Raw genomic sequence first — 144,179 nt, forward strand, 5'->3', positions numbered from 1 at the left:
AAATTACTTATTGAAAATGGCCACATCACAACAGAAAAATCAATACTTAGCACTGTGTAGCAGGCATTAGCATTCTCACTTAAATATTGTATTAGTTATCTATTGCTGCGTAAAAATATACCCCCAAGCATATTATTATCTCATAATCGTGTGTGTGTGTGTGTGTGTGTGTGTGTGTCTGTGTGTACCATGTATTCAGTTGTGTCCAGGGTCTTAGCCTGCAATTTTTGGGGTTTAAAAATTCTTGGTGCAGCTAAGTTGGATGCGCCTAACTATGGTTTCTCTTGAGATCCACAGTCAAGCTCTTGGCAGGAGCCATGGTGTCCTTTGAAGATGAACTCACCCGAGGGAGAGGGTTCACTGCCAGGCTCACTCACATGGTGGTTGTTAGGCCTCAATCTCTTGCCATCTGGGTCTCACAGAGCTGCCTCTATGACATCTCCACAAGCAATCCAACAGAGAGTGAGAGAGGATACAGGAAGGTCCGCAAGATGGAAACCATCACCTCTTATAACTAATGTCAGAAGTGACATCCCCTCACTCTACCGCATTCTATGTCTTCTATCTCCTGCACTGGCAGGTGAGTTCTTTACCACTAGCGCCACCTGGGAAGCCCTCTTCGAAGTGGATTGCTCCCTCCCATCTACCTTCAGGGAAGGGATAATCACACACTCGTGAACCTCTAAACACAAGTCTGTGATTACAGGGTGGTAGAAATCATTATGGGCCATCCTAGAGGATGCCTTCCCCACTTAGATATACTCATATTAAGTCACTTTTGGTATCTTTTTTTTAATATCACCAAAGAATTTCCAAAATACAAGTCCTGAAAATGTGGTTTTAAACTTTAATTGCTATTACACAAATTTTGCAAGTTTATTTTGTTTTGAATATTTGCTCTCCAATTATAATCCCGCTAGTTACAGGAAGTTTCACAACTTGGAAATGGTGAGTACAGTTCCTTAAATCTTTAAAATAACTGTCCTTTTTTACTATGAAAAAGTTGAGATAAAAAATAAATCCCTCACAAACATAATTGTGTAAATACTGGAGCTAACAAAATACTTAGCACTAAAGTTATGTAGCATATGTTTATCCTAGTCCCAAACAGTAAAATGTGTCTGTATGTGCCAGCTCTTAATTACCAGCTCATTAACACTCAGGTGTCAATTGCTGGTGGCAAAGGCAATACCCAAATGGCCTAGTTTCTGTCATGCACAGTGTAATTAAATTGACCTCAAGTACTGAAGCTTGCAAGTTGCCTGATACTATTTGGACACTAATTTCAGATGCTATTCAAACTAGAGTAATATGCTGAGTAAACCAAAGTAATGAGAGAAAAGCTCTATTGGGCTTTAAATTGAATTTTTGTGTGTAATTATAGCCTTAAAGACAATTGTATAAATAATCACCATTCTAATCTATATCAAATATAACAAATGCATATCACATTTGATATTATCATTATTGAACTAAAATTCCATTCAATCTCAAGATAAGGATAAAATGGTTTTTAATCAAAGTGAAAAGTAATTTATTATAATAGCCGCTTTGGGGGGAAATTGGATCATATATTATATTTTGTGATCTCATTTATTGATTTGTAATGAAAGAAATAAATTATTTATATTTTGTTTTTAGATTATCAATTTCCAAATGTGACCAAATGTCAAATATATCAGTGCCCTCCATATAGACTTAGTAACAACAAAAAATATACCATCAAGAATCCCACAAACTCTCACTAATCTAGTGAATCTTCATGACATTCTCTGTCATACTCATAAGATTTCACTCATGAACCCAAAGTTCATTTCAAGGTTCCATTTAAAGAGAGAGAAACAATGAATTCATGCACTAACCTTCACTCTTCCTAAAACTCCACTAAAATAAAAAAATTAGAGGTAAAACCTAAAAGAACAAATAAAAGACAAATAAGGAAGAAAAACAACAGTGTCAACATTTTGTGTGTGTGTTAGTCGCTTAGTCATGTCCGATTCTTTGCAACCCCATGGACTGTAGCCCACCAGGCTCCTCTTTCCATGGAATTCTCCAGGGAAGCATACTGGAGTGAGTTACCATTCCCTTCTCCAGGGGATCTTCCTGACCCAGGGATGGAACCCAGGTATCCTGCATTGCAGACAGATTCCTTACCATCTGAGCTATAGGGAAATCCCAACAACATTTTGGAAGTTTAGAAGTAGATCAATAAACTATAATTGACTCAGTGGTTTTGAAAATATTTAATCTTTAACTGGAACTTTAGAGTGTGAAGAAGAAATCTGATTTATCCCATAGAAAATTCCAAAGGCTCAGGAATTGATAGAACAAATTAGTTCTGAAGTGGGAGTGAATATACAAATAAAAAGAAGGATCAAAAGTGTCATTAAGAAGCATTAGACTTCCAAGTTGCCCTCATCAACACCACACACGCAGGTGATCAGTTATCCCCTCTGGTTAGAAGATAGGAGATATATTCTTTAAGGAGGTAAAAATAGAGATTCTTACGTTGGAAGGCAGAAGGACCAGTTTAATGTGGGATCACCAAGAGAGCACATTGCCTGCATGAAAGAGTTCAAAATAGCTTTAAAAAGAAATAGTCAGAAAACAAAAAGATCTCTTAGATTTAAAATAATAATGAAGTAACTAAATAACAAGCTCAATAGAAACTTGGATGACAAATGTGAGAAAAATCTCCTAGAAAGTAGATTTTTAAAATATAGCAAATAGGGAAGAAAAAGTGAAGAAAATGTACAGGTCAGTGAAAGAGTTTCAACTTACAAATAAGGAATCAAAAAAAGATGAAGAAAATAGGGTAAAAAAATGATGAAACAAATAATGCAGAAAAATTCCCCTAAAACTGAAAGACTTGCATTTAAAGACTGAAAGAGTTACTAAGTACCCACTGAAAGAGTTACTAAGTACCTGCAATGTGGTTGGAAATGATTATACATCAAATCACATGAATTCATGAAAAGTGTATTTATGAAAATATTCTGCTTTGACAGACAATATGGAAAACTTTTCAAGGAATCTAAGCGTCACGTCTGACAAATTTGGCTTGAATCAAGCCTGACCAAAAGCTAAATTCTTTGAGGGTTCTTGAAGATTTTGGTCTTCTCCATCCCTCTGGCACTACGCTGGGACTCCTTCCCTCACCAACAGGATGAACAGGAGGCAGCTATGACAACCTTTGACAGAATGGTCCAACCATGACCAAGGACACACACTCAACTTGAACTAACTGCTGTTAGGTAGATGAGTGGTTTAATGGCACAGGGCAGTCTACCTGGGACCCAACAGCCAAATGCTGGCAGAGTGGACTTGTGTTTTGGCCTGTTGGGTGTCGTGTTGCCTTTTTCTTGTGTTACCCTCTCTTCCCACATTAAAATGATCTTATCCTCAAGAGCAGAATTGTTAATTGTAGCTTGGCATGGGGCTCTTTCAGATTCAGTCTGTTTTTGGCTCTCACATAGCTAAAAAGGCAATACAGCACCTTAACTGGTCAGGTGGTGCCTGAGTCCCCCTTACCAAGGATAAGCTAGAGCTTGCTGGTCGCTGCATCTAACTTAGTAACCATCACTAGCTGCTTGGGACAGCCACTATGGATATTATTTGTGATTGTACACCCTCAGGACAGACCTAGGTATGATTCATTGTGAATTTTGTGGAAAGGAAGGAGATCACCATCTATGGAGACTTAAGCTTGGCACTCAGATCATCTGCCAAGAATCATTGAGGTAAGGTAACCTGTGCTACTGTTTCCCTGATTGCTGTCCCATGTATTCTCCTGAGCCCAAAGTGTACATATCTGTGGTAACTCACAGCCCAGGGACTGATGAAAAAACAATAATAATAATGAGATTAAGTGGAAGACGCATTGGGTACCAGCTCTTCCCAAGAAAATGGAGGCAATGACACAACTGTTTACTGATAAACAGCCCCTAGGCAATGTGCCCGGGCTTTTCTTAGTGCTGCTCCTTACCAGTAGGCCAAAGGGGTGATATGATCACAGGGCTTGTTTGCCTAATCAACACTGTAGACAAAATGGCCTTACTGGAAGCGGTCCCTGACCCCGGGGACATTGCTTGATGCTCTCTGGAGGAGGAGATAGATACCTACAGGGGGGCAGATTGCAAGCTCTTTCCCCTCAACAGCCCAGAAGGTCTGCCCCAAGGGTGATCAGATAGAGGAAAACATTGAAAGTCATGACTATTTAACATGTCTATAAATCGAAAATACATTGTAAAAAATTATACAGAGGGAAAAGGAAAAACAAAACAGAAGGAAGCGCATAGGAATATAGCAAAGGCAGATTTTAAATAATTGACCTCTGGATTTTGGGCCTAGAACTCTTCTACTATGCCACTCTGTTTTCTCTTTCTCCATTGCAACAAAGATCCTGATTCTCGGGATGATAGGGGAAGAACATCCATGGCACCTCTGTGGCAAAGCTAAGAGGATCCTTGCATTCTGTAATGCCTTGGGGGAGGCTACAGTACTGATGATAGTAATTTGAGGCTTTCTGGAGTAAAAGAAAAAAACATAAATAAGAGCAGGATAGAAAGAACTCTCCACCTCCACCACCAACAAAATGAATCCAGTGGCAAAGAAAAATCAAACAGGAAAGGAAGCAAGGAAAAAAGAAGTAAGGAAGAAAAGAAGGAATAGGTAAGGGAAGAAACAAAAAAAAATTAAACAAATGTACACAATTTGGCCTTGGAAATTAAAATTTTATGAAAAGAATATATACAACAAAAAGATGAGGATTCCACTGATTGGCTTTGTGTGTCTATAATGTAAGTTCTGAATTAACTAACATCTGTTGAAATGTACCAAATGGCAAAACTTTATGACTTTAATTAAAACTGGGACTTAAATGGCAGTTATCCTGGAAATCCCACCAAATTTAAATATAATAGCATTTATAATTTTAGAGGAATGACTGCATAGAAAATAGAGGACAAATTGGTGAACTCCACTTTAATCATCCAACCATTAACTTTCCTAAATTTCCCATGGTTGTAGCACTTGCTGCCCTAATTTTAGCACAGTCCTAAAGTGGGCATGGATGGTATGACACAATGAGTAGTATACTGTAATTAAAATAAGTCTTTGGCATTAAAATTGGCCTAAAAACTGAAACCCCATGGACCCCATTCCCAAGTTGAATTTGGGCCTGTTCTTAAACCTGGCAAGAATTAATAGCATCCCATTGTGTACACCTACCACATCTTTATCCATTCATCTGCGGAATCTAGAAAAATGGTACAAATGAATCTATTGGCAGGGCAGGGATAGAGATGAAGCTATAGAGAATGGACAAGTGGAGGGAAAGGGAGGAGGGATGAATTGGAAGACTGAAACTGATATATACATATATATTCTACCACGTGTAAAAATAGATAGCCAGTGACAACCTGCTGTGCTCTGCAGGGAGCTCAGCTCAGTGCTCTGTGATGACCTAGGTGGATGGGACAGGGGAGTGGGTGGGAGGGAATTCCAAGAAGGAAGGGATATATGTGTACATACGGCTGATTTGCTTGATTGTGCTGTGGAAACTGACACAACATTGTAAAGCAACTGTACTCCAATTTAAAATAAATAGCACCTCATGGCAGATTTGGAGAAGGAAATGGCAACCCGCTCCAGTAGTCTTGCCTGGAGAATCCCATGGACAAAAGAGTCTGGTGGGCTACAGTCCATGGGGTCGCAAAGAGTCGGACACAACTGAGTGACTAACACACACACATGGTAGATTACAACAACCTTAATGCTGTGGTTCAATCCAATAAGACCCCCATGCTCAAAAGCTAATATGTGTGTGTGTGTGCGCTTAGGCACTCAGTTGTTTTCAACTCTCTGTGAACCCATGGACTGTAGCCTGCCATACTGCTCTGTTACTGGGATTCTCTAGGCAAAAATACTGGAGTGGGTTGCCATTCCCGTCTCCATGGAAACTTCCCGACCCAGGGATGGAACACGGGTCCCCTGTACTGCAGCTGGATCCTTTACCGTCTGAGCCACAGGGAAGTTCTCAGTACTTAGTTTTTTAAATTATTGATTTAATCCAATTGACAATCCGTACCTATTTAACTGCTACAGATTTTGCTATTCAGTTCAGTTCAGTTGTTCAATGGTGTCTGACTCTTTGCAACCCCATGGACAAAAATTAGGGATTTGGCTATTATGTTTTATTTAATGGCTATTTCAACAAACTCTAAGCCACATGCTGCCTTCACCTCCAAAGTAATATACCTTTATCAGGCTACCCATGGGACCCCAGCAGTCTTGCTATCACACACAGTCTTTGCTTCTGCATGCAGTCTTCTCCAGGAGCACAGGTATTGTATTACACTGTTGACATCTGAGGAGATTCATTTCACACATATGTTTAGGACATACAAATTCTGACAAAGGAGCTCACAAAAAGGGAATGTGCCATTGCTGGCTCCAGAGTGGTAGGCCCTGGAACTTCTGTTAAATTCCTGAAAATTCTTTGGCAAACTGAGGGCTGCCCCATCCCGACTGAAAAAAAAAACAAAACAAACAAACAGAAATTGATCCTTCTCAGTACCTACAATGTTTATACAACCCAACATCTTTCAGGTCTTCAGGAGTTTGGGAGGCCATGTATTACTTATCTACAATTTTACTTAAGCCCATTTATGCAGTTGCTTACTAATCAGCCCAACTTAAATCAGATCAGATCAGTCGCTCAGTCATGTCTGACTCTTTGCGACCCCATGAATCGCAGCATGCCAGGCATCCCTGTCCATCAAGAACCTTAAAACAAAACGTCTAGAATCTGTTCAGATTGAAATCTGCAGGTACTCCCTTAAGTGTCCTCAGAGATTCCTTCACTATAGAGACTTTAGCAACCTCTGCTCACGACTCCTGGAGTCTCTGGGCCATGTACAGAGGCCACAAGTTGCCTATGATCTTCTCATACAGGAAACTGCCCCCTTGGCCTTGTGCTATTTGCCTTTGGAGTGATGACTGTTGGCCACATGCTAAGCTGTCCAGAAAACAGTCTCTCACAGACCCTGGACATCTATGCCCCTACTCCAAGCTGGCCCTTGTTCCTCACATTATGGAAGCAGCCAGCTCTGTACCAGCTCTGCACAGTGATCATGGCTCCTTTCTACAGCCTGGAACCAAACTTGGACCCTCTAACATATCACCCTGCAGGAGGAAGGGCTTCACTTCTCCTCAATCCCTTGTCAGATGTCACAGTGCTAGAGGAGGTCAGCGTACTCCCAGCCCCCTTGGCAACCCAGAGAGTCTCTTGGGAGCAACTGAGTGAACATTAATGGGACTTTATACAGTTTATGTACCATATTGTCACCATTATATGTGCTGGAGCTCAGTGGAATGTTGCTGCTTCCCATTCCTAATCCATTATGTTCTTAATAAGATGGGGACCTGAGGGTCAGCACAGTTGACTACACACCAGAAGTCACCTTAGGACCAGAGACCCGGGCCAGTAAATACCCATTTACTGTACATTTTAAAAATAAACTAATATGTGCCACAGGTTTCCCTGGTAGCTCAGATAGTAAATGATCTGCCTGCAATGCAGGAGACCAGGGTTTGATCCCTGGGTCGGGAAGTTCCCCTGGAGGAGTGCAAGGCAACCCACTCCAGTATTCTTGCCTGGAGAATCCCCATGGACAGAGGAGCCTGGAGGATTACAGTCCATAGGGTTGCACTGAGTCAGACGTGACTGAAGCAAATTAGCACACACACACATATGTGCTACATGAGAGTTGTTTCTTTTGGGACTTCGTAGGTGGTACACTGGATAGGAATCCACCTGCCAATGCAGGGAACACCCGTTTGATCCCTGGTCTGGGAAGGTCCCACATAACCATGGAACAACTAAGTCTGTGTGCCACAACTCTCGAGCCCGTCCTCTACTCTGCGTGCAGCAACAAAGATCTAGCACAACCAAAAATAAATTAATTAAAAAAAAAAAAAAGAGGTAAAGGACTCTGAAAATCTCTTGCCTCACAGAGACCTAAACTTCAAATAAAGGTAAAGATGTCACTATCTGCACTAAGCCCCCAATTCAAGGCCTCACCAGAACACTCTTTATTACCTTCAGAATTCCAATGATCATAGATAGTGGTCAAGGCATTCTTTTCACTTCTCAAAATAGATGATGTTGAGTTTTTGAAGAAGTCATTCAATGCACTTCCATGTCCCCTCTAAACCCCAGGCAGCCAGTTAAACTGAGAGATAAAATACCCGACCCCCGCACTACTTTCCCCCTCTCCCCCCCACCCCCCCCACCAAAGAGAGCACAAGGACCTCCTGCTATTGCCACAGGCATGGATCACGCTGAAGCCGTGTCCACTGGGGACAAGCACTCTCCATACAATGTCACAGAAGTTCCTCAGTTTCCCTTATTGTTCATAAAAGGAAGACCTCTAAAATTCATGTTTTTGAAAATCACCTCACTATGTGGTTTTCTTCCTCCTCAAGTGGCTACTTCACATCCTAAAGAGGCACTTTTACTCCCTGGAAGTCTCAGCTAATCACCAATATAAAAATTGATGGCAAAGCATCAAGTAGTTAATTATAGTATAAGAACTAAAATTAAGGCCCAGTGTTATGTGCTGCTTTGACAGCTGGCATAACCAGGAGTGCCATTAATGGCAGAAACTCACCTTCCTCATTTTCCACTCAAAGACAAGATCCCTTAGGCAAAGTGTTCTCCTTATCAGTAAGTTTCATTTCCTTGCCAGCCTCAGAGAATTCAAACAAGCCAATCACATTCTCCCATAGGAACAAAGGAGAAACCATTCCTTTTAATATAAAAAAAAAGTCAATTTCTCATAGCTTCTGGTGTTCCTTCTATCCCTGAGTGTAAAAACACTGAGGTCCTGTGTTTTGTGTGGTGTCCTTCTCTCCCAAACTGTGAGAATATATAAGTAATAGATTGTTGTCAATTTCCTCTGTCTGTCCAGCTTCAGGTGTCATGTGTTCTTCATTCTATAACCCTAGGGTGGAAGTCTCTCCCTCGTCAATAAGGTGGATTGTTGTTGTTCAGTTGCTAAGTCATGCCTATTTGTGACCCCGTAGACTACAACATGGTCCATGCTGCAGTCCCTGCAGTTAGGGAAGGATGACGTCCTTCACCATCTCCAGGAACTTGCTCAAACTCCTGTCCAGACAGTTGGTGATGCCATCCAACCATCTCATCCTCTGTTGACCCCTTCCCCACCTGCCTCAGTCTTTCCCAGCATGAGGATTCCTTTCCAGTGAGTCAGCTCTTTGCATCAGGTGGCCAAAGGATTGGTGCTTCAGCTTCAGCATCAGTCCTTCCAAGGAATATTCAGGGTTGATTTCCTTAATAGGGTGGATAGCTGATGATTAAACTACCCTTTTTCTACCTTATTTATATTTCAGTATTTAACTAAATTAGTTGAAGTAAGTTGAGCTCCCCTGGGTGAACTTGTTAGGTGGGATGATGATGATTTTACAAAACCAGGTTATTCAGACCTATTCTTGGTAAAGCAGCAGTTTGTTGAATATGATTTCTCTGGGAGATGTTTTCATATTTGTGTGACTCTAGTTTTGCTTATTCACTGCCAACTAGCATGCTAAGGCGAATAGAAATGCATATATTAAAGCAACATTCTAAATATAAATCCTAAAAGGACAGTCAGAACTGTCTTTAGTTTCTTAGTTCCAATTTCATGGTGTCTTATACATGAGAATCATACTTACAGATGAGCATGTGGCAGGGAAAGCACTGAAATTTTAAAATATAAAATGAAGTTCTAGATGCTTTAACTTATTTGTGTATTTTTAAGTATAGTTGTTCCTAGGATTTCAACTTAAAATAAGACACAGGGACTAGAAGCATATGTTAGCCCAGGCTGAGGACTCTGAGTCAAGAGAAAGGGTCCAGGTGAGAAGAGTTAGGATAGTGGTTATGTTCTCTCATCAATTGGTCTGCATTTGTCTCATCTTCATAGGTAGGATGTGTACATGCGTGCTCAGTTACTCAGTTGTGTCCAGCTCTTTGCTACCCCATGGACTCTAGCCCACCAATTTCCTCTGTCCATGGGATTTTCCAGGCAAGAATATTGGAGTGGTTTGCCATTCCCTTCTCCAGGGGATCTTACCAACCCAGGGATTGAACCAGCTTCTGCAGCTTCTGCATTGGTAGGCAGATTCTTTACCACTGAGCCACCTGGGAAGCCCGACTTTTTCAAAAATAGTGCTAAAAACATTATTTGAATGCAGGTGCAAAGGTAGGTTACAAAATAAGTTTTTTACATTTATTGTTTCCTTTATTTATTTTTATTTGCATTTCTTTCTCTTCATTGGGTAATGGCATGTGTGTATGTCACACACAAAAAAAGGAAGAGCCAGAGGATTTGATTTAATCTGTATCCTTTTTAAATTGATCAAGTGCATTTTTGGCAATACACTAGCCAAAGTTCCATGTGAAAAGAAGAGTAGACTTTAAAAATATTTATAATTTACATATTACATATTTATAGAATGATTTCCAAATAAACATAATTACTGAAAACATTAACTGAGGAAATATCATTTAAAAAGTAATAATAATCATCAATTTTCACACAAAGAATAAAGTAGAATACAGTAGAGTGACTTTTATTTGACATAAGGGTAAAAGTCTAAAATTCTCTGGGAATTTTAATACATAAGACTGATTGGGTCCCATTTGGATAACAAGCTTAATAAAGCTTGAATGATAAAATTATCAGATTCTTCTACAAATAAGCTTATCTTCCCTGCAAACATTTTTCTTTCTTTGGTGTCAATTAATACCTCTACCCATCACACACACACACACACACACACACACGCGCGCGCATATCAATTTTGAGAGAAATAATTGCCAGAAAACTTTGAAAATGGCCATTCAACCCATTGTTAATTAGGAAACACTCAGTGACAAAAGTCTCACACTTTCAGAATAAAATTCAAAATTTCAGGTTTATGCAATTCACCCTGTCAACAGTTGTATTCTTCCCTTTTGTCATGATTAAGAGGAGTCATTCGCGCTGATTAGGGGATGGGAGAGAATGGGAATTGTGCTCCAGACTACCTGAGGGCAGTGTTAATTAAATGTACCTTAGTCCTAAATGGATTCCTTGAGGAGTCGCCCAATGATTATCAACTGCTCTCAGAAGAGCATAAGTTAAGAGGAAATAAGACAAAAGTATCTTAATCTACACAATATTCTCAATAGAAATTTTTACATGGACTAATAAATTTTCTTTAAACTATAAATGCTCCCTTAGAAACATTAACTTAGTCAAAGATGAATAAGAATTGCCTTATTTTAGCTGATAAATTTGAATCCTATTTTTCACAAGAACATAAACCTTCCAACTGATTAAAGAGAGAAAAATGTTTAAACTTTTTGCAGAGCCGAAGGACAACTCTGGAGAACACAGTCTGCCTAGCTAAGAAAGGACAACTTCAAGAAGTCTACAATTAGAACGATTACAAAGAAATCCAATTTCCACTGAGCAGATAGTGAATACTGCCCACATTCACTTTTATAACATAAGTCAGATACAAAAAATGTGATTCTGTCAGGCAGTTAATTCCAACTCATTTATTTGTATGGAAATATAAAGATATTCAGAAAGCACATTGGGGTCAGGTTAAAAAATCAAGTATATATGGCCTAGTGCTGAGGCAGGAGATAAGGTGACTCCCCAGCCCCCAGAGAAAAGTAATTGGAGATTCATTTCCTGTAGATCAAAACTGCTGCTGCTGCTGTAAGTCGCTTCAGTTGTGTCCGACTCTGTGCGACCCCATAGAGGGCAGCCCACCAGGCTCCCCCGTCCCTGGGATTCATCAGGCAAGAACACTGGAGTGGGTTGCCACTTCCTTCTCCAATGCACGAAAGTGAAAAGTGAAAGAGAAGTCGCTCAGTCACTTCTGACTCTTAGTGACCCCATGGACTGCAGCCCACTAGGCTCCTCTGTCCATGGGATTTTCCAGGCAAGAGTACTGGAGTGGGGTGCCATTGGTCCTGCTTAGACCATACATTTCTCATTCTTGAAGTCAGGAGACCTCCCTGACCACACATCCACAGAAAGGTTTCTTTGAGGCCAAAGGGGAGTGATGCCAAGGGATGATCTACCCACAGGCCTTTTCAGTAAAATCCATCTTGGCTAAGACATATGCACATCTCTTGGGACTATCCTAAGATATACCAAATATGGTCTATGAACAAGGCGAATCAAAATGATTAACCAAAGGAAACCTGGAAGAAATGCCCCACAGAAATAATTCAAACTGTCAGGAGGGTATGGCTCAGGGATTCTCCCTCTGAGTCTCCCCCATGTCTATCCACATTTACTGTACTCTTTTCCTCTTAATAAATACTTTACTTTCTTCACTACTTTTTGTCTTTATGGAAATTCTTTTCTTCAAAGCCCAAGAGCCAGGGCCTTTACCACTGACCGCTGGTCTAGTGGCTAAACGTTGGTGCTTTTACCACTGCGACCCAATCTCAATCTCCAGCTGGGAACCCGGGCCCTGCTCTAAGCCACTGCAAGCTGCGGCCACCCAAGATCAGGGCAATCATACTTATACACTTTTCATTAGTATGGACAGACAGCAACTTGAGATTGTCAAAAAGGGGTCGAGAGAGACGACTCAAAGTCAGTGGCTGTGATTTTTGATTTCCTGGACACCATATCACCAAGAAATAAAGAGGCACCTATGGACTGAGCTGATGAGTGGGTACCAAACTTAGGTATATTTTCATCTTGAAGTTTTAAAATTAGTATTGCTTAAATAAAACTCTGAAGCAGTCTGGAATTTCAAGAAAGGAATTATTTCCATTCTCAGACTGTATTCCATACTTTAGGTAACCAAGAATAAAGTAATAGAAAAAATATTAATGATAAAATATGCCACTTATTGTGTGTTAGCATACATCAATTCACCCAATTCTCTTCTACAGCTTAGTTAGTGTACTTCCCCATATTTTAAAAGGTAAAAATTCAGATGTGAAGTAACTTTTCAAAAAGATCTTGCTTGTCTTTTCACAGCCATTAAATAAGTTTAAATTTGAAATATAGATCATATGGTGCAGTGCTTTTCTAACATTTAGGGCAATGTTCACAGTAAGAAATACATTTCACAGTGTGACCTAGTTCACACATGTATCTGAAAAAAATATTTCACAAAGAGCTATTGGCTTTTATCACAAATGATGTTTTGATATTTTTCTATGCTACATTTTTCATTTTTGTCCTTTATTATGGTTGGAGAAGACTCTTGAGAGTCCCTTGGACTGCAAGGAGATCCAACCAGTCCATTCTGAAGGAGATCAGCCCTGGGATTTCTTTGGAAGGAATGATGCTAAAGCTGAAACTCCAGTACTTTGTCCACCTCATGCGAAGAGTTGACTCATTGGAAAAGACTCTGATGCTGGGAGGGATTGGGGGCAAGAGGAGAAGGGGACGACAGAGGATGAGATGGCTGGATGGCATCACTGACTCGATGGACGTGAGTCTGAGTGAACTCCAGGAATTGGTGATGCACAGGGAGGCCTGGCATGCTGTGATTCATGGGGTCTCAAAGAGTCGGACACGACTGAGCAACTGATCTGATCTGATGTCATCTTTGCATGAAATGTTCCTTTGGTATCTCTAATTCTTTTGAAGAGATCTCTAGTATACCAAGAGATACCAAGGGAACATTTCGTGCAAAGATGGGCACAGTGAAGGATGGAAATGTCATGGACCTAGCAGAAGCAGAAGATATTAAGACAAGGTGGCAAGAATACACGGAAGAACTATACAAAAAAGATCTTCATAACCTAGATAACCATGACAGTGTGATCAGTCCCCTAGAGCCAGGCATCCTGGAGTGCAAAGTCAAGTGGGCCTTAGGAAGCATCACAACCAATAAAGCTAGGGGAGGTGATAGAATGTCAGTTGAGCTATTTCAAATCCTAAAACGTGATGCTATGAAAGTGCTGCACTCAATATGCAAGCAAATTTGGAAAACTCAGCAGCGGCCCCAGGACTGGAAAAGGTCAGTTTTCATTCCAATCCCAAAGAAAGGCAATGCCAAGGAATGTTCAAACTACTGCATAATTTCACTCATCTCACATGCTAGCAACATAATGCTCAAAATTCTCCAAGTAAGGCTTCAATAGTATGTGAACTGAGAACTTCCAGATGTTGAAGTTGGATTTAGAAAAGGCTGAGAAACCAGAGATCAAATTGTCAACATCCATTGGATCATAGAAAAAGCAAGAGATTCCAGAAAGACATCTTCTGCTTTACTGACTACACGAAAGCCTTTGACTGTGTAGATCACAACAAACTATGGAAAATTCTTCAAGAGATAGGAATACCAAATCACTTTACTGTAAGGTGAATGCAAAAGAAAAAGCGAGTGAGCCAAGCAATCAGGTAAGAAAAGGGAAATTTATTAGAGGGAAAAGAGAGGGTGATTGGCTCTTAAGGAGAAGTAGCATCCTCCCTTTCTGATGGAGTCCTTCTTATACCCACCAATGAAAAATTCTCTGAAGGGATGTTCTCCACATAGCTGGAGATCTGGAATCTGGTGGCCTCACAGCTTTGAGAAGTTTTTGATAATCAGATTGAGTTCGAAGTAGCTTGTGGATAGTTTGGTTGGTGAAGGCTTGTAAGCAATCCTGAAGAAATTTTGAAAAAAGACACATTAAACATGAGCAGAAAGTTAGAATTAGGGTAAATAAAAGGAGAGGAACTAGAAAAGGTAGGACCCAGGACATCCAATTCCAATTGTTTACCCAATTTTCCCATGTACTGCTGATGTGTTGGTGTATTCTCGAGGCCGTTTGTCAGATTTCTTGCTGCTTCCTTCACAATGCCTGATTTATTGGTGTAGAACCAACAGGCTTCCTCCAAAAATAGGCATAGGCCTCCTTTTTCTGCTGTGAGGTCTAATCCTCTTCTGTTTTGGAGGACCATGGTTGCCAGGGAATCTAGCTGGTTTTGGATAGTGATAAGGCTGTTAGCTATTTCTTCTAGGCTGTCAGTGAGGTCTTCAGAAAGGCTTTGATAGTAATTTAAAGAGGTTGTGAGTCCTGCGGTCCCTGTCCCAATCCTAGCAGACATTCCTAAACTAATTAATAGAGGATAGAATTGAATTGCCTGTCTGGGTCTGTTATGAGTTAGTGGGATAGGAAGGGTCTGATTGTTAGGAGCGATAGAAATTTCTGGGGCTAGATATACCAGGGTGCATGTTCCTCTCCAGTTAGTGGGAAGACATAAATAAGTAGTGGTTCCACATAAGAAAAATATTCCATGAGTAAGAAGACAACACCTGAAATTGATAGCAAATAGGTGTCTTTCCGGGAACTTGTTAGTAGTCTCTGAAACTGACAGTGAACTCTCTAGTGTAGCTTCTACAAGAGGAGTATTTACACCATATGCAGAAGGGAGTCTCCCCAAGAAAGTAAGAGAATGTCCTGCAGTTCCTGAGACATGATAGATCAGCCTGAAGGGAAGGAGAGATGTGAAGTGTGATTCCAGAGGTGTGGCGGTATAGTTCCTAGTTGGGGGTAAGAATTGCACATAGAGTTTTGTCTGGAAAAACAGAAAGGAACCTATTGTAGACACACGTCAGAAGTGGTGGGTGTTAAGGAGCAGTAACCAGGCTAGATCAGAGGGTGGGCTTGGGATAGTAATAGAGGCTTTGAATTTTGAGAGAAGGTCTCTCCCAAGAATAGGAGTGGGGCATTTTGGAGAGTATAAGAAAAGAATGGGAAAAGGGGGTATTTTAAAGTGTGCAAGATAGAGGCTCAGTTATTCATGGCATAGATATTAAACCCCCAAATAGAGACTTGAGAGACCTTAGTTTTTTCAGAGTAGGCAAGCATAGCAAAGTAAGTGGCCCCCATGTCAATGAGAAAGGAGACTGGCTTACCTGCCACTCTAAGAGTTACCCTGGGCTCCTTAGAGGTGATGAGAGTTGGGGCCTCGGGCCCTGGGCACCTTCAATCTTCAGTGGCAAGCCCAAGGAGGCTAGGCAGAGCTGGGCAGAGCTGCTCAAGACCAGGAGGGGATGTCTGGATCCCTGGAGGGGAATTTGGGTAGTGGACCCTCCAATGTCCCTTTATGCCACAGCTGGGACATGGACCTGGAGGGGGCCTTGGCTTTAGGCATAAGCGGGCCCAGTGGCCTTCTTTTCTGCATTTGAAGCAGGGCCCAGGGGCCTCCTTTCTTTGTTGGTTGATGGAGGCTTGGAGCCATTTAGGGCAGTGGCTAAAAGGTGGTATTTGGCCTGATCTCACTGGGCCTTCTCTAGATTTGCCTGTTCTTCCTGGTTATTGAAAATCTTAAAGGCTAAATTTAAAAGGTCTCATTGAGGGGTTTGAGGCCTTCTGCCTTTTTTAGTTTCTTTTGGATATCTGGGGATGACTGGGAGATAAAACGGGTGTTAAGGACAATGGTGCCCTCTGCTGAAGTGAGGTCTAATTTTGTATATTTTTGTAGCGCTTCGATTAACCTGGCTAGAAATTGTGCCACATTTTCATATAGTCTTTGAGTTATTTCTCTGAGCTTATCAAAGTTGATGTTTTATGGGCTTTATGCCCTGCCTTTTGAAGGCCCACAATTAGGCAAGCAATCATATGCTCATCCAGGTCTCCCTGCCTGATAATCCCAGTTGGTATCATCTCAGGGGACAGCCATTGCCCCTACAGGCTTAGTGTGTATCTCAAGCCTGAGAGGCTTGCCATACTCATTCCTTCTCTTCCGGGAGAAGAGTGGAGGAAAGTATGATGTAAATATCATGTTGGGTTAAGTCATAAGACTGGATAAGATACTTGAATTCTTTTAGATAATTATCTGGGTCTGAGAAGAAGGAGCCAAGATGCTTTTCAATCTGAGATAGGTTGATGAGGGAGAATGGGACATGAACCCAAACAATGCCTTTTGCTCCAGCTACTTCCTGTAAAGGGAGAACTGGGGCAGGGAAGGAGCGGAATCCTGCGGTGAAGTTTCCTGATTTAAAGTAGTTTAGACCAGTATGGGGAGGAGATCTAGGGAGGTCAGGGTAAAGCCTTGGGACCCTCAGGGTAGAGGGTGGGGCTGAGGTCTCTGCTTATCTCCGGCACAGGCTGGGGAGGGGTATTGGGAGCTGCAGCTTTGGAGGAGGCCTGCTGAGAAGGAGGGAGGGAGGAGGGGACTTAAGGTGGGGGTTGTGGAACTGGAGGATTCCAGAAAGGTGGAATCCAAAAGGTGGATCTGGAGCTGCTGCAAGGGGATTGGGAGCTATAGGGTGTGGGCTGTGGTCCAAAGGGTGGAAGGAAGAAGAAAATTCTAAACAGTGATCGGGAGACATTTTATTAGGAGGATGTGGCTCAGAGTGGGCCAAGAGTATTTGACAAGCAGAACAGGATTCACAGAGAGAGCAGAGAGTGACGAAAACCTGAACATAAGGGATTTCTAAGCACTTTCCCTTGCAGCAGTGGCTGAAGTTATCAAGGTTCCATAGAGTATTATAATCAAGAGTTCTGTTTTCTGGCCATTGGGACCTGTTATCAAGTCTCTATTTAGGCCAGAATAGTAAATAAGTCTTTTTGGTCTTATCTCCTCTTGGAAGCCCAAGGTTTTTAGGTTTTGGAGAAAGCATCTTAGAGGATTAGATTTTGAGGGCTGGGATTGAGAATTTCCCATTGTGGCCAAATAGGAAGGTTAGACAAGGGTGAGAGAAAGTGAGGAGAAAAGTCCTAGAAAAAAGGCGTCCCCGTTCTCAGGACGTTTTCAGAGAGTAATAATACTCTGCTTTGAAATGGGTGCCCCCTATTCCAAAGTCAGATGGGGCACAAGGCAGAGGGCCTGAGGGCCATGGGGATCCTCCCGCCTAGCGCTAGGACTTGGAAAAGAGGTGACAGAGAGAGGATCCGAGGGAATGGGATTTCACTCACTCTTGCAACTGATGGATGAAATGTGGGCCGGTGAGTGGATGTCAGTCACAAGGCAAGTGGAGAGTCACGTCCCAGATCTCACTCAGTTTCTCAGCAAGGTCTGAGCTAGGGGACCACTGGAGCTGGGCTTGTGAGAGGAGCCCACACAGTTGCGGTGGATCTTCCCTCCCAGGTTTCCGCACAAGAATGTAAGGCTGCTGCTGCTAAGTCGCTTCAGTCATGTCCGACTCTGTGCGACCCTATAGACGGCAGCCTACCAGGCTCCCCCGTCCCTGGGATTCTCCAGGCAAGAACACTGGAGTGGGTTGCCATTTCCTTCTCCAATGCATGAAAGTGGAAAGTGAAAGTAGGAAGTCACTGGGTCGTGTCCGACTCTCAGTGACCCCTCGGACTGCAGCCCACCAGGCTCCTCCGTCCATGGGATTTTCCAGGCAAGAGTACTGGAGTGGGTTGCCATTGCCTTCTCCGAGAATGTAAGGCAAGTGCAGAGAAAAAGAAAGCAAGCCGGGCAGTCAGGCAAGAAAAGGGAAATTTATTAGAGGGAAAAGAGAGGGTGACTAGCTCTTAAGGAGAACAGGCATCCTCCCTTTCTGATGGAGTCCTTCTTATATCCCATCAATGAAAAATTCTCTGAAGGGATGGTCACATAGCCAGAGGTCTGGAATCTAGTGGTCTCACAGCTTTGAGAAGATAGGCTCCAGTGAGATAACAGCATGCCATTTGGACAATTTGGTCAGTCTCACAGATCACTGTGATTTTAATCTTTGTTTGCAAGGTCAATGTAAGGAGCCATCTTATCAATGAGACCCCATGTGGGCCCTATCACTTACCTGCCTCTTGAGAATTCGGTATCCAGGTCAAGAAGCAACAGTTAGAACCAGATATGGAACAATGGACTGGTTCCAAATAGGGAAAGGAGTATGTCAAGGCTGTATATTGTCACCCTACTGATTTAACTTATATACAAAGTACATCATGTGAAATGCCGGGCTGGATGAAGCACAAGCTGGAATCAAGATTGCTGGGAGAAATATTAGTAACCTCATATATGCAGATGACACCACCCTTATGACAGAAAGTGAAGAAGAACTAAAGAGCCTCTTGATGAAAGTGAAAGAGGAGAGTGAAAAAGCTAGCTTAAAATTCAGCATTCAAAAAACTAAGACCATAGTATCCGGTCCCATCACTTTATAGCAAATAGATGGGGATAACAATGGAAACAGTGGCAGATTTTATTGTTGGGGGCTCCAAGATCACTGCAGATGATGACTGTAGCCATGAAATTAAAAGATGCTTGCTCCTTGGAAGAAAAGCTATGACCAACATAAACAGCATATTAAAAAGCATAGACATTACTTTGCCAACAAAGGTCCACCTAGTCAAAGCTATGGTTTTTCCAGTAGTCATGTGTGGATGTGAGAGCTGGACTATAAAGAAAGCTGAGCGCCGAAGAATTGATGCTTTTGAATTGTTGGAGAAGACTCTTGAGAGTCCCTCGGACTGCAGGGAGATCAAACCAGTCAATCCTAAAGGAAGTCAGTCCTGAATATTAATTGGAAGGACTGATGGTAAAGCTGAAGCTCCAATACTTTGGCCACCTAATGTGTGGCCAACTGACTCATTGGGAAAGACCTTGATGCTGGGTTAGGGTTAGGTGAGAGGTGAGAGGAGAAGGCGCCAACAGAGGATGAGATGGTTGTTTGGCATCACTGACTCAATGGACATTAGTTTGAATAAACTCCGGGAGTTGGTGATGGATAGGGAGGCCTGGTGTGCTACAGTCCATGGGGTCGCAGAGTCAGACACTACTGAGCGACTGAACTGAACTGACGTTTTTCGTGTCCTAAGTACTTATTTTTGATCTTATGCTACCGCCTTAATATATTGAATTGCTCTCACAACTCAATGTTGGCTTTGACCACAAATGTGATCACTGACTTATTTGATCATTTTATTATTTAATAGTCTCCTCTTATATCTTTGGTTCCCAAAGCAAATTATTAATAGAATTTTCTTGAAGGCAGATATTACCATGTTACATCCCCTCATTGTCAAACCTTAATATATGTTGAGAATCTAATAAAATTTAACTTTACCTCTGAAAATTCATAATCTGGATTAAATAGACGAGTACATGATATGATTCACAGAGCAGATAATAGTAAGGGGTAGGAGATCCAGGTGCACAGGGGAACCAAAGCTACTTGTAGTTATAGCTGTTAACATTTAACTGAGAACCATCATTCCTGCATCTTTTATTAGTTCTTTTCCATTATCAGGTTGGCTTTACTACATGTTCATATACTTGGTCTTCTCTTTTTGTTTCATAACATGAACCTCTGTCCAGATGTGTGTAGTTTGAACTCAAGAAAATAACTTATGCAAACCACACATGGGATTAAGAAGCACACATTTTTTCTATTACTTTTTAGCTATTAAAAAACATAAATTTCTATAAGATTCATTCAGATTATTTTACATTATAAAAAATTCTATACCTTAATTCATGTTTTCAGCTTGGGCAATGATACCCAAATGATTTTTTTTTAATGTTTCCATTGACTTTAAATATGAAACAGTTTGCTTCTAAAATTTCAGATAAAATTTTTTTCTTTTATTGCTTGAAGGCACTCATATCCTAAATATAATGTTGTTTTAATCCTTGTGGACTTTTGTATTACTACAACTTAAAAAAATTAAAAAGAAAATATAACAGGTGGAAAAATACATGTATAAAATATTCATTGAGGCTATCATGAGACTCATATGGAACTAAATGCCTACTTTCAAAACTATAAATATAGTGAAATCCTTTAAACCTAGCATATGTTGCTTCAAATAAGACTTGGTTTTGAACAGATGTCCCCTTAGACCTGTTATATTAAGACTAAAATTACTAAATCAACATTAGTTGTTTTTAAACTTAGGGCCACATTTTGCCACTGATTTTTATTGAAAGCTCCCACAGGCGTAAGTGGAAGACCCATGCATGGAAAAATGGCATAATATGTATCCTAGTTTTATTTATTTCATATGTATACAGCAGTATAAAATAATATATTACATTTACACTCATTTTACTTATGTATTATTATAGCATTCACAGTAACAAACACTATAGTTAAGATTTAAACTCATCTTTTGTTATAATACCCTGTTTTCACTCACAGATAACTGTCTCAAAAATGTGTTTAGAGCTGAAATTCCCTGCTTACTTTCAGCTTAAGCATGTATGAATGTATTGGAAGTCTGAGTTCTGTCACTCAGAAATTTTTGAGTCTCATGTGAAAATTTAATTTTTTTTGCATTATTAATGCATTATTCTCATGCAACTCAAAAACATCTCGAGTGTAAAACTTCAAACTAAGCATGTGACAAGTTTTCAAGAAATAAAAGCCATTTTTCTAATTTTACAAATACTTAAAAATAGCAGTGGTTAGAAATACATGCATGCACACTAAAGGTATTAGAATTTTAGTCATATTATTGCCTGCAATACTCTGGCGGCACCCAGCAACCCACAGACTTCCCTGGTAGCTCAGTGGTAAAGAACCCGCCTGAAAATGCAGGAGACTTAGGTTCAGTCCCTGGGTCAGGAAGATCCCCTGGAGAAGGAAACGGCAACCCACCCCAGTATTCTTGCCTGGGAAATCCCACGGACAGAGGAGCCTAGCAGGCTACAGTCCCTGGGGTCGCAAAGAGTTGGATACAACTTAGTGACTAAACAACAAACAACAACCACCACCCATTCTCATAGAACGCTGTAATCTAAAACCTATGCCAAGTTTTAGAAGAAAATAAAAATACCTAATAGTAGTTTCACAAATTACTGTCTTAGGGTTTTGTTGTTTTGTTTGAGGGATATTCCTTGAAATGCTAACAATATATAAAGTAATTTTACTACTCCATGGCATAAAAAATATGGAATTTTGTAATTTTCTGTTTTTCCTTGTTAAAAAGGAACATAAAAAGGATGTTAAGTGCAAAGCCTTTACCACTACAAAATTTGAGTTGAAAAAGATAACCTAAGAAATTGCAATATGAAAAATATAAGATTTTCAGAAAAATTATTAAGTATATCAATGTTTTCAGTATTTTTGAATTCCTTGGATATTAAACACACACAGAAATGTAAAGGGGAGGAAAAAAACCACATGCAATGACAAATAACAGTACTAGTATCAGTGACATGAATTATTTTATCTTGCTGAACACTTGCAACATTTTGACTGAATAATTATATTAAAGATGAACTTTACTCCAGTAAATAACTTTTGGAAGTTAAATGGTACAATTAATGCACAGCTATTGAAGTTTATGTCAAAAACTGTAAGTATTTTCTTTCTTCCTCTTACTGGAGATGCAGGAGGGTTTCTACATTACAAAAGATCTGACAGCAAATTATAACACTATTAAGAAAAAATAATTAAAATATTTAAACCTTCTACTGTAGCACTTAATTTGCAATGTTTGATAAAGGCATTGCATTTAATATCTTCATAAAATAAATATTCATATCTCCTTAGTATTTACTAAGATAGATGATACGCTTGTAATGATACAGACGTCTTATATCTGTAAAGTAATTCTGATGCAATATTTAAATATCTTATTTAAAATGATTTCACAAAATTATGTTCACAAGTTAAAAATTAGAATTTTATATATGGATGAAATATTTCTAAAAATTGTCATTTGACATACCTTTGAAACATCAAGACACTGTTTCCACAGGAAAATATCGACTTTTTACTACTCTAAAACTAACCATGTTAACAAGGAGTAAATGTCATGATTATTCTTTTCTGAAATAATTCATTGATGGAATATTGTCTAATAGTTTGGCTATTGTTTTGCATTGATATGTATAAAATTATGGAAGATTGGATATAAGGATGGCTAGATTAAATAGAAAACTTATTCTAAATTTTCTTTTCATACAAACCTAGTAAATGTTCATTTGGAAAACTTCATTATTGGTTGGTTGAATCTTTCCATCTTAAAATCCCCCTCACTGGTAGCTAACATTTTGGCCAATTTAATAAAGTCATAAGCTTACTGTGTTGTAACTTCTGATTTATTCTGGTTGCAATGAACAGATTAATAACTAATCACTTAATATTTCATGTTTAAATCATTCTAGTTGTATCACAGATTAGGCAAAAAATTTGTTGTTTTAGAAGATCATAAAATTTAAGAACTAAAATGCAAATTAGTATGTGTTTACTACAATATATTAAAAAAACAGACAAACATATGATATGAGAAGTTGATTCAAGGGGGATTATATTCAATGATATGAAAGACTAAATGATTAAATAAAGTTTTGGTCAGACGAATTAGTGTAACTCTTAGAGTATAACATATTTTCAATGCATGTAATAAGTCTGATGGATGTGGGCTTCCCCCCATATTTGTAAAATTGTGAGTGAAATGTTTTAATTAAAGCAGAGTGATTCAACAAGAAAATAATTTTCTTGTTTAAAACGCAATTACAATGAACAGACTTTTTGTCCAGTTAAATTATTTAAAAACATATAGTTTCCTACTAAAATAGTCTATCACCCAAAATATTAACGTAGTAATGCAAAAGTTTTGAGAAAATTTCACTGCTGCCTCTAGTGAATGTGTGTGCTTTTTGTGTCATATGTGATGGATTAGCTTCAAATATTTTTAAAAGGTCCCCCAAAGCCTGGAACATTACACAGATTATTTTGTTACGTAAATTGATTGGGATTGTGAATACTAATATCTATTTTGATAAGACAAATAAGTGATACCAAGATATCACTCAAATATGCACAGCAATGACCTAGGAATATATATGCATATTTATATGCATTTTATTGTTAAATCTAGGAAAATATCCCCATTCAAATGACATAAAATTAAGTGGAAGACATTTGTTATGTGTCAAGTTTTGTCTGTTCTTTAATAACAGTCTGGCTCAAACTATCATTGAACATGTGATCAGTTAAAATTAAGGAAAATATTTCAGAATCAGTCTGCAATTTGGGTTGGGAAAGTATTTAGATATAATGTTGAAGGAGTTTTTTAGAGAGGAACTGTGAAAAAGCTGGTTTTTGCTTAGAAGGTTATCACATCTTCTGATTTTCCCTTTCTTATTCATACTTTAACAAGCAATAAACAGCAGTATAATAAAAGGAATATATGTAAAAGAGGAAAATGCAGATTACTAAATTTAATAATCAACTTGTTGACATAAACATAAAAGGAAAACTTCACTTTTCAAGGCTGACTCATGAAGAATTTTCTCTTTAATAAAATAATGACTACATTTAAACTATAATTCTCACACATAAGATAATGCTGAAACAGTAATGTACCATGTTTCTATCCCAAATTTATCTGTTTTAAATTTAGAGATCCTTTATATCTTATAGTTATTCTTTACCAGTTTAGATATTTATGTATCTCTATATATTCATATAGAGTTATAGATTTTATATGTGTAGCGTGTATTAGAAGTCATGAAGCTATGCAAAACTATGTAAAATAAAATTCTATGTGAGTTGTATGATTGAAGACTTCATTTAAAATAGTAATTTTCAGCTACATATTTTACACCACAAAATGTACAGACACCAGTGCTTTTTTTTTTTTGCTAACAACAAATACAGGTAAATGTATAGATTCTTTATAAAAGCTTTAAATGATTCTAAATTCAAAGCCATAGAAGTAGAATTGAAATTATCTAGATTGTTAGATATTTTGAGAGTACATGTTCAGTGCTCTTTTGATAACATCCACAGCTATATCTTTGGCATTGAAAATTCAGTACGAGTTCTTGACAAAATTTTGTAGCTTGGAGCTTCATTTTTTTTTAAACAAGGAAAAACAGGGTTGAAAAAGATACGAAAACTGGGAGGAAACTATTAATGATTTTCTTTTCCTTCGTATGTTTATCTTTGGGACCCTGAATTACCTTTTATTATATGATGCGGATTGTATGAATCCATTTAAAAACCAACTGAGTTGTACCACATTTTAGGAAAATTATATAATATAATATATATATTTTATATTTATTTAGAAGCTTTGAAATAGTACAGTAAACACTTTGCAACACGGTGTATAAACTACAGAATGTCTTTGATATTTTGTGGGTCTTCAGAATACAACATTTTTTATAACCCACAAGTGAAAAGAACATAATCACAATCTCTCTTGTAAAGTTGGAATAGTTTGGGGAACACTTGATCACACAAAAATAATATAAAACAGTCAAGTTTAAAACAGTGATATTGCATTTATAATGCACAAATTTCCTTTATCTTTATGACTGGCTTCTCGTGGTGAATATAAACATCTAAAGGGCTCAGTGACATTTGGAGAGAGAAAGATATATAGTGCTGTAAACAGGCACACACTGATCGGAGAGGCAAAATCAGTTGCCTAAAGTTTCTACAGTTCTGCACATTTCAACTCATTTCTCAGGCCTGCTGAGAGCAATTAGGTCCTATAATTGGCCATGATACTCTGCCGGCAATCTAATACTCAGTTACACACAACTAACTGGATGGCCAAGATAAATGAAGTTGAAAAGTTGATGCTTTTGTTGGTCGACTTTGTGCAAATCATGCTGCTTCAGGTAAGTCCTGTAGAATTGACTAGCATATCCTTTTCCGTGCTGTGAAAAAGAAAAGAAAAATACTCTAAGAAAAACAGCCTGACTTTTGATGGTTAGAATTGTACATTATTGTAAAAGAAGCAAATACAGTAAGAAATAAGTTGTATCCCCGTAAAAGACCCCTGTGATGGCAAAATATTTCCGTGTCCCTTTGGCTTCTAATAGTCATAGTCATTCTGCTGTTTGACTTTCTGAAAATGACAATTTTGACATTTATACAAATCGGTTTTGCAAGTGAAATGTGAGCTTTAAATACCAATCTCCAATTATGTTATTAACTTTTTAAGGTTATGTACAAAACAATCCCCACTTCACTGTCTATACACAGAATAGAGGAAAAATTTGTAGTCCTTACATTTGCAGAATAAGTCTTCAGTATATCTATGAATACTAGATATATATTTAATTTAATAAGCTCTATATTTCATACTCTTAATCTACATATAATAAGAGAAAACTATATCAGGAAGTGTTTATGTAGTTAAAAATTAAAGGATGATTCACATTTTTAAGTTTTGTTTTATTTAATTTTTTAGAATCATATGAAGATCAAATCTTTTTATGGCCTATAATTTTTTAAGGTAAATGTTATCTCCTCAAAGGAATCAGTTTTCTCCTAAAGTGGGAAGAGGCGGAGGGGAGTAAAAGATATTATTGAATGTGCTATTGAGTTTTGAAGCATAATATCCAGATTCAATCATGTAGATTTATGATCTTGTTTTTATTTATTTATAAAAAATAAAGGCTATTTCTTCCCAGTTATTCATTATCTTTGTAATATTTGACCTCGAGCACAATGAGAAGAGAAACTGTCTTTTAGCTCAGTATCTGGCACATAAGATATATAATAAAAATGTGCTAAAAATCAAGATAGTTCAATCGTAATTAAAAAATACATATATGTCTATCTCATTAGAAATTAAGAGCTATGCTAAATAGCATAACTGAACTGTTTCAATCCGGTGAATAGTTATATTTTTACTGTTTCTTACGAGGGTAAGAACATGCTGATGAGTTCAATTTCTCTTGTACAGTATTTCTACTCATTTCAAGTAGATTGTCAAATTATATGTTATTCTTAATTTATTTTTGCTGACTATCTTACTTATTTCTCCTCAGAAACTCAGTTCCTGACCAGATCATCAAGCATTTCTTCATTTGTTCACCTATTAGAAAAGACATCAAATAAAATTATAAAAATCAGGTACTACCACTGACAGAAATGAAAGTGAAAACAAGCATATACTTATTCTGTGTACTAACTGGTATTGAAAATAATCAAAATGTATTTTATAATATATAACATTATGAATTATAAAATGAGTTAGCTGTAACAGGAGTCCACATGGTAGCTATTATAACTTACCTGGTCATAATGCTACACATAGTACTCTAGAGCAAATAGAAACTTTGCTTTTTTCAAAAAATCAAATCCTACTTTTCCATATGCCTTTGCGTTCAAATTCTCTGCTTCATGATAAACTTGATAAATATGAATGAATGCTTTATTTTGTATATATCAATCAAGATTTAAAATTCTCCAGGAAATTAAAATATTTAGCCATCATAGAAACTTGGGCTTATAAAATGAATTAGAACATATAGTTCCTGTGATCAAATAACTTATTGTCTAAACTGAACAACTGTGTGGCTGAAAGAGAACACTATTAATAACTACAGAAGACATACTCTTGCACTTTTCCGAGAACCCAGAATATACCATCATCTTACAAATGATATAATTTTTGTTTTCAAAATAAGTTGGAGATATTACTTACAGGTTGAAGTTTTTTCTTAAACAGTATAAATCAGAAACTATTGATTTATAAGAACCATCATTCTACAAAGTTCAAAACCAGAAGAAAGTCAGGAATAACCTATTTCAACCTATGCTGCTGCCAAATCACTTCAGTCATGTCCAACTCTGTGTGACCCCATAGACGGCAGCCCACCAGGCTCCCCTGTCCCTGGGATTCTCCAGGCAAGAACACTGGAGTGGGTTGCCATTTCCTTCTCCAATTTCAACCTATAAGCCAACACTATGTGAAAAAAATGAATTATACTGAAAATCTGCATTTTAGTATAAATACAGAAATTAGTGAACCTAACACAGGTTTAAATCAGTAAAGTATTTCTAATTAGGTTAAAAGATCACTTATGAAAAAAGCTATTAGCATAGATATTATATGTTTATTTGATTTAGAGTACCAAAAGAAATAGTATTATGAAAATAGTTCACAGTTATAATTAATATCTGAAATATAAACAAAAGCTTAAAAGGTTTACCTTATTGTTGCTTAGGGTTACATGTGTGCTGCTTTTATTTAAAGTGCACCTATTCCACTAGTACTCTGAAGAATATAAACCACCTTTCATTAAATTTACCTTTTCCCACCTATGTGTTAATTCAGGAATGCAAATGTGAATAAGACAAGTGTAAGGACTGAGGTGGATGGTCAGAAGAAATTAGAATGGAGAGGGAAGATTTCTTTTACTTCAAAAGTTAATTTCCTAAATGTTAAGGATTGCTAGACAAGCTAGAGAAAATAAAAAGTTTTATTTACTAAAGTTAGTTATATACATCTTGTTTCAAAACTTTTAAGAAGTTTGAATACTGAACAATGATTATTCTTTAGGTGTTGTATGGATTAAGGTTGAACAAGCAGCACACAATAAAAAAAAAAAATCAATCTTTTTACGTTTTAGGCTCTGTACCAAGGACAGTTGTTCCACAGTATTAACTATTATGTCAATGCATCTGTTACTTTTCAGGCTAGAGACTATGGGTCAAATACATTGAATCTCTATGCTTTCTGATGTATTCTATATATATTTTGGAATTATCAAAGCATAGTTGAAGAATTTCTGCTTTTTCTTTTCATTTCACAAATGTATTTTTCCTTAGCTGTTCATTAGCATATGTGGGGATTTAATTACTTGATATGAATGAAATATTTTACTTTCAGTCAAATCAAAAGTAATAGGAAAAGGATGATTGCCATTCCTTTTCACCTTGATTCATTCACTGCATTTATTCTTCCTAATGAGTCATAAGAATGTTACATTTAAGACAGCTATTTTACAGTCTTAACTACATATGAAAAATTATTATTAATGTAGAAGAGATTCAAATACCCATCTTCTCATAATTTAGCATATATGTATGTGTATATTTACCATATATATATGTATATTTTCAGCATATATGTACAATTTCAATGAAAGTTCCATGATGCAAATTTTTTCTTATATTGGAGAATCATGTTGTTGCCTTTAGTAATTTGTAAAGTATGATATTAAACTGTTGGACAGTTAAAAATTCTAATGACTTAAGAAGAATGACTGTAAATATGTATATTTCAAAAATAATTGAAAAAATCACTAGTGGTATTCTGTTTATTCAGCATAATATCGTTTAATAATAGTCTGGTGAAAAATAATTTTTTATGATATACTAAAATGATAATTTAATCATTTGGATAGTCACATTCCTCTGCTTTCATAACAAGAAGCATAATACCCTTTATACTTTATGACAGTGTAGATCACAGAAGCTAAAGCAATAAATAAAGCTTCCGAAGTGATCTAATCTATTTCTGCCACTGAAAGAAAGAACAGCCTTCAAATATCCCACATGATTGAGACTCTCCACTACAGTGAAAAACCTCTAGAAGCTGAGATCAGTAAGCGACTTGGGAGGTCATTCAAATGTTTCATGAGTCTCACGGTCAGGACACTTCTTTATGTATAAAGTCAACCTAGCACACAAGAGTTTAAGCCCGTTCCCCCTTGTAGGAGTCTGAAACACCTGCTCTCTGTTCCCTGTGTGAACGCCTATGATAAACTTAAAGAGCATTTAAAAGCAAGCCCCCATTAGAGATCTTTCCAGCTGAATAATCAGTTCTTTTAACTTTCCTCTGTCTCATTCTCAAACCATTTTTGAAGATTCTCTTCAAAAATGTCTCTAAAGAATTTTTTTTTCTCTTTAACCCTGAAGTTTTGAAATGAGCATAGTTGCATTAACTATTAAAAGTTGCTGTTTTGTTTTTTTTTATCTTCCCACTTCCCCATATTTGCTTTTCTTTTTCAATATAGTTGCATATTGTTCATATTATGTTTCCCCCTCTCAAAAATTACAAAAATATTTAAAATTAGATATGTATATAATTAAAACCATTACATGCTATGCTTTATTATGAATTATAAAGACCAAAAGCCTTCTGTTAGTATAATATAGATTGTCTTTCTAACTACATTAGCTCAGAGCAATGTAATCTTGAGTTCTTATATTTATTGCATATTCTTCACACCACCCTCATGTTAAATTTTTTTTTTTTTCCTTTCATCAAACAATATACCTTTTTATTCTACTTTGACAGAGTTAAGAGATTATAGAATATATCTAGAAAGAGTTAATTTGGAGAAGGAGATTTCCACCTGTAAACTTGATTAATCTTTTAGAAAGGAAACTGAAATAAATGACTCAAAAAAGCCTTCAGAACATTCATATAAGAAATATGTCATACAACCAAGTGTTTTATTTTTAGTTTAATCTATATAGGCATGCAATGCTTACAATATGCTTTGTAGTTATTAAATATCTATTAAATTAAAAGATAAACCCAAGGGTATTTTAAGAGATAAGAAATCGGCAAGTGTAGTTTTGTGGATTACAAATGTACATCAATAAATGAGTAAAATGAACCATTTCTAAAATAAGAGATAAACATTGACACTTTAGGTCTAGCAACTCTGACACCCCTAAATAGTCACCATCTTACCTAAGAATCTAGCTACCAATACATTTATTTTTTAGTTATGATGTAAACTGTATATCAATTTTGGACATCATTTGCTTATTAAGAATGGTTTGTGCAAAGATGAAATTAATTTCATAAGCTGGAAGTTACCCTTGAGGTGAAGCAGAGTTCATGCACTATGCGAAGTCCTGAATTTATTACCTGTGAAAATTTCAGAATTTAGTATTGCTTGGAACTTATTTTTAAAGCCTGTTTTGTTGTTAGATTTAATAGCCTTGAAAATACGGGCTTCTATTTGTCTACAAGCACAGTCCAAAAGTATGACAGAATATCATTACCTTCACATAGCTTTGAGGAAGAGAGTCTCCAGAAACACCATGAAATTCTTCTCAATAGAGGATCCATAGGCTTCTAGAAGGAGAAGGTAATGGCACCCCACTCCAGTACTGTTGCCTGGAAAATCCCATGGATGGAGGAGCCTGGTGGGCTACAGTCCATGGGGTCGCTAAGAGTCGGACACGACTGAGCGACTTCACTTTCACTTTTCACTTTCATGCATTGGAGAAGGAAATGGCAACCCACTCCAGTGTTCTTGCCTGGAGAATCCCAGGGATGGGGGAGCCCGGTGGGCTGCCGTCTATGGGGTCGCACAGAGTCAGATATGATTGAAGCGACTTAGCAGCAGCAGCAGGCTTCTAGAAGTTTCTACATACTTGTGTGTATTTGTGTGTATGTGATATATATGTGATGTGTATGTGTATATATACTTTAAAACTATATTCTTATTAAAGGCGATGCAGATGCTGTTGCTAAGTCGTATCCTACTCTTTGAGACCCCATGGGCTGTAGCCTGCCAGACGGCTCTGTCCACGGTATTTCCCAGGCAAGAATATAGGAGTGAGTTGCCATTTCCTTCTCCAAGGGATCTTCCCGACCCAGAGATCAAACCTGAGTCTTCTGTTTGGCAGGTGGATTTTTCTACCACTGAATCACCTGGGAAGCCTACTAAGGCAATAAGATATTTCATCAAGAAATATCTCTTCTATGGGTTACTGCAACTTAGTCAACTATCATTAATACTTTTAACAGGGTAGGGGTAATTATAGTAACTCAATTTTGTTTTGTTTAAAAATTTTTGTCTCTAATTATATTAAATAAGAATGCTTTTAAATCTACAAGAAACAATATTGATAGTAATTAACTCCTTTAATTAGACAATATACTTTATCATTATTTGAATTGATTTAAGCAAGATATTTAAAAACACATGGTAGTCATCTAGACACAAAAATTATCAATATTTTAAATATCATTTTTAAACACTAAAGAATTAAACTTTGACATTAAAATATATGCTTAAAATTTTTATCATAATGATGTACTTGCATAAAATATTATAGATTCAATGGATGTGTTACAAACTTATCTAGAAATGTCAGAAATTTTGCCTTGTAAGCTTAACAAATATTCCCTGAGGAGGAAAAAGTAATAGGACATGACCCTACCCAGAAATCTTTGGCCATCATCTCTTTGACAAACAAAACCCCCTTGCCTCAATGGTATCTCACAATCAAGTCTGAAGACAGAATTATTTTTTAAATCTCTGAAGCTATATAGGCACATATTTAGGAAATGAAACTCTAATGTTTCCATGTTCATAATGTCATTGAAAAAATTTCTGGAAAACTTTACCACAATGTACTAAGATATAGAAACTATGATTTGTTCTACGACTATTTGAAAATTATATTCTTTACATGGCAATAAAGAAATATCTGTGAAATTTTTTGTGAAGGCAATCCACTCAATTATCTTTTTAAAAATGACAAAGGATCTTTCATTTAACTTAGACAAATACCATTATCCTGTGAATCTAATTTCTAGCAAGATATCCATATGCTTCTTTAAAGAATAAATGGTTCAGGTTTTTTTTTTTTTTTCTTTGAAAATTATGGAGTTGATAATATTTACTGACATTTTAAGTAGTTCACTTTAAAACAACATTATAGGGAGATAAAATTAGTTACTTCCCTGTGAGGCTGAAATAACATTAATTTTCCAAGCAAAACTTTGGAAAATTCATGCATAGCATTAGTCACTCCTCTAAGAATAGGGATGTTATACCTGTATAGGCTTATTTACAACAACCAGCATCACTGTACCACAATATTAAACCAACCATTAGTGACACGCACAACTTCATCTTTTATGTGAAAACCAAGCAAAAATTCCAGCAATGAAAGATGGGAAAAATTTAAGAATAAATGCATAAGATCTTCATTTTAGAAATATATAGCCATGTATCTAATTTATTAACCACTAATAGCCTACTTAAACAAGGATAAGATTTCTAAATAATTTAACATTTTAGATAGCTAAGCTATGAAAATAAGTGGAAAATCTTTGGGCTGGTAAATAAAATATTATACTAATAGCATGATTTTTACAGGGTTATTATCAAAAAGATAGAGACAGCACACATGACTTAGAAACTGTGTGTAAAAGTATGACTATTTATTTAATATACTTGAATTCCCCTAACATCATTCAGTTGCTTCTATGTAAAAACAAACAACAAATTAATAACAGGAATTACATGGTCAGAAGAGGATTGAAATGCTAACACACTGGAAAGCTAACCAGTAGTGTTCTGTATCTAGGGAAAAAAAAACAACAAAACACTAAACAGGTTAGGAATCTAAGAATATAGACATCAGCATCAATAACTTCTTGAGTGGGGTTGCCAAATAAATACAGACGGTCTAGTTATATTTAAATTTCAGAAAAAAAACAATGAATAATTGTTTATATACCCCATGCAATATTTGGGTATCATGTATTTTTACTTGCTAAATCTGGCAACCCTAGTCTCAAAACATCAGTTACAAGATCCCACATATGATACTAGTTATCACTTAGGAAAATGGTATGCTGTGTTTCCTAGAAAAATATTACACTATAGTCTCTAATTATTCCATAGCACTCTGTCATATAATAAATTTTGTACATATTTCCATCTAAAATGATTTTAAAGTTAAAATGGCAGAATTCAAAAGGAGATTAAAAATAAAATATAAAAACAAGTTATCTATGATCATACATGAATACAATCTTGTCATTTAAATTTTTTTGTTTTATAATTAAATTTTAACTCTGATTTTGAGTCAGATACTTGTTCTGTGAGGTAGCTATAGCATATTTGATTAAAGGTTCTTCTTTCCATAAGAAGTATAATTTTTAATTATTTATTCTAAAAAATTAAACCTAAATATACATTCTCATTTCAGTTCTATTCTGGAAACTCATTAACCTCCCTCCCTCTTGGCCTTTCAAATTAATCTAGAATAGGATAATTAGAGATTTGAAAACTGATAAGCAGTGAATCAAACTCAGCTTTAAAACATCACAAAAATGCTAAATTGCTAAAATAAGATTATTATCATGCTTGTTAAACATTAAAAATCATTTTAGTTATGTTCTAATTAAATGACAAGGTTTAAATCCTCAAACAGTTATATTACATTCCGTAACTGTAAACTTTGTGTTTGATTAAGGTTTATCCTAATTACTGAAAATATTTAACCACCCAATAAAAGTAAAAAATAAAAGGAAAAGTCAGGTATTACATTTACTATCTATGGAAAGTATCACAGTAAATCTAGGAACAAGTTCAAATTTTAAATAACTAACCTTTGTTAAGGCAGTAAGAGATTCTGGTTAAATAGTATTAATAATGTATATTTATATATAACATATCTATATCATTAATAAAATATGACTAGAGTATGAATGTACCTACATGTCTGATACTAAAGTTCTCATAGAGCAAAATAAAAATTTTGCATCTTTGTTTAAAAAAAAGCATCTGAGATATTCTTTAGTTGCCACAATGCCATAAATAAAAAATTTGAAAATAACTTACGTGATAATGATGAAAAGCAAAAATACCAAAGATTTAAAAATTCACACAAAACCCCCAAAAACCTACAGGAAAGCCAGAAAAATTTTCTCTAGCCATAGTTGTCCTGAATTATCAACAATTTCTTGCTCATACTTGTTTCTCTGTAGTGGATTGTGTTTTATGTTCATGTATAAGATTACCTTAATTTTACTTAATGTTTATATATATGTTTGTGAATTATATGTGACAATTAAAAAGATATAGACTAGTGACATTAGCAGTTGGTGATACTGAACTATGAGGATTAAGAGGTTATTAATCCAATCAGAAAAGAATAAATATGTAAGGCCAGAATAAAAGAACATGAAAATCATGGAAGGTTGAAAGATGATGAAATCCAGGACAGTGTATGTTAGGAACGGAAATGGTTATGTTGGGGGGAGTTGTTTGTTTTCCCACCCAGAGATTACTGTAATTATATTAATTTATGTTAACTGGGGAGATATCTAAATAACTAAGGAGAAAAAATGCACTTGCTTTTTTAGTTTCAGGATGTTTCATCTATTGATTCATTGATGTAGTCTAATAAGCCTTTCTCGGTATTTACTTCACTCCAGACAAAGTTCTGGGTTTTGAGACCTTAATGCTTTTGAACTGTGGTGTTGGAGAAGACTCTTGAGAGTCCCTTGGACTGCAAGGAGATCCAACCAGTCCATTCTGAAGGCGATCAGCCCTGGGATTTCTTTGGAAGGACTGATGTTGAAGCTGAAACTCCAATACTTTGGCCACCTGATGCGAAGAGTTGACTCACTGGGAAAGACTCTGATGCTCAGAGGGATTGGGGGCAGGAGGAGAAGGGGACGACAGAGGATGAGATGGGTAGGTGGCATCACTGACTCGATGGACGTGAGTCTGAGTGAACTCCGGGAGTTGGTGATGGACAGGGAGGCCTGGCGTGCTGCGATTCATGGGGTCGCAAAGAGTTGGACACGACTGAGTGACTGAACTCAACTGAATTGAACTGAACTGAAAATAGGTACACATGGATTCTTATCTAAGAGATCTACCCTTTTAATAGCTTAACTAGTTTTACAGGATATTTTAAAAACAGCAATTACATATAAAACCTATAAGAAATTACAAGGAGAACATACATGTACATCGTTGTCTGAGAAGGCGTCCCATTTAAGTAAAAGGAGCTGAATCTTGATTGATGAGTAGATGTCCAAGCAGACACGGTGGGGAGTGGATTTGTAGATGAGAGAGCATTCCAGAAGGAGAAAGGAATGCCAAAGTACAAGGGCCTGGGAAAAGTGGTGTATAAAGGAGCCAGCAATCATTGAATGGCAGGAAAGAAAACATGCAGGCAGGGTTTAAACAAAAAAGCCCTTAAAGCTAATAAAAATGTGAATTGCTGCAGCCAAAACAGAAAGCCTCTCAACATTCTTAAAGTGGGGAATATTACAGTCAAATGTTTATGGATGTAAATGTATTCTCTAATTATTTGACAATGGAAGTCAAACAGAAAAGTAGAGGGGTTTTCATTAATTTTGATGAATTAGAAAGAAATGCCTGGGTTCAGGGAATGCAAAGGAAAGCATATTTGTCTTCTCACAGAGAAAAAGCAAGGATCCAGAGTTTATACTTCACACATCTGGAAATAGTTTGCATTCCATCACCCTAAATCTTCCAAGAGTGACAAAATGTTTTGCAGCCAAAATGACTGCCTGGATGTTTCGTGGCTGATAACTCAATTCTAAGCATAATTGTGACAGAAAAAAAGCAGTTTTGTGAGCTGCTAAAAGAAGTCATTCCATCCCAACAACCTCAAGCCTCTGGTTCCATCAACAGCAATAAAAACCAGGAACCTCCAGAAAAGCATCGGACATTTTTTTTCTCATAAATTTTGACAAAGACAAATTAGGCTTATAAGGATCACTGACTGATATGAATCATATATAAGATTTATATATGATTTATGTAAAGATTTTGGTGAATATTTTTTAAAATAAAATACTGCTTCAGGGTTTCTTTTTTCACAGAGAGACATTCACAAGTAAAGTAAATCACTCCCTAGAAGCATCTGGTCTGCAACTCACAGAAATCGTGATGACACAGGGACAGTTTTAATCATGGCGTTTAAAATAACATATTTAAAGTGATTAAAGTTCTCATTGTTGCCGCTGTTGTTTACTGGTGAAGTTGTGTCCAACTCTTTGGGACTCTATGGACTGTAGTCCACTAGACTCCTCTGTCCATGGGATTTCCCAGGTAAGAATGCTGGAGCGGGTTGCCATTTCCTTCTCCAGGGGATATTCCTGACACAGGGATCAAACCCAGGTCTCCTGCATTGGTAGGCATTCTTTATCACTGAGCCATCTTAAAGGACACATACATTAGATCAAATATTTCCTATGCAAAAACAAGTTCTATTATATCTCAACCTACTAGTATTTTCAGTTATCATCTTTCACAGTGTCTACTTTTCATGTCTAAGTATCTTAATTTAAAAAAGAAAGCACATTTGTTTTTCACACCATCTCACAACTGTGAGATTGCAGATGCAATCTTTTTCCAATCATCCAGCCTCAAGACTTGAGAGCTACCCTTTAGCTTAGTCGCTCAGTCATGTCAGACTCTTTGTGACTCCATGGACTGTAGCCCACCAGGCTCCTTTGTCCATGGGGATTCTCCAGGCAAGGATACTGGAGTGGCTTGCCACCCTCTCCTCCAGGGGATCTTCCCAACTCAGGGATAGAAGCCCAGGTCTCCCACATTGCAGTCAGATTCTTTATCTTCTTTACTGTCTGAGCCACTAGGGAAGCCCTGAGAACTATCCCCGATAACTATTAATACTTCCTTTACCTTTTATTGTTACATTTAGAATTCTAATGCTAAACTTTTTTTTCCCCAAAATTTCTCTAATCCTTTCATTTTCATTCTCCATTGGGCCCATATTACCACAAAGTTTGAAACTGCAGTAACTCTCTGTTAGTACAACACCAAAAATTAAACCTCATGCAACAAATCCATGCTGACTTCATTCTAGTGTCCAATTTCTTAAGCCAGGGATTTAACAGTGAATTGGTTAGAGATGTTTACACTAGAATCAGATGCCAACATACACCATGGGCTGGCTCCCCACTATCTCTTGTTTCTCAATGTTATAATCTATAAAATGGGGACAGTAAAAATATCTATTTTAGTTGGCCATTGTAGGATTTAAATGCATTAATGTCTGAAAAGTTCTTAGAATAATGCCAGGAACATATTAAGTTCTTAAAAATTGTTAGCTACTATTACTATCAGTATTATCATTAAATCATGTCTGAATCTATCCAAAACATGACTTTCAAACTAACTTCCAATATTCATCCTGGATTTCATTTAAAGATTTAGAAACCTAGAATATTCAGTTCATAATTTTTTGCTCTCTAATCCCATACTTTTCTTCATGAAAGTCTGTACTTTTTGTCTATCAGTTAAAAATCACATAGTGCTCCAATATTGGCCCCAAAAGAGAATTCTATAAATTCTTCTTAGATTACACTCTAAGATAGCAGTCCCCAACATTTTTGGCATCAAGCATTGGTTTTGTGGAAGACAAACTTTCCATGGACTAGGGTAGAGGAGGATGTTTTACATTTATTGTGCACTTTATTTCTATTATTATTACATCTCCACCTCAAATCACCAGCCATTAAATCCTGGAGGTTGGGGACCCCTGCTCTTAGGGATCTTTCCCAAAGATAACCAAAGCCATTTTATTCTAGCAAAGTAAGCTTAGAACATAGAATCATTGAGAACCATTGCATTTTGAGAGACAATGCTTAATACAGTTGAGAGTTTAATATCAATCACGAATATATTAGGTGAAAAAAAGCTAAATCTATTTTAAGATATCATTTCTTTCATAGCTGGGAAACAGCACTATAAATGCAGGAAAATTTCACTATTTTATAAAAAATAAGAAAATTTTATTTTCATAGGAGCCAAACATAAAAAGAAATAAGCACATATGATGCATGCAACTGGGCATCTAACAACTTAGTTGTTAGGCCTCTTGCTTTCTAGGAAAATAATCATATCTATGAGCCTCCCTGGTGGTTCAGATGATAAAGAATCTTCCTGCAATGCAGGAGACCCAGGTTCAAATCCTGAGTCAGGCAGATCCCTTAGAAAAGGGAATAGCTACCCACTCCAGTATCCTTGCCTGGAGAGAGGAGCCCGGTGGGCTACAGAACATGGGGTCATAAAGAGTCAAACACCAATAAGCAACTAATACTTTCACTTTCATGCAGAACTGAAGTGGAAGGCAGAAGACAAAAAACATAGAGAATCATAAAATCATGAGAATTATACTGCAGAGAGTCCAGTGAGTAAGCCATAAACAAAAAGTAAAATTTGAGCAGCTTTTTCAAGCATTAGTCAAAAGCGCTTATGACATCATTTTCTAGTTCTTTCTGACTTTGAAAGACAAAAGTATAAAAATATAAATATAAGGCTGACTGAGAGAATCAGGTTTACCAGATAACAGGATTTTAAAGAAGAAAAAGGAGGCAGGAAAAACTTAGAGCTTCTGTGTGTAAAGACTGATTTATGGCAGACATAGATACCTAGTATATCTTATAGAAAGACCCAATTTTCCACACTAATAGACTCTACACTTACTTTGTGTGATAATTTTAGGGCATTTGTGTCTCTCACCCAGGGCTCTCAGAACTCTTTGGAATAACAATATCTTGCCCAAGGCCAGAATTTACTCTAAAGGGTTAGTACAATTGTCAAAATTCAGATAAAGTCAAATTGGATATGGCCATCTGTTTGTATCATTTTTAAATTTTTTTGACTTGAAAAAATATGTTCTTTATTTTTCTACAATCATCAAATATATTCTGCTGCTTTCTGTATGAAATACAAATCTGTTGTTCCAAAAAAGAGTATTCTTTGTCAGATTATTTTTACTGCTTATTGTACATAATCAATATCTTCACTCACTGGAAATGCAGAAGTAAAATAATGAGAATATGAAATGTTAAAAGTTATAACCATGCTTTGTGACTAACATCATTATGAAACAAATAAACTTTAGTATTTGCTGTGCATTATGCTTTTGGTTCTCTTCTATGTGTTTCATTGGTTTTACAGATGAAAAAGAAAAATAGTCATACTGTACTTTTAAAGCATATGTATTATGTGAAAGAATATATACTGCAGATGTAAAATAGTGATATATCATGAAAAGAACATTTGGAGTCTGATTTTTCTCTGGGAGTAAAAGAAAGCATAATTAGTTCTATTTAAACCCAGAATTTAAATTTTCTCCATACTCAGGCTGATGTCATTGTTCCAATTTTAACTGAATATATGGTTGCCTTGAACACTTAATGAGTGCTTCCTTTGGGCCAGGCACTCACTGCTTTAAGTATGTTAAATAATTTAATCTCCACAATGAGCTTTTGAGGATCTATGTCACAGATGAGGAAAATGAGTTCCAGGAAGGTTAAAGAAATTACAGAGGTCACACAGCTAGTAACAGGTTGGGTCAGTATGTGAACCTTGGCAGACTGGCTCTCTAACTGGAGCTATTAAGTATACCTCACTTCTTTAATATGAGGATCAGAATAAGGATCCACTCTTGTAATTTTGTAGAAAGCTAAGGGTCCAAAGGAAATACCTGCGTACTTTGAGAACAAAATCAGAAAATGATGTCTTGTGAAATTAAACTTTCCAAACTATCATAAAGTCAAAATGAATAAAATTAGTGATGCTTAGAAAAACCTGTCCTGAAAAGAATAAGACTATAGTATTTTTTAAGTACTTACTAAGGACACCACAGACCTTCCTGGAGGCTTGGGGGTAAATAATCCACCTGCCAATGCAGAAGACACAGGTTCTATCCCTGGGTCGGGAAGATCCCCTGGAGAAAGAAATGGTAACCCACTCCAGCATCCTTGCCTGGGAAATCCCATGGACAGAGGAGTTTGGTGGGCTAGAGTCCGTGGGGTCACAAAAGAGTTGGCTACAACTTAGGAACTAAACAACAACAACAATGACACCACAGTTCAACCAGGTGAACAGCTTCATAAAGAAAGAAGAAAACTTTTCATTGGCATTATAGTATGCCTGAGATTGGTTCATTCATTTTTTCAAAATTATTTCAAAGAAGGCTTGTATGAGGTATTATGAGGTATGGAGTGGAGGGATATCAATAACTAAAAATGCTTTTGCATGGTTCTAACACGGCCCAGAGTAGATGTCACTGAGATGACCAAAACTCAGTTATTTGATCTGTGCATGAAGCATAGTGTCCTTACAGAGTGAGGATGCCCGAAGTTGTGATCACCAGTAATAAAGCTGATCGGATGCCCTTTATACATTTTCAACCAGAGTTCTTATAGTATTTTCCCCTGGATATCTTCCAGGAGTACTTCAGTTGATTCAGTTATTACATTTGTATTTTAATTTTTGATATCGATCCTATTTTCACATCACTTTGATAAGTTCACGAGCCAAAATCATTTTCATATTTGGCCAGTCTTCAGAACATTCATATAATCTAGATCTAGGGCAAACAAAACTGAAGACCACCATGCCCACAATATAGCAGGTCTTCAATAATAAGTTTTCTTGAATGTGGGTCACACTGTTTGGGAAGACCTGTTTAAAACAGCTGGTTAAAAACCTTTTTACAGTTTTAAATGGCCGTGGCATTAAAGAACAGTATTACAAACAATAGGACCTATGGATGTCTACCCCTCAGAATTAGAAAGTAGTGGAAATATGAAAAACTTTAAAAGGTTTTTTAAAAGACATAGATTTAAAATTAATTTCAAAGCAATAGAATATGCCCTTTGTGAACTACATTAAATGTTTTTGTTTAAAGTGAAGGCAATATTCCCTCATACTAGATACCTTAGCACACTTTTTATGAGCATTTGAAATCACAATTTCTATGAAGAATTCCTACAAACATTCCTACAAAATCCCTCCAAACTCAAAATAATTTAAGTTCTCCAGGATGGTGTTTCTAGATTTTGGGCTCAGTTTTAAGCATGAAATGAAAATGAAATTATTCAACGTCAAGTATTTTCCTAAAATCAATTCTAAAGTAAACCTGCACTTAAAAATGTATACTTTTCTCAGTAACATTTAAATAGTCAATATTTTGTTATAACTGAGAAATAGTTATCTTCCCATCATTTCATAATATAATTTTTAAATGTAGATTTCTCAAATCTTCAGCTTAATTCAAGTTCAAAGGAGTTAAAATTCATTCCATTTTACCGAAAAAAGTTATTGCTACATTGTCTAATACTAAACCCCCTTTACCTATATAAAACTGAGTGGATTTATATAATCATAAAATACTTTAAAATAATTATAAAATTATGTACTATAACCTGAAATTCATAGAGCTTATTTTATCACCCTTGACTGATGAGAATAACTATCACCTTATTTCATCTTCTCATGCCTATATTAAATAGGCATTCAGTAGTAGCTGCTACTATTATTAAATCTAGCATTAATGTTTAGCTAACACAATTCCCCTTTATTTTTCCTTTCTTAAGTGTGTAATGAATTTATGCCTCCACATTACCATGCTAATGCTACATCTTAATTTACTCTCCAAAGTAATCAACCCAAGATATAATGATCTTATATAGCCTGTTTGCTATATCTTCCAAAATAATTAAGAAAGCATATATCACTACTAGGTTTAAGGAGAGTAGGTAACTTGATCTTGAATCACTAATGCTGGATGTTTCATTTTATTTGTGAGGCACGTCATAGTAACTAACACCAAGGGTTTTCCTTAAAATTGCTCAATAGAGGAAAATATAATACCTAAAGTAGAAAATTCTTATTATAAGAGAAACAAGCCAACTCAATGAAGAAAAGATCAATATTTGATGAACTAAGAGATTTAAAATATTTAAAATATCTTCATATAGATATTTGAAATCTATAGCTATGGGTTCTTTTTAAAAATTATTATTGTATAATAAGAAGTCTTAAATCTTTAAGTCATAATACATACATTTAATAGACAAACGCAATGGTATTTATTGCACATACATAAAATATACTAGACATTTTCATACTCAGATTTTGCATTATTTTCCCAAGTTTCCTTCTAAAACTATGATTTCTTAATTTCTGTTCCTAGACATTTAATCATTCATTGCAGTTCCAGGTGTGAGAGGGCAAAAAAAGGATTTAAGAAACCAAATATTTCCTTTCCAAAATTCCAAAGTAGAAGAGATAAGAAGTCATCTATGTAGAAACAGGAAGGGAAGGAAATATATAAAAGCACAAGGCTTTCTCAACTGCCTTTCTTTTCTCCCCTAGTAAAATTGAGCCTCATGCCTTCACTCCTTTCAACCAGGCCCAGTGTTAGAAACGCGTTCTTCGGGAATACATCACAGGACTAGAAAGTGCTATTCCACCAAATCACAGTTGGCATATGCATACGTTTGTAGTTTGTAAAGCTTTCTAGGTAATGTGTTTTCATATCTCTCAGGAGCAAATACCAATGTCAGCGTCAGGATATTTACCATAGCATGTCATTTAAATCTCTCAGGATCAATATAGATCCTTTTTTTTTCCTTTTCTGCTCTCAATAAAGACAGATTAACTGATCGCTATCTTATCTGTGTCATATTTGTTTAAACACTTAACATCTGCTTTGTTACCGATCCCCTTTTCTTCTCAATTTGCAGTCCTTCAAACCTTTTAGACTCTCTTCAGATACGCTATTTTCCAAAATGTTAATCTCTTTACTTTATTAAGTATCTCCTTTAAGCATCTTGATCTCCAATTTGCCACGATCTTCTAATCGAGACTCAAAGAAATGTGAAACAGAGACATTTCAATTTTTCTACTCTGTTGTCATAATCTGGTATTCAAGTCAACATATTTAAATATTTGTTTCTGTAAAACACTGCAAAATTAACAGAAGATTATGTTTCAATAAGAAGATATAATGAGATATATCAAGCACTTTAAAAATATTAGATGTGGTAAGAACTCCGAAGATAGTAAGAGAAATCATATTCAAAGAGAAAATATCCTAAGTAAATTGTCTTTTTAGCTTACACACTGATATATTTTAGCTATATTTGCTTTCCCTATGTTATCAGAGAGAATAACCAGCTATTATATTCTAGTTAACTCAAGTATACTGCACTATTTATGCCGTGTCTGTCCAATATACATATCATATATTAATCAAAGTTTTAAAGTAAAGATGGGTTTCCATCAACAAACTTGATTTTAATCATGAATAAAATTAATTATAAATGCAAATAAGAGTTATGAGAAAATTATGGAAGTTTGAACAATGACCAGACAGTGAAAAATAGCAAGAAAATTTTTAAGGAGAGAGAGTATTCCTGTGGTTATGCTAAACTTTAATAAACCTGCTGAAATAGTTATGGGTTAAACAGTAGGGTTTCTGGATTTGCTTTACAAAATCTGAATGAAGAGGAAGTATATTAGCTTTTGGATGAAACAAATTTGGCCGAGAACTGGTAATTGTTTAAGCTGGAGAATGTGGAGAGTTTAGTAAACTATTCTCTTTTTTGAATAAGCTTGAAATTATCCGTCATTTTAAATGTTTAAAAACATAACTTAGTAGAATGTATGGGTTCTACATAATATTGTTCTCTGTTACCACTGTTCTTATCAAAAAGACTGAGATAAATCAAGAACCAATATATACTCCCCCAGGACAGATCTAGATTCATGACCTCCAATGCAACCGTCTGATGAACAATTCTATGGTAAATAAAACTTAAAGCCACATTACTAGTCACTAGCAGGGGGATTAGTTCTGGCATCAGATTTATTAAAGATGAAAAGTACAATAATTCTATAGGTCAATCTCCAGGTTTTCTAGATATTTCTAAAAATAAACTGATAGCAACTGTCAAACTATCACATTAACTTTCTTATCTGAGGACCTACCACCATTTCAATTAAACCTACGTGGGAAATATTTTATCTTAAATACACCATCAAGTGTACATCATCAAGACATCTTGCTACGTATACTTTATCTACTGTTGCCATTTTTGACTCAAAAACTTCCTACCATATGTTGCCCTTTGAGACAAAGCCCAGCAGTGTTTAGTTAGGTATGAGAGAAGCGACCTACCCTATTTCTTTACCCAGGATGATTAACAATATAACCCAGGAAATATACCTTTGATATTGAGTTTATTTTATGTATTACTTCTAGGCTTAAGTTTTCCTTATCTTTCAAAACACTTATTTTGGAAATTTCTGAAAAAAACATTTACAAATATGCTTTTTATGGAATAATACAGTAATTATCCAAATTTCAGCTGAAACATAGTTACTGGCATATATATAAATCTTGGAATATTTGATGACAAACTAATGTCAATTTTCTACTTTGTGTAAAATATACAGGTAAACATCCAACACAAGTGGTATTAGAATCTGGTGTGGGATTCTAGTCGACATCAACATTAAAGAAGAAAAAAAGCCCTACTGATTACAACATTTTTACAAGCAGTAAAAATAATGTCTTCCTTATAATATAGACATCTATTTTCTCTACAGAGTCATGGTTAATTTCGCTACATGATGTAATATGAACTGGTCCTCAAAAGTACAACTAGTAGTTTAAAAAAATAAAGGAACAACCAAACTTGTTCCTCTGATTGTCTCACTCATCTTTTCCTCCAAAATCACTACACTATCATGTTAAACAGCTTCTGATAATGAAGTAGCAATTAGTTAAATAAGTTTACTCTTATTTTAAGCATAATCCTTGTTTATTCTTTCTCTGGAAATAGATACAATTAAAAATTAAACTTAAATTAAAAATATAATGCTTCTCTATGGGATACATAAATGCATAACTGTATCCATACAACAGAATTGTGAAAATAGGACACAGAAAATTTATTTATAATCACTTGTTGAACTCAATGACTTAAAAGCTATGCTTGATGATTTAGATAGCACTTTAAAGTACAGGTTATACAACTTTTATTCAAATAAAGTTCACATATAATCTTTTAATCCTTAGTTAAAAATAATCTATCTCTAGGAGAAAGAAGTACCTAGAAGTTAAGTGCCTAGATATAATGTATAAACATAAAGTTGTATATTGTATCAAAGAAATAAGACTGGATTTTTTTCCTGTAAATTTTATACCTTACAACTTGTTTTTATTCATGTCATTTTGTACGTGATTACATTTTTGGGTTAAATCTTTCAAATCTTCTATACTGTCCCCACCTAAACTGATGTAGGTTATTAGAAATCATTAATGCAGTAATTAGGGAGTCTTATTGGACTTTAATATAAAACTTCCAAGATTATTATTATTAATGTTATTTGGGAAGCATTAAGTGGATCCACGTTATGCTGAGTTTAGTCTTGACTCAGTAGTATTATCTAATCTTGAACAATGAACGCTATGGTCCAAAACACTTTCTAAACTGTCTAAATGATGCTATCTAATTTCTATTAAAAGGATATCAGAAGACGCAGACTCACTCAAAAAAAGTCTGGCACATTGAGTATTGAACAATGTTTAATGATATTTATAAGCAATTGAAGTTGTAAATTCCAGACTTATATACAATATCTTTATAAATTAATGCATTTAAATTTTGACCCATGATCTTCAGAATGATGAGGCAGGAAAAATTCCCAAGTAGATATTCCTTTTGATTGATAATTCTATTTATATTTTAATTGATAATCTTCCTTTGTTAGGCTCACGTGATGGACAAATGCTTATATGGATTTACTTCCAATGTACAAAATAAGAAAAAGGATGAAAATGATCTGTAATATAAAATGAGGTATATAAATAATATTAATATGCTAAATGTTAATTCAATAAAATGCAAAGTGTGCACAAAAAGAACGGTTTTATGTAAATAAAGAATCACTTACTAAGCAGTGTAAACATTGAATAAATATATAAATTAGTTTTATTAATTTTCTCTTCTGTATGTCCTTCAATATTTTATTTAACCATGTATCAATGAACTGAAAAATGTAATTAATAACACACAAATAAATACCTCCTACCTGGGAACTAAGTAAGAAGAATAAGTGACTGTAACAGAGCAAAGAATGGAAGATATACTAGCTTTAAAAAATGTGAAAGATGAGAGCTTATGTATGAAAGTTGCTAGTAAGTAAAACATGTAAAGTATTGTTTTACAGATCTGGCAAGAAAGGGGAGCAATTAAAATTCTAAGAGAGTTAAGAAATAAAAACAAATATATTTCTTCCTTAGGATATGAATTCAATTCTTTGAATAAATCAAAAGAAATTTAAAATCTTAAGGTATTAAAAAAAACATCATATTTCACAAAACAGCTTGGTTAGGTGTATTTCAGTATTTTGAATGAGTTCAAACTCTGTCTTCCCTCATAAAAGCTTATACACACTATTTAGAGATAAATTTAAGCAATTTAAAACATGTTTTATTAATTGAAAAAAGAGAGTTTGCCTGTTGTTCAGTCGCTAAATCGTATCCAAATCTTTTGTGACCCCATGAACTGTGACCCACCAAGCTTCTCTGTCCATGGGATTTCCCAGGCAAGAATACTGGAGTGGGTTACCATTTCCTTCTCCAGGGGATCTTCCCAACCCAGGGTCTAACCCCCATCTTGTGCATTGGCAGGCAGATTCTTTACCGCCGAGCTACCAGATAATTTGCCTAGAGATATCAAAACTATGTGTAGTTATTGTTTAGTTGTTCAGTCGTGTCTGATTCTTTTGTAACCTCACGGACTGTAGCCTGCCAGGCTCCTCTGTCCATGGGATTTTCTAGGCAAGATTACTGGAATGGGTTGCCATTTCCTTTTCCAAGAGATATCAAAACTATGTGTAGATGTGTGTGTAAATTAAAATACGATGACAGCATTAAAGAAAATTTGGTTACTTTAATAACACTTATTCATCCATTAATTCATTTCCCATCACATAATTACTTTGCACTTATAATATGCATAGTTGCATAATGAGTCTAAATATGCCAAGAGAGTATCGGTTACTAACTAGTTTCACCCAAAGGCACAAATTTTTAAATGACATGTTGTAAGAGAAGCACTGCTGTCTAAATAAGTAAAATGCAAATTGTCCACAGAAACTGTCAGATATATAGATTTAAAATGAACTGCTCTGTTTCATATCTGCACCTCAGAAGATTTTTATATCTTTCACTTTAAATCATATTAGTTACAGAAGATCATTACTCAACAACTAAAGGAGAAGAAACAATATAATCTTATAACATCTCACTTATCTAGAGTATAAGAAGGTTCCAGTCAGCTGATGCATCAGTTAACTGGAATAATGATATGAATTGTGAATAGATTACCATTTTTCAAAACAGTGCAATATTGTAAAATTCAGTGAACATTGAATTCTAACAGTAGATATATAGAGAATATGAACTAGATCAGGTTTCTTCTGATCTTGAGTTGTCATATGTTTCCTGCTCACAGAGTTGAGGTGAGTAAACTTTTTTGACTATGAGAGATTAATTTATAATTACAAAATAAAAGAATTTAATGGAAAAAATAGAAAGACTGGTGTGATTCAAAGACCAGAGGTTTGTCACAAAGAGATAAACCAAAAAAAGTAATAAATTAGTTAGGCTCACAAATCTAGATGTATTTTTATGAAGATTAGTGAGAGAACAAAAATCTCAGAAATAGGATATTTTTTTTAAAGCAGTACAACTTGAAGAAAAAGTGAACAGAAACAAACATATCCATTTTAAAAAAAGGAAAAAAAAATATTGAAAAAGATGTCCATTCATTTAGTAATGTAAGGACCTAAAAAACAAAAATGTTAAAAAGGCCACATATAAAAATACCTTTTGTGGAATTTAATATTTGGTAAAGTGATGCTATGTTTATGACATTAGAGGAATATACAAATCCCAAAGAGAACACTATACAAGGATATAAGGGTAATCTGTACTGCTAAGAAAAGTCATTTTATTTTGAATTCTATATATGCTCCTACACAATCTTGACTTTAACACTCAGAGGGCAGGTTGAAATAATGAAAGGATTGGAAAAGGTGTGACTCAACAAAATATACTCTACAATTTTAAAAAGTTCTAGGTAGAAATAATATAGATACCAAAAAGAATTTTTCCTAAAATGATGGTCACGAATGAAAAGTCTAGGTTAAAGTGGCAGCAATATTTTAAATGCAGTGTTTCCAAATTCTGACATCTTTTCTTAACACTATGTTATGTATGATTTGGGTTGAAATTTCAAAAGGGCTCCAAAGTAGGCAAAAACAGGTCAGGAGACAGCTAGAGTGATTTTTTGACACATCTGGACCACTCTAAATGTTATTTGATATGAAAACAGAATCAATTGCAACACTTTTTTTTTAACACTTTTCAATAGATGGTTTCCTACAGTCCTAGGATTATAGAAAATTTCATGGATTTAGGATTTTCAAAAAATCATATCAATGTAGGCTTTTCCACTCTATTCGATATAATTTATTTTGTATGATTCCTTAAACAAATAAAAGAAATATTTCACAAATACAGTTTAGATGAAACTTCATTAGTCATTTATAAGTGTCTTCAATTCTTAGGGAACGATTATGTTTTTGGCAAGAAATCAACAGGTTTCCAAAACACAAATCCTTATATCTTTAGTACTGTATTGTTTAGGCTGATTTAAACTGAAAGATATACTTGCTTCCAGACAAAAAAAAATCTGGAGATAATGTTCAAAATGTGAAGCCAAAATCATGAGCAAGAAAGATTACAAAAATAATATTAAATGAAAGTGAAGTCGCTCAGTCGTGTCCGACTCTTTGCAACTTCTCTTTGTAGCCTGCCAGGCTCCTCTGACTCATTTGAAAAGACCCTGATGCTGGGAAAGATTGAAGGTGGGAGGAGAAGCGGACAACAGAGGATCAGATGGTTGGATGGCATCACCGACTCAAAGAACATGAGTTTGAGTAAACTCCAGGAGTTAGTGATAGGCAAGGAAGCCTGGCGTGTTGCAGTCCATGGGGTTCCAAAGAGTCCAACAGGACTAAGCGACTGAACTGAACTGAACTGAGGCTCCTCTGTCCACGGGGATTCTCCAGTCAAAAATACTGAAGTGGGTTGCCATTTCTTTCTCCAGGGGATTTTCCCAACCCAGGGATCAAACCTGGGTCTCATGCACTGCAGGCAGACTCTACCGTCTGAGCTGCCAGGGAAGTCCCCAATATTAAATATATTATTTTAAATATTGGGATTTTCTAAATTACATTAATGATATAACTTTTACAGTTATATTCTTGAACTTAAATTACTTTTATGTTCCTTATTTGCTTGGACTATCTAGATTGCTTTATATTTAACTTACCGTGTCACTTGAAACACGTTAGTTTTAAATCACATGTTTACAGTTTTAAAGAAAGTATTGAATTCCATATGAAAGAATATAAGGAATTTTAAACTCCAGAGAATATTTTTATTTCATTTTAGCAAGTGTTGAAACAATTATTAACTTTTATTAAAAGTTAGTTATGTTTTATTATTCTAGTAAAAATTAAAGGTAAAGCTAAGCTAAAATTTACTAGCATTTTAAAATAAAATCTAAACACTGCATGACCATACTCTACATGTTTACATTTATTGTCTCAATCTTTCAGTGTATTCCTTTGATCCTTAATAGAGTATTAGAAATCTACAACATAACACATATAAGAGAAGACATGGCTGTAAAGCGCTCATGACTAATGATGTTAAATATTAACAGATAAGTTAAAAATTACTCCTGATTAAAAAGTTCCATTTCATTAAGTGCATTATATATATATACTCTTCATGGATCTTTTCTTATACATAGAAAAATGAAGAAATAAAATTGAACACAGGTTTTTTAGAAACACAAAGTATGTTTTTAAAACATGTATATACACACTTCTGGGTAAAAGTTGTTTTCCTCCAATTTTTAATTTTAACTCTACATTCAGAGGTGTAGAAATGGAAAGTTCTTGGGTGCAATGACCTCATTTGTATTATTAAGCGTATCACCATTTCCCTGGGATCATTTCTAAATGATAGTACTAGCTTCATAAGGCTTTTTTTTAGGGCTTCACAAAAGTAACTAAATATACAGCTACTTTTTTAACATCAAAATGTACATTATGTTCATTTAAAAACTAAATGTATGTTTAGCAAAAGTAAAACTGCTTTCTCAAGAATTATTTAAACACTCTTGATTTTTAAAAAGGTATTTAGTGCTGATTTTTAGTTTCTTTAGTAACATAAGGGACGTGCTTTTCAATTTAGATGATGAGAATATTTTCATTTCTGATGATACATGATACACATATTAACAGCTACCACTATGTGAATTTGGGGGCAAAATAGTCAGGAATGGATGGTTCTGATTTAGTTTGTATAGTTAAATTAAGCATAAATTGACTATGCTTATTAAGTCAGAGGCACAAGGTAATTTAAAGATAACTGTGTGTCTAAGATGACATTAATCACTGGAAGTTAAAAAATGTTCAGATATGACTAAAGTTATATGAAGAACTGAGGAGAGTATAAATAAAAACAGCAAAATAGCTAATTTTCTGCTTCTTTTTCATCCTGGTTACACTTTACCCCAAACCCTAAATTGTGAGCAATGTGAGCTGAGCTGACTAAAACAGAAGACATAAATTGCTACTCAAAATTAATTGATTATAATACACATCTGGATAATATGCAAAAAAATCTTAATTTTCTTAGTAAAATAATACATGCATTCTTTGATTTCTAGCAGTACATATAACTGATAACATATTTCATAATCCCTGAAATCAAGGATCTAAGTGAAAATACTAGACTCCTAAAGTAGAGACACTGGCATTATAATATATGCAGCATTAAAATTTTTATCAAATAAAAAATGTTACCATGACTTTTTAAAATTAAAAAGAAAAACTAGTCAGTAGAGAAAGATTTTTATAGATGTTCAAAATTTCAGTTCTATAATGTAAATGAAACTTCATCAAGGTTGGTATTCACTAAGAGTTAAAGAGGGTGAACTGATTTCTCACTATATTTAATGTAGAATTACCATGTAATATATGCTAACAGAAAATATTGTGTATTTATTTAGAAATACACATTTGAATTAGTCTGAATCACATACACTTTGAATTTTTGCCTTGACATTACTGATAATATACTTCTGTAGTGTATATTCTTACTTTAAGTGAAACACTAGTGAGAATATGTTGTTTTAAATTTGGAAACCTTTGGTAAGTAAAATTTTAAATCCAGAATTTAGTTTGAGGGGCAAAGAGTGAATTATAGTCCTTATTTATTAAAATTTGATTTTAAGCTGCTTTAAATCATAGTGTATGCGGATGTGTAAGTTAAACATTAGGACTTTAGCATCCAAATTACATCTATAAGATATTTTGTTAGATAGTTCAACAAAATAAGTATTTGTGCCCTCATATTTCATAGCTTTATAAAATGAAGCAAAACAAATATCAATAATTTATATTTATTTGGTTCTGAAATGCTAATATACTGTGTTATTCCTAAGTAATTTGAAAAACTGAATGCAATCCTTCTAAATACACAATTTGATCACTGTTGCTATCAGAATGGACGTATTCAATGGCAGATTCACATTTTTAATAGTAAGATAATAACTAACTCTTATTATCAATATCCAGAGTTGTAGTCAGATCCTTATCCTCCATATATTTAATCCATGACTTTCATATTTACATAAAAGGGCTAAATTCTTCTAGTTTTTTCTTCCATTTAAGTATTTTTTTCATCCCATTTCATAAGTCATAAAAGAAATAATATATCTGCAGTGGCTCATTTTTGTTTCTAATTTATAGTTCCATTATTTTTATTTTTTGCACTGGAAGATCAAAGTAAGAAAATGACACATACATTGGATTTGCTGTACAAGATAAAAATCATCTTTTGATTAAGTTTTTATAATTTCCATTCTTATCAAATATTAGTTGATGTTGTTTGATCAAAATATTGAATCATCAGTGGTATTTAACCATTAACTAAAAAGTAGATTCCTTTATAGCAGTGAGTAAATGGAATAATTTCCTTAGCAAGACCCTCAAATAAAATATACTAAATAATCCTAAAGCATTTGTTTTTCAGCTGATTGTATAAAATAATCCACTTAGAGACTAGGGTCCCCACATCGAAAGAGCTGAGTACAATGATCAAAATCTCAATATTAGAAGAAGAACCTGTTGTTGTAAATAAATGAATAATATTGCTGTAGTGATATGCTTTCATCATGTAGTTCCTCTGATTCTGATAAGTGACTTGAATCCATGCCAACATATTACTAAACTACGCAAAATTATCAAACTGATGGCTGCAATGTATTCTGAACTTAGCCTAACATGTTTAATGTCTTTATGGGAAAAGGATGACTAAGCAATAATGCTGGTATCGATAAGAAAACAAAATTTCTCTGTGAATTGAGTCAAGAGATGTTTTTTCCGCCTTACATAAGCCCTTCAAAACACATGGAAATCAAGTAAACAGGTGAGCAATATTCAAAGGAAATATGAAGATCATTCAAAAAATGTTTTCAACAACATCAGAAGTTATGTTTGATTTAATATACCAACCCAGGAACCTGTCTTCCTGTTAAGTATATTCTTTTCTGTATTGTATAGTGCTGCCTGCATCCCAGAGTCACTTTTATCTTTGTTTTTGAAAACAACGTGAATTCTATTTTTACTAAGAAGAAGGGCATGTTGAACTTTATTTCCTGAAAGGGAAGACTTTGATACAGCCTTTTATGTAATACTTACTCAAATATGGTGGTTTGTAAGGCGCTCGTGTATTAGACAGCAGTCCATCCAGCTCCTTCCTCTCCAGGGTGCTGTGAAGGGCCTTCTCTTTGCCGAAGGTGGAGAAGGACCTCTCCGCCCCGGGCTGGGCTTCTGGAGTTTCAAACACTTCAGTGTCTGGAACAGAGTCCATGCCAGGAACATGCAGATTGCTACGATAATCAGCAGCCTGGCGTCCATCAGAAGGGACAAAGGAGGGCATCCAGCACCGATCTGAGTGGCCAAGTGCTTTACATTCCTCGGTGCAGTTGGAGAAGAGATCCATACCTGTGAGCAGAAAACAGAGAAGCTACGGATGGAGGCTTCATCAACATGACCAGCTGCTTGTGTCTGTGCTCAGTCGCTCAGTCATGTCCGACTCGTTGTGACCCTATGAATTGTAGCCCACCAGGCTCCTCTGTCCGTGAGATTCTCCAGGCAAGAATACTGGAGTGGGCTGCCATACCCTCCTCCAGGGAATCGTCCTGGCTTAGAAGTGAAAAATTACAGGCAATGTAAAGAGTAATAGGTAAAGGTATCTTAACAGATTTTTCTTATGTTAAGAAAAATCTGACAGGCTCCTGACAGGAGCCCCAAATCGCTTTATATTATTTTGTTAAGGGTAGGACTCTTGGCAAACAGGGTTCTGAGATAGATGCTGAACTTGTCAGGATGTTGAGGGAAAATATTAACTCTAAATTATTTAAATACTTAGAAAATAGTGAGAATCAATATTAAGAAAAAGAAAATCTGTGAAATTTGTAACAGAAAAAATAAAACCCAAGTGGAAAGCCTTCATTACCTGTAATTTCTAATGATGATAAGTCATATTTTTTTCCTTAGAGACAAAAATGGAAGAAATATGGGAAGCGTGAGTGATGATATTTAGATAATAAGATCTAGACATGAAATAAAAAGTGAAATTCAACAGACACATGGCATACATATGGATACACCAATAAATAATAAGAATAAAACAAGAGTGGCCAAGAGCATGCTTTTTTAGGATCTTAGAAAATGACTTTCTACAAGTTATTTTTCAGTGACACTCTTGTAGTCCATATTACTACAAACTGCTTATCATTTACCACTTAGACAAGCCCAGAACAAATGGCTGTAATTAGTGAAACCAAGGTAACCAAGTGCAAGGTGAGTCAGCTGCAGACGCTATTGGCGAATACCTTATTACTTGTTCTATATTGGAAAACACTTGTCCCAGACAACACAGAAATGTTTGCTTACTGATCCTAGAACACCAAGATTTCAAATGACACCTTCAAGTTTCATTGTCTCCTGTATACTGACAAGAATATTAAACATGATATTTATGACCCAAGAAAGCTCACTCAGTCTCTTAAGCAAAATATCATTTTGGGGCACTACAGAATACTATCTGTTATTGAATTTGATAACTAGCATTATGTAAAAAAGTAAGCACACAAACAAAAATCACATTTTAATGTGTTTCTAGACAGAGCAATGCATTTATTAAATATGTTTAAAAATAGGATCAATTAGAAATAACCAAAGAGTGATTATTCTGTACATCAGAAACTCTCAAATGCATGAAATGCCTGGTGTGAAAAAACCAAGGATTATTTTTTTAATCAAGAGAGTGTAATGAAAACACTTGTTTGTTTCTTCTATAAATATTATGAGTGACTTGAGCTCTTGAGCAAGTTTTAGTTTGTAAAATCCTGACACACAATAATTTACTTTTTATATGCATATTTTAACAGCTCTTTATATAATACAAAGAAATAAATTTGTCATAATTACTAAGCCCCCAGATTATCCTCAAGTATTTTGGAGTTTAAAACAGTTAATTATGTAAATTGCTTAAACAAATAACACCAAACTTCTTATCATATATTAATCTCACGTTATAATGACTTTTTAAATTTTAAATTAAACTGTGTATAATGCTGGGGCTTTCCAGGTGGCTTATTGGTAAAGAATCTGCCTGCCAAGCAGGAGATGCAAGAGAGGGGAGTTTGATCCTTGCACTGAGATCTACTGGAGAAGGAAATGGCAACTCACTCCAGCTTTCTTGCCTGGGAAATCCCATGGGCAGAGGAGCCTGGCAGCCTACAGTGCATGGGGTCACACTGAGTCTGACAGGATTTAGTGACTCAACAGCAGCAGCAAGCATGTGTGACTAAATCTGACTTAGATTATAATAATCTATTGATAATTGTCATGCATAAACCCAGAACTAAATTACTGATCAGTGCATTATTGAGGAACATAAACGTGAGCTGAAGCTGGGATAAGGAATCAGACTAAGATCAGCAAGTGAAACAGGTCAACTATTTTCTAGACACCAGGGAAGTTATCTTATTCCTATAAGGAGATAGGTATTAGGAAAAAAAAAAAAAAAGAGGAAGGGAAGAAGAATATCCCTGATGCACACTGACACAGCAGGTAACTAGAAGCTATAGAACCAGAGAGATCTGTATGTTGATGTGCTGTACTCTAAACACTCCCTATTTATAGTGTGATAAGGAATAAAAGGTCTTTTTGATAGATGGAGGTACCATTAAAATTCAATTATGGGCAATTATTTTAAAAATAAATTTATATCATATTAAATTTGAAGTTGATGGAAAAATTCAAATATTAAGATAGAATTATATTACCAGATCCTGATAAAGATGGGTACTAATGTAAAATTTGGAATTAATACAATTTTTCATCACATAACTGATAAAACCCTTTCAAATACACCTCATGAGACCATTAATAGTATTTCACATCTTTTTGAGCACTGTATCCAAGGATTCTTATAATTCTGAATATGATAATCACACAGAAAAGTTTTAATGATCTAGTCTCTGCATTATCTTTAAGATATTTGAAGGTACTTTTATGAGATGTTAGAAGGTACTTTTATTAGAACTTGTTTTCATGGCTAGTTGATATTCAATTGTGCTAAATTTCTTCTCTTGAAGTATATGGTTTTCTGCCTCTTTGACTTATTAGACGCTAGTTAAAATTCCCTTAGATGATGAAATAAAGTTCTCCGACTTGAAAACCTGCACAAAAAAATTATCATGTGCATAACAAGAAAAGTGAGAAATATGATAAAGTTTTCTGTTGGATAAATAGTGTTACCTGCCTGGAAGGGGAACAACACTTGTACATAATGTTCCTCATAAATTTATGAGCTACTCCTTTTAAAGTGGGATCCCCACAGTGATAACACAGCTTTATGTAACTACAAGGACAGGGAAGATGGCACACCTTGTGCATGAGTATGTTTCACACGTTTTACCAACAAAACAAGTGTACTAATTTCTCATAAGGAAAATATCAGACGTAGAAACAATTTTTTTTAATCGCATAAAAAGTATATCAATAAATTTCAAATAAGTTTTAGAAATGTTCATTTACAAAAAATTTTTTTTTCCATTTCATATGTATAGTTTGAGAACCAAATAACTTGTGCCCATTACCTGGCCTCACCTTAGGGAGCCACTGAAAGATGAAAATGGCTTTATCTTTTTTCATATATCACTAGTCCCCATTAAGTATATTATTTTAATGACCAGACAAGCAGAGGCATGTTTAAGTTTTGTGGTGGTCAGTGACTGCACAAAGGACTGGAATGCCAAGTATTTCAGTACATGGGACATTTAAAAATGCGTGTCTTTCACACTGCTTTTGGAAATTTTTAACATCTCAGGTTGAAGGCCCAAGAGAAAATAACTTCAACATCATGTCATTTCTTTTCTCATTCAAATGCCCTTATTTTAGAACCTGTGAGACTTGTATAGCAGAAAAGTACAGGCCACACCTGAGTTATGAAGTTTTGGTCATTCTTAAGAAACATTTCAACATACAGATTTTATTTGCAATTTCTTGTAATTTATTTTTTTCCACTTCTTGGAAATGGTCTGTTCTACATGGCACGACAGCTGAAGTGATAGACTGCCTGTTATATAGAGATATATTTAGACAAATTTTAAAATACATCTTTTTACACTAGCAAGTAACTTGATCCCTTATAGTCAGAGGCTGTGATATTACCACTGAGAACAAACTGTGATTTCAAAAATGTAATTATAGTCAATTTGTTCTGTTTTCTGATGAATTCAATACAACAAAATTACATGGACCTTTCTCATGTAACAAGCCTTCAAAAAATGTATTTTTCCCCAAATATGATAAATTAGTTAAAAAAATCAACACACATATTTTTGAGGAAATTGTAAGTCTTCTTTTAATTATTTAATACTGGAGAAATTAGAGATATTAACAATAATCACCAAAATTTCTGTAGTTTTTGGTTTGGTTTGGGAGCAGAGATTTTACAACATAATTCATCTATGAAAAAATCAAAACATGCAGATCAAAATTTTCTCACTACTAACATATTTCAATATGTTTATATTTTTCTCCATTTTATCTTAATATTTGTTTTATATCTTTTTCAATTGTAAATGTCTTGGCATTACCTAGTTGTAGCTCATATTTTCAGCAGAAACCTTAGCAAAAAGCTTTTGCTTATTCAGACTATGGTATAAATTCACCTTATTTATAAAGCCAGAAGCTAATTGCCAATATCTAAATTCTTATTGGAGTTAAGAAAGGGAAATTTTTAACTTTATGATAGGCCGAAAATTCTTATTGATATCGCAGTAGTAGTACAATGGCTTAATTTATTTCATGATATATGTTTTTCTACTAGTATGAAAACACTGACAATATAAATCACTTTTTAAATTTAGTCAAGTTTTGACCATGTGTCATGTACAAGTCTCCTAATAATTAGTTAAGAAATAAACACATTTAGAAGCTAACCTGTCTTTTAAATAAACGAAAAATTTAGAAGAAGAGAAATTTGAAAAATTTCAGGTAAACTGTAACAAGTAACATTAACTTATGAGGGTTTTCTTCTTCAATATACATTTTAAGAAGGTCAATTACTAAAAATAAATTCAAATTTAATCTTAGTGTGCACATTGTGTACTTAATAAATGGGGTGGGGTGGAAACAACTACTTACAGCTAAATAGATCTCCTTAGATCTACCTCGGATAATACTAAAATGTTTAAGACTATACAGCTAAAAATGTTGTATCAGTATTTAAATCAGACAAAAAAATCTATCTTTTAATCTAATGGTATTATAAAATTGAACATATACTAGTTTTAAGTTCACTTTGGCTTTTTTTTTTTTTTTTTGCTATTTAAGCTGTGATTAATCAGTTTCTCCCCTTGTGATGGTTTATGCAAGCATTTACCACATCTCCTTGGACTTCTGCCATACCTAACCAATACATCAATAGTGTACTGAAAAAAACGGAAAGCACCTTGACAAGGCTATAGAAAGAAAGTACCACAGACCCGTGGTCAAGTTGAAGAATTCCACACATGGAGCCAGGTGCAGTGGAAAACTGAAAAAGCTTATGTGATTCTCTGTGCAGCTGCCTCCGTGTTTAAAGCCCTTCTGTGAACAAGATTGGTGACTGCAAATGGCTTAGAGAGGAGAAAAGCAAGTGGGGAGGAGGGAGAAAGAACAAAAAAGAAAACTGTTCATAGAAGAATAAATGGAAGGCATATCCAAATAAATAAATACAAATTAATTTTAACACGGAAAATGAAAATGGAAATAAATAAAGACTTAGGAAGCTTAAACAGGTGAAGAACTAAGCTAAACAGTGTATACTATGTAACATGAAATGAGGTATAAACTAGAGAATTCAGAATTCATATCTTTTCAGTGTTGTTTTCCCATGATAGTCTAACTTTCCCCTTTAAAACCTAAAGCTGAGTGGGATTTGCTTATTAGCTCAAAAGTTTTTCATATCCTAACACTGGAAACAGATTCGCTATAAAGAATATTCTCTAAATATTGCCAAATTGGAAGATCATCCTGGTTGGAAGATAATCCTTTATTTCCTGGTTGTATAAGGAAATAAAGCAGATGTACCTGTTTACCTGAGATAGGCTTAACTTTTAGGAAATTAGCTCTAGCTACTTGGTGTGAAGTTTATAGTACACAACAAAGAATGGACTGGAAAAAAGTCATTAAGTAAAGGCATCTTAATTCTCTGCATTTAGGGTTTTATACTTTAAAAGGTAAACAATGTAAAATCATTTTAACAATAAAACTAGATATATTAAATCTGACTGCAATTCAGCACACAAATGTGTAATTATTTCTTAATACAAGTGTGTTAATACAATTCAAAAACAGCTATCATTATGCCCAGTAGGTTGTGGCAACCCTATAAATGCTAATGAAATAGATCCACAGATTGTTAATTCTGTCATACTTTTACATGTTAAAAATCTAAAGACAGAAAAAAAGAATTTGCCATTTTAATAAGAAAAATGAAAACTACCCTGCTTTTAAACATGTTTTCCAAACACGATTTAGCATTTAACATTTTCAAATGTTTTGACATCTCAAATAATTTGTAAGTAATGTTACCAAAATGGCAACATTGAGTGCTTGCGAAATAAAAGAGCCGCTGGGAAGGCACATTGATAAGAACATATTCCCATCCATCTTCCAAATTTAGCACTTTTTGCAGATGTTTATTCCTTTCTCTTTCTTCAGTTAAGTTATTATGGCTCATTATGTCTGAGGAACTAAACTAATTGAAATGTTCATTGAGACTGGAGTGTTACAGAAAAAAAAAAAAGTAAGGGGGAGTGGGAAAGGAATAAAATACACCCACAAGGAAACATGCAGCCGGGGATTTTCTTTTTTTTAATGTTAAACATTTTGTTTCAAAAGCTTTAAAAGGCTGACTATGAAATCAGAAACTGAAAAAAGAATAGGAATGAGCAATTCCAAGCATACACCTTTTAAAAGATAACAATAAATCATATGTCATATATAGGCCAAAAATGAAAGGGACTTTGTACTCAAATATAAACTTCTGGCAAGATCTGGTTTGTTGTCGGGTTCCCAGACACTAAATAGATGCTCTGTTCACTTAGCGTGAAGGCCCGCAAGGGGCAGGGACCTCCGGGGATTCTTGGCAGTTCTCAAGTCTCATTAGGTCTGCATATTAATGACTTGCAGCAATATAAAGAGACCCTTGAGCAGTCTTTTAGCCCCCTCCTCTTGCCTGCGTTTCCCAAGGCCAAGGCAGCCTCAGACACACCACACATGAGCCAAGTGAGAGGCCTGCAGCCACCACTGCTGCCAGGCGACGGTGGGGCGGGTACTGCCCTTTGACACACTGCCTCAACACCTTTCAGAGGTCCATGGAGTGTGTTAAGGAATGAGTGCTCTCGAGGATCAACGTTACCTTGAAAATGAGAACCCTATCTCCCTATGGCTTAATCATTAACCAAAATAAACCTTAAAAGCTCAAGTGAATGAAGTTGAACCTCCAAACAGTCCAATGATGGGCGTTTTTTAGAAGTGACACAAGCTAGCCTGCCTTTGCATTGCTTTATGTGTCAGATAAACACAAAACTCAGTTGAAAGAGAAAAAGTTTAAAAAAAAATTCAAAAAGCATCCTTCATAACTGAAATGCAAATAAAGTAGAAAAAAAATCCAAACCTTGTGAAACTGTTTTCATTAAGGTACATATTTTATTTCTTTTCAGTGTCTTCTTTAATTATTAGTAACTAGAGTTATCAGGATTCTATAAAACTTAAAGGGGACATGTATACAGGAGAAAAGTAATGTAAAATAAAGTAAAACAAAGTAAAAAATATGTATCACATTGTAACTCCCATCAGGGAATACCTTCAAGCTTACAAGCAAATACACCCAGAAGTCAACTTTTGAACATGGATCCTGTTGAAAATATGAGGAATGCTTCAGAAAATGCACATTATCAAATGTTTACTAATGTCCTGAAGCCTAAGAACCCAGATTTGGAAATCCGGCTTTCAATCTACTCATGACTTTTAATCACCATTCCTTCTCTCATTCAATATTCAGTGGAATGTAAAATGCATTGCTCTGGAAATGAGAAAATTTGGATTTTGGTTTCCAGTCATCCACTTATCTTCTTGTGACCTTGTGCAGGTCAACCAATTTCATTCATCTTCTGTTATTTCATCCATAAGCAAGTCTAATAATAGCTTAATTGACTGAAGACTGGGGACTGGACCAGGTGAGAAATCTATGTCCTTTGTATGCAATATAATTCCCGGAAAGAACATGACATAAAAAAGAAAAGTTTCATGATCTCACGTATTCCACAATGAATTTCTAACTTTCATTCTCTAAAGGAACATTAGACTGTACTACATATCCCTTTGAGTATACAATTGTCAACATAGGATGACACCAGTTTTCTGTAGGTTTACTAACACTAAAAACTACCTATAACATCATCCTCTCAGGATTTATTTTTTAAAAAACCACTATAAAAGTCAGCATCGCCCTTTAATCACACTTACCAGCTGACTGGCCGCGGTTGGTGGCGTCATGATCACTATCTCCCTGTTCACTGTCTCCATGACCACTGTCCTTAGAGCTTACTATGTCGGCTTCCTGGAATGCAGAACTAGAAGTACAAAAATGTGAATATTAGAATAAAAAAGATTGAAGAAACACAGAAAACATTCTTCTGCCACCACATGGTCACCTATGGTGCTGCAGATGCTTATAGCTCTTGATTTCTGCTTAAAGCTAGTTTTTAAAACCTTAAGCCTAACTCTCCAACACTGAGCATCAGCAGTCAGTTTGAGCCCTTAAGACATGTAAAGTTCAATCATTATTCTATGATTGGAGCTAAGCATATGCTTATATCATTTTCATAGGACAGATATATATGTATATGTCTGGAATAGTTAGAAAGATTATCAGAAGCAGCGTAGGAGTGTAAACTGACAAAATATTCAAATATACTTAGTGGTTGTATATAAAAGAAACACACCAATATTTTTTAATTTATTGTCTAGAAAACCTAATACAATCAATATTTATGTCCTGTCCTAATTGGAAATATTTTATCATTTTCTATTTTGCTATTGAATAATATGCCTAATTCCTACTTTTAGTAGGTCGTAATTTGTCTATACACCAAGCTAGGAAAAAAAAGGAGTCCATACCTGTTAACTCGGCGAGGTCTGTCAACTAGATAGCTGAGCTCTGCTCGCTGGTGTTTAGTCTAGAAAAAAAATAAATAAATCAAGAGCATTCGAACGCTATGGGTTTAACTAACAGTCTGATTTTGAGGCTAGGAACTATTTCTAGCTTAAGGAATTGTGTACATTTTTAAGGAATTTCTAAGCTGTTCTAAGACCTCAGACTAGTTTTTATAAAGACTAGTGCTAGTAAAGACAAGAAGATATGCAGATTTTGCATATCTAGATTTACAGTAAAGGTTAAAAAAAAATACACAAAAGGCCAATTTTAAGTGTGTGTGTGTGTGTGTGTTTTAAGGAGAGAATGCAAAAAACCTCATAGCTGGCCCTCATAAACTACTGTCTCCAATAGTCAACCTAGATATACGCTGCAGTCTTTCTTTCAGTGGCCTAAAAAAGTGTTTAGGTGCATACTGGTTGACACAAGAAAAACAGCACGCTCAATAAGCAAAAAGGTTGGATATTTTATGGAATTATTTTGTTGTTTATTTTCAAAATGTGCTTAAGATACAAATGAGCTGTACAAATATTCATGAAAGTCAATGAATAATATCTAAGACTCAAAATAAATAAAATAACCTGCCAAAAAAAGGAGTTCATAATACCCGCTTCCCTCCTGGCCCCAATTCTTCCCCCTCCAAACACACTCTGCATTCTCCTCCCCGCCTCCACCACCCCACACACACCTTTTCCGGTCCAAACTTTCTTTTACAGAAATCAACTCTGTTCTCCCTCACCCTCCCTCCTTTCAACTTTGCCACTTCTCCATCTTAAAAAAGGAAATCGGAATTGACAAGCCAAATTCTTTGATAAAGAAAGCCAACAGCAGTGATTCATCAAAAACGATGGCAAGGTGATTATTAGCTAAAAGGAATATGTAAGACAAGAACTGTTGAAGCCTTTCCGTGAGTTTACGCTTACAGGGGTTTGTGCCAAAGCAACTTCATTCAAATTCACACTGTGTGGGCGTTGGGCTTCAAGAACGTCTGTAAATGCTGTCCAGAGTAGAATTGAAGGCTTTTTTTTGCAACCCGAGTTCAGAAAACAAGGATCTGATAACTCATTCACTAAAACATGCATTCGAGTTTAGACAACTGTGCAAAGTTAAACAATCTATAGCTTACTTTTACACGCGACTGAAGGCATCGATAAACAAAGCCAAACAATTAACTTTATTATGCTTGGGACAAATGCAAAGAGAAAAAAAGACCTTTGCCAGTGCCAGAAGGTCCCTCCCTGCATTTCCCTCTCCCCTCGGGCACTTTCTCCTTTACCCCCAGCTTTCTAAGAAGGGAAAGGACTGGGGTGGGGTAGGGTGGGGTGAGGGGGCTAGGATTTTAAAGGAAAGATGCCAGAGGGAAGAAGGAGGGTCCAAGGTGGCAAAGCACCAAAGGAGGGGAATGAAAATAAATGTGGAAGGGTGGAGCGCAGAAAATTAGGGACGACACGAAGTTTAAGTTACACAGGAAGGGGTGGGAGAGGCGGCTTTCCATTCCTGCCCCCACAAAGATACAAATAAGCTAATATCCTAAAAATAAATACACAGTGCACCAGAGATACAAGGGCCGGGCTAGAGGAGGCTTTCGGATGGAGGAGATGAGAGATGGTGGTCCTTTCGCTTCAGCCTTACCTCGTTGGACAAAATGCTTCCGTTGGAGATGATGTCGGGCTGCTGGTCTGTGTAACCGGTGACGATGGCCCCGCAGGGGTTGTGCTCAGTGTCCGTACTCCGCGATGGGCTGCAGGGCTTAAGGAACATCAGGTCGGTTTTGGCGGACTCGGGGGTCAGGCAGACCTGGTAGCAGTAATTCTGGTTGTGGTGATGGGAGCCAAAGCCCCCGGACTCCTCCACCGGCACCTGGGCCGGGTTACTGGGTACGTTGGAGCTTTGAACCAGCATGATGTCCGACTTGCTGAGTTTCTTCTTGCGCGCCCGGGCTTGGCGGCCACAGCAGGTCGACCCCCCGCTGCCACAGCAGCAGCAGAGGCAGCAGTCGCTGGCCAGACACGTGTAAATATTCAGCTTTTTCTCTTTCTGGCAACGCACGGCAAGCACGATCATGGCCAGAAGGAAGATGAAGGATACCGAGCCCAGCGCGATGATGAGGATAAGGGTGAGGTCCAGCGACGTCTCCCCGCCGCCGGAGCGGCTGGGGCGCTGGTGCTCTCCTGACCCCCCGCCCCCGCCCCCGCCCCCGCCCTGGGGCTCGACAGCGCCATCCACTAGCTGCACCACCAAGGTGGCGGTGGAGGACAGGGGAGGTTGCCCGTGGTCGCGCACCTCGATCACCAGTTCGTAAGGCCGCTGGGGGTCGCGCTTGGCTGGCACCCGGCGCGCTGTACGGAGCTCCCCGGTGCGCCAATCCATGCGGAAGAGGTTCATTTCGTTACCCCTCACAATGCTGTAGGTGAGCCGGGCGTTCTCGCCGTCATCTGCGTCCACCGCGGCCACGCGGGTCAGCAGGTAACCGGGCTCAGCCGAGCGGGGCAGCACCTCGCGCGCCGGAGTCCCGTTGCGCCCCGGAAGGGGGGCTACGATAGCAGGAGCGTTGTCGTTCTGATCCACGATGAGGATGTTGACCGTGGCGTTGCCAGCCAGTGCCTGGGGGCTACCGGCGTCCCGCGCTTCCACTTGGAAGCTGAAGTCCTTGAGCTGTTCATAGTCGAAGGAGCGCAGGGCATACAGGTAGCCGTTCTCGGAGTTGATGGACACGTAAGTGAAGACGCTCATGCCCTGGATCTGGCACTCCAGGATAGAGTAGGCTAGCTGGGCGTTGGCGCCCTCATCACGGTCTGTGGCGCTCACCGCGTAGATGTAGGCGCCTGGCACGTTGTTTTCGGTCACATACACGTCGTAGACCGGCTGGCTGAAGCGCGGTGCGTTGTCGTTCACATCTGACACTTGCACCTGGATGGACTTACTGGTGGAGAGTGCAGGCTCGCCCCGGTCGCGAGCCACCACGGTCAGGGTGTAGGAGTCCCCCGCCTCTCGGTCCAGAGGGGCCTCGGTCACGATGGTATAGTAGTTCTTGAAGGAAGACTTGAGGCGGAACGGCACATCCCCCAGCAGCTCGCACTGCACCTGCCCATTCTCCTCTGAGTCGCGGTCGGTTACACTGAACAAGGCCACCACCGTGCCGGGCGCCGCGCCCTCGCTCACCGCCTCCTTCACGGTGCTGAAGCTGATCTCCGGCGCGTTGTCGTTAGCATCCAGCACCCTCACTATCACCTTGCAGTGCGCAGGCACGGCGTTGGGGCCCAGGTCCTTGGCTTGAACGTACACTTGGTACACCGGGCTCTCTTCGTAGTCCAGCTCGCCGCTCACCTCCAACCGCCCGGTGCGAGGGGAGAGTCCGAAGAGCTCGCGTGCCCGGGGCGAAATGTGGCTGCTGAAGGAGTACACGACCTCTCCATTCTGGCCCTCATCTGGGTCTGTGGCGTTAAGCTGGATCACGAGCGTACCAGGCGGCGAGTTCTCTGGTAGGGACACAGTGTAGACGGGTTGGTCGAAGGCGGGCACATTGTCGTTTGAGTCCAGCACTCGGATGGTGAGTAGGGCCGTGCCGGTGCGCTGCTGCTGGGGGAGCAGGCCCCCTCCCCCGCCGCCGCCTCCTCCTCCTTCTCCGCCTCCCCCTCCTCCCCCGTCCACCGCGGTCAGCACGTAGCGGTGCACCGCTTGCTGCTCTCGGTCCAGAGGCTTCTCCAGCACCAGCTCGGCGAATCGGTTGCCATCCCCCTGGGTCTGCACGTCCAGGGAGAAGTAGCTGTTGGGGGTGATCTCGTAGTCGCGCAAGGAGTTGGTACCCACGTCTGGGTCGAATGCGCTCTCCAAGGGGAAGCGGGTGCCCGGCGTGGCGCTCTCAGAGATCTCTACGGTCAGGTCCGGCTCCGGGAAGGAGGGGGGATTGTCGTTGATGTCCAGCACCTCGATCTCCACCCGGAACAGCTCCAAGGGGTTCTCCAGGAAGACCTCCAGGTGCAGGACGCAGGAGGGGCTCTGCTTGCAGATTTGCTCGCGGTCAATTTTCTCATTCACGTACAACACCCCGGTCTCCAGGTTGAGGTCCAAGTAAGGGGTCCGAGAGTTGGGAGCCGTTTGAAAGCCGCGAGCCGAAAGTTTTGTAATGTCCAAGCCCAGATCTTCAGCGATATTCCCCACGAAAGTGCCATGTTCCTGCTCCTCCTGCACCGTGTAGTGAAGCTGGGAAAAGACTCCTTCCACCATCCAGAGCAAGGCAAAGAATAATAGCACAATCATCTCCAAAGGGAAAGGAAGCAGCTTCCCGCAGCCAGTCAGCCACCCAATCACCTCCCCCACCACCACGGAAAAAAAAAAAAAAATCTCAAATAAAAAATACAAATAAAAGTGCGCTATGTGGGGGGGGGGGGCTCCTGTGGCTTTCTGTCCTTACAAATCTTATTTCTTTTGCTTCATTTTAGGGTTTCCCCCAATTCAACCTCATTTTTTAATCTTAGATCAGGAAGGGTGACAGGCGTCCCCTTTCCTCATCTGTAATCTTCCCACTGACCAATTAATAAAATAATAATACAATAGTCAGCGTCCTTTATTCCGACAGTCTTGGCGCAACGCGGCGCTGGCAAATCCCAAGGAGGAAATTTCGGTATTTCAAGACTGTCCTCGGTTTGTCTTCTCGCTGATGGGAGGAGAAGAAGGAGGAGGAAAAGGAGAAGGAGGAGGAGGAAGATGAAGAGGAAGAGGAGAAGGAAGAGGAGATGCTGTTGGCACCGCTGAACATGCCTCTTACTGTCAACGGCTGGCAAATGCAAAACGGCTTAAAAACAGCGAGGGAATTTTGTGCCGGAAAAGCATAGAATGGCTCTGCAGCATAAAACTTTCATTCTCTTCATTTCTCCGGATGGATGTTCTTGGCATTTTTTCCTCTTTCGCTCTATTTGTCTGTTTTGGCTGTCATAGTCTTGCCTCTCTCTGTCCTCATCTCCACCGTCGTTTGCCTCTCAGTAACTGTGAGGAGCAGTTTCTTTTTTGCTGTTTCTTCCCAAGCCTCTTCTTTCCTCTAACCTGTCTCTCTGCTTTTCAGTTCTTCCCTCCTCCTCCTGCCTCAGCCCTAAGCCTGCGATCTCGGCTGGCAGTTTCTGAGCTCCGAGCGCTCCGCTTCTCTGTTTTTGCGCAGCGCCCTCATTCTGCCAACCAATCGCCAAGGAGCACCACCCACCGAGTCAGAGCTAATTGGACAAACTGGCCGTCAAGAAGGCGCGTCACGCAGTAACCGGGCCGGGCGCGATGCAACCCGCGTCTGAGCTGCCGGGGTGAGTGTGAGTGTGAGAGCGAGAATAGCCCGGCAGGTCCCGAGGTGCTAGCTGGGGACTCTGCCGCGGAAAGTTCCCAGTCCCCAGCCGCAGGTAACAGAGAGGGAATAGAGAGGTTTCCCTGTTTGCATCAGCAAATGCGAAAACATAATAGCAGCAGCGGTATCCTCTCCCAGGAGCGGGGTTTCCAATGACGCTAACATTCTTTTTCCTTTAAGGTGTTTTCCTTGCTGCTGATCGTGAAAATAAGTCACCGAGAAAAACAGGAAAAAGTTGCAGAGGGGCCACTAATTGGCTGGGGTTACCAATTTAAGGGACCCTGGCGGAGATTAGCAGGACATTTTAAAACAGATATGGCGTAGGCTGTGTCAAACTAAGTGTTGAAGGTCTGAAGGGGCTGTGGGGAAAAGGGGTTAGACAGCTGGAGTGTGGAGGGGAGGTGGGTCCCAAACAGCCAGGGATGCAAGCCCAGGGATGAACGCTGGCGGCTCCTATAGACGTGCAGACGCTTTATACTCGCCTCTTCCCTTCCTAAACGTACATCCACAGTATCTTACCAAAAAATTAATTCGCTTAGGGACCTGGTTTGAGCTGTGAGCCCTTTGATCAACGACTGAGGAGTTTCATTTGAGCTCTGCTTTCCAGCCCGCCAGCCTAGCGCTGACTCTCTGGCCTCGGGCACGGAGCTCTGCCGTTCGCTGCAAGGCGCCTCGAATATCCCTGCGCCTCCCCCTGCCAAGTGCGACGCAGCGGCGGCGCGCACAGGCTTTTTTCTGCTTTTTCTGACAATTGGCGATCTCCCCCTCCTCCCTACACTAGACCCGAGCACCGATTCTTGCCCAGCCTGGAGCAAGACCGCAGGATGAGGGCAGAGGGACGGCTGTGAACGCGTGTGGGGGCGGGGTTGAGGGTAGGTGCGTGGGCTGGGGCCGTGCACACGCGGGGCCCCAGTGTGTGTGAGGCTGCGAGTATCTGCGAACGCGCTTGCACATCCATCCACGGCGCTCGCATCCATCCTGCCTGGTTCCGCTCACCGCTCTGTATAAGCCCCAACGGAGCATCCCTCCAACACCTCCGGGGCCCCGAAGGATGCGCTTGAGGAGCTCCGAGTGCTCACTCTCGGCGAAGCGCCGGGGCAAAGCGGCGCGTAAACGCACCCAGTTCTTGTGAAGTTAAAATACAGCGCGAACTCTTCAATGCTAGAGTAGATTCAATGTTAATTCTCCAAAAAAGATTTTTAAAAGCGTAATTGTGTATTAATTAATGGGCTGTAGGGGGTTGTTTATTCAACCAATGCAGCCCTTGTTCAGTTGCCTTCTTATGCTACAAGATAGAAAGATCCCTTGGGGCTTCCTGGTAATGAATGACCTGGGAGTAACACCGCCACAACCTGCGGGGAAAAGGAGAGTCATTTACCCGATCCTGAGGTATGTTGTCATTCCCTCCTGGCAGGGAATTAAGAAGGGCGAGTGGCCATGGCCGGGAATATAGACTGAGGCTTGCCTCTGCGAGTCCCGTGAGTGCCTGTCTTGCGGCTCTAGGCCCCCCGCCCCCATTGGCTCTTTCATGGAGATAGGTCCAGCCTTTGAGCGGTTGGAAGGAAAGGATGCCAGCAAAAATGGCTAATCCTTTTCCAGCTGCAGTAAACTGACGATTGGCCAAAGCCAAGAGAAAACCGCCGCAGTTAAAATGATTTTAGCGTCACGTCTGCAGCTGAGAATGGAGCGTCAGTTTTTAAAAGGACCTGTGGATCAATGAAAAGGAGATTATAGTGTATCTGAATATTAATAATGGCATTGCATCTGTACTTTCTCCCCCTCCCCTTCCTGATTTTTCCTTAGATCTGCAGGATTGAAATGAAATGTTTTGAGGTCTTCAAGCTGACTCATCAGAATAATCCTGGAACATTTTTAAAATGACGGTAATTTTCTAATATTTCATTTGTACGTACGGAAACACTTGTGTGTGCGCGCGTGTTTGCGTGTGAGAAGCATGCGGCTGAATGACAATGCAGATCCAGAAACTGTTTGCGGGAGGGGGATTGTGTTCTCAAAACGTAGATGAAGTTTGAGCAGACTTTGGACGTTCGCTTAGAGCCAGAGAGCTTCCAGAGGTGGAGATGAGAACGTGGAGAGATGGCCAGATTTGCCTGTAAATAATCACTACAGCCACTGTAATAGTTGAGCTGCATTTTTTTTTTTTTTGATAGCAGTTGTGTTTGAAAGGGAAACTCTCTCCACAAACGTGGGTTACAGGCGTCTCCTAGCGGCGAAAGCGGCACAGGACAAGCCAGAGAATTTTGCTTTGGGGCTCTGGTTCGGCTGGGCCGGCCTGTTGGGGGCTCTGCAGGATTTCTTGGGTCGCAGAGGCTAGGATCCGCGCCGGCAAAGCCGGCCGAGGTCCTCTAGAGGTCTCGCCTCTGTGACTTCTAGTCTCCGAGACGCCCTGGAATCGGCGGGGTGACGATGGGGTCTTCCTCTTGTGAGAACAAGCACGAGCCCTCGGTCCCTTCTACGTCGCTCCAGCCAAGGGTAATTGCAAGAGCATGTTGCCCCCGGCCACGATTCAGACATCTGCCTCGTTACCCTGGAACCATTAAACAGCCCCACCCCATCACCCAAGGAACAAAACAACACTTTAAATCTATCTTTAAAAACTGCCTTCTTAAAACCCGTGTACTTTCTTCCTTGCTGTGTCAATGGAGCAGATTTCCCCCTTTGCTTTTTCACTCGGCGGACCCCAGAATTTAGTGAGGCCGTGATTACATAAATAACAGCCCGGGTGGTGGGACTGACAATCTGTTTGAAGTACAGAATATCTTATATGCAGCGTCCTTCACCCCCTCCCCCCTCATAACTGAAACCGGCGGGGAGAAGCAATCTTTAACATAACCCTCCTCCCTCCCCACGTCCCCTGCAGGAGCGCCAACTCTCCGGGCCAACGCAAACTGTATCCTAAAACAGATAGGGGAAAGCAGCTATTACTATTATTTGGAGGGTTGGTTATCAAAATCAGTCTTAATAGAAGTCCTTGTTGGTGTGTGAATGATAAACCATCCTCGTTAATTTCATTGTCCTCTAAGGGCAGCAGGCGAGGGTGGGCGCTAAGAATCTCACAGTCACGTTTTCTGTACACAGTAGTTACAAACTTTGAAACTAACTAACGGGGCTGCTTTCCTCCCTGCCCTTTTCAGGGAAAGGCGGAAGGGAAACAAGTTTGTTAACTATCATTTGGATGAATGAGTGTTTGCAGTGATTTAACTTGACTTGAAAGCAATTTGTTTCTAAATCCTCTTATTATTGCAGTGTGCCCAGAGCTTTGAGAGAATTTTTTTAAAGAAATAGAAGAAATAAAATTTAAATTGTCAATAAGGAGTCTTTCAAATGCCAAACCCCTGCCAGGGTTGAGCTGGGTGGTTCACTGCACTTATTACTCCCAGCAAGCACAGTGCAGAGAGCAAACGCAAAGGACCTGGACTGTATGGAGCTCTTATGGGTAACCATGAAATCGGTTTATTTGTAGCAGTGTAACCTAACTTCAGAGGTGTGAAGGCAAGGCTTTGGAACCAATGCCATACTGTTTGTTTTGGTTCATTCCAGGAGAGTCAGTGTTGATGAGAGTTGGCTGGAAAAGATTTATAGCATATACATGCTATATGTTATAAGCATTCAGGTAACTCTTTAGTTACTGTGTTCTAATGCTTTGAACCCAATGGAGACCAAACCAACCTGTTTGGGGGGCTGAGAATACTAGCTATTAAGTGTTACTTGATATTCAATGTAGAAACGTTTTCTCCATTTTGTTTAACCTTGTTAATATTGATGTGGCTTCACATTTCAGTGTCTTTTCAGTTATCAGACAGGGCCAGCATTTTGTTAAACTCTAAACAGTGAATTAAAAGCACTGATGAGCTGAAGCAGCCCTTTAATGCAAAATGACAAATTGCACTTAAGCAATACATGAACAAGAAAATGATTTATGGATTTTTTACAATAGTCTGAGCAAATGAAAGCAACATGAATTATATATCCTAATGCTCAAAATATCGTTTTCTAATAATACTGTTTCAGTTCAGATGCTACACTCTTATCCTTTCTCTAAGAGGTATTGATCAGTAAGAAGTCCAGGAGTATTTTAAAATCAGGCAATAGTGTTTGATACTGTTTCCAAATATATTTCCTGAGTATGGGGTGGGTGATCAACATTGAGTACACGCACATACTTGTCAGCTCCTTCACATACTGTGTCCTTTAGTGAAAAATAGGTAATCCTTTGGAAACTTATGCTTTGCTCCACACCTTCTTTCAGAATGTAAATAAAGAGATCTGATATGGAATGACAATCTTTATTACATCATGACCTCTTTTTCTGAAAATCAAAATGCATTACCTCATCTTATCCTTCTATAAAAAATTGCCTTAGATATTGAAAAATCTGATTTCTTCAAAATGTCTCATCTCTTTATATTGGTTTATCCTGTTGTTTATTTTTAAATTTTTCTTAGTGTCCTTAAGACACACCTGAGTTAGTATAAGTGTCATGTGCCTTAGTTTGGGGGGCATTAAGTAGACAAGATAGATTTATTGTTGTCTTAAATTACAGAAAAATACTCAATCAGATAGAATTTGGTGGGATGCCTATATGAAAAAGAAAATTAGTTACTTCTGTGTTATGATGAGTGACTACTCCTAGCATTTTTTTAACCATTTGTGGCTCATATAAGTATTTTGGGGTATGTGTAGAAGTTTAAGTGAAGACATTATCTTTGCTGTATTACATAGTCAATCATAGGAAATGAGTTTCCTCTAGAGTCACATTATTAAGCTTTATCTTAATTATCCAGGTTTATTTATTTTTTTAAAAGGAAAAGAAAAAACTTGAATCCCAGCCTCTGCTTTTGACAGCATTAATAATTACTCTTACTGAAGATTACTGAAATCAATGATGTGATTAGGTTTGTAAATAAAACTATAAGACATCACATTTTAAAAAACCAGCTAACAGGGATGATACGTGGGTTTTACTTACTGATGGGGCCCAGAGGTAGAAATGAAGCTTTGAACATTAAGGATGATATAGAACAATTTCAAAAATTTAATTGCAAGCCCTGATTAAGTTTATATGAGTAGGAGAAAAGATGTCTAGAATTCTGTTTTCTTCCCCAGTGAGTTTGCTTCTTTCTTGACACTGATACAGTCAGCAAAATACTAGTGTTTGCCTGGCAAGTATAAATTGTTTTCATCAAGGGGAAGCCCCTTGATTTTTATGAATACAGAATGAGATTACTCAAATTGTGATTAGGGTTACAAGTCATAGCATTCTTTTCTAAAGGATTTGAAAATGTTACTGGAGACAGCACCACAGAGACACTATCACATGTAGAGTGAGAATTACATTGGTAATTAGAATTATAATAGTAAACAGACCAAATAGTAGAACAGATATTTCAGTTTAAGAAAAATATCTTTCTCAGTTTGACTGGTTACTATAATTCGTTCTATAAGAAACCTGATTTCCATGATGTCTTATTTAAATAGGCTTGTCTATGCAATACTGTAAAATGCTTTATTTGATTGCAATTTCTTGTTTTTTTTTTTTTTTTTTAGGTCAAAGTGGTTTTTAAACAGCCAGTATATGTCAAGCATTCTTAGATAAGTTGTAGTATTTTCACCCATGTCTACAAGTAATATCATCCCAACATTATAGATAAATGATACTCAGGATGTTCAGCATTTAAGTAACTCAGCAAATTAGTACAAAATTTAAATCCAGGCCTTCTGATGCTCTCAGGTTGAGGCTCCACTATGATGTTCCTCTGGTCTATCTGATTGGATTTACTTTGGAGGTAAAACAAAAAATGAATTAATTTACAGATTAAAGATGGAGTTCAATCTTTGAAGTTCACCTTTAATCCAGATTTTGTAAAATAGAAGTACTGATTTTAGACCAGTCAAAATGGCTAGTACTTCACTGAGTTGAGCCAAGGAGGAGTTCATAAACATATTTGAGGAGGCTTTTATTTTTTATTTTTTGAGATTTATTAGGAGACCAAAACTTGAATACATTTTCTTACAAGTGAGGTTATGAAGCATCCATCTCTTTCTCACATTTGAAGTGTGTGGCATGGGAATCATGGTTTTTAGTGACTGAAAATAGAAACTGATAATACAACCATGACCAAAAGGAAGGCACTTCTAGTTCATCCATTCCTGAAACATATACTAAGTTGATCAATGGTCCCAGAAGGCTTGTTCACTTAGTTTATTAGAGATTGTTAAAAGCTAGGAAGAACTAAGACATGTACCCATTTTACACAGCGCAAATATTCTTTTTTTTTGTATGTATTTCTGAGTTGATCTTTAAAAGGGAAAGAGTGTTTTGTTAAGCAAAATTTCAACCATCATTTTCATACTAATTTCTTCAATGTTACTCCAAAAAGATTGTTTAAATTTGAAATTTCTGAAAATCAAACAATGGAATTTATTTGATAATCTGTGCCTGCAGGAAATGAAAGGAAATGACTTAAAAACAATTTTAAATATAGGAAGAAATCACCAAGGGAAGAAGATGATGGAATCTTATTTACTTACTGTAAGTATAAAATATGTATTACTATTTTGGTAATAAGTACTGATAGAAGAAAAATACTGTATTTCTTTTAGAAGTGTGCCCAATAACTCAGAGTATGTGTAATGTAGGCCCTCTAAGGAAGGTTCTATATGTTACTTATTTCTGAAGGCACCTAACTGTGGTGGGTGATGATACAGTAAATTATGAAGAATTAAACCAAATTGGGCTTAAATCCCTGCTTCTGCAAATATCTGAACTTGGTCAAATTACTTAACTCCTTTGAAACATTATCAAAGTGTGTTAAACATCTTAAACATCTGTTAAAATATGACAAAAATTGACCTTATTGAGTCATTGTGAGGCTTAAATTGAAATGATATATGTAAAACTCTTAGCCCATAGTAGACTTTTAATAAATGTTAAATAATATTATAGCAAGATGTTTTGAATGAGATAGTCCTTAAATATTTATTGAGAATAATTAATATTGATTTTCTTGGTGTTTTTTTTTCTTCATGAAATCCATACTAAAGTATTTACTTTGAGGACAATTTTGCATTGTCCTTGTTTTGCAGGATATTATAATTTTAAAGAGAACACAAATCATAAGTGAAGAAGATCAAACTAGCTAAATGTTAATTAAACATCAAAATATAAAAGTCAATGAGCTTCTCTTCATAATCATGTTGTTTTATTTTAACACTTTAATTTTCTTCTAGATAAGTTTAAATTTTCGATATGTTTTAGTTTATATGATAAAACGTGTAGATTCAGAAAATCATTTAAATGAAAACATGGTGTTTCATTATAAAATACTGTTGTTTTAATTCTATAATTATCAACATTTTAGGATTGTGTGAAAGTGTTTGTTGCTCAGTCGTGTCTGACTCTTTGTGACCCCAGGCTCCTCTGTCCATGGGATTTTCCAGGCAAGAATATTGGAGTGGGTTGCTATACCCTTCTGCAGGGAATCAACCAGACTGAGGGATCCAACCCATGTCTCCTGCATTGTGGGCAGATTCTTTACTGTCTGAGCCACCAGAAAGTTCACATTTTAGGATTAAAAAACTCTTATTTGATATAGTCACTATTTTCCCTCTAATTCCTTAATACAGTATATACTACTATAGTCATGTGAGCGACTGAACTGAACTGATTTTATGTCAATGGGTACAAAAATTCTCCAGATTAAAAACAAATTGCTAAAAATCACTTAAGATAGAATGAATTTATTAGAATGACCAATTTTGAGCCTCAAGCCTTTCTCTTTATCATTCTCCTCTTTTGCTATATCTGTGTCTAACATTGCTGTTATTAGTATTCTCCTTAGTAACTCATTATACTTTTAGAAAACAAAAACGCATTGGTGCTGGTGTGATAGGAGCAGAGCCATACAAATACTTAAAGAATAGAAAATAAATGTAAATCATGGATATATTTCTCCAGGATTCATCATCAATTTTATAAAGAATGCATATAAAATGTTTAGATACATTCATTAAATGGCATAAAAATACATTTAAACATCTAATGACTATGAATGCTGAGTGCATGGAAAATATAGAAAAGACTAGAATAAAAACAATTAAGCAAAGATTTCTAGAAAAGGGCAGTTTGTGTTATGATTTTAAAGGCAACAGTACTATACAGATAAGCAGAAAAAACATTTCTAAAGCAGGTGAGAAGGACTTGCACAGTAAAGAAGTGAAAATAGTGATAGCAAAAAGCTTTTCTATGGAGATCATAAAAACAGCAAATTGAGCTTTTCAATTACAGGCCAACATCCTGACTTTGGACCCAGTTACTTACATCTATGATGCCAGTTCAGTTCAGTCGCTCAGTCATGTCTGACTCTTTGCGACCCCATGAATCTCAAGGCAGCTTCAATTTTGCTTCATTGGATTTATTCCTCTTTATCCCCACCCACAAGAATTTGGCCAAATTTAAGGTCAGCAGGGTTGGGTGAGAGCCTCATTTAGCTTTCACACCTGAGTAATGCTTTTGGTATGGATTAGGCTAATAGCCAGTGCTCAGCCTTAGAATTATAATAAAACCTAATATTATTGCTTATTCATTAGCATATATATTTGAGAATCCTGGCTGCTGCTTGTAATTTAATAGTGACGTGATGATGGCTGCTTTTCTCAAAATACTGTAAAAACCTTGTCTGGTTAGACTACTTAACCAAGTATCTAATTTAACAAAAACGTATTTTTATTCTGCTAAGCGAATAAGGGAGAAATGCGTTGCATAAGCCCAAGGAACCTAACAAACATTCGGCTGAACGGTCCCACTTTTGATAGTGTTGTTGGCTGCATTACCAATGCTTAATAAAGATGTGCTGACTAAATGAATGAATGCTTGACCTTTTAACTTTCCACTTTATTCATCTTTAAAATATATCTAAGATGTTATACTCAATTCCACAGGCTATATTCTTAATCATCTGTATTTGAGAAAGGTCTTTGAAGTGGGTTATTTCAGAAGAAACCCAAATTAAAATGGAAAATTCACTGTACAAGTGTGTTCAAAACACTTGATCTCTCATTTACAGCTCATGAAATGCATTCCTTCTCTCTCAGAACTGCTACTACTCAAAAGTGACATTATCAACTTATAATGTTCTTTGTTTTCTAGTTTTCATCTTATTTTGTATATACTATGTTGACTGTATAACTATGACTAGAATAAGTACAATGGCTAGTATTCTGAATTGTTTTATTGTTTTTATAAGGTCAGAATGGCAAGCTAAGAAGCAGTCCCCCAGGATTAGAATGTTAAGATGTTAAAAGTAAATATGACTGAGATAGGAGGACATTTGCTGCCATAGGTAGAATCAGGAGATATTATAATTTATAAATGTTTCGGGGTTAAGTTTAAAAGAAAGGTTGATTGACTTGCTAGATTCAAAGCAATGAATATCCTGAATTTTAAGTCAGAGGGGACACTGTCTTGCTTTTAGCTTCTGTTCTTCAAGTCTCCTGAAATGAAGAGATGTCAGTTCCAAAAAGAACTGTTGATTACCATAGTATGTGTATTTTTTCCTTTTCTTATTCCCCAGTTTCCTTTTTCATAACTGACAGACCTGTATTGTTTGTGGCTTAGATATGATGGACTTTAGAAACAATTCTGTAATTAGGTCATAATTATTTTATACATGAAGGATTAAGAATAATCTGAGAGGTTTTTCACAGGCTAATAAAACCAGGATTAGCTGACCAGAATGAAAGGGTTTAAGTGTAAATATAAAGTACACACACATAAGAAAGAAAAAGGGCAGAGTAGATACAACTGTATTTTTCCATGTAAGAAAATATAAAAATGTATCAGTGAAACAGGATGGATCAGAGTTGGAGGATACTATATGTTTGCTTGATTTACAATGGAAAAGTTCCATGTCTGTGATGAACGGAAAGATTGACTTTTTCATCTTACGCAATATACAAAAATGAACTCCGGGTGGATTTGAGCATTAATTCAAATATAAAACCACGGAATAACTAGATCTACAGTAGTATCTATCAGCCTGAATAATGAAGTAAACTGAGTCAAGCTTGAAGTACCAGAAATTGAGTTCATTCCAGAACAGCAGAAGAATTACAATTGGGAAATGCCAACTGCACCAACCCAGGCTCAAGTCTGTAGAGGGTCCGCAGCGGGAGCCCAGCCGCAGTTCAAGCGGTAAGTTCTTTGGCTTGAGCAGGATTGATGGCAGCTGTTCATTGGTCAGTTTCTGTCTTATGTAAATCACGCATTTACAGGAAATCAGTGTCGCAGTACCCAAGTTTGGTTTTCCTGAGGGAAGTTAGTGAGGTTATCCTTTTCATACCGCTTTTTCATTTAGAATTGAAAACCACCCTTCACATATAGAGGATTTACATCCCTCCAGTTACGTTTCTTGTAAGTGTTTAATGTCCTGTTGTCCAAATTTATTCCAGAAAGCAGAAGAGAAAACAAAACAAAACAAAAGAAAACCTCAATATCTAAGGGACAGCAGAAACAGGAAGCGCTTCTAGAGCAGAGCTGTCATCCTTTCCTGGAAGCTGCTGCTCAGTAGCCTGTCTCCAGCGAAACTGCTAATGGTGACAACACAGGCAGATTCTGGAAGGGGAACTCAAGGATTCACAGGTCAGACATGTCTGTTAACAGCATGGTGAGTCCCTTTTGACGTTGGAAAGAGAAGGAATTAGGACTGTTAAATTTTATATATATTCTTCACTAGCTGGATTAAAAAAAATCCCAGGTTTTGATACTGAGGTTCTAGAAACTCTAGGAAGAGGCTTCTTCCAGTTGTGTGCTCAATCGTGTTTGACTCTGCGACAACATGGACTGTAGCCCACCAGGCTCCTCTGTCCATGGGATTCTCCAGACAGGAATACTTAAGTGGGTTGCCATTTCCTTCTCCAGGGGGTCTTCCCAATCCAGAAATCCAGGGATCTAACTGGTGTCTCCTGTGTCTTCTGCATTGGCAGGCAGATACTTACCACTAGGCCACCTGGGAAGCCCTCTTTCAGTTGGAGAATCCTTAAATAATGACCTGTTTTTCAGATTCCTAATGGAGAGTCCTTTTGGAATGCTGGGAATGCTTCTAACATGCATAGATCCTTTTGACAATTTCTTCTGATAGAAGAAACTAAGTTACTGGTTGTTGTATGGTTATTTCTTACTGAATTCACATTCGTATTTTTCTAAAAGTTTCTGTTTCTTCATTTATTTGTATTTTAGTGTATTATTCCTTGTCAGATTAACTATATTTCTTCTGTCAATAGAACTGAAATAATCTAAGACTGTGTTTATCTTGGAAAGGCAGGAATGAGTAGATATCATCCTAGAACATATGATTTATATGATTTACTTATTTTAAAGATCTATTGTTCTTTACCATGATTCTTTTTAATAACACTTATGAAATAAGCTCTATTGAGATGGGAAATTTTAATTACAATTTAAAAATAAAGCCCCCTCTAAAAACCTGCTCTTCTTCCTCCTTAAGTGAGTAGTTTGGATTTAGCTGGCATTCTCATAACTATGCAATGTTTTTGTGTTTAAAATAAGGATATACATGCATGGGAACATAATATCTGATTCATAGATGGAAATTGTAATAGGAATTCCTCTTTTTATTTCTATGCTCTTAAATTTTACCCACATATGAAGATGAGTTTTAGATGTAAAGACAGAAATGTTATTATTGTTAGAGTTTTATTTCAACTGTAATAATTAAGAATAAAATGGATAGAGAAAAAAGGCTATGGCATTTAAGGACATTATTTTAATATGGTGCTGTCTTAAATTGCTGATGGTCACAGAGTCACTGCAGAATTTTTCTTGTGTTCAAGAGCATTTGTGCATTTCCTTCTTTTATTTGAGAGAAATGTGTTATAGTTTGGTGAATTATAGGTGGCAGTATACACAGCTAAATTCCATGTTTTATTGCAGGTATATAGAAGATATTTCAGTTGGTTATCAAATTTATTTTTTAGCTTTTTGTCTCTTTAGCCCCATTTTAAACCCCTCCTTCCTTTTTTTTGTCACTATAAGAGCATGAAATAAACTCCATTAGATTAAAAAAAAGTGTTTTAAGTATCAGGTTTATTCTGAAACATTTTTAAGAAGTTTATTTTTAATGTTATCAAATAAAGATATACTAGAAAGAGTATAATATTCACCTAGCAGTTGATTTAATATTAAAATCAGAATTTTAATGCTGAAAGGATTTTTCAGAATTATATATCAAACCAAAGACAGAGAAATTTTTATTGTCTCTTTACATTTTCTGTAATAAAAGTTATAGGCAAATACGATTTGATTGCTAAGTTGTAAAAATGCAATACTTTCTTGATTTACTGTCCTGAGGTGGGATAGCTATCTTTGAGCATGTTAAGTACACAATTGCTATTCTTTATGCCTGCTATCCACTCTAAATGCATTATATTCATGAGAACAATAATACAATTATGAATGATGTAGCAAAACAGAATAAGCTTAAATTGATGATCTATAGCCATACTGTGGCACCTCATGGAGAATAAGAAAGTTAGCTGTCCATTGAAACCATTTCTTCCAGAGATTTTGACAAAGTGCATCTAGGGTTTCCTGAAAGTTACCCACAGACAGATGGGGTAGGAGTGGCAGGGGGAGGGCAGGAATAGAGGAAGTGAGAGCCTAAGAGGTAAGCAGGTCTGACCTGGTGTCTTGCAGTTTTCCTGTTGTTTTAATTTACTTACTGAACTTTGTGAAATACCACACCCCTTTCCCTTTTAAACTAAAATCTTTTTATCTAATTCAAATTGTTCATGTATAGAGAAGAACACTGAGAGCTGAGTAGATGGGATACTTACCCAGAATCAAGACAGTAATTAGCAGTGTAGGATTGACATTACACACTACTGCATGGAGAAGTAAGCAATCCTAACTTTGGATTTATATTTTCTCCAGTATTTCCTATTTGTTTGTTGGCTTTGTCCTCTCTGCCAACATAATTTGTTTATCTTAATGCACTCAATTACTCTGCAATTATTGGCCCATATGTAGCTTATACTTTTCAAGAAGATGTGCTTGCTTGCAAATGCTCACTTTACTGCTGGCCAGTTGTTTTAGGATCATTTGGTTCTCTCAAGCTGATGTATAAGCATGATGAATTACAAAATGAAATAAGCAGACAAAGACATTCAGAAACTGTTTCTTCAAATTTTTTTTCCCTGCCCTTTTCCAAGGTCAGTAAGATAAATTCTCTAAACTTGAGTATTTTCAAAGTACTTTCCAATGAAATTTATTGTTTTTTGATGAGGTGTAAGTTCTCCAGCATTCTGAAGTCTGAGTGCTCTTAGGCATTTGGAGTTTGAAATAGAAACAAACCTCTAGAAACCCAAGGAGACATTAGCTAAATGTATTAAGTTCATTTTTAAAATAAAATGAAGGCATGAACATCTGCTAAAATAGGAGGTGAACCCATAGCCTCCTTTTTGGGTTGGAGAAATGAAATGGGCCCCAGGTTTTATCTTCGCTGTTTTTGAATAAGTTACTTTCCTGGATAGCTTCTGAGTGAAATAGCAAGTTAAGTATGAGTATCTTTTCACTTGAAACATATGCTTAGTGCTAACCTAGTCCCACTGGATATGTCTCCCTAAGAAAGTTTTGGTTGAGATCTCAATCCTTCCCACTATTGATGCTTAGGTTTAATAAAAAATAAATAAATATCTTTAAGATGCAGATATTACAATATAATTACAGCTGACTTATTTTGCTTATTTAGCTAGAGCCTAAGAGAAAACAAAAAGATCATTTCTTTAGGTTGTTTCTTTATATAGTGCTTACATAGAGCTGTATTATAATCTAGATTTTAGATCTTTTACTTTTATGAACTCAAATTTATCAGCTATAGGGTCCTTCCAAAGTTAATAACATGTAATGTGCCATATGATTTGAATTTGAAATGAAAAATGGCAAGACATTTTGGTTGGTTGATTAATTCATTTATTCATTCAGGAAATACATATGGAGCACCTACCGTGTACTCGGGGCTTCTCTGGTGGCTCAGTGGTGAAGAATCGCCAGCCAGTGCAGGAGATGTGTTTTTGATCCACTCCAGTATTCTTGGCTTGAAATCCCCACGGACAGGGGAGCCTGGCAGCTACAGTCCATGGGGTCGCAAAGAGTCGAACACTACTTGGCAACTCACCACCACCATGATATACTAGGGTGTTTGGAATACATTATGAATAAAATAGACAGGTGTTCTCAACTGCTTTTGTGTGTGTGTGTGTGTGTGTGTGTGTGTGTAATAAATAAACCAGTATGTTGGAAAGTGAAAAGTACCATGGAGAATAGGAAAAGAAGAACAAGTTAAGAATATCTCTTAATTTAAAATTAAGGAGAGCAATTTTTCCTTCTCAAATTTGTGAGGGTAATAGAACTCAGACATGAAATAGATTGAGTTCTTAGTAACTGGCTATGGTTGTTTTGCCATGACAAGAGAAAACAAACACAACTTGAGATGTTCTTTTTTAAGGTTTCCTTTAGGAGTTGCTTTAAAGTAGATTTCTCATTATCCACTAAATTGAATGTTTTCCCACTAGGCAATTTGCCCCTAACACTAAATTAGGGGGAGAACCACTAAAACAACTCTGTCATTTAATGACAAGGAGGTTTTAAAAATAAAGGGATGTCTACATGGGATGTAGAGTAGGTTTCAATTTTTTGATAGTTGCTTTTTTTTTTGCCCCCACCAGAAACAAAAGGTAGTATTTAAAGATGTGTTGGTGGAGGGGAAAACTGGGTTTAGGATATTAAGTCCCCAGCAGGAGACTTTAGAAGAATTTCTTGGTTGCCTCAACAAAACCTTTATCTTCCATGGGGAATAGTTAAACAATAATAACAAAGGAAATTAAAAGCAAAGCAATGTCTAGTGACTGTCATTTGAGCAAGTACATTTCCTAGAAAAACTGATGATGAATAACTTTGTCAAACGTGAGTGCTTTAAGTGCCTACCTCCATTGACCTTTACAAAAATATGACTTGCCTTCAAGTTGTAATGAAAAATGCATCAACAAGCTAAATGTCAATATGATAGACTCTTCTAGAATGTGCTGTCTGCCAATAGTATAGGGTGTGTTGCCTATAAGTTTTCCTAAGGTTTCTCTCAATTCATTCAGGTATGTAACTGGACTAGCAGTGGTCGTAGAACAAATTATGTCCTCTGTCCATACAAAATCTGTAAGTATAAAATGCTCACTCTTGTAGTTCTCTGGATGGTTTTTTCTTGCTAAAATTTCATTGTTTGATTTTATCAGTATGCCTGTCTCCCATGCTTGCTTATTTATTTGCTTACTAACTACATACATTCATTTACTCACATATTAAAAAAATATTAATATGAAATGAACTTTATGTTTGGGACATTGTGCTAAATACTTATAAAGTCCTGGATAAAAATGTTTTCGTATGAAAAGTGGAACTGTGATATGGTTAGTCTCAATACCTAGTTTGAGAATGACTAGTCCTTTCTGGATTACAGCTGTATATAGGAAAGGGGAAATGGATGATTGTGAAGACAGATGTACAAGTCTCACTAGGTTTCGAAGCAGAGACACAAACTGGATTAATTCAGTGAGGTGCTACATATGTGATAGTCATAATGATGACAGAGAAAATGTTACATGTTGTTGCCTATATTCCTCTTAATAAGACAGAGACATTTTAATACATTTCGGAATTATTTCAGCACAGTAGTCCTTTATGTGGAGTTAATAACAAATTGCATTATTAATAACAATTGTTCACATTGATATATTTAAGTAGTTTGTGAAATTTTTAAGGTTCTTTTGTAAATAAAATTACTTTGTAGGGATGATTTTATTTTTAAACATGGATGCATCAGTTATACCATTATATATTTTATTCACTCTATTTTTTTAGTTGTACTATTTCTGTCTTACGGGTTTGCTGCAACAACCTGTTTTCTTTCTGTAACACATGTATACCTGTGGCGGATTCATTTCGATATTTGGCAAAACTAATACAATTTTGTAAAGTTTAAAAATAAAATAAAATTAAAAAAAAGAATTTCTTACACTTTATAGATTTGCAATGCAATTAATGAATGCATTTCTAATCTTTCTAAACATTCAAATATTGATGTGTAAATCACTCTTCCACCTACACACAATGAGTTCTATTTTATTACGGCATATGTAGAATTATCTTATACGTACTTACCTGTGGATGTCTAGTTTCTAACTTAATTTCATCCCATAGAGTTAAAACTGTGTTTTAGTTTTTTTTTCAGTATTGTATTTTAGCTTCTGTAGAATGGATGTGAAATTTCATATAATACCTTTCTGGGAGAGATGAAAGTAATTAAGAAGCACAAAGGTACCTATTTAATTAGCGTAGTTGTATCCTCAGAAGAATCTTTAGTTGTGAAAAGTCTAAGGGAGCTTGCCCTTAGTTAATTGAATCAGAGCATTTTCCACTTTTTTCATGTCTCTCCACTTTATTTGATTTCGTTGTGTTCTCCACAATGACTCACTAAAAAAAATTCCAGAGTATATTTTTTCTCCTAGGTAATATTTTGTTGAAGCCTGTAAATCTGTGGTCAAATCTAGGATCAATATCAATCCTGTTTTGTTACCAGGAAGGCACTGAATGTATTTTTATGATAAGAAGGTATTCAAATATGAAAATATATCTCGTTGATCTTTAAGAGTAAGGAATTTAATATGCTGACATCTACTGAACAGTTCAAATGCAGTTTGAGAGCTGCTTAATCTTCTTTTCATGTGGATATTGCTAAACCACAGGTATAAGAGCTTGTCTCACATATAGATCCTTCCTTCCCTAGATAATTGTAGTATTTACTAAGATGAACTTTATCTGTTTCAGCTTAATATTTCTTTGAAAGGGCAGTCCTAATTTAGAAGCAAGTGAATAAAAGGCATCATGCTTTTAATTACTTTTAGAAAAGTTAATTCTTTCCCCTTTGAATACTCCAAATTAGATTAAACTTTTTTGGGAGAGACAAAACAGAGGGGAGTTGCCAGTGGAGAAGTGTGTGGAAACCAAATGTAAAGTTACCAGTCCTTTTACTAAATAAAGGAAACCGAGAAAAATAGCAGCTGCCATTTCAGCTCAGTAACTCCAGTACCTCCTAGTGAAATCATTTCGAGACTGCTGAGTGGAAATAGTTTAAAGGTCTATTGTAAAAGAAATAAGAATTTTATTCATTAATTAGATGCGTCAGAGACTGCTTTGATTTTTTGCAAAACTGAATGACCTTTTATTCCCTGGTTATAGTTACATCCTTAAACTCTTTTGATTTCCTGTGCCCCATTCCATTTCTCTTTAAGATTTCACCTTTGCAAATGCATTATACTAGGCCAGTTGCGAAAAGGTTTTCATTTCCCTTTCACTCTAGTAAAAAAGCAGAGTAACTGTTTTTAAAATTAACACATGACAGGAGGGATATAAATTGCAGATTTGAAATCTCTTGATAATGCATAAGGAACATTTTGTTAATGTTTTTTGCGCTTCTTACCTCAGCGGAGATAGATACTGAAGATATTTTTTGGTCTTATAGTGAATTTTTTTTGTTTTTGTCATAAAATATTGGACTTTTATGGAGATTATTTTCAGTTTTGCTCCTTTACAGTTGAGATTGGTTCAAAGGCAGAATTTATGCCAGCATTTGGAATTTTGCTGTTTAGCATGTATTATGTAGTAATTCACATTTGATTAATTTAGAATTTCTGAAAATGTGAATCTAACATTGAACTATTTTGGCACAGTGGAAAAAAGCATGCCAAACAAATAAATAGCATAAAAAATGAGAGAGGAAAAGTATAAATAGTTCAAGATCAAGCAGTTTTCAAAGTTTTAATAGTTGAAAATGTTCAAAGCATTATTTTTCAATCACTTTGATATGACAGTTTCAACTCACTTATTAATTATAGCATTTATCTTCCTAAGAAATAGTTGTCTTTTAGATAACATATTTAAAGTTATTATAGTTTCTTAAAAATAACTATTTTTGAATTTTTTCAGTTATAATGAATTAGCGTGTGTGTGTGTGTGTATGTGTTAGTGACTCAGCTGTGTCCAGCTCTCTGCGACCCCATGGACTTTAGCCCGCCAGGCTCCTCTTTCTATGGAATTCTCCAGGCAAAAATGCTGGACTGGGTTGCCATTCCCTTCCCAACCCAAGGATCAAACTTGGGTCACCTGCATGGCAGGCTGATTCTTCACTGTCTGAGCCACCTATACATCTTAACCAAATAGTACACTGTGCAAAAATTTGAGTTCTTCTGCTCCTATTCTCCTCACTCAAGATACCCAATCATCAGGGGCAAGTATTTGAACTTTAGAGGATTTTTCTTTTGGTATTTGTACATATATATCTAAATGGCTTGTTTCTATTTCTGTTTATGGATTTCTCAGTTTTACATTCTATGTATCCATTAATGTCCCAGAGTAGAAGCTTTTTTTTTTTAGCAGTCTGTTCATTCATATGAAAACACATTTTCTCTACCTCCATTGTTTCATTAGAGGTTTATCATAACTTTTGGTTAAAACGTTATTCAGTCATTACATTAATATGTGTTTGTAAGTATTTCTATCTGAGCTAAATACTGTATATTATGAATATAATTGCTTTCTTATATGATACTTTATCTGGAGTTAATCACTTGCTTTATTATGTGTTTAGTTTGTATATCCTTATCACTCCAAATTCTTAGAAGTGCCAAAAATTCTTTCAGTACAAATACATCATGTAAATCAGGTAATCTAGTTTCTTTCTTGCTTTCTTCTTTTTTACTTCCAACTTTAGCATCTTATTCCATTCTGCAGTGACTATCAATGGAGAGCTTTCTTTCATCATCATCGCATCATCCCCCAATTCCCTTTGCTTTTCTCTTTATTGATTTTCTTGACTCTTTTTCATTTCGAGAATTATTTATGTGTGGTGCTCATCCAGTCAGTTTAAATGCAGAATTAAAATGTTGATTTAATGCTCAAAATAAAAGGGTTGATTGGATGCTGTGTGCGCAAGGTCAGCATGAGAATGCAGCACATCCCTAATGTTAGGGAGAGTCATTTAATTGGGGATTCTTAAATATCAGTGTCTAGAGATCATTTATTTTGGGCTAATTTTCATAGAGCAGAATCCTCTAATCTCTTTCAGTCAAATGGGCCAGGGGAATTTCTCTTTTGACTATGCACACTTTGAATAAATGGGCAGGTCTTTGCATGGTTAATTGAGAAAGGAAATACAAGCAAGAAGTTTGGAGAAAACACATGTTCAAATGTATTAACCTTGAGGTTCTTTTGAAATACTAAATAGCAACCTATATATAGGACTGGAGCTTCTCAGAGAGATCTGGTTTGAGTTCAGTTCAGTCACTCAGTCGTGTCTGACTCTTTGCGACCCCGTGGACTGCAGCACACCAGGCCTCCCTGTCCATCACCAACTCCCGGAGTTTACTCAAACTCATGCCTATTGAGTCGATGATGCCATCCAACCATCTCATCCTCTGTTGTCCCCTTCTCCTCCCACCCTCAATCTTTCCCAGCATCAGGGTCTTTTCAAATGAGTCAGCTCTTTGCATCAGGTGGCCAGAGTATTGGAGTTTCAGCTTCAACATCAGACCTTCCAATGAATATTAAGGACTGATTTCCTTTAGGATGGACTGGTTGGATCTTCTTGCAGTCCAAGGGACCCTCAAGAGTCTTCTCCAACTGCACAGTTCAAAAGCATCAATTCTTCGGTGCTCAGTTTTCTTTATAGTCCAGTTCTCACATCCATACATGACTACTGGAAAAACCAAAGCTTTGACTAGACAGACCTTTGTTGGCAAAGTAATGTCTCTGCTTTTTAATATGCTGTCTAGGTTGGTCATAACTTTTCTTCCAAGGAGTAGGTGTCTTTTAATTTCATGTCTGCGGTCACCATCTGCAGTGATTTTGGAGCCCCCCAAAATAAAGTCTGCCACTGTTTTCACTGTCTTTCCCATCTATTTGCCGTGAAGTGATGGGACCAGATGTCCTGATCTTAGTTTTCTGAATGTTGAGCTTTAAGCTAACTTTTTCACTCTCCTCTTTCACTTTCTGGTTTAAATATATAGAATTGATTGGATTCACCCAACTGCACAGAACAGTAATATTCTCTTACCACACGTGCTTAAATAAATTTATTTCAATCTTGTGGAAGAGCATGGTGGAAGGCAACATTGCCTGAAATGAGTTCTAAAATGTCATTGAGGCTCCTTCTGCATCTCTATTCTGCCATCCCAGGGTGTGCATTCCTCAACAGGGTCCAAAATTTCTGATGTAGACACTTAATCACAGTGGTGTCTCTGGTAGTAAAACAAAGGAAGAGAGGAGGATAGCATACCTCCTCCCTTAGAAAAAGACCTCGTCAACTTCCAACCCATTACTTTTTCATCTCTTTTACCACAATTTGATCATATTTGTGGTCCTTTATTCTGTGTGGTATCATGGCAGGTAAAAATAACTTACTATATTTAAATAAAAGTGAGGGAATGGAGGATGGAGTATGCATCTAACAGTCCTAAATTAAGTCACTTGCATATAGATTGCATTTGCAAATATGGATATGTGTGAATCACAGTATGTATATTAAAAACCTTATTTTTAAGTCAGATTTTTGTGGATTGAGCAATGAATGGCAGATGAGGCTCTAAAAAGAGAGACCAATCCTTCAAGAAGCTTGCCTGAAAGGTGAGAGTGGTAGGGACTGTACTCCAGAGGTTTAGGTTTTGTGGGAGAGGACACTAAAGTGAATTCAGAAAGAGGTGAGTAAAAAAAAAAGAAGGACATGGTAAGACTGATGACCAATTAATATTTATTAAGTGATGCTGTTGATACTGAACTGAATGCTTTTATATGCACTATTTGCTATAGGTGTTATTACCATCTTAATTTTTTAAGTGAATAAACTTAGGCCTGGAAGATTAAATAACTTAAACTGAGACACAGAGTTGCTAAATTCCAAAGCTGAGAATTTTACTCTAAGCCTCTATGTCAACTTATAACCCCAACCCACCTTACTATCTTCTTATTTATGAAGCATCTCAACTTTGAACTGCCATCCAACTTACTACTTTCTCTTTAAAAAAACAGAAGTTAAGGAGCTCAGTGAAGGTTAATAGATGGTTTTAGTCAGAAAGGACAGTATATTTGTAAGGTTTCAGTGGAGAAAAACTTTTTAAACACTGCTTAAAAGGGGAGGGCTTTACATTTCAATATATTTAGCTTTATTTTGTATACGATCATTTAAAATTTTAAATAAAAGTTCACTTATAATGACTATGGTAATGTTTTGTGTGTGCTCAGTCATGTCCAACTCTGACCCCATGGACTGTAGCCCACCAGGCTCCTCTGTCTATGGGGATTCTCCAGGCAGGGATAATGGAGTGGGTTGCCATGCCCTCCTCCAGGGGATCTTCCCAACCCAGGGATCGAACCCAGGTCTCCCTCATTGTAGGCAGATTCTTTACTGTCTGAACCACCAGGGAAACCCTATGGTAATGTTTTATTGCAGTTAATTTTGTCTGTATGAAGAAGGTGCCCTAGATGTCTGTGTAGTTGGTGACTATATTGTCAGATGGTTTTATTCTTTAGAGCCATGTTATTACACTAGATGTTCAAATAAGTGTACAGAATAGAAAAAGAAAAAAAAAAGGATGGTTTCTTCTTAGGGAAGGACCAACAGTTTGTTTCTCCCTAAAATCTTCATTTAAGTGAATTTTTCATGGTATAAAGTTTAGCTTAAAAGCCTGATTCTTTGAATGTATTGAGATTATTTTTGTTTCTCTGGTATCATTTCTCACTGACTAATAGTGAAAGACGGATGTATATTTTGTTCTTGTTGTTTAGTCACCAAATCGTGTCCGACACTTTTGTGACCTTATGGACTATAGCCTGCCAGACTCCTCTGTCCATGGGATTCTCCAGAATACTGGAGAATATTCACTCCAAGAATACTGGAGTGGGTTGCCATTTCCTTCTCCAGGGAATCTTCCTGGGTCTTCTGCATTGGCAGGCAGTTTCTTTACCACTGAGCCACCAGGGAAACCTGATGTATACCAGCAGAATAAGTCCAAATATAAATAAATAACAGAGACCAGAGGTGTAAACTAGACTAGAGAAGCACCTTTACTTCATGGAATTAAGCCTCTGCTGGGACCAACTGCTTGGTGTTCCTGAAATGAGTCCAAGGCAAGTTAATTTAATTTAAATTTATAGCATCATAACAGTTATCTAACACATTCATCTCATACGACGGTCTTACCTCAAGAACAGTTCATTATTTGTAGCTCATTGTGAGGAGAGAGTATAAGTGTGTGTAATTATCTGGGCCCTTCATATGCAGCAGTGTATCAAGGTTTTTAAATTACTTAATTTTCCCTTTACTGCAACATTTTCCAGTTGATAATGTTATTCTCATTCTATACATGGGAAAACTAGAAGTAAAAGGTACTATAAATTGTCCAAGGTTTGTAAATGCTTGATTCAGAATTGTAACCAAGGCCAATTCCACAGCCTCAGATCTACAGGACTCACTCTATAATACTGTCTACAGAATGCCTGCATTCATTTGCAAGGGCTGCTGTAACAAATGACCACAAATTTAGTAGCTTAAAATAACAAAAATTTGTTTTCTCAACAGTTGTGAAGGCTGTAAGTCCAAAGTCAAGGTGTTGACTCCTTCTGAAGGCTCCAGGGAAGAATCCTTCTGACCTTTTCTAGCTTCTAGTGGCTCACAGTTTTCCTTGGCTTTTGCCAACAGAACTGGAGTTGGCAACTCCACTTTGCATGGCCTTCTTCACTGTGTTTGTGTCTCTTTTCCTTTTTTTTTTGTTTCTTATAAAGACATTTCTCATTGGTCTTAGGACCCATCCTCATCCAGGGCGATTTTCTTTCAAGATCCTTATCTTAGTTACATTTACAAATTCCCATCTTCCAAATAAGACCACATTATGGGGTTCTGGGTGGACATGTTTTGGAGGAACCACTGTTTAACCAATGACAGTGATCAAGGCTGAATTTTTAAGAACATTTTAAAATTGTAAAATATAACAAAAGTATGGAGAAATACGTGATACATGATATACACTATAATTAATAATAATAAAGTGATAAGCTGAGTAGCCACCCCTGGTATGGAGACATAGAACATTTTAAGCACTCTGAAAATGCGCTGTTTCCTTTAGTAATCATCTCCCTATCCCTAAGATTATCTGAACTTTATGAGAATCACTTCCTCACTTTCCTTTAAAATTTTACTCATGTAGTAAAATAACACAGTTTTATATATTTGTGAATTGTATGTAAATGAAACAATTATATATCTTATTTTGTGTTATGCTTCCTTTAATTAACATCATACCTGTAAGAATCATACACATTAGCAGGCAGAGTGACTCAGTGCAGAGTGGTAAAGAATCTGCCTGTCAATGCAAGAGACATGGGTTTGATCCCTGGGTCAGGAAGATCTCTTGGAGAGGAAACTGGCAGCCCACTGCAGTCTTGCCTCGGAAATGGCATGGACAGAGGAGTGGGCTACTGTCCATGGGGTCTAAAAGAGTTGAATATGGCTTAGTGACTAAACAACAGCAACAAGAATCATATATATCACTGACTGGTTATCATTAATTTTCTTTACAACGTAAGCTATTCATTTTACTTTTGTTGCATATGTGTGTTATATATATGTATTTGACTATCATAAATAGTGTTAGTAATTTTTATATATTCTAGTATAGCTGCAGGTTTATATGAGATATATGCTTATTAGATGGTGACAGTTTTTCAAAGCCATTGTAGCAATATAGCTCTCATCAGCAGTTCATGTTGAGTTCACATTGCTTTCACATATTTAATAGCTCATAGTGCTGGATAAAATTTTAGTTATCTGATAATTCCATAGGTGTGCATGTATATTCCATGATAGTATTCACTTAAATACCCTGAATTACCAAAAATATTGAAAATAGTTTCATAGTTTTATTGCACTTATAATTCTTTTAAAACAGTCTCAGATTTCAAATTTTCATACTCAACCCAAGCCAATGAGGAAAGCTTCACCTCTCAGCTTATGGGATGGGAAAGGGTAGTGTTAAAAAAGTGAGAATATAGATCTTTTGACTAAAGATATATTTTTATCATAAAAAGATGAAATACAGTAATGAACTGATAAATTCTGAAGAAAATACAAGATCTGTACTAATAGAGTACCTTCAGATAAATATGCTCACAGTTGTGAGATTTTCTAATTTCCATTTCCCTTCTAGCTAAGGCTATGAACAATTTATGCCTTAATTAATTCTTAAGAACTCTAATATCCATATAAAACAGAATTTTAATGAAAATTTAGTTACTCAAAATAAGATTGAATCTGTCAGACCTGTATTAACCTAGTAAGTGGTAAACTCTCTTCTGCACATTGTCCTACCTATGGTCATATTTTAGTATTATATCTCATTTTGAAGATTTTTAGTAGCTTCCAGATTTACAATCCTAGTGTACATATGCTTCTTTAAAATAATTTTTGTGCTTTATAATTATAATCACATCTCTTTCAGAAGAAGAAAAATAGAAAAGGTGGCCATTATGTATCAGTTTCTCGGATGAATTATATTCTATCATGCTGCTATTGTCTCAATATATGTCTTACTAGTGGATATAGATTGAAATCTGGGTAAATCTATATTATCATTCTACTGGGTGTTGGGGGGTTTCTCTTAAAATCATGCTTTTCAATTTGCTTTGAGTCTCTTTGGCTCCATCTCCTGCTGTTGTAATCATTAGAAGTCCATAGAGAGTGAAATTTCTCAAAATATAGATAGTTTTATTCAGAACATGAGCCCTGCAGGCATTTCTTTTCATTTTTACTTCACTTGGGATATACAGACGCACCTTTGACTTTCATATGCTTATTACAGAGCCTGAACGCAGGGTATGTTTCCTTCTGCTTTGAGATACAGATGGCAAAAATCCTCAGTCTGCCAAGAAACTTTATTTGCTTCTAAATTCTGACTGGCCCATTATATGAGTTTGTTATATGAAGATTTTAATAGTGCACATAAGGGTCAAGCATTCTTTGTTGCTGAAATATTAAATCATTCTTTGGTTTTCTTACATCTGACAGTTGTTTTCTACTTCATCTTTAAAAGCGGAAGTTCATGAGCTTTTCATCCGGTGGAGTCGTTGTGTTTTATTCATGTTCAGATTCATTGAAACCTGCCAACCATATAAAAATAGTTGCCAATATGGGAGAAATTTTTCTTGTGTTGTGATAGAAAGGGTTTCACTGTTGAGATGTGAGCCTAAAATAAATATATATTCCTCCATTAAAAAGACAAAGAACAAAAAACATGGCTGCTTGTCCCATGTGGCTTTTTATAAGAAAGAGGAACAAAATGGATTATTTGATGACATCTTAGATCTTAAATTATTTTTCGAACTACATGTACTTACAAAACTTGAATATGTTTGTGTGTGCATGTATATATGTATATGCACATACATGCAAACACACATACATATACATTCAATGTTCAGTTCAGTTCAGTTCAGTCGCTCAATCCTGTCCGACTCTTTGCGACTCCATGAATTGTGGCTCGCCAGGCCTCCCTGTCCATCACAAACTCCCGGAGTTCACACAAACACATGTTCATCGAGTCGGTGATGCCATCCAGCCATCTCATCCTCTGTCGTCCCCTTCTCCTCCTGCCCCCAATCCCTCCTGGCATCAGGGTCTTTTCCAATGAGTCAACTCTTCTCATGAGGTGGCCAAAGTATTAGAGTTTCAGTAGAAATAGTTTTAACTTAATGTAAGTGTTAACTTAATGTCAATGTTAAATTGAATACAAACTTTTTTGGACTTGTTTTCTGTTTTTGACAAACTAGGAAAGCAAGCAAATATTTTTCTTTTTTAAATTTACAAGTGTTTTCTGGGCCATAATTGAGATGTAGGTATCTGGATTTAAAACATATTCAAAATGACATGACTTTTTTTTTCCCTGAGTAAATGTCACTTAGCACAAGTATGGTTTTTCTCCACTACCTGGATTCTTTTGTTGGTTATATTGTTATCCATCTAATTACCTATAGCAGCAAACATGAGGAGGTCATAGTTAAAAACACTGAAGTCCTATTGATTCTGCCTGTTTGATGTTTCCCAGTCATCTCTTTTCCTTCTGTTCAACTGATCTCAGTTCCTATCATTCAGATTTTTTTTAAGTTTCTATGTGGCCATTTTTCTTTCCAGTTTCTCTCTACTCCAATTCATTCTAAATGTTACTTTCACTATCATTTTTCAAAAATATAGTTCTTTTCCCATTATTTTTTCTTCTAGAAGACCTTGTATAGATTCCTGTTGTCTTAAATTTCAAATCCCTAAGAAACTTCATAAGTCAATACAGTAGCCACTAGTTCCATGTGACTATTTATATTTAAGTTTAAAATTAATTTAAAAAGTAATAAAAAAAATTGAGTTCCTCAATCACAGCCTCATTTTAAGCACTCAGATGACATACTATGAATTGATAGTGATTACTGAATAGGACATTACATCACCAATCTAGAGTATTTCCATCATCATGTTCTGTTAGATCTGCTTTTGAATGTTATACCAACCCTTCTATAGCCATGTTGCAAGTTACTTTTCCAGCATCGTTTTCTTCTACTCAGTGTCAGCACACCTCTGTGATCCAGTTATGTCCATGAACCTATGGTTGAAAGCACCAATCATTCAGTCAGCAAACTCTGAGCACCTTTGCACTATTCTATTTGAAGTGCCGTGAATTAAACCAAGACAAAACAAAACTGCTTTCATGGAGTTAACATTGGGGACAAGATTATAAACATCCAAAATATTAAAAATGTAAAATACTTTGTGGCCAGGGATGTTAGAAAGAAAAATAAAAAATTGTACTGTGCAGAGAACAGTAGGTGACTGGTTACATGGGATGTTCAGGGAACAAAAAAAGGCCTTTATGATGAGGGGATATTTTAACAGAGCCCTGAATAAAGTGAGGAGATGAACTATATAGCTCCCTGGAGAAGTATAAGCCTTTCATCCTATGCCTTCAAGCTTTTGCCCCTCTTACATTTGTGGGAATATCACTTATAAAGGTCACAGCGTCATTAAGTGGTATCTCTTATCTTATACAAAAGATTTTTGGTCTCAAGCCAGAATGTAATCAGCATCACAGACTGTTAAAGCATGAGGCAACCATAGAAATCATCTAATCTAGTTCCTAATTTTAAAAAGGAGGTGGCTGAGATTCAGACAGGTTTAATTGATTTGTTTCAAGTGACAAAGTGAAATAATGGTAAAATGGCAATTAGAACCTTGGTTTCTTGGCTCCTATCATTGTCTTGTTTAGATGAGAGTTTCTGAGTAATGAAATCCAAATAAGGAGGACCTCTGAAACCTTTGAGGAGCTTTCCAGGTGGCACAGTGATAAAGAATCTGCCTGCCAATGTAGGAGATTAGATACCTAGAGAAGGATATAGCAGCCCACTCCAGTATTCTTGCTTGGAAAGTTCCATGGACAGAGGAGCCTGGTGGGCTACAGTCCATGGAGTTGCAAAGAGTAGGACATGATTGAATGACTACACATGCGTGCAACTAGAACATTTTTAAGAATTTATATGCATATGTGTATATGTACATACATATTTGCAGCCAAAGATGGAGAAGCTCTATACAGTCAGCAAAAACAAGACCAGGAGCTGACTGTGGCTCAGACCATGAGCTCCTTATTGCCAAATTCAGACTTAAATTGAAGAAAGTAGGGAAAACCACTAGACCATTCAGGTATGACCTAAATCAAATCCCTTATGATTATCCAGTGGAAGTGAGAAATAGATTTAAGGGCCTAGATCTGATAGGCAGAGTGCCTGATGAACTATGGAATGAGGTTTGTGACATTGTACAGGAGACAGGGATCAAGACCATCCCCATGGAAAAGAAATGCGAAAAAGCAAAATGGCTGTCTGGGGAGGCCTTCCAAATAGCTGTGAAAAGAAGAGAAGCGAAAAGCAAAGGAGAAAAGGAAAGATATAAACATCTGAAAGCAGAGTTCCAAAGAATAGCAAGAAGAGATAAGAAAGCCTTCTTCAGTGATCAATGCAAATAAATAGAGGAAAACAACAGAATGGGAAAGACTAGGGATCTCTTCAAGAAAATCAGAGATACCAAAGGAACATTTCATGCAAAGATGAGCTCGATAAAGATGTATGGACCTAACAGAAGCAGAAGATATTAAGAAGAGAGGGCAAGAATACACAGAAGAACTGTACAAAAAAGATCTTCACGACCCAGATAATCACGATGGTGTGATCACTGACCTAGAACCAGACATGCTGGAATGTGAAGTCAAGTGGGCCTTAGAAAGCATCACTACGAACAAAGCTAGTGGAGGTGATGGAATTCCAGTTGAGCTATTCCAAATCCTGAAAGATGATGCTGTGAAAGTGCTGCACTCAATATGCCAGCAAATTTGGAAAACTCAGCAGTGGCCACAGGACTGGAAAAGGTCTGTTTTCATTCCAATCCCAAAAAAAGGCAATGCCAAAGAATGCTCAAACTACTGCACAATTGCACTCGTCTCACACGTTAGGAAAGTAATGCTCAAAATTCTCCAAGCCAGGCTTCAGCAATATGTGAACCGTGAACTTCCTGATGTTTAAGCTGGTTTTAGAAAAGGCAGAGGAACCAGAGATCAAATTGCCAACATCCGCTGGATCATGGAAAAAGCAAGAGAGTTCCAGAAAAACATCTATTTCTGCTTTATTGACTATGCCAAAGCCTTTGACTGTGTGGATCACAATCAACTGTGGAAAATTCTGAAAGAGATGGGGATACCAGACCACCTGATCTGCCTCTTGAGAAATTTGTATGCAGGTCAGGAAGCCACAGTTAGAACTGGACATGGAACAACAGACTGGTTCCAAATAGGAAAAGGAGTTCATCAAGGCTGTATATTGTCACCCTGCTTATTTAACTTATATGTAGAGTACATCATGAGAAACACTGGGCTGGAAGAAACACAAGCTGGAATCAAGATTGCCGGGAGAAATATCAATAACCTCAGATATGCAGATGACACCACCCTTATGGCAGAAAGTGAAGAGGAACTCAAAAGCCTCTTGATGAAAGTGAAAGTGGAGAGTGAAAAAGTTGGCTTAAAGCTCAACATTCAGAAAACGAAGATCATGGCATCCGGTCCCATCACTTCATGGGAAATAGATGGGGAAACAGTGGAAACAGTGTCAGACTTTATTTTTTTGGGCTCCATAATCACTACAGATGGTGACTGCAGCCATGAAATTAAAAGACGCTTACTCCTTGGAAGGAAAGTTATGACCAACCTAGATAGCATATTCAAAAGCAGAGACATTACTTTGCCAACAAAGGTTCGTCTAGTCAAGGCTATGGTTTTTCCTGTGGTCATGTATGGATGTGAGAGTTGGTCTGTGAAGAAGGCTGAGCACTGAAGAATTGATGATTTTGAACTGTGGTGTTGGAGAAGACTCTTGAGAGTCCCTTGGACTGCACGGAGATCCAACCAGTCCATTCTGAAGGAGATCAGCCCTGGGTGTTCTTTGGAAGGAATGATGCTAAAGCTGTAACTCCAGTACTTTGACCACCTCATGCAAAGAGTTGACTCATTGGAAAAGACTCTGATGCTGGGAGGGATTGGGGGCAGGAGGAGAAGGGGACGACAGAGGATGAGATGGCTGGATGGCATCCCTGACTTGATGGACGTGAGTCTGAGTAAACTCCGGGAGTTTGTGATGGACAGGGAGGCCTGGCGTGCTGCGATTCATGGGGTCGCAAAGAGTGGGACATGACTGAGTGACTGATCTGATCTGATACACACACACACACACACACACACATATATACATACACACTTTAGTTTGACTTTCTTCAGAAGTGTGTTGATAATGATGTTCCAAATGCACCTTTTCTCTTTACACTGCAGAGTCTACCTGATCATTCAGTAACATATTTGCAACAATTTTCACCTATAAATATATTTTGAGCCCCAATACTGTAAAACATTTTTAGCATTATGAAAATGATACTTACATATATTTTTATGTGCATCTACAGAGTGTGTATATATGCACATCTCTTTGTAATTAATTCCTTATGCTGCTTTTGTGTTCAGAGTGTAGTCACAGAATGCTCAGATTTCCTTGTGTATAGTCCTAAATAGCATAAAGTGGTGGATTTTAGCTGAAATATAGCTTTATTCTCCCAATGAAATCCTGAGGAATTTCTCTAAGAATTTTCATAGAAGGTGGCATAATAATACAGTTTTTAGAACATCTTTAAAGAACTAGAAGTCTTTAAACTCATCTGTGGTAGAGAAGGGCTAAGACTTTGCTCCTTTATGGAATGCCAGTCCATGGCACATACTTCAAAGTTAATAGCTTAGTAGTAAAATTTTATTATGCTTATTACTATATTGTCAATGTATAGTAAATGCTTACAGTGTACAGTAAATAAACAAAATTATTTAATAATTTTGAAAACAATGAGTTTGAACACCAAACTCCAGCTATTTGTTTAGAATAAATTTGTATGTTTATAAACATGTTTATATTTTTATAGCATATAAGATATATATTTTTATAAAACATAAAATATATAATTTATATATAATATTGTATATTTCTAAATGTATATGTGTATAAAATTATATGTTTCAGTGTATAATTTTTGGGTAGGAAATTATTTTCTTGTTATATCAATAAAGCTTTCATTTACAGATACCTTTTCAATATACTAGATAATTATTTCTTTTTAGTATGTTCATAGTTACTTATCTTAAATCAATATAATTCTTTTTAAAAATATAGAAAGCAACCTGCCAAAGCCTTTATTTTATTCATTTTTTAATATATATTTATTTTAATTGGAGGTTAATTACTTTACAATATTGTATTGGTTTTGCCATACAGCAACATGAATCTGCCACAGGTATACACATGTTCGCCATCCTGAACCCCCCTCCCTCCACCCTTCCCGTACCATCCCTCTGGGTTGTCCCAGTGCACCAGCCCCAAGCATCCAATAACATGCCAAAGCCTTTAAAATGCATTCTGTGGTTCCAAATTCTGGTTGGTTCCCTTTTGGATGTGAATTGTGCCTGGTCTGATTAGTTTAGTCTTTATGCCTTAATTGTAATTGTGCTAAAGCAAATTGAATATCTAATGGGCTATTTATTACAGTTGAAGATACAGTGTAATAAATCACTCTTTCAATGTTTTTTGGGGAAAATGTACGTACTTGAATGATTATATACTGTCAGTTTAAAATAGTCTTTAATTAAAGACAACATGTGTCTATCATGAAAAATATTCTGCAACAATTTTACCCACAGGTGAAATGTGTTTGGAGTGTTCCAAATTTTGTATCATGAATCATTTCTGCCATTCTCAGACTAATGACACTCTTCTCGGCAGGCCTGAGTACACTCTTAAGCTCCCAAAGAAAAATATGACTAAGCAGTGTACTAAAATACATATAGTTGAACCAACAGGCAAATGTTCATTTTTTTTTAAGCATGGGCTTAGAAACAGAATTCTGAAATTTAAAGGTCAGTTTTCAGATAAACTCTCATTCATGGAAGTTTATAAGCTAGCATATATTATATAAGGACAGAAAAATCAATTACATATCAATGTCATGCTTTAAAGCACCACATTCTTTTTTTTTAATAAAAAATTATGAGCTTTTTTTGATCCCTAATCCATGGTTTTTCAGATTCTTTTCTAAATGCACACTATGTGAAATGAAGGCAAAGATGAAACAAAAATGTTCTTAAAAGGAAAATAGATTATATGAAAATATAAGAAAATGAGGGAGTTCAAATAGATAATCTAAAAATATTGAAGAGAAAATTGTTCCAAACAGCCTCTTTAACCTAGCATTCTTGGGCTTAAAGCCTTCATTCCTTGTGGTTGGTGGAATCCTTTTCATTACTAAATTCCCTTGAACAAATTCTGAAATTGAATTAAGGTAAAATATGTGCAATTGTGAATCATCTTATCTCAGAGTAAGATTTCAGTGTATTTATTTTCCTTAAATGTCAAGAAATTATACAAGCTAAATAATTATCAGAGTACCACATAAAGTTTAGATATTTCTTTTCTTACAGAATATATATATATTTCACTTTAGTGATACATTTTATATAAAATTTGACAGAAGCAACCAAGGAGAGAGAGGAGAGAAACCCCAAGACAGTTGATTTTCTTAGCTGACCAAAAAAAAAATCACTTCTAGTAATTCTCTTTCTTTGCTGTATTTATTCCGTATATGATCTGACTAACACTAGACAAGGAAGGAAAAATACAGTTCATTTTTTTCAACTAAAGAAAGGTTTGTAATGCATTTACAGGTTATTTCCAAGGTAATTTTTCTTTTATTTCTAAGTAGTAAATTTTATGAGATTCAGAATCAACATCTAGTCCGTGTGTCATAAATATAACATTTCAAATGGTGCAGGAGACACATTGTTGCCCTTATAGACATTGAGTGATGAATGTGAGCATAACCTAAGGAAGGATTCATATGAAGATTCCAAAACTAAGCTTGTGGGCCATGGCTTAGGGTGATGGGTGTTAGAAGGAAAGGCAGGTGTTTTTCTACTGTCAGCATCACACACGTTGCCCTGCTCACCTGTCTACTGATACTTTTGTAGCCCCAAGATTTATGGAAAAGGCAAGAGAAAGCAAGGCCTCTCTTGATATAATCCATCTTATTACCATCACAGAACAAGTGTTACCAAGTGGTAATGTTTTCATCATTTTTGTCTTAACAGCAACAAACCACAGGTTTTATTTCTCCAAGGAGAGACTTGAGTAGTTAATATAATGAGTATAGACATAACAGATCATAATAATGGTAGTAAGTGTCCTAATGAATACACAAGACTGTGTTTTAATGATGCTCGAATTAAGATGTTTGATCTAAGTAGAAGAAAGAGTTTCAGATAGCCCTGACCTTTGCCCATACTGTCAATAAAGGAAATGGTTTAAACACTTTAAATATTAGGCCTTCCAGTACCTTGGATCTCTTTGAGGTTACCAACAGACATTATTCCTTTGTGGTTGCTCTTTTCTGTTCGACTCTATATGATATTGCTATGAAAGTCACAGAGAATCTTCTTTCAGCTTTAACAAAGCCATTGAATCTACATCATTGGTAGGAGTCTTTAAAAAGTTTTAGAATGATAGTAACTGTATCTGTAAAGTACCTCATCATGTTAATTCTTTTCAAATACCAGTTGTCATTTTTATTTGCTTGTGAAAGATGAGTGTAGGAATCTTTGTGGTCATTTTTGTGTGAGTTTGAGGAAAAAGACAGCATGCATCCGTGTGTATTTTGGTACTTGTTTCAGTAAATATCAGTATTTTTTGGTTGCAGCGCATGGTAAAAATATGGTAGAAACTAGAAACAAATTAATTATAATAGTTATTGCCCTCATAGATAATCCTGGGTACATTATTAAGTAGCTGTGATCATAGAGGCATTGATGCCAGTACACTGTTTGCTTTTTGTTTTTTGTTTGTTTGTTTGTTTTTCTTTTTTAATACCAGGGAGTTCTTTGCCTTTACTTGGTCTCTGGTTCTTGAAATTCACCCATAAAATGGGAAGAATTTTCCTACTTTCAGAATTTTAAAATCTGTGTTTTCAACTCTAAACCATATATATGGTCTGGTTTTGTCTGGTTTTGAAATTTACATGGCAGAATTTTTCAGTATGAATTATTTTGCATGGTATTAGTATGACTAAAAAACATGTTTATGAAATTTGTCCAGACCATTGCATGTAGGTTTAGCTTTTACCTTTCATTTCTGTGTAATGTTCTCGTTATATGCATTATGTTACAGTATATTAACACTGAAACCCATTTGACTTTGGGCCTCTGGGTTGTTTTTATGTTTATAGGCCATTTGGATATTTCTTGCTGTGAAGTGTCTGTTTAGGTGTTTTCCCCAGTTTTCTTCCTTCATTGTGTTGTCTGTGTTTTCTTGTTGATCCTCAGTATAAATCCTTCGTCAATTTCACATGTTGAAACCCCTTTTCTGTTCTGTGATGTCTATTTACTTTCTTCGTGCTGTCCTTGATGACTGTTTTAGGTGGATGATTTTTTCTTTTTTTGTATTTTTGCTTTGTAGTTAGTGCTTTTCTGTTGTATTTTAGGTATTTTCTAAGATTATATCTCCTAGGTTATCCTCTGCAGGCTTTGTAGGGTTTTTGTTGTTTTGTCTTAACATGTAAATCTATAATCCACCTGGTGTTATTTTTTTTGCCTAGTGTGATGATATGGTCCACTTTTATTTATTCTGTGTAGATACCTAATTATCCCATTTCTTCATCCTGTACTTGCCTCCCACCTCCCTCCACATCCCATCCTTCTAGGTTGTCACAGGGCACTGGCTTTGGTTGCCCTGCATCATGTGTCAGACTCCCAGTGGCTGTCTGTTTTACATATGGTAATATATATGTTTCAGTGCTATTCTCTCAAAACATCCCATCTTCTTTTGTCACTGAGTCTAAAATTTTTGACTATCTTAATTTATCCCAGAAAGTATTCATTTTGGACACTAAAAACACAATGTTCTCCCCTTTTTGTTTTTGCATAAAGTACTAGTTAATCTGCAGATGTTTAGTTGTGTAAATTTTGTGCATAAAGTACTAGTTAATCTGCAGATGTTTAGTTGTGTAAATTTTTCTTTCCTTCTTCTTAACAAAAATAATGTTGGTGAGGCTTCTTTTAATAAAAGGCATATCTGCTTACCACATGATTCCTTTAAAAAAAATAATCTATTTATAGTATCCTTTAGTTCCATTTTAAACCTATAGCAACCACTTCTATACCCATCTTCACTATTAATGCTTTGGCATCCTTTCCATATACCAACTCTGCAGTTGTGGTTAATGACTATGTTGATTATTCACATTTTCCATTTTATCATAATAGTTATCTCAGTATTGAGAAGTTTGAAGCCTATACACTGAGCCCATGTAAGATTTCAAAACAGATCCTCACAGCTTTTAGTCTCAAACATTTTCATAGTATTGAAAATTATTGGGGCAAACAACAAAATTTTTTGTTTGGAGGGCTCTTATGTAACAGTATTTATTACCATCTTCGAAATTAAAACATATCTTCAGACCCTTTTAAAGTTTATTTAATTGCATGTTATTGTAAATATGATATTATTATGAAAAATAATAATTTTAAAACAAAAAGGTGAGGGGGTGGCATTGCTTTACATTCTTGCAAATTGTAATGTCTGCTTTCATAGAAGATAGGTTCTCATCTCAGTTTTTACATTCAGTCTTTTATGATCTCATCTGTTTTGTAGGCCCTGGAAACTGCCACTGCATTCCTGTGAGAGGAAGAGTGTGAAAAAGGCAAATGATGCCTTATTATTATTAGAAAAATATATTTGACCTTGTGGACCACCTGAAAAATTGTTTTCTGGAGTCACTAGGAGTCCTTGAACCACACTTGGAGAACCACTGTGATTGAAGAATATTATCCTACTCATTGGGTGAATTTTATGTTGATCTCTCTACTCCACATCTCCTAAAATCAGTTGCTTGTAAATGTTTGTATTCCATTTGTACACTAATTGATTGCTGATGGTACCAAGGTCAAAGCATGATATTAGAGCTATATCTACGTTTGCATGTGCTGTTCCCACTAAGGAAGCCTTTGGTCATCTTTCAGGTTTCTCAAATGTCACTTTTTCTGTGACATATTAATCACACCTTTGTCTTTCATGTTATGTACTTCACACATACTTTTATTATTTTACAACCAGGCAGGTATTAATTACAGTCTGTAAGCCAAGATGTGTAAAGTATAAGTGAAAGTGAAAACTTAATTTCTTTTTAGAACTTATTTGCCATCACCCTTTAGCTTTCTAACTTTACAGAAAATCCTGTCTTCTGTGTGGTAGGTTCTCCTTTCCAACCCAGTGTCCCTCCAGAATCTGAGAGGCCTACTTGGTGCCCAGGGGATGAATGAATGCTTCTGGTGATTATGACTGTCTCTGCTGATATTCCCATCACCCACGCTTAACAGTGGTGATCTACTTGTTTGCCACTTTTTAACTGTTCCCATACCATATTTGTGGGACGCCTGGTGGCGCAATGGTAAAGAATCTGCCTGCCAACCAGGAGATGCAGGTTTGATTCCTGGGTCAGGAAGATCCCCTGGAGAAAGAAGTGGCAACCCACTCCAGTGTTTTCCTGCCTGGGACATTTCATGGACAGAGGAACATGGTGATCTACAGTCTGTGGGGTCGCAAGAGTTGGACATGACTTAGCGACTAAACCATCACTATTCTATACTTGCAGTCACAAAATCTCCGCTGAGGCTGGTGACCAGTGACAAAGGTCACTCGTTCTTGCATTGCTCATGGCCACCCCTCTTGGAAGCCTTGGGTCACTGTCCCATCACTGTTAGTGCCCATAGTTCTGGGTACCCACCAACTTGAGAAAAACTGTAATTTAAGTTTAACCCCAGTTTGCCTCTTGCTTTTCCAAGACCCTTTTTGCTTTACAGTTAACACTATGATGCACACTGGGTCTAGGATCTACAAATCAAATGTTAAAAATTCTGGCAAGCTCTTCTTTACTTCCAGTTTCATACCTATCTTGAATACATGAAGGGTGGACCTTTCTGCTTTCTTGAAGGGTAATCAGTAAAAAACACAAAATCTGAAGTAGGGGAAAGCTATCACTGATTAATCTAACAATATAGTACCTAGCCATATATGTATTAAGCATGGTTATTTTATTTATTAGGTTTTATCTTTGCACCTCACTCCCCAACACATGCATGTATGCACATACAATTCATGATGTTGGTGTGAACACCTGTGTGAACATCTGTGTCATAGCTTTTAGAATCAAAAATAATGACCAGCATAGAGTTGAATTTCTGTAAATGTTTAAGGCATTCTAAAAATATAATTAGGGGAAATTGAAGATGATTCAAAGAAATGGAATAATGTCCCATGCTATTGGATTGGAAGACTTAATACTGCTAAAATGACCACATTGCCCACAGTCTACACATATTTAATGTGCTGTCTATCAAATTACCCTTTTTATACTTCTCACAGAACTAGAAAAAATAATCCTAAAATTCATATGGAACCATAAAGACACAGAATTGCCAAAGTAATACTGAGGAGAAAGAACAAAGCTGGAGTCATAACTCTCTTATACTTAAGATAATACTACAGTGCTCCAGTAAAGCAGAGTGGATCTTTGGCATGATATTGGCACAGAAATACACATATAGATCAATGGAACAGAATAAGAGCCCAGAAATAAACCCATGCATCAACGGTCAATTAATCTGTGGCAAAGGGGGCAAGAATATACAATGGAGAAAAGACGGTCTCTTAAGCAATGGTGTTGGGAACGTTGGACAGTCCCACATAAATTAATGAACTTAGAACACATCCTCACACCATACACAAAAATAAATTCAAAATGGTTAAAGACATATACAAGATAGGATATTTTAAACTCCTAGAAGAGAACATAGATAAAACATTCTCTGACATAAATTATACCAATGTTTTCTTCAGTCAGTCTGCCAGGCAATAGAAAAAAGCAAAACTAAGCAAATGAGATCTAATCAAGCTTATAATCTTTTGCATGGCAAAGGACACCACACACAAAACAGAAAGACAACCTTCAGAGAGGGAGAAAATATCTGACAATATTGTGACCAACAAGAGCTTAATTTCTAAAGTGTACAAACAGCTCATGCAGCTCAACATCAAAAACAAACAGTGCAATCAAAAAATGACCGATGACCTGAATACATATTTCTCCAAAGAAGACTTACAGATGGCCAGTGAATGTGTGCTCAGTTGCTCAGTCATGTCCAACTCTTTGTGACACTGTGAACTACAGCTGGCAGGGTCTTCTATCAATGGGATTCCCCAGGCAAGGATACTGAAATGGGTTGCCATTTCCTCCTCCAGAGGATCTTCCCTGACCCAGAGTTGAATCCATGTCCCCTGCATCTCCTGCCTTGGAGGCGTGTTCTTTACCATTGTGCCACCTTAAAGTCCACAGATGGCCAAAGGGCACATGAAAAGATGCTCAACATTGGAAACTATTAGACAAATGCAAATCAAAACTATAATTAGGTATCACCTCACACCAGTCAGAATGGCTATCTTTGATAACTCTATAAATAATAAATTCTGGAGAGGGTGTGGAGAAAGGGGAACTCTCCTAGTCTGTCAGTGGGAATGTAAATTGGTACAGCCACTATGAAGAATAGGATGGAAGTTCCTTAAAAAACTAAATATAGTGTTGCCATATGATCTGGCAATTCCATTCCTGGGCATATATCTGGAGAAGATGATCATTTAAAAAGATATGCGCACCTCAGTTTTCATAGCAGCATTATTTACAATAGCCAAGACATGGAATCAACCTAAATGTCTATCATGGATGAATGGATATGTCTATCTAGATAGCCAAGACATGGAATCAACCGAAATGTCTATCATGAATGAATGTCTAGATGAATGGATAAAGAAGATGTAGTATGTATTACAAGGTGAACCATTACTCAGCTGCAAAAAAGAGTGAAATAATACCATTTGTAGCAACAGTATGAAAAGGCAAAATGATAGGATATTGAAAGAGAAACTCCCCAGGTCAGTAGGTGTCCAACATGCTACTGGAGATCAGTGGAGAAATAACTCCAGAAAGAAAGAAGGGATGGAGCCAAAGCAAAAAGAATACCCAGCTGTGGATGTGACTGGTGATAGAAGCAAGGTCCGATGCTATAAAGAGCAATATTGCATAGGAACCTGGAATGTCAGGTCCATGAATCAAGGCAAATTGGAAGTGGTCAAACAAGAGATGGCAAGAGTGAATGTCGACATTCTAGGAATCAGCAAACTGAAATGGACTGGAATGGGTGAATTTAACTCAGATGAGCATTATATCTACTACTGCGGGCAGGAATCCCTCAGAAGAAATGGAGTGGCCATCATGGTCAACAAAAGAGTCCGAAATGCACTACTTGGATGCAATCTCAAAAACGACAGAATGGTCTGTTCGTTTCCAAGGCAAACTATTCAGTATCACAGTAATCCAAGTCTATGCCCCAACCATAATGCTGAAGAAGCTGAAGTTGAATGGTTCTATGAAGACCTACAAGGCCTTTTAGAACTAACACCCAAAAAAGATGTCCTTTTCATTATAGGGGACTGGAATGCAAAAGTAGGAAGTCAAGAAATACCTGGAGTAACAGGCAAATTTGGCCTTGGAATACAGAATGAAGAAGGGCAAAGACTAATAGAGTTTTGCCAAGAAAATGCACTGGTCATAACAAACACCGTCTTCCAACAACACAAGAGAAGACTCTATACATGGACATCAACAGATGGTCAACACCGAAATCAGATTGATTATATTGTTTGCAGCCAAAGATGGAAAAGCTCTATACAGTCAGCAAAAACAAGACCAGGAGCTGACTGTGGCTCAGACCATGAACTCCTTATTGCCAAATTCAGACTTAAATTGAAGAAAGTAGGGAAAACCACTAGACCATTCAGGTATGACCTAAATCAAATCCCTTACGATTATCCAGTGGAAGTGAGAAATAGATTTAAGGGCCTAGATCTGATAGGCAGAGTGCCTGATGAACTATGGAATGAGGTTCGTGACATTGTACAGGAGACAGGGATCAAGACCATCCCCATGGAAAAGAAATGCAAAAAAGCAAAATGGCTGTCTGGGGAGGCCGTCCAAATAGCTGTGAAAAGAAGAGAAGCAAAAAGCAAAGGAGAACAGGAAAGATATAAGCTTCTGAAAGCAGAGTTCCAAAGAATAGCAAGAAGATATAAGAAAGCCTTCTTCAGCGATCAATGCAAAGAAATAGAGGAAAACAACAGAATGGGAAAGACTAGGGATCTCTTCAAGAAAATCAGAGATACCAAAGGAACATTTCATGCAAAGATGGGCTCGATAAAGGACAGAAATTGTATGGACCTAACAGAAGCAGAAGATATTAACCTCAAGAGATGGCAAGAATACACAGAAGAACTGTACAAAAAAGATCTTCATGACCCAGATAATCACGATGGTGTGATCACTGACCTAGAGCCAGACATGCTGGAATGTGAAGTCAAGTGGGCCTTAGAAAGCATCACTAAGAACAACGCTAGTGGAGGTGATGGAATTCCAGTTGAGCTATTCCAAATCCTGAAAGATGATGCTGTGAAAGTGCTGCACTCAATATGCCAGCAAATTTGGAAAACTCAGCAGTGGCCACAGGACTAGAAAAGGTCCGTTTTCATTCCAATCCCAAAGAAAGGCAATGCCAAAGAATGCTCAAACTACTGCACAATTGCACTCATCTCACACGCTAGGAAAGTAATGCTCAAAATTCTCCAAGCCAGGCTTCAGCAATATGTGAACCGTGAACTTCCTGATGTTTAAGCTGGTTTTAGAAAAGGCAGAGGAACCAGAGATCAAATTGCCAACATCCGCTGGATCATGGAAAAAGCAAGAGAGTTCCAGAAAAACATCTATTTCTGCTTTATTGACTATGCCAAAGCCTTTGACTGTGTGGATCACAATCAACTGTGGAAAATTCTGAAAGAGATGGGGATACCAGACCACCTGATCTGCCTCTTGAGAAATTTGTATGCAGGTCAGGAAGCCACAGTTAGAACTGGACATGGAACAACAGACTGGTTCCAAATAGGAAAAGGAGTACGTCAAGGCTGTATATTGTCACACTGCTTATTTAACTTATATGCAGAGTACATCATGAGAAACGCTGGACTGGAAGAAACACAAGCTGGAATCAAGATTGCCGGGAGAAATATCAATAACCTCAGATATGCAGATGACACCACTCTTATGGCAGAAAGTGAAGAGGAACTCAAAAGCCTCTTGATGAAAGTGAAATTGGAGAGTGAAAAAGTTGGCTTAAAGCTCAACATTCAGAAAACAAAGATCATGGCATCCAGTCCCATCACTTCATGGGAAATAGATGGGGAAACAGTGGAAACAGTGTCAGACTTTATTTTTCTGGGCTCCAAAATCACTACAGATAGTGACTGTAGTCATGAAATTAAAAGACGCTTACTCCTTGGAAGGAAAGTTATGACCAACCTAGATAGCATATTCAAAAGCAGAGACATTACTTTGCCAACAAAGGTCCGTCTAATCAAGGCTGTGGTTTCCTGTGGTCATGTATGGATATGAGAGTTGGACTGTGAAGAAGGCTGAGCACCGAAGAATTGATGCTTTTGAACTGTGGTGTTGGAGAAGACTCTTGAGAGTCCCTTGGACTGCAAGGAGATCCAACCAGTCCATTCTGAAGGAGATCAGCCCTGGCATTTCTTTGGAAGGAATGATGCTAAAGCTGAAACTCCAGTACTTTGGCCACCTCATGCAAAGAGTTGACTCATTGGAAAAGACTCTGATGCTGGGAGGGATTGGGGGCAGGAGGAGAAGGGGACGACAGAGGATGAGATGGCTGGATGGCATCACTGACTGGATGGACGTGAGTCTGAGTGAACTCCGGGAGTTTGTGATGGACAGGGAGGCCTGGCGTGCTGGGATTCAGTGGGTTGCAAAGAGTCGGACACAACTCAGTGACTGATCTGATCTGTTTTGTAGCAACATAGATCACTCTGATATTATACTATCTGTGATAACAGAGATGATCAGAGTAAGATAATCAGAAATAGGTAAGTGCAGTCAGAGAAAGACAAATACCATACAATATCACCTATTTGTGGAATATAAAACATGATGATTTCCTCAGTGGTTCAGCAGTAGAGAATCCATCCGCCAATGCAGGAAACGCAGGTTTGATCCCTAGGTTGGGAAAATCCTCTGCAGGAGGATATGACAACCCACTCCAGTATTCTTGCCAGGAAGTCTCCAAGGACAGAGGAGCCTGGCAGGCTATAGTCTGCTGCTGCTGCTGCTGCTAAGTTGCTTCAGTCGTGTCCGACTCTTTGTGACCCCATAGATGGCAGCCCAACAGGCTCCACTGTCTCTGGGATTCTCCAGGCAAGAACACTGGAGTGCATTGCCATTTCCTTCTCCAATGCATGAAAGTGAAAAGTGAAAGTGAAGTCGCTCAGTTGTGTCCGACTCTTCATGACCCCATGGACTGCAGCCTACCAGGCTCCTCCGCCCATGGGATTTTCCAGGCAAGAGTACTGGATTCGGTTGCCAATGCCTTCTCTGAGGCTATAGGGGTCGAAAAGAGTTGCACATGACCGAGTGACTGAGCATGCACGTTGCTCACTAGATGGTAGCTATTTACTTTGCTTTTTTATTTCCCTCTGACTATAGATTGTGAGGGTCTGTAGCACAGCTACATGCAGCAATGGGAAATACCACTTCCCTCTGCTGCCGATAAATTCTCTTTGTACCAAGAGGAAATCTAGAATTTTCTTGCTTAATGTACTTAATAAAATAACTAATACAGTAGCAGAAAATAGGTGGGGGCAGAATGATTCTCAAATGTCTTAGGAACGTACCGTATAGGAAATGATGGGGAGAAATCTGAATGTCCCAGTAGTTTTAAGATTTTTTCTGACTTCTTTGTTTTTGTGTGGTTTATTCCATGGTCACTGTGGGCTGTGTTCAATGATAAAGTCAAAGTATATTTTGACAGATGCTGCTCAACTTTTTGAGGTATATTAACATGTACAACATAAGATCTCTTCCTGCATAAAAATTAGTCTTTATTATATAATGAAAGGAGAATTGCACTGAGTTTTTAATATTTTAGACAGCATGATTGATGAATTATAATTCATTGTACAACTTATTATAAAACTGCTCTAGACAACTGATGGATTTTCAGACTGGAAATGTATTGGGTAATTTTGTCCAACACTAAAATCCAATACTGTAAAATCTTTAATGTAAAAGTCTCCTTGTGTTCATGCTTAAGAAGGTGGGGTCTAATATCTGTGTTTTAATTTTGCCTCTACATTTGCCATTGAGAAAATTCTTACATTTTCTGATCCCCAGTTTTCACATCTGAACAAATGAGCTAGAAATGGGACCTTGTCATAGTTTGATTTTGATTAATAAGTGAATAATTTATATAGGATGACGAGTGCCTAGCACATTGTAAGTGTTCATTAAATGTTAACCATAATAATAAATTAACTTCTAACATCTGTCCTCAAAATATATCCATATACAGTGCATGAAATATTATTCAGATTTTAAGAACTACTTTTGTCTTTCGTCCAGAAATACGCTGAATGATTATAATACATTTGGATGATAAATTAGGTCATAGAAATATTCCTTACTTTCTAGTCTTAGATTTCAGAAATTAAAATTTGAATTTAGAAAAGTTAATATTCCTACTTGTAAATACCATCTTTATCATTTGATTTTACCATACACATTTACTTGACATCCTTATTAACAATTCTTTTCATATGATGATAAATCAGAATGAATCCCCATCCTATTTGTTTGATGGTTACATAAATATGTGATAAAAGTCTCCTTTCTTTGAATTTGGTATAAATATACTTTTCATTCTTAGATGAGTACAGGAAGTAGGTAAGTTTTCCCTTTTTTTCTCTACTCAGTCCAAGATTTGTACAGTGATTAGTATTGATATCATTCAAATTCTGAGATTTTTTTACCTTCATACTCACTGTTAACTTGCCTAACAGTTCATCTAAGCTTGGGTGCAGGTCAGCACTGATAAGCAATTTAGCAAGTTTTCATATTTGACATGAAAGCTTCTGTGAACATAGATTTTCTACTCTATTAATATTGTCAACTGGACGGCTTCCTGACATTCTTAAATAAATGGGAGCTGTATTTACTATTATTCCAAAGACAGATCACTCGACTACTCTGAATGAAAAATATTTCACTGGCTAGTGGAATTTTTCAAGATGTATTATTATAGTCAGAAAATTTAATGAGAATCAGTAAGGTTCTTATTAATTTAATTGAAGCTTCCTTTGGATATAGTTAAATTTAGCAGCTGTATTACACTCAAATCTAGAAGATGGCTGCCTTTATGTGTTTATATTTTAAATTAGCAATTATTTTCTTGAAAGGTTGTAATATAATGTGAAAGCACCATAAAGGACAGTCTCTCTCTCTCTCTTTTTCTTTCTTTCATAAAGAGGGGAGTCTTTAAATTGTGAGTCGTTAAACAAATGTAAAACAGAGGCCACTTCTGAAATGAAAGATTCTGTCAAAGTAGTTCTAGGAAGTTAAACCCATTTGCAGGGAAATGTAAACAACTTTTCATTAATTTACTCAGCAATAGCATAGTGGTTAAGAGCAGGTTCCATATAGTCATATGCCCAGGGTTTATCATCCTGTCTGCCACGAGTGACCTGGATCAAATTATTTCTGTGTGCTTCACTTTCCTCAGCTTTAAAATGGGGCTAAAAATGATACCACCTCACTAGTTTGTCATGAAGGATCACTGAATGTATCTTTATTTTTTTATTTGTAAGACACTAGGAATTGTTCCTGGCAGGCATGGTAAACACGTGAAAGAGGTCATTTCATAAATACATAAAGTTATTTGTTGCGAAGGTGTGCCAAGCACTGAATTTAGAGAAACAAGTAATACAGTCATATTCCTATTCTAAATATTACAGCAGGGAGTTGGTATAATTGAATCCTGGGAGGGGAGATGGAGGTAGGGAGTGGGGAAGAGGAGAGGGAGGAGAGAGAGAAAAGGAGACAAAGAAAGATAGGGTAAAACAGAGACAGAGAACTTAAATAATTATAAATTATGTAACTTCTTTGGGAAAAAAAAAGCCAACAAAGTGCTGAGTTAGAGACTAAGTAGGATATATGCTTGCTCCTTGGCAAGAAAGCTATGACAAACTTAGACAGCCTATTAAAAAGCAGAGACATCACTTTGCTGACAAATGTCCATAGAGTCAAAGCTGTGGTCTTTCCAGTAGTCATGTACAGATGTGAGAGTTGGACCATAAAGAAGGCTATGCCAAAGAATTGATGTTTTTGAACTGTGGTGTTGCAGAAGACTCTTGAGAATCCCTTGGACAGATAGGAGATCAAACCAGTCAATCTTAAAGGAAATCAACCCTGAATATTCATTGGAAGGACTGAAGCTGACTCTCCAGTCCTTTGGCCACCTGATACACAGAGGCGATGCATTGGAAAAGACCCTGATGGCTTGGAAAGATTGAGGGCAAGAGGAGAAGGGGGCGGCAGGGGCTGAGATGGTTGTATAGCATCACTCACTCAATGAACGTGAGTTTGAGCAAACTCTGAGAGATAGTAAAGGATGGGAAAGCCTATGTGGTGCAGTCCATGGGGTTGCAAAGAGTAAGACACGACTTACCCACTAAAGAACAACAAGAAGGGCATATGTCAGATATTGAAGAAGAATTTCATTAGAAGACCCAAAAATCAAGTCTCAAAAATGTACTCTTTTCACAGTGTTTTAGAAAAAGGATCAAGCATGTAAGAGTGGAAGCAGGACTTTACATGTAGAAGAAGGCCATGAACCAAGGAATATAGGCAACCTCTAGATGTTGGACAAGGCCAGAAGTGAATTCTCCCCTTAGAGCCTCCATAAAGGAATACAGTCCCGTTAACACCTTGATTTCAGTCTAGCGAGACCCATATCAGACTTCTGACCTCCGAAAGTGTAAGATACTAAATGTAGGCTCTTTTAAGACATTATCATGGTAGTTATAGCAGCAATACGAAAATAATACACTGCCACTAGAAAATTCTGTTTTTACTTAAAATATTGGAAATTTCATAGAAGTTATATATCTTGAGATGGAAAATTAAAGGTCATTTGTAAGTATGACAATGTATCTTCCTCAGATCTGACCATCTACAGTAATGGGACACTGCCAGCTTTTAGAGTATGGTTACTACAGTTTAAGGATTTCAGTCTGGTAGGCAGGCAGTGAGGGAATGGTTAAGTATCTTTCTATTTTATTTTGTGTTTTAAGAACCTGATTCATTTTGGATGTGAAAAAGGGATTAGATTTTTAAAATAAAATTCTTAAACATTTTAATGAAGGGTAACTACTCATATAATAATAAATACTCATATAAAATATCTCAATAATAATAATAAATACTCATAAAATAACTCAAAAATAGAATAAGTCAGTAATAACTATTCATATAATAATAATAAGGTGTCAGACTTTATTTTTTGGGGCTCCAAAATCACTGCAGATGGTGATTGCAGCCATGAAATGAAAAGACGCTTGCTCCTTGGAAGGAAAGTTATGATGAACCTAGATCGCATATTCAAAAGCGGAGACATTACTTTGCCAACAAAGGTCCGTCTAGTCAAGGCTATGGTTTTTCCAGTAGTCATGTATAGATGTGAGAGTTGTACTGTGAAGAAAGCTGAGCACCGAAGAATTGATGCTTTTGAACTGTGGTGTTGGAGAAGACTCTTGAGAGTCCCTTGGACTGCAAGGAGTTCCAACCAGTCCATTCTGAAGGAGATCGGTCATGAGTGTTCTTTGGAAAGAATGATGCTAAAGCTGAAACTCCAGTACTTTGGCCACCTCATGTGAAGAGTTGACTTATTGGAAAAGACTCTGATGCTGGGAGGGATTGGGGGCAGGAGGAGAAGGGGACAACAGAGGATGAGATGGCTGGATGGCATCACTGACTCGATGGACGTGAGTCTGAGGAACTCCGGAAGTTGGTGATGGACAGAGAGGCCTGGCGTGCTGCGATTCATGAGGTCGCAAAGAGTCGGACATGACTGAGCGACTGAACTGAGTGAACTGAACTACTCATAGCAACAATAGTCTTATTTTTAAAAAATAAATCTTTGTGTCTTTTTCTTTCTTCTTTCGTAGATATTCTAGTGGGTGTTTGGGAAAAACTGTCAAAAACTGTTTCCTTATTGCCATTTTAATTATGAATTGAATATTTCACTCATTGAAAGAGCTTGTCAGATGACATCAGCACGTGCCTATTTATTGGTATAAATTATAAAATGATAAAACAGTTTAATATGAGTTTGATTTCTTTTATTCAAGGGGAAACAATCCATAGATTGGGGCAGTACAGTGCCTCACAAGCAATTTGGAGCAAGAGAAAGTTTGCTTAGAAGCAGCTACAGGGAAACAGCACGGATGGCTAGGAGTCAGATATTTCCTTATAAGACTCTGTGTGTGTGTGTGTGTGTGTGTGTGTGTGTGTGTGTGTGTGTGTGTGTGTGTGCCTGCATTAAATAGCTTCAGTTGTGTCCTACTCTTTGTGACCTTATGGACTAGCCCACTAGGCTTCTCTGTCCATGGGATTCTCCAAGCAAGAATACTGGAGTGGGTTGCCATGCCTTCCTCCAGAGGATCTTCCCGACTTAAGAGTAGAGCCTGTGTCTCCTGTGTTGCAAGCTGGTGCTTTATCCACAGAGCCATCTGAGAAGCCCACTTATAAGGCTGACAGGTCCTATTTTCTTGAGTATGTTAAGCTACCTAAAGCTGAATTGGAGGACTGTGATTGCTCTTTGTTGGATTTCCTTACTGGTATTTCCAAAGAGTGCACACTGACCTTGGTTTAGATTTGTGACCTGGGCTTGGCCACTGGGGTCAACTCCACCTTGTGTATCCTGATCTAGGAATTAACTTTATCAAAGTATATATTTTATCATAGCCCCAGCAAGCTAATTTGCATCAGTGTGTAATCAGAGTCAAGGCTTGTTTTAATTTAGATTCTGAATGAGACAAAATTAGTACATAAATTCTGACCTAAGAATATTTGCAAGTTGCATTATCTCTTGAGATACCAAGACATTATTACATATTTATGTATCAAGCAGTTTAAAATAATTCTGACACTTTTATGACTCTCTACCTGGAAAAACCTATAGCTTCTCCTTCTGAAAACGCTTGATTATTCTGTCTCTGTCGCTGTGTCGCTCTCATTTATTAAGTGGCTTATGAACAACTTGGGCATGGTCCATCACCTCTACATATTTCTGTGGAGGACATCCATCAGTTACATTATTTCGATTAAATGTGTACCTGAAGATTGGAAAAGAAGAATGTTCTTTATGATTTCTAATGGTTTTTCCCTCATGTTTAAGTTGAGAGTGAGATTCAGACCATGGCTCTAGAGCATTTTTCTCCTTAAAAAAATGTAGGAAAACAAACATTTTTTGTAATATAAATGTTATATCTCTTTATATATGGAGCATGATCTTTTAAATTGAAAATGTCCAAAGGAATTTAAATGCTGGAATAGTCTAGTTTGTATTATTAATTGATTAGTAGCCCATTCAGCTTTTACTTTGATTATATTAATGAGTCATAAGCATTGCCCTTTCTGCATTCACAGGCAGCATAGCTGACTTTTAAAGGACTATTTCTGGCTTCACTGACATTTGTAGTGACCACTATTCCTTTCAGTCACTTGCTTCCTTTCATGATTCTTTCTTTCTTGGCTCAATGAGGAAAAATATTTTCAGGAATCATATTCAAGTATTATGAACACAGACATTGGAGCCCTGGTCCACTTCACATGCTTAATTATAATTTATATAGTAGATGATATTAAGTTTTAAATTGAGTTTTCTATTTATGAATTCAATAGGATCTTCCTCCAACTTAAGGGTAAAATAGAAATCTTGCTCCCTGCAAATATTTTTTTCAAAAAACAAAAGATCAAAAGAAGAAAACAGCATCTTACTTGGCCTTAAGTTGATTTATATTTTGAACCAGACTTGAATAAATAGAAGCAGTAATTATAGTTCATAGATTATTCAAAACAAAGTAAACATTATTTATTCATGCTTTCCAATTTTGCATTTTAAAACTTATTTTCTTACCTGCTGATTACTTCACAGTCCTGCCACATTAATATACTTATGTTAGTTCTCATATTAAAACCAATTAAAATATGTATTAAAGTTTAATTTCTGTTCTATTTTAGCTGAACTAAGGTTCTGAAAAATCTTCATATTTCCCTTTAAAATAGAACATTAATCACAGCTACCAAATATTAATTAGTTTATAAAACTTCAGCACTTTAGGAATTTTCTATTCACAAGTCAGATATTTTCCACATTAAGTTAGAAAAATCATTCAAATAATATTTCAATGCATTGCAATTTATAGAGATTTATTATTAACTCTGACTGTCATATCTATAAAACATAATCCCAGAATGTCAGTCTTGCTCTGAAATATAAATCTCTATAGATATATGTTCATATGTTGGAAGTGAAGGTATTTTTCTTTCTTAAATAGACCCAGCATTAAACTCAAGGCATATTTCTCAGTGAATAAAAATTTTTGAATCAGAGATGTAGATGACATATTTGTTAGATTTTTTGATTTCAAAAATACATAACTCCGGTTACCCTGAATAAAACAGTAAAATTTTTAGAAAAGTATCTGCTAAATCATGGAATTTCAAGGAGTGCTGTAGAACTAGGTTTGGACAAGGATCTGTGTCAGCACAATAAGCCAGGATATCTGGTCAGAATGTCACACTGGTTCTATTTTCATTTGACTTTTATTGTTGCTGCTGCTGCTGCCCCTGGACACATAACTCCACCAGTTGACATGCTCTTCGATTTGACACTGTGTCTTTGTATAAATTTATCAGATTTCATATTTCAGAACTCAAGCCAGTATTATCTGAGTGATCAGTCATGGGCCAATGCCCCATTCTCTGTTTACCTAGGACAGGGGAGAAGGAATGTCTGCTCTGGCCATCTCTCTTTTGGGAGAAATGCCAGCCAAGTGAATTGCTTACAGTTATGCCTACAGAGAGGATTTTCCTTCACTGTCTTTTAGAGCCACCTGAGTGTGGTGGAACTGTTATGGCAGTTTTACATCTGAATTATACCAATACGTGGTACCATCTCTAAGCTGGGTTCCTCATTCAGCTTAACTGTGCCTAGAGAACCTGCTTGGGTTCTAATCTATATTGTACTACTTCACTTGGTGTTGGAGTATTGCTGGACATGCTTATCTGTATGGAAGGTGAATCTGATGACACCTGTAAGATGATAGATAGCTTTGGTCATATAACCCTTGGTTGCATCTCTATGGGGTAACTCAATAACTGGTAATTAAATAATGATTTGTCATAGGGATGTTGCTTTGATCTGACAACTAAGTTGTGTTTATCATCATTTTTTCTTGCATATACAGGTTTGTATTTAGATACAGATATCCACTGAGAGATTACCAATAAGTAGTAAGGACTAAGAGTGAGGTCTGCTTCCATCACAGCCTGGATGACTGAAGAAGCTGCTCTTGCTTTGCTGCTGCTAAGTCGCTTCAGTCGTGTCCAACTCTGTGCGACCCCATGGACTGCAGCCTACCAGGCTTCTCCGTCCGTGGGATTCTCCAGGCAAGAACACTGGAGTGGGTTGCCATTTCCTTCTCCAGCTCTTGCTTTAGGATCCTCCTAATACTTTCTGAGGGCGTTTACAGGTGGCTCAGGGGTAAGGAATCTGCCTGCCAGTGCTAGAGATGCATGTTCAATCCATGGTTTGGGAAGATCCCCTGGAGAAGGAAATGGTAACCCACTCCAGTATTCTTGCCTGGGAAATTACATGGACAGAGGAACCTGGCGGCCTATAGTCCATGAGATTGCAGGAAGAGTCAGGCACAACAACTAAACAATAGTAATACTTTCTGAATAATGTAACCCATATTATGTCAATAAGATTTTTAAAAGACTAAAACAAAACTTTAGTTAAAAAATCTAAAGCATGATTTTTTGTTAGTCATTTGTTATTAATTTGCTAACTGATGTTGGTTGGTTAACATCCCTGTAACTTTATCATTAAAGTAAATGTTCTTATATTTCTGGCTCTGTCAGGATTTTCTGTTTAATCATAGAAAAATATTCTATTTTTTACTATCATTTTTTCCTGTTGACTAAGATAATTAGAGAAATAGTTTTGAACATGGCTTTCATACTGATCAAGACATTTCTGAGGAAGACAACTCTGTGTAAGAGAACAAAATGAACAAGCTGGGTGGACTTGGCTTCCTTAAATCTACACTAAATGGAGGCTTTAGGAACTGTTTGATGGTTTTTATGTATATTTTCTTGTTGGTCAAAATTTTATTTTGTTAAGAAATATAATTTCCCCTTTATTTGTTTCCCTTTTGCATTTCTCCTAAGATTTGTTGGAACCACTCTGGATTTATGTTAATATCTTGAACATATAGAAACTATTCAAGCATAAGAAAACTCTAAAGGGTAAATTTAAGGGAGGTGCCCATGAGATTTGGTAGACAGATTAGTAGGAAGCAGTGGCAGCTTTTCATAGCTATATATCAGAATGACTGACTGCCTTTCTCTATTGGATAAATTGTCTGTAATGGAGGCTTGAGAGAAGAAACATGTCCTGCTGAGCTGAAAAGGCTAAATGCAGAGGAAATTAAGAGTTTGACTCCTTGCAAGTGAAATTAGTGGTTTACAATGTGCAGTTGGTCAAACATAACGATAAAAATATTTGTTGTTTGGGTAGCACAAATAGATACTAGCTATTAGTATCAATCCAATGTTAATTTTCTCTTAAGGATAAATAGAAGCCATTCTAAATGTGAAGTCAAAACTTAGAGCTAAGTAGAGAATACCACTGGAAAATTTCAGAAATATAAATAAAGAGGAGAAGGATTTTCTGAATGCCCAGCATAAATGAGAGTACTTGTCAGAAACTAAAATTTAATGAGATAAAGAACAAATGAAGCATGTAAGGAAATAATATTGAGACATATATATGGCACGTTTCTGGCATAACTTCAGTTTTATATAAAAGAGTCAAATCAAATATTTTATTAGATAAGCAATGACATCAATTCTATCGTTGTGTAAAACTATAGGTAGTCAGCTAAGTTTGGGTGTTTAAGTTTCATAATAAAAGCCTCAATTTGAATATATTTGAAAAAATGGCAAAGGTTAATGTACTTTGGAACAATTTAGGAAAAATAAATTATAGCTTTATTTACTTGATGTGAAAATTACCTTGCTGTCCAACAATGCTATTATTTAAAATAATAGCTTATTAAAATTATGTATCCTTTAAAATAGTATATCAAACATAAGGTAGCTTTGATTTTATGCTTTCTTAATGTCTCCATTCCCTCTTGAATACCACAAGCTGTCAACAGAGAGAAAGCTCATATATAATATTTCATACAGACCAGGTTAACTTCAACATTAATTTCAGCAACACAGCAACACCCAACCTGTGTTGATATTTTGCCAAGTTCTAGTCTCTGTGTAAGTGCTTTACATGAACTCTTCTCTTCCTGCCTCTCAACAAAATCCATAAAGTAATTTCTGTGGCAACTGAGACTCAGAAATGGGATGAATTGTGAGTTGACCAAGGTCATACTACTGTCAGCCCAAGGAGCAAAAGCAGGAAGTCTGACTCCAGAGTCACTGCTCATTTTAAATCACAGTTGAACTTTTACCCTCTATTTCAGTCTCTTCGTGAGCATAGCAAACCATCCCTTAATTTAGTGTTTCTAAAAGCAGTATGATTTATTATTTCTTTTAATATTATGAATTGACTGGTGCTGTAGACTGAATATTCATGTTTCCCCCAAATTTATATGTTGAAACCTAATCCCAAGGTGATGGTATTAGAAAGCTGGGATTTGGGGAGGTATTTAGGTCATAGACTTACCTCCATAACTGTGAGAAATTCTGTTGTTTTTAAGCCACCTAGTCTCTGATACTTTGCTGTAGCAGCCTGAGCATACTAAGACAATGGACTCATTTGGGCAGATCGTCTGCTTCACATGGAGCCAGCTGAGACTATAATCACCTGGAGACCAAACCAGACTAGAACATCTGTAACTTATTCAGCATGGCTAGTAGTGGGTGCTGGCTGTTAAGTGGACATCTATCTGAGATTGTCAATGGGAATACACTGACCATCCTCCACATTGCCTCCCTGCCTCCGTTGGAATTCTCTCTAGCGGGTGACTTCCAAGAGGAGATTTTCTAAACATACGAAAGCAAGAACTGCAGCTCTCTTAAGGCCCAACCTCATAAGGTATATGGTTACATCTGTTGTGTTCTAGTGGTAAAGAAAAGTTGTGGATCCAGCCCAGAATCAAGGAGAAGAGAAATAGACTCCATCTCGTTTTGGAAGATGAGACCAAAAATATGTGGCTATTTTAATCTACCATGCTACTAATTTATTGTACTTATAGGTCATGTTGATTTCAATAAAAATTAAGTTGGTATTTATATTTTAATATAATGAGTTAAAATTTTCTTATAGGTATATTTTGAATGATTACTTTGTGGTTTTTTTAATGTACTATTTGAATCACAAATGCTGAAACTATATAACATTATCGTATTAACTAAGCTTTCTATGACTGTGTATTTAATGAGATGCTTTGTTAGCCTATGAAATGGAACGTTTTTGTTGTTGGAAAATAGAGATATTAAAAACCATTTTTTTGGTCATCATATTCTTCACTTTCAGTAGATTTCTAATCTAATATATTATTTATATTAAACCACTATTTTGTAGTTTTTTCGTACTAATTATTTTTATGTTATATTTTTAGAGTCCTTTGGCATTTGAATTTCTCACAGCTTCCATTCCTAAGGCTAAGGAAATATAGTCCTATTACTTTTTGATGAAAAGGAAAATAAGAACCATATTTTGTTTCTTACACCTGTCTGATTCATCAGAACAGTGTGACTAATGGCTCCAAATGTTTATGGATAGTTTAGTAATTATGCAATTAGTGATAGGACTTTACATATTTCTTTATGACAGTATTATTTTGTATTATTATTTATATGTTTATTATTACATGATGGACTGAGGAGCCTGGTGGGCTGCAGTCCAGGGTGTCTCGAAGAGTTGGACACAACTGAGTGACTTCACTTTGACTTTTAACTTTCATGCACTGGAGAAGGAAGTGGCAACCCACTCCAGTATTCTTGCCTGGAGAATCCCAGGGACGGGAGCCTGGTGGGCTGCCGTCTATGGGGTCGCATAGAGTCAGACACAACTGACATGACTTAGCAGCAGTGCTCTTAAATCATTGTAGGAATTCCAGTAAAACTTGGATCTAATGAAATTATTAGATAGCAAATAGTGTGATTAAAAATTTAAATATATAGTTATCAAACTATAAGCAGTGTGAAAGAAATAGTGCCCTTGATCTAAGTATTATTGAAAATGTATGTGGAGAGTGAAAATGCTTGTACGTAGAGCTTAAAACAATCAAATGGGATGTTAGACAAGCATGCTCTCATAACATGGAGTGGTAATTTTCTAAACTGGGTTTACTGTATTTGAATTCTTAAGCTAAATATTATCTTTGAAAGTCTATTCTGTTGAGACAGAACCAATTTTTGTTTATTTAATTCTTCTCAGAAATTTATGCAAGAACTGATTGCCTGCAACTTCCCTTTAAAATATATTGAAGCATATGCTGCTGCTGCTAAGTCGCTTCAGTCATGTCTGACTCTGTGCAACCCCATAGACAGCAGCCCACCAGGCTCCCCCGTCCCTGGGATTCTCCAGGCAAGAACACTGGAGTGGCTTGCCATTTCCTTCTCCAATGCATCAAAGTGAAAAATGAAAGTGAAGTCGCTCAGTCGTGTCTGACCCTCAGCGACCCCATGGACTGCAGCCTTCCAGGCTCCTCCATCCATGGGATTTTCCAGGCAAGAGTACTGGAGTAGGGTGCCATTGCCTTCTCCGATTGAAGCATATAATAATATTTAAAATGTACTGGCCATGCAATTTTACAGGCTCTCTTTTGGGAGTTTTGTTTTGATAATTTAATTTAATATATACAAAACCCTCAAGGGAGAGCTTTTGTTAATTATACTTATTATAGTGATTGGGGGCTTCCCTGATGGCTCAAGTGGTAAAGAATCTACCTGCAATGCAGGAGATGCAAGAGAGGTGAGTTCGATCCCTCGGTTGGCAAGATCCCCTGGAGGGGGGCATGGCAACCCACTCCAATATTCTTGCCTGGGAAATCCCATGGACAGAGGAACTTGGTGGACTATGGTCCATGGGATCACAGCCCTCAAATTTCCTGTTCTTCCTTTTAAGTACCTTCCTCCTGCCCTTCCCAACTCTTTGCCACAACTTAAGGCAACTGCTTACCTGCTTTCTGTCAATAATAATTATTTTTCATATTCTAAAATTTTATTTACATGGAAGCATGCAGTATATTTATATTGTTTATCTGGCTTGTTTCATTTCACATGATTATCCTGAAAGTTCTGGTTTGTGTATGTCATAAGTTCATTCCGTATTTTTTCCTGAGTAGTATATCATTTTGTGGATATATGACAATTGAGTTTTTTGTCCATCTGTTGATGTACATTTGGACCATTTCCTGATAGGGGCTGTCACATACATGATATGAATATGCATGTACAAATTTTTGTACAAACATATGCTTTCCTTTGTCTTGGAGAAACTGCCAAACTTTTCAAAGTAGTTGCAAGTAGGTTTTTTTCCATACTGTAGTTTGTCTTTTCATTCTCTTACCAGTGTTGTATGGAGAGCAAAAGTTTTTAATTTTCATGAAGTGCAAATTGTGATATTTTGATGTCATATTAAAGAAATGTTGTCCTAACTCAGATTCACAAATATTTTCTCCAAAGTTTTCTTCTAGAAGTTTGAGTTTTAGGTTTTATATTTACCTATAAGATTTATTTTAATTTCATTTTTTGTATGATACTAGGTATGAAGTGAAGTTTTTCTAGTAAAATGTGGTGAAAATACTAAATTTTTTTTTCTTGAATTGTCTTTGCAATTAAAAAAAAATCGGTTGACCATATATGCAGGTCTATTTATGGTCTCTCTATTCTATTCCATTGATTTATTTTTGTAACTGATTTAAGAGTACCACACATGTTGGTTTTACTTCTTTTTAAATATTTGGGAAAATTTTCCATTAAAGCCACCCCGTCCTGAGCTTTTCTGTGTGGGAAGATTTTAAACTACAAATTCAGTTTGTTTAATAAATACATATCTGTTCATCTATTTATTTCCTTTTGAATGAGCTTTGGTGTTATATACCTTTTTAGGAATTTTTTTCACTTAATTTAAGTTGTTGAATTAAATGTCACACAATGGTTGCTAATATTTTCTTTTAATCTGTGTACAATCTATAGTGATGTTATCTCTTTCAATTCTGACAATAAGCATTTTTGTCTTCTCATTTTTCCTGATAAGTTTGGCTAGAAATTGATTTTATTCATCTTATTAAAGAACTAGAGTTGAGTTACATTGACTTTTTCTACTGTTTCTGTTGTTGTTTTCTTCTTCATTGATTTCTCGATCTTTATTATTTCTCCTGCTTACTATGGACTTAATTTCCTCTTGTATTTGTAATTTCTTAAGATAGAAGCTGAGGACATTTGGAAACTCTTTTCTTTTCAGACAGGCATTTAAGTTTAAATTTTCTCTTAACTTCTTTAGTGGCATTCTCTGCATTCTGATATGCTATATTTTTATTTCCATTCAATTAAAAATAATTTCTAATTTGCTTCTTTGTTTTGTTTTTTTAGATTCCATGTATAAATGAGGTCATAAGGAGAGATTTTTTTATTAAATGGATATTAGATTTGGTTAAATCCTTTTAGTGTAGTGATTAATATATAATTTTTCTTCCTTAGCTTGTAGATGTGAGAGTTTACACTGATATATTTTTGGAAGGCGAAATAGCCTTACTTGGCAGAAATAATTCGTACTTCTTTGTGGTATATAATTCTTTTTGCACAATGTTGGATAAACAATCTTAATATTTCATTGTACATATATTACACTTAGGTTCATGAGAGCTATCAGTCTGTAGTTTTTCTTTCTTGTAATATGTTTAACTGATTTTGGTATTATGGTAATGTTAGTTCTCATGAAAATAGTTGGGAGTTTTCCTTCCCCTGTTCCAGAAGAGATTTCGTAGCAGTGGCAACATTCATCTTTAAATATTTAGTTGTATTCATTGTGGAAAACGTCTGGACATGGTGAACGTTTAGTTAATCTGGCTAGAAGTTGGGCTCTTTTTAACTTTTTCTGTAGTTGTAGATTCTGGGGGCTTCAAATCCCCTACTGTCCTTGTTTTTGTCTTCTGTTGTCCTTTCTTAATAATTGTTACTTCAAGAGAGTTTGTGTCTGCAGCTCTTTTAGCTTTGATCTGCAGTCATTACACTGAAGCCCTGTTAGTGCTGGAGTGAAAGATGAGGGAGGGGAATGTTCTCTAATCCACTTATTTCTGTGTTTATTTCCACGTCCCCTCCATAGGTGAGGCAGGAAGCTGAGAGGAGTCTGGAACTGGGGAAATGCCTTTCCCCTATTTAGTATACAGCTCTAGTATCTGGAGTATAGACCTTTGTTATGGAGAACACACTTGGATTATTCCAGAATGTTTACCCTTCCTCTCCCTTTGCTGGGCTTTCCAGATGGGCTAGTTGTAAAGAACCTGCCTGCCAATGCAGAATACATAGAAGAAGTGGGTTTCATCTCTGGGTTGGGAAGATCCCCTGGCGAAGGGTATGGCAACTCAGTCCAGTATTCTTACCTGGAGAATCCCATGGACAGAGCTGCCTGGCGGGTTACAGTCCATGGGGTCACAAAAAGTTGAACACACTTGAAGCAATTAGCATGCCTGCTCCCCTTTCCAGAGACATGAGGGTGTATTTCTCTGCTGTTTGCTGCTGGTGAGAACTTGAGGATGGGTGTTTCTGGAGATGAAAAACCCACAAAAATATGTGGCATTCTCTAAGATTTTTTCCCCCCATTTTTCTCATAGTCATGCTAATCAATAGTCAGCTTCCAGCACGCTGCTTCATCGTTAGATACCTACTAGTTTATGTCTTCAGCAATTTCTAGTGTAGGGGAACAGAACCCAGCTATGACTCTCTGGATCCATCTCTCTCTCCAGATTTTTCAGTTTGCTGAGGTTTCCAAGAAAAGTGATAGTTTTTCAGCTTCTTCATCATTGTTGTTGTTATGAGGGCAGGGGTGACAGCTTCCAAGTTGTTTACATGTCACCGCTGAAGCCAGAAGTCCTGTGATGTGATTATTTCAGTCTTCAACTTACTTTGACATATTTCAATATACAAATATATTTCAGTCTACAAGTATGTTCTTTATGATGGTATCAGTTCAGTTCAGTTCAGTCGCTCAGTCGTGTCCGACTCTTTGCAACCCCATAAATCACAGCACGCCAGGCCTCCCTGTCCATCACCAACACCCGGAGTTCACCCAGACTCATGTCCATCGAGTCAGTGATGCCATCCAGCCATCTCATCCTCTGTCGTCCTCTTCTCCTCCTGCCCCCAATCCCTCCCAGCATCAGAGTCTTTTCCAATGAGTCAACTCTTCCCATGAGGTGGCCAAAGTACTGGAGTTTCAGCTTTAGCATCATTCCTTCCAAAGAAATCCCAGGGCTGATCTCCTTCAGAATGGACTGGTTGGATCTCCTTGCAGTCCAAGGGACTCTCAAGAGTCTTCTCCAACACCACAGTTCAAAAGCATCAATTCTTCGGTGCTCAGCCTTCTTCACAGTCCAACTCTCACATCCATACATGACCACAGGAAAAACCACAGCCTTGACTAGACGAACCTTTGTTGGCAAAGCAATGTCTCTGCTTTTGAATACGTTATCTAAGTTGGTCATAACTTTCCTTCCAAGGAGCAAGCGTCTTTTCATTTCATGGCTGCAATCACCATCTGCAGTGATTTTGGAGCCTCCAAAAATAAAGTCTGACACTGTTTCCACTGTTTCCCCATCTATTTCCCATGAGGTGATGGGACCGGATGCCATGATCTTCGTTTTCTGAATGTTGAGCTTTAAGCCAAATTTTCACTCTCCACTTTCACTTTCATCAAGAGGCTTTTGAGTTCCTCTTCACTTTCTGCCATAAGGGTGGTGTCATCTGCATATCTGAGGTTATTGATATTTCTCCCGGCAATCTTGATTCCAGCTTGTGTTTCTTCCAGCCCAGCGTTTCTCATGATGTACTCTGCATATAAGTTAAATAAGCAGTGTGACAATATACAGCCTTGACGTACTCCTTTTCCTATTTGGAACCAGTCTGTTGTTCCATGTCCAGTTCTAACTGTGGCTTCTTGACCTGCATACAAATTTCTCAAGAGACAGATCAGATGGTCTGGTATTCCCATCTCTTTCAGAATTTTCCACAGTTGATTGTGATCCACACAGTCAAAGGCTTTGGCATAGTCGATAAAGCAGAAATAGATGTTTTTCTGGAACTCCCTTGCTTTTTCCATGACCCAGCGGATGTTGGCAATTTGATCTCTGGTTCCTCTGCCTTTTCTAAAACCAGCTTGAACATCAGGAAGTTCACGGTTCACATATTGCTGAAGCCTGGCTTGGAGAATTTTGAGCATTACTTTCCTAGCGTGTGAGATGAGTGCAATTGTGCAGTAGTTTGAGCATTCTTTGGCATTGCCTTTCTTTGGGATTGGAATGAAAACGGACCTTTTCCAGTCCTGTGGCCACTGCTGAGTTTTCCATATTTGGTGGCTTATTGAGTGCAGCAGTTTATGGACGTATAATTCAAGAAAAAGACAAGGCTAAAGAGATCACTGTAAATTTAAATATTTTGAACCTGGACACAGCCTGTGTAATACACTCTTAAGTGTAAGAGAATTAGTATCAGATTAACACACCATTTTATCCTGAAAAATTTTGAATAAAGTTTGTTTCTATCCTTTCAAGTGATGTTGCTATTAGCAGAGAGTAATAAACATTCCCTGGTTGACTGTTGTCATGCATGGTAAATTCACCATTTTGATATTAGCAGTTTTAAAGTGGTTGGCTAAATACATATCAAATAAAGATCCCATCACAGTGAATGAACACTGACTAAACAGTGCACTCCATTTAAGCTTCTTGTCAAGGGACTTTGATTTAGCTATATACACTTCTGTATTAAATTTTTTAAAAGAGATTTATACACTAAATGGAAACCTGGATTTGATTCTCTCAAAGTGTTCTATTGAATCAATGAGAAGATATGTTGCTCTTGGTTAATTTCAGCCTGAAATTCTGTAATGATTATTTCTGGCATTTTGAATGGGCTGGAACCTCCAAGTTTTGAGTTGGTAGCATAAAACCCCTTTCTGTCCCCAAAAGCTATATGACACATAAGTATTTTAAGTGTTTAAAATTCAAATTACAATTATTTTAGAATTCTGTGAAACTCCTTGTGATAATTAGAGATCCGTCTAAAGCAAAGTGACTACATATCTAACGATTAGGTTTGGGAGTTAGTAGAGGCAAGCTAGCTAGCAAAATGACAGTGTTTTCTTCCTCTGCCTTCTCAAATCTCTACAGTGTAGCCTCTGAATATAGAACTGGGTTTAACAGTGTCAAAAAGAGTTTGTCTTTACTAAATTCGATTTTACATCAACAAAAAACAAAACAGAAAAGGGATTTTGAGGTTTACAATATTTGCATACTTACTCTACAGTAATCATAATTTGAGATGCCCGAGTTTGAATTCGGAATATTACTTAGTCTTGATTCTTTGGGCAAGTTACTCAATCATTCTCGGTCATTTTGAGGTTAGAAAATATATTAATTTTTGGTTTTTATAAGAGTTGGATTAATACGTAAAGTGATTGGAACACTGTGAACATTGTCCATACATATAAGCATTTACTAGTGTTAAGGTTTTGCTGTAATAATTCCAAAAATATACTATCAAATTTACATCATATGGACCACAGTTTATCCATTTACTGACTGAGGGATATCTTGTTTGCTTTCATGTTTTGGCAATTATGAAATAAAGCTGCTATAAACATCTGAAAAAAATTATATCTTGGCTTATTTATAAAGATTTCCAGAGGGTTGCTTTGGATCATTAGAATAAATGCTTCAGTACAGCAATCTTCATTTAGGACATGTCAGAACTAACATTGGAAATCACTACATGAACAACAAAATCCATTTTCCAATTCAGCCATTTCTCTCTTCTTATACACAGTGACCTTACTTCTTTTTATCTATGTCTGATTTTTGGAAATATGACAGAATTTTGATATTTTCTACTTCAAGTAGAAATTAAAATATTCAGCCACCAAAACAAAAGCCCTATTCCTTCTGGTGTTTTTTGCTTACTAGAGAGACGGAAATGGCAAAATGGTTCATTTTTAACTCTTACTAGGATGGATTCAGAATACACAGGAGGAAAGGCAAAACATGTCTTAGATATGTTAGCATATCATTACAACCTAGACCGGAAATGGCTTTTTGATTAATTTTTGTGTTATTTTATCAGACGTCTTATTCTTAGCAGTATTCTATTTGCCGTTTGGATTTAGGATGTTATTTTCTCTTTGTAAGGTTTGTGAGTTTCCATTTTCCATGTCTTCTCCTTAATTAGATACTTCTTTTATCAACTGTCTTTTCTGCATGGATGTCATGTTTGCTCTTGCTTTTGCAAGGTCTGCTCATCAGGCAAGCCCCTCAAATGAGGGAAACAACAGAAGTTCGAGCTAGTGATTCAGACTTGTAGGTGGGCTTTTGTCTACCATCAGTACTTATTAACAGCCAATACAGTGGTTAGGAGAGGAGCTCTCTTTTAAAATCACTGCTGGTTGGTTAAAAAAAAAAGTTTCAGTGTTTTCTGTCATCTTTTGAGAAGGATAATTTTTTGTGATCACTCATGTAATAAAATAATTTTAATAGTGCTGCAAACTGTATGGAAGATAGCACATTGTTGTATTTTCATACTTTGAAAGATAAGCTTCAGGATTCAGGGTAATTGAAATAATAAACCTCTGCCTGTTGGCAGCTCTTAACTTTCATAGAATTCTTGGTTTTCTATGCAGTCAGCATGTATCTCCAGCTGACTAGTGGCATTTTTGATTAAGAACAGATCTAGGGGACTTCCCTGGTGATCCACTGGTTAAGACTTCACCTTCTATAATATAGGGGGTGAGGGTTCCATCACTGGTTGTGGGGTGCTAAGATCCCACATGTCTCACAGCCAGAAATCAAAATGTAAAACAGAAGCAATATTGTAACAAAGTCAATAAAGTCATAAAAAATGGTCCATATCCAAAAAATCTTAAAGAAAGAATAGATCTAGCTGAGTGCTTTATAATAAAGAAAATCTTGATAACATTTTAATATCGACACAGTCTCAAAGATCTCTACTAGACTGTTTTAAGAAAGATGAGAGCATTATAGACCATTGGTTGTCAACCTGGATACATATTAGAATTGTCTGGAGGTATTTAGGGGTTTTTTTAATTTGTTTTTATTTTTTATTTCTCATTTTTTTTCTTTTAATCTTTTGTCTGATTCTTTTTTTAATTGATTTATTTTTTTATTAAAGGATAGTTGCTTTACAGAATTTTGTTGATTTCTATCAAACCTCAACATGAATCAGTCATAGGTATACATATATCCCTTTTGAACTTCCCCCTACCTTCTCCCTCCCCATCACATCCCTCTAGGTTGTCATTTTTTTGATATATCTATAAAACAGCTTTATTGTGATATAACATATGCCATAAAATTCACCCACTTTAAGTATACAGTTTAATGAATTTTACATTAAATTTTAAGTGTACAATTTAATGAATATATATATATATATATTCATTTATATATTACATATGGGTTCCCAGGTGGCTCAGTAGTAAAGAACCTGCCTGCCAGTGCAGGAGTCACAGGAGATGTGGGTTTGATTCTTGTGTAGGGAAGATTCCCCTGGAGAAGGAAATGGCAACCCACTCCAGTATTCTTGCCAGAATAATCTCATGGACAGAGGATCCTGACAGGCTACAGTTCATAGGGTTGTAAAGAGTTGGATATAACTGAAATGACTGAGCGCGTGCACACACAGAAAAACACACATATTTATTGAAGTATAGTTGATTGATAATGTTGTGTTACATTTTTGAAAAACAAAAAAAACCAAAAAACAAAATGGAAGCCAAGGATTTACCTCCAAAGATTCTCATATCATTAGATGTGGATGGGACCTGGGGATTGAGACTTTAAAATTAACTGCTATACAGCCCATATTGCAAACCAAGGGGTTTGAGAATCCAATCACTATATACTAAATATATTCCTTTAGATTGATACCTGTGGCCCTGAGTTCAAAAGTAAAGGCTTATTTTCCTTCGTTTTGGAGCAGCATGCTTAGTTTTGACAAACAGCAGTAATGATGGAAAATATTGGAATTGCTTATTAATGTAATATCACTGTTGAACTTATTTTTTCCTCTTGATATCACAACTTTAGTTTTTGAAACAGAAGAAGGCTTGCAATTAACTCTATTATTCACAGCCACTGTGATTTGCCAGGGGAGTCTAACACTTGCTGGGTCAAATGATGTCTGAAGAAGTATTTGTTATTTATTTTCTCTGCTTGATCTCTTTATGTTGAACAAATGTACCCAATAGAAATAAAAATATGATGTGCTATGACTGATTGGTCATGTTACTCTGCATTCCATGTAGCTGATCTCTTTGATAATGTTGCAAAATACTTTTCTCAAGTTTAGAGCTTTATAAATGAAAACTCAAAAAGATTTTTTTTCTGAACATTAATGTTAACATCTTTGTTAAACCAGAAGTTGTTAAAGCAGTTAACATATTCACCAATGCTCTTGAAATCACATATTTGTTTTTAAAGAATAGCATGCTGTTTACTTCAATTAATTTCTAATTTAAGCTTAATTCTTTCAGTTGTATAAATGTTAGTCCAACTATATATATATATCAGGGAATCTTCAATTCCCTGATAGTAAAGATGCAAATTAATTTTGAGGTGTCTGATTGCTTCAGTGTTTTCTTTAAGATGAGTTGATGCCTGTTATAGTCATGAGTCAATTAGTACTGTTAAATTCTATAGTTTAAGAAGATAGTAGAAGTAAAGCTATTTCCAATTTATACTTTTAAATTAAAGTACTATGTAATTTAATTGTGTTATCCATAGGGTGGTTATGTAATATACAAAAAAGCTTATTTTGTAATGTGCTGAAAACCCAAATCTAAACCAGGATAATAAAAATCTTTCAACAGTTTCAACTGTTTAAACATGTAATTTTATATGGAGAAAATATTAAGACTAGTTTTGCAGTCCTAAAATAACATGTAACTCTTTTATCCTACAACCTCAAATGCAGAATATGCTTTGCATATAAACATCATCAAAATTTTTAATTTCGGTGGATCAAATATGATCAGATCAGCTATCTACATTACATAAATGAAATGGTAGCTATGATGGGCTTCTCTGTGCTGTGCCTTATCAGTGATAATATTTTTCAGTTCCTTTGGAAATGTTATACGAGATAATTCACTCTCATCCTTTTCTTTTGCTTATGTTAGAAACAACACACTAAAAACCCTAAAGATATGCAAACTTTATGGGTGTCTAGAGCGACTTAATGTCAGAGATGGAAATAGGGGCCATGTGTTTATATTTAAATTAAAGATTTTTTCACCTGGCCAACTACCTTACCTCTTTCTCAAATGACTTCTTACTTGAACGGTGCATTTAGTTCACTATTTTATAATGTCACACACACCACAAAATAGTTCTTTACTGTCTGAGCCACTGGGCTGCCCTGGTGGCTCAGATGGTAAAGAATCTGCCTGCAATGCTGGAGACCTGGGTTTGATCACTGGCTTGGCAAGATCCTCTGGAGGAGGGAATGGCTACCCACTCCAGTATCCTGGCCTGGAGAATTCCATGGACAGAGGAGCCTGGTCGGTTACAGTTCACGGGGTCACAAAGAGTCGAACATGACTGAGCGACTTTCACATACATACCTGCAGTGCCATACCCATTTGTTATTTAACATATCGCAATAGATACACCCTTTATATTCTTTTTTTTTTTTTTTTCCACATCTGAAAACAAAATTAAGCCTCCTTTACTTTATGCCACAGGAAAACTTTTACTTTGTTTCAGTCATCTGAGTTATGTCTGTCTGAAATTAGTTCATATGTAAAAGCATTCTTTTTTATTTTTTTTTTATTTTTAAACTTTACAAAATTGTATTAGTTTTGCCAAATATCAAAATGAATCCGCCACAGGTATACATGTGTTCCCCATCCTGAACCCTCCTCCCTCCTCCCTCCCCAGATACACCCTTTATATTCTGATATCAATTTAAAATTACTACTACTAAAAGATCTTGTGAAGGACAGGGAAGCCTGGCATGCTGCAGTCCATAGGGTCGCAAAGAGTTGGATATGACTGAGCAACTGAACAACAACAAATGATCTTGTCCTAGAATCATCCTATCCTTGTATAAGGATATATATACCTATATGTATATGTATATATGTATACATATGTATAATTAGTAACATCTTTTGGATTCTTAAACTTAGCATTCCCCATTGACCTCCCTTCTCCCTTCATAACATCTATAGTTGTTCCAAAAGTCTTTTCCTGTTTCATGGTAATAAGGATTTTACTGGATCACACCTTCCTACAGTCTCTGAGTGGTTGTTACTGGAAAAATGTTGAATGGATAAGCTACCCATTTTTCTTTTTTTCCCTAATTTTATTTTATTTTTAAACTTTACATAATTGTATTAGTTTTGCCAAATATCAAAATGAATCCGCCACAAGTATACATGTGTTCCCCATCCTGAACCTTCCTCCCTCCTCCCTCCCCATACCATCCCTCTGGGTCGTCCCAGTGCACTAGCCCCAAGCATTCAGTATCGTGCATCGAACCTGGACTGGCAACTCGTTTCTTACATGATATTTTACATGTTTCAATGCCATTCTCCCAAATCTTCCCACCCTCTCCCTCTCCCACAGAGTCCATAAGACTGTTCTATACATCAGTGTCTCTTTTGCTGTCTCGTACACTGGGTTATTGTTACCATCTTTCTAAATTCCATATATATGCGTTAGTATACTGTATTTTATGTTTTTCTTTCTGGCTTACTTCACTCTGTATAATAGGCTCCAGTTTCATCCACCTATCCCAGGGATGCAAGGATTCTTCAATATCCGCAAATCAATCAATGTAATACACCACATTAACAAATTGAAAAACAAAAACCATATGATTATCTCAATAGATTCAGAGAAAGCCTTTGACAAAATTCAACATCCATTTATGATAAAAACTCTCCAGAAAGCAGGAATAGAAGGAACATACCTCAACATAATAAAAGCTATATATGACAAACCCACAGCAAACATTATCCTCAATGGGGAAAAATTGAAAGCATTTCCTCTAAAGTCAGGAACAAGACAAGGGTGCCCACTTTCACCATTACTATTCAACATAGTTTTGGAAGTTTTGGCCACAGCAATCAGAGCAGAAAAAGAAATAAAAGGAATCCAAATAGGAAAAGAAGAAGTAAAACTCTCACTATTTGCAGATGACATGATCCTCTACATAGAAAACCCTAAAGATTCCACCAGAAAATTACTAGAAATAATCAATGACTATAGTAAAGTTGCAGGATATAAAATCAACACACAGAAATCCCTTGCATTCCTATACACTAATAATGAGAAAACAGAAAGAGAAATTAAGGAAACAATTCCATTCACCATTGCAACGGAAAGAATAAAATACTTAGGAATATATCTACCTAAAGAAACTAAAGACCTATATATAGAAAACTATAAAACACTGGTGAAAGAAATCAAAGAGGACACTAATAGATGGAGAAATATACCATGTTCATGGATTGGAAGAATCAATATAGTGAAAATGAGTATACTACCCAAAGCAATTTATAGGTTCAATGCAATCCCTATCAAGCTACCCATTTTTCTTTCTCCACTTTACCTATAATTCATGGCAGGGGTCTACACAGCCTTATTTTCTTTAGATTTAACTATAGAAGATAGAGCTATGGGGAATTAGACAGTTGAATTTGGCATTCTTTGGCATTCTTCTAAGTCCAGTGAATTAAATATTATTCTACATTGCCTTTCATGTAAGGGAGAGTGGAGAAAGTACTGTTATTCCTTAATTTTTGTATTGGAGTTTTTCCATGAATCATTTCTGTTTCACATATATAATACCATTTAAAAATATTTTTAGGGAAAAGCATTCTAGTAGTCCCAGTTGTTTTACTGAGATTTAATAAACATAAAATCATCTCATTGTGACTACATAACAATAAGGCAAGTACTTTAAGTCCACAAAACTAATAGATGACAGACAGGGATGTTTGAACTCTCACAATGTCCTCCTTCATCATTTTCTCCCCACATGCAGGGAGCTGAGCTTTTTAGAGAAAAAGATAATTTACAACAAAACATAACAAACTGTGTTCTCATCATATGGGGCTCCACCTTGCTTAGAAATGACATATCAGGAACACATTTATTTATATATCTAATTAAGTTAAATACTCTTGAATAGCTAATGCAACTTCTTTTCCTGTGATTACTTACCCCTTAAGAATCTAGTTATGAGTAGTTCTTGAATCTTTGTAATTTTAGTAAAACTGTCCAGAAGGTAAAATTGATAAAAATAATTCTTAATTTGGATATTGTGGTAAAGTTGAGGTTAAAATTTTGATAATATAGGAGGATTGTTTTGATTGTTGTTGAAATTATATTAATGTCAACATTTTTATATGATGAGCAATAGTGTTTTCTAGAATGTTGCCATATACACTTGAGCATTGGAAGTGTAGCATTTCTGATTTGAGATATGCTTTAAGTATGGGCTTTTTATGGGCTTCCCTGGTGGCTCAGAGGTTAAAGCGTCTGCCTCCAATGAGGGAAACCCAGGTTCGATCCCTGAGTTGGGACGATCCCCTGGAGAAGGAAATGGCAACCCACTCCAGTATTCTTGCCTGAAGAATCCCATGGATGGAGGAGCTTGGTAGGCTACAGTCTACGGGGTCGCAAAGAGTCGGATGCGACTGAGTGACTTCACTTTAAGTATAAAATTTACAGTGGATTTTGAAGACTTAGTTTGAAAAAAGAAATGTAAAATATCATAGTTTTTATTTTGATTTTGTGTTGAAGTTGTAATATGTGTGCTATAATGGATAAATGAAACATATTAAGTATTTTTCAATTTTTAAATGTAGCTAATACAGAATATGAAATTATGTTTTTTGCTCATGTTGTATTCTGTTGGACAGCACAGTTCTAGACTGATAATCAAAGTACATTGTAAGCATGAATAACATCAATACATATAATTTATAGAATGGAATATTGGATGCAATATCTTTATAGACTTTTATACAATTATGTTTAATTTTTTGGCTTAATAGTCACTATGAAAGTGAAAGTGTTAGTTGCTCAGTCGTGTCTGACTCTTTGCAACCCTATAGACTGTAGCCTGCAAGGCTCCTCAGTCTGTGGAATTCTCCAGGCAAGAATACTGGAGTGGGTAGCAATTCCCTTCTCCAGGAGATCTTCCCAACCCAGGAATTGAACCTTGGTCTCCTGCACTGCTTCCCTTGTGACTCAGCTGGTAAAGAATCCACCTGCAATGTGGGAGACCTGGGTTCAATCCCTGGGTTGGGAAGATCCCCTGGAGAAGTGAAAGGCTACTCACTTCAGTATTCTGGCCTAGAGAAATCCATAGACTGTATAATCCATGGGGTCGGAAAGAGTTGGACAGGCCTGAGCGACTTTCACTTTCACTTCCACCTGTCCAGCTATCACTGTATCTCCTGCTCTGCAGGCAGATTCTTTACTTCTGAGCTACAATACTAGATATAATATCTATGGAATTGTATACAATTATGTTCATTTTTTGGCTCAGTAATAGCTATATTAGTCCCATAGTATGTTTGGGTTTTAGATTTTAAGTGTGAGCAATAGCTCCTATTTAACTTAGTATGTGCATAAAATTGATTAGATTGTTAGGTTATATACAATTCAGTAATAATACAGAATTATTTTTAAAAATCTTATAGGATACAAATAGTACATGATATTTAAAATGTCACTTAAAATTTTTTTAATGTTATTTCTTTAAGTACATAGTCCTTAAGATTTAGTTTGTTTTTGTTTGTGTATTTGGTTTTCTGTATTAATTAGGGAAGATCCAGTTATTGAGATTCTACTCTGTTTCAGGCATTCCACACTAGACACTTCAGACATGTTACTTATTCTTTGAAACAGTCCTAGGATATGCATATAATCCATCATAAGATGAGCCTCTTTTGACAAAGGGTTTTCACTATTAATTCATCTGAAAAGTCCACTGGTGAGTAGCTGAGTCCTATGAGGGTGAAGTAGTGGGACCCCAAGAACTTAGACTATCTAAAATGGGATGCAGTCTCCTACTGAAACTTATTTAAACAACAGACACAAAGCAAATAACAGAGAATGATGTGGAAAATTAAATTTTAAAATATTCTGTAAGTTGGATTAAATCAATAAAGTGATCACCTTCTCCTCTTTGGTCTTAGTAGTACAGTAGTAGCATTGGTTGAATTATACATGTTAGAGATCATGGTGCCATCATTGAACCATTCACCTTTCTTAGCCTCATATTTTGTTTTATCCAGGTGCCATTTTTCTTGAGTTTTACTATTCTTTTCAGCTTTACTCTTACACCTTTCCCAGCCCCAAGTCCAGCCATCCATGATTCCTCACATACCGTTACACTGCCTCTAAACTTCAATATCTCCCCAAACAATTGTGGTTCATATTTATACTAGTTGTTATTTTTTAACAAAACACAGATCTGATCATGAACTCCTCCTTAATAAGCAAACATTTGTAATTGTCTCTGATTGAAGGTTAGATTTTGTCAAGTTTCAACATTTTATATATAAAATTTTAGAAACTGTTGGTAGAAAGCTGAACTTGAATTAAATTGGAATGTCATGATCACAATTTATCTTTGAATCTTATTCTCAGACCCAATTCTAAAATCAAAGCTCTAATATTTCTTGTCATTTAACTAAAGTGAGGTATATCACATTTCATCAGTTCAATTCAGTTCAGTCACTCAGTCCTGTCTGACTTCTTGCAACGCCATGAACTGCAGCACCTCGGGCCTCCCTGTCCATCACCAACTCCCGGAGTTTATTCAAACTCATGTCCATTGAGTTGGTGATGCCATCCAACCATCTCATCCTCTGTCGTCCCCTTTTCCTCCCACCTTCAATCTTTTCCGTCATCAGGGTCTTTTCAAATGAGTCAGCTCTTTACATCAGGTGGCCAAAGTATTCAGCTTCAACATTAGTCCTTCCAATGAACACCCAGGACTGATCTCCTTCAGAATGGACTGGTTGGATCTCCTTGCAGTCCAAGAGACTCTCAAGAGTCTTCTGCAACACCACAGTTCGAAAGCATCAATTCTTCAGCACTCAGCTTTCTTTACAGTCCAACTCTCACATCCATACATGACTACTGGAAAAACCATAGCCTTGACTAGACGGACCTTTGTTGGCAAAGTAATGTCTGCTTTTTAATATACTGTCTAGGTTGGTCACAGCTTTTCTTCCAAGGAGCGTCTTTTAATTTCATGGCTGCAATCACCATCTGCAGTGATTTTGGAGCCCCCCAAAATAAAGTCTGCCACTGTTTCCACTGTTTCTCCGTCTATTTCCCATGAAGTGATGGGACAGGATGCCATGATCTTAGTTTTCTGAATGTTGAACTGTAGGCCAACTTTTCACTCTCTTCTTTCACTTTCATCAAGAGGCTTTTTAGTTCTTCTTCACTTTCTGCTGTAAGGGTGGTGTCATCTGCGTATCTGAGATTATTGATATTTCTCTCAGCAATCTTGATTCCAGCTTGTGCTTCATCCAGCCCAGCATTTCTCATGATGTACTCTGCTGCTGCTGCTGCTAAGTCACTTCAGTCATGTCCAACTCTGTGTGACCCCATAGATGGCAGCCCATCAGGCTCCGCTGTCTCTGGGATTCTCCAGGCAAGAACACTGGAGTGGGTTTCCACTTCCTTCTCCAATGCATGAAAATGAAAAGTGAAAGTGAAGTTGCTTAGTCATGTCCAACTCTTCGGGACCCCATGGACTGCAGCCTACCAGGCTCCTCTGTCCATGAGATTTTCCACGCAAAGGTACTGGAGTGGGTTACAATTGCCTTCTCCACATGATGTACTCTACATATAAATTAAATAAGCAGGGTGACAATATGCAGCCTTGATGTACTCCTTTCCCGATTTGGAAGCAGTCTGCTGTTCCATGTCCAGTTCTAACTTTTGCTTCTTGACCTGCATACACATTTCTCAAGAGGCAGCTAAGGTGGTCTGGTATTCCCATCTCTTTCAGAATTTCATAGCTATCACTTATTTTACTGTAGCATGTTACATACACTTAGGAAGTTACCTCAGCAAGCCTGCCTGAATCCTGGGTGGCAAGGAAAAATTTGAGCTTTGATGCACTCAATCTTACAACAAATGGCTAAGAATGTGCTGAAGTTAAGTAACACACCAGGAGAATCACAATTATTTTCAACAGTTGACTGAATTTGTAAAGATTTGAACTCCGAGAAAGCTTATACCTCTGTCCAGAAGGCTGTTTTGTTTATGGTTTACAGAGCTAAGAGTTAAGAGACTCATCTATGTGTATTAGCATCATTCTGTCAATTACAGCACCATCAGACTTGTGATAAGCATACATTTTATAATTTATAGTACTTTACCATAGAAACCAACACTCTCACACATTATCTAATATGGTTATCAAGGAATTTGATTTTTGTTTAAAAAAAAGTACAGAGTTTATTTTCATTAAGATAAATATTCACATTCTGAGAATAGGTTATATTTATGGGTCTAATTTCATGACTTATACATCACCTGCAGATAATTCTATATACTTGGTCAAAGTTTTCACTGGGGTAAGCACTAAGAAAAATGAGCCAACTAAGAGTGAGGTCTGGGGGATTATATTCTTCCTGTTAAAATTTAGTGTCCATCTGTAATTATGGTAAAAATGTTTAGAAAAATGCATGATCTGCTGATAAAGTTGGATAGCATTTTTATTTGCCTCTAGAACTTACTTTTCAAGATTAATGAAGGCTCTTACCTCTTCAACTAACCTTTCTCATATTTCATGTTTTAGCAAAAACCTAACAGTCTGCTGAGGATGCTTCTGTGTGTCTCTTTCTGGTGAAGTTTGTTCCTTCTTTCATATTCTAGGTACATCACTGTCCAAACTACGGTATATACTCTTTTCAGTTCCTTAGTAGCTGATCTAATTTTTGAAAATTCTTGCCCAGGTGTTCTCAGGTCTCGGTCATGTCCCACTTTTTGCGACCCCATGGCCTGTAGCTGCCAGACTCCTCTATCCCAGTAAAAATACTGGAATGGGTTGCCATTTCTTTTTCCAGGGGATCTCCCCAACCCAGGGATCAAACCTGGGTATACTGCATTGGTAGGCGCATTCTTTACTACTGAGCCTCATGGGAAGCCATGTGTCTTTAGGGTAAAATGCCTTTTACCCTATGCAGCAATGTGTGTGTTCCATGAGCTTAGTAGCTTCAGTCGTGTCCAACTCTTTGTGACCCCATGGACCATAGCCCATGGGGTTCTCCAGGTGAGAATACTGAAGTGGGCTGCCATTTCCTTTTCCAGGAGATCTTCCCAACTCAGGGATTGAAACTGCATCTCTTAAATCTCCTGCATTGACAGGTAGATTCTTTAGCACTAGAGCCACAGGGGAAGCCCTATGCACTGATAGTACCTTCCTTTAATTAAAAAGGTTGTCCTATGGATTATCATTTTAATAAGTATTGATTTTGCCCATCAGTCTATCAATCTGACTCCTCAGTTCCTTGCCTTCTTATTTCTAACAGTCTATCTCCTATAACTCCTAGTTACCTAAACTCTAGAATTTAGTAGTGCAACTACTAGGCTGTTGAACTAATAAATTTGTACATCCCTTTTCAAACAAAATTCATTTTCTTAACAACTTGTTTACACCCCTAATTTTTTCCCTCCCCCACGTTGCATTTTCAAGTCCATCTCCTTTCTCTAATTTCATCTAGCTTTCTGTACTCTGTTACATATTTCTCTAACACTGAGGGTGACCAGCCATAACAGTTTACTCTGAACTGAGGGATTTCTGTGGACTTAGGACATGCAGTGCTAAAACCTGGATGCTACTGCTAAGTCACTTCAGTCGTGTCCGACTCTGTGCGACCCCATAGACGGCAGCCCACCAGGCTCCCCCGTCCCTGGGATTCTCCAGGCAACAACACTGGAGAGAGTTGCCATTTCCTTCTCCAATGCGTGAAAGTGAAGTCGCTCAGTTGTGTCTGACCCTCAGTGACCCCATGGACTGCAGCCTACCAGGCTCCTCCATCCATGGGATTTTCCAGGCAGGAGTACTGGAGTGGGGTCCCATTGCCTTCTCCGAAAACCTGGATAGTCCCAGCAAAATCGGGGCAGTTGATCAGGTTACTTCAATTACCCCTGTGTTAACTATCATTACCAGCCTGATAAAACCATAACTACTAGAGAAAACCTGTCAGCTGGTTAGATCAGCCTCACCATAAGTACATAGTTTTCCCTTTAATGCTACCTAAGAATCTAATATTATTTATATCAGCAGCACTTTTCCTGGTTTGCTATAGTAAATAAACTTTCATCATTATCCTTACACTTTAGTCCTCTTAACTACCACACTTCCCTCCCTCTACTCCCCTGAAAAGTAGAAACTATCTAACAGACTCATTAAGCTTTTGCCAACAGACCTAAATTTCCACCCATCCCATCTTTATCATCTTTGAGTTAGATTGGAAGAGTAATCACTTCTTATCCAAAGCCAATCCCTTCATTTGCAGTCTGGGTTAGCTTCTCATGCCCCTCTCAACTATACCTCCAATTGGACATCAAATCTGATTTATTCTTGCTTCAGAGTAGTCCAGAAACCACTCCAGTTTTATCTACCTCCAGTGCCAACACTCATATCTTAACTTGACTGTTATGATAGCTTCAAAGCCAGTCATCAGTCTCCAGTATATCTCCTTTCCAATTAATTTATGACATCAAACTCAAGTGATCTATGAAAAATGCAAACTGATCATATCCTTCTTGAATCAGAATGATTCAAAGACTTTTCATTATGCTTAACATTAAACTTAGAAATGGTAACACAGCCTTCAGAGGCCAAGATTCCCTGTCCACTTTGATTTCTTCTTCTCTTATTCTGTGCTCTACACATACCTAGCTTCACCTGTATTTCCTTGCAGAAACTTGCTGGTATTTCACTTAGAGATTTTTTTTCCATAAGTAGTTTCTATGTTTCCAGTCCCTCTGCAGCACCTAATTGTTACTCATTCTTCAAAATGTACATTCTTCAAAAGGTAATATATTACCTTTTCGGAATCATTTCATGGAGTCTTGGACTGCTGCTGCTGCTGCTGCTGCTAAGTCGCTTCAGTCGTGTCTGACTCTGTGACCCCATAGATGGCAGCCACTAGGCTCCCCCATCCCTGGGATTCTCCAGGCAAGAACACTGGAGTGGGTTGCCATTTCCTTCTCCAGTGGTGAAGAATCCATATTATTTGCTCTCATAGCACCCTGCACTTCCCCATCAAAGCATCTGCCACAGACTTTTGTTGTTGGCCATGCCATGTGGCATGCAGGATCTTAGTTCCCTGACCATGGGTTGAATCTGTGCATGACCACTAGGGATGTTCTGTCAGGCTTAATGTCTGTATTCTTTACTTGACCATGAATTGCCCAAGAAACTTTGTTTTTCCTTTTTGTAGTTTTATCCAAGGCAGCTAGCTCAGTGCTTGGGACATAGTGAATGAACAGTATACATTTGTGTATAAGTTAAATAATTGAATTTAAGTTTAAAAGTTCTCTTTGTATAGGCTGTATTTGATAATAGAATATATTATCAGTCAGTCTGTGAACACTGACTTTCAGCCACACAGAAACATAAATTAAGTATATGCACCTTTCTTAGCAGGCAAACTCAGGACAAAAGAATACACATGGTCCTAAAAGAAAACATTTATATGTATGAGAAGTTAAAGAGAGAATGTTTTTAGAATTATTGAATTGCTGCCACATGGTTGTTTCATGGAGATGTCAGAGTAAAGGGAATAGAACTACTGCATGAGAGAGAGTTTTGCCAATCCATTTCACATATTCATGTGTTCTGGTTATAGTACTCTGCTCTTAAATGTCTATTGTAGAAGAAGTAAGGTATTTCAGACTAAGAGACAACTTCTTAATTTCTGATTAACTTACATATGGTCAGACGATTACTGACAGGTCAAATAAAACATGTTGAGGGTGGAGGAGTTGCTTTAGTTTTGGAAACTGTGTGTGTGTGTGTGTGAGAGAGAGAGAGAGTGTGTGTGCATGCGTGCACACACACTTTTGCTCAGTTGTATCTGACTCTTTGCCACACCATGGACTGTAGCCCACCAGGCTCCTCTGTCTATGGGATTTTCCAGACAAGAATATGGAAGTTGATTGCCATTTCCTACTCCAGGACATCTTCCTGACCTAGGGATTGAGCCCATATCTTTTGCATCTCCTGCATTAGCAGATGGATTCTTTACCACTGTGCCACCTGGGAAGCCCTTGAAATCAATATTGGGTTATAAATTAAGAGTTAGGGATTCTGTTACTACTGTATTTTATTTCCTATTGGACTTGGCTAATTCATAATTTTAGATCAAAATTATTTAAATTTATCAACAGTAAACATTTCTCTTAACATGTTTCATTTTCACTGTTAATTCCGTTATGCTTCAGACTCTCCTAACTTCCATTTTAGACATACCTTTTAGTTAATAAAAGTGATATCATTGTTTAGTCTTTTCATATAAGAGAATATCTTTTTATTTCCCTTTTTTAGGAACATGTACATATTGGAATGTTTCCATGATACTATGCTGCTGCTGCTGCTGCTGCTAAGTCCCTTCAGTCATGTCCGAGTCTGTGCGACCCCATAGATGGCAGCCCACCAGGCTCCCCTGTCCCTGGGATTCTCCAGGCAAGAACACTGGAGTGGGTTGCCATTTCCTTCTCCAATGCGTGAAAGTGAAAAGTGAAAGTGAAGTCGCTCAGTCTTGTCCGACTCTTAGCGACCCCATGGACTGCGGCCCACCAGGCTCCTCCGTCCATGGGATTTTCCAGGCAAGAGTGCTGGAGTGGGGTGCCATTGCCTTCTCTGCCATGATACTATAGATTCTTTTAAAATAGATGTAAGATTTAAAAATCATGGAAAAAACAAAAAGAATGAGATCATTAAGAAACTCAGAAAATCTCATATGTATATATATACACCTATAACATATATTATTACATACCATCTATATATAATCTATAAAATGGAAAATACACAAAGAATATGTTCAGTATTTTAACTTTTCTTTATTCAGTTACTTTATGTAAAACATTATGAATGTTGACTGTAAAATGTATAAATATTTGGATTTAGCAACAGAAAATCACCATAGAAATCTGCAAGAAACTCAATGCTCACATATACCCTTGCCATGACATTTTAATTCCATAAAATCTGGAGTGTAGGAATACAACCTTTTGAGTTATGACTTTGGCAATCAGAATTTTCAAGTGATATTTGTGGCAGCAACATGAAACAGGGAGGCAGTTTAATAGTTTAGAAAGATTGTTGCCTTGGATAGT

At 36.8% G+C, this 144,179-nt stretch overlaps 2 protein-coding genes and 2 long non-coding RNA genes across 6 annotated transcripts; 2 read left to right on the forward strand and 2 right to left on the reverse strand.

The window, feature by feature from the left end:
• Nucleotides 1-14,428: 14,428 nt before the first annotated feature.
• On the reverse strand, nt 14,429-15,616 carry LOC147355122 (syncytin-B-like). The gene is made up of 2 exons (XM_086346717.1): nt 14,795-15,616; nt 14,429-14,677 (listed from the first exon to the last, which is right to left on the reverse strand). Exons 1-2 carry the CDS (start codon nt 15,120-15,122, stop codon nt 14,619-14,621), a joined length of 387 nt encoding a protein of 128 aa, XP_086202843.1. The 5' UTR covers nt 15,123-15,616; the 3' UTR covers nt 14,429-14,618.
• An 8,582-nt stretch (nt 15,617-24,198) lies between these two features.
• Nucleotides 24,199-68,650, reverse strand: PCDH10 (protocadherin 10). Of its 2 annotated transcripts, none has more exons than XM_086346716.1 (5): nt 63,802-68,650; nt 62,136-62,194; nt 61,482-61,588; nt 53,088-53,393; nt 24,199-25,589 (listed from the first exon to the last, which is right to left on the reverse strand). In XM_086346716.1, exons 1-5 carry the CDS (start codon nt 66,427-66,429, stop codon nt 25,570-25,572), a joined length of 3,120 nt encoding a protein of 1,039 aa, XP_086202842.1. In that variant the 5' UTR covers nt 66,430-68,650; the 3' UTR covers nt 24,199-25,569. The 2 variants fall into 2 exon arrangements, with proteins under 2 accessions (XP_086202842.1, XP_086202841.1); XM_086346715.1 differs by lacking the exon at nt 24,199-25,589 and adding an exon at nt 45,808-46,082.
• A 133-nt stretch (nt 68,651-68,783) lies between these two features.
• On the forward strand, nt 68,784-79,588 carry LOC147355124 (uncharacterized). Of its 2 annotated transcripts, XR_015144219.1 has the most exons (5): nt 68,784-68,887; nt 69,302-69,381; nt 71,060-71,132; nt 73,965-74,051; nt 77,969-79,588. It is a non-coding gene; the product is annotated as an uncharacterized LOC147355124 (long non-coding RNA). The 2 variants fall into 2 exon arrangements; XR_015144218.1 differs by lacking the exon at nt 71,060-71,132.
• Nucleotides 79,589-82,684: 3,096 nt separating this feature from the next.
• LOC147355125 (uncharacterized) lies at nt 82,685-103,475 on the forward strand. The gene is made up of 2 exons (XR_015144220.1): nt 82,685-82,745; nt 102,951-103,475. It is a non-coding gene; the product is annotated as an uncharacterized LOC147355125 (long non-coding RNA).
• Nucleotides 103,476-144,179: the final 40,704 nt, after the last annotated feature.

The sequence above is a fragment of the Bos grunniens genome, chromosome 17, assembly GCF_055505025.1.
Source record: "Bos grunniens cultivar Pamir isolate PY7600 chromosome 17, Bosgru_T2T1.0, whole genome shotgun sequence".
In the NCBI taxonomy this organism is placed as follows: domain Eukaryota; kingdom Metazoa; phylum Chordata; class Mammalia; order Artiodactyla; family Bovidae; genus Bos; species Bos grunniens.

What these genes read in the sequence shown, in the direction of transcription:
- PCDH10 (XM_086346715.1), bottom strand. Translation starts at nt 66,429, where the DNA reads ATGATTGTGCTATTATTCTTTGCCTTGCTCTGGATGGTGGAAGGAGTC. An exon ending in AGACCTCGCCGAGTTAACAG is followed by an intron (nt 61,589 to 62,135) that starts GTATGGACTCCT and finishes TTGTACTTCTAG; the next exon opens with TTCTGCATTCCAGGAAGCCG. An exon ending in TTACAAACCACCATATTTGA is followed by an intron (nt 46,083 to 53,087) that starts GTAAGTATTACA and finishes TTTATATTACAG; the next exon opens with ATCATTTTCATCCTTTTTCT.
- LOC147355122 (XM_086346717.1), bottom strand. Translation starts at nt 15,122, where the DNA reads ATGTCTGCTAGGATTGGGACAGGGACCGCAGGACTCACAACCTCTTTA. An exon ending in GCAGTACATGGGAAAATTGG is followed by an intron (nt 14,678 to 14,794) that starts GTAAACAATTGG and finishes AAATTTCTTCAG; the next exon opens with GATTGCTTACAAGCCTTCAC.